This window comes from Perna viridis, chromosome 3 (genome assembly GCF_037379345.1).
Source record: "Perna viridis isolate PV_CMFRI_1.1 ecotype Kerala chromosome 3, ASM3737934v1, whole genome shotgun sequence".
Lineage (NCBI taxonomy): Eukaryota > Metazoa > Mollusca > Bivalvia > Mytilida > Mytilidae > Perna > Perna viridis.
The window spans coordinates 54895239-55008285 of record NC_142447.1 but is presented as its reverse complement, the minus strand read 5'-3'; the positions used below and the strand labels follow the sequence as shown (position 1 = coordinate 55008285).

The 113047-nt window shown below is 33.0% G+C and overlaps 5 protein-coding genes across 8 annotated transcripts; 2 read left to right on the top strand and 3 right to left on the bottom strand.

The window, feature by feature from the left end:
* Nucleotides 1-6008: 6008 nt before the first annotated feature.
* LOC148622961 (uncharacterized) lies at nucleotides 6009-11035 on the bottom strand. Of its 3 annotated transcripts, none has more exons than XM_088573347.1 (6): nucleotides 10939-11035; nucleotides 10675-10776; nucleotides 9360-9589; nucleotides 8595-8772; nucleotides 8130-8360; nucleotides 6009-7829 (listed from the first exon to the last, which is right to left on the bottom strand). In XM_088573347.1, exons 1-6 carry the CDS (start codon nucleotides 11003-11005, stop codon nucleotides 7630-7632), a joined length of 1008 nt encoding a protein of 335 aa, XP_088429473.1. In that variant the 5' UTR covers nucleotides 11006-11035; the 3' UTR covers nucleotides 6009-7629. The 3 variants fall into 3 exon arrangements, with proteins under 3 accessions (XP_088429473.1, XP_088429474.1, XP_088429475.1); XM_088573348.1 differs by having other exon boundaries at nucleotides 6009-7787; nucleotides 10939-11034; XM_088573349.1 differs by lacking the exon at nucleotides 10675-10776 and having other exon boundaries at nucleotides 10939-11025.
* Nucleotides 11036-16615: 5580 nt separating this feature from the next.
* On the bottom strand, nucleotides 16616-26618 carry LOC148622960 (uncharacterized). The gene is made up of 6 exons (XM_088573345.1): nucleotides 26476-26618; nucleotides 26073-26172; nucleotides 25540-25769; nucleotides 22288-22441; nucleotides 19131-19364; nucleotides 16616-17799 (listed from the first exon to the last, which is right to left on the bottom strand). The coding sequence occupies exons 2-6, from the start codon at nucleotides 26155-26157 to the stop codon at nucleotides 17642-17644; spliced, it is 861 nt and encodes a 286-aa protein (XP_088429471.1). The 5' UTR covers nucleotides 26158-26172; nucleotides 26476-26618; the 3' UTR covers nucleotides 16616-17641.
* Nucleotides 26619-27987: 1369 nt separating this feature from the next.
* Nucleotides 27988-29616, top strand: LOC148622959 (uncharacterized). The gene is made up of 2 exons (XM_088574169.1): nucleotides 27988-28408; nucleotides 29252-29616. The coding sequence occupies exons 1-2, from the start codon at nucleotides 27988-27990 to the stop codon at nucleotides 29614-29616; spliced, it is 786 nt and encodes a 261-aa protein (XP_088430295.1).
* A 28371-nt stretch (nucleotides 29617-57987) lies between these two features.
* LOC148622958 (uncharacterized) lies at nucleotides 57988-58437 on the top strand. The gene has a single exon (XM_088574150.1). The coding sequence runs from the start codon at nucleotides 57988-57990 to the stop codon at nucleotides 58435-58437; it is 450 nt and encodes a 149-aa protein (XP_088430276.1).
* A 777-nt stretch (nucleotides 58438-59214) lies between these two features.
* Nucleotides 59215-87722, bottom strand: LOC148622957 (neuropeptide F receptor-like). Of its 2 annotated transcripts, none has more exons than XM_088573343.1 (2): nucleotides 87284-87722; nucleotides 59215-60821 (listed from the first exon to the last, which is right to left on the bottom strand). In XM_088573343.1, exon 2 carries the CDS (start codon nucleotides 60814-60816, stop codon nucleotides 59527-59529), a length of 1290 nt encoding a protein of 429 aa, XP_088429469.1. In that variant the 5' UTR covers nucleotides 60817-60821; nucleotides 87284-87722; the 3' UTR covers nucleotides 59215-59526. The 2 variants fall into 2 exon arrangements, with proteins under 2 accessions (XP_088429469.1, XP_088429470.1); XM_088573344.1 differs by lacking the exon at nucleotides 87284-87722 and adding an exon at nucleotides 85405-85596.
* Between the last annotated feature and the right edge of the window lie 25325 nt (nucleotides 87723-113047).

The following is a 113047-nucleotide window of genomic DNA, read 5'->3' as shown; positions in this document are numbered from 1 at the left end:
ACCAGGACTTCTTGAGGCTACTGAATTATGGCCACAATCCATCATATGTAAATAACGAAAAAGAAGTGGTAGTTATTATCTTTTATTTAAAGAAGGAAAATAAATGAAATATATAATAATATAACTGAAGTATGAACTTGTAAAAAAAATACAATGCAAACCGTGGAAAAAATGGCATGGGAAGTAAAAATAGTTCATTGAAAAAAAACACCCCACTTATGACAAACAAAACATTATCGTAGACTTCATGGTAAATAAGGCACCAAAGAAAAAATGTACAATATCAGCAGCATTCTTTTTGGTATTGTCAAAATCAGCTGATTTATGCACTTTTTATGAAATCATCGTAACTGGGGGTAGTGTGTAATGAGATGTATTTACTGAGGACGGACTCGCTACTGCTGAGTAAGGAGGAGGTGAATCGTCATCTATAGTATTTTCTCCAGGTAGATCTGGAGCCGTTGGAACTACCCGGGGAAGATCTGAATGATCTTGGTGCAGACACTTCTTCCATTAATGGGACCGGATCTACAGAGTCTTGATCGTTATGATATTCTATCTAGAACATATTACTTGTATATTTAAATTTTATTAAGATTGGTTATAATGGGTCGCACTAAACGACCTAGGCCATTTTCCCCAGGATTATGACCAAATGTAAGATCAATTTCCGAAAGTGTCCTCATGTCCGGAATTTTCGTCGGAGTTTTTAGAAAAAAAGCTTATTGGTCCAAAAAATGCAAATTTGGATAGATGAAATTATAGTTTAAAAATTTGCAACAAAAAATCGTTGAAAATGCATTTTCGACATTGTTGGTCTAAACAGAATGAGTTGGGAATTCCCATAGAAGTACATACCCAATCATTACTGCATTTTTTGCGTCGTGTGATTTAAGAAAAAACATTTTCTATAAGCAGAAGATGGTTGGTGCTTTTAGGTGAAAAGGAAACCTTTTCTCTAAAAATATAAAACACTAAAACAATTAACGTTATGTAGCTTATTACGACCAAGTTATTATGCAGTGCTCGTAGTCTAGCTGGTTTGACAGGCGTACTCGGTATTAGGTTAAATGCAAAGATTTTTGGTTCGAGTATGACCCGGGAACATTTTTTACGTTTTGATTTTATTGGTAAAATGTCATCATTAAAATACCATTTCTTACTTTTGATAATCGATTAGTCATATTTTATCACAGGAAAGTTCGTATATTTAAGAAATAAATCATGGAAACTCAATTTTATCACTGTTTACCACGGGATGGACATTTTTATCGTATTGTTTTACCATGAGCGATAGGGAGAGATTAAATATCGACATATATGGCCAGCCCGTAGTGAAACCATGATAAAATGGAGTTTCCGTAATTTATTTCTTAATTATGTCATTTACTTGTAAGTACGTTTCAATGAACAAAATACCGGGAAAGCTGTCCAAAACTCTTTCGTTTATTTAAATTACATGTACTATAATATTGTAATAGTACTCGATATCGTTTTATAACTATATTATACCTGCAGATTCCTCATGATCAGCTTCCGTTTGACTCATTGGAACTTGATGACCATGAGTTTGTCTATCTTCCTTCTTTTTATACAAGCCCTTGAGATAGACTGACGTATACAGGACACGGATATTCTGATCTAGAGAATTAGAAAATCATGACCTTTTTGTTCATACAGATAAATATTAATACTGCTACTAAAACGAACAGTGGTATATATTTTCGAAGGTCTGAGTCCACAGATTCTAAAATAGAAAAATAAGTCAACATTAAGGTATACATTGTGTACAAGATATATAATGAATTTCAATAAAGCTAAATGAATTTTATTTTTATCTTTTTTTTTCTTTATTTAAAATGACATTACAATTGTATCCTAATGCCGTCCAAAAAGAGTTTATGTTAACTCCATACATTGGAGGTAGATTGCAGGCGTAAATACAGTAACAGGGTGCAAAGGAGGGTCGTGTACCATCACGCTTCAGTAGTTTTCTTTCAATTCAACCTTTTTTCCCCTAAAACTGACAGGCTCGATGTCTAGCGTGTTTGGCCTGGATCCACTTTTGGAATGTGACCTATTATTTTTATGATAATACATACCATCACGTATCAAGCCAAAACCTGAAAGACAAAATGTCAGAAGGAAAGCAAATTCAAATTTTATTCTTATCAGACATATACTGCAGATATTATTCCGATGAATATCACAGACTTCTTACAGAAAAAGTACAGGAAACTTCGTCCAGAATTTTTACACTATTACCAGTCAGAAAATATTTCGCCATAAGTACCAGATTCAAGGGTACATTTATATTTATATAGTTTCATTGATTATCTTAAGATATGATGACGCCTGCCTGTTTTTTTTTTTTTTTTTTAGGCCGAACCATACTTAACACCAGAAGGTGACAGTACTGTTCCTATATCTAAATATCGGTAAACTAAAGCATCAAAACAAAAGTGCAATTCAGAAACACAAACTTCAAAGCAGAAGTGACATCAGATGTGCCGCAAGAAACAGCATATCTTGCTCCCTCATCGGCACCCATCGTATTACAAATGAGTAAAGTCCAGTAAGTGTTATGTTTGGTTGGTTGTTAATCTATTAACAGTGAAACTTTATCTGAATTTATCTTGTCTCGTTTGGGAGATAGAAACTTTTAACCGGTCAATCAAGTTTTGATGACGACCCTAAAACTTGTGCTGATATAAATAAAGGCTTCACATATGACATACCCATGTCTAATACTAATAGGATAATTAATTGGAAGGAGTGAATAACCAAAATATTATCACAAGTGCCAAAGAACGCTTGGTACGAGTGATCATATTTTGGTTATTCACGATAACTAATTGATTATTCTATTTATTATATAGAGTTCCTCGATTGTTCGTTGTCATTTTCAACAAAAATTTCAAATTTTGTGAACGGCGGATTGATTTCAAAGTTGTGACGTTTTGGCGGGAGAAAGTGCGAGAGTGAAATTACCGAATTTATTTCACAGTGAATTATCGAAATTTATTTCACTGGGAACATTCGATAAAACACTGCCATCTGTATAATTACTAGATGAGCATATCCTCCAGTCCACTTTTTTGTATAGAAATATTGGTGTATTATCAATTACCTACGTTACTATGGAAATTGTATAATTAGCCTGAGGCGATTCTACTTGAAACTATTTCTGTTCAGTCAGAAGCAAAACCGAAAGCTGCCCAGACGTACTGTCAGGGGAACAATTTCCGTACACCAGGGTTTTAACGTAGGAAACAGATTTGTCCTCGGCTTACAAGTGTGAAAGGCTAAAATTGGTTCTTTTGTTACTAGTTATGAGCTTAACTGCAAAGTCATTGCAATTACGCACAATGAATCATATGTTTTTCAGGCAAAAAATGCCTTTTCAACCAGGTCGAGGATGGGATACTTACATTACCTCAAAATAAGAGGATTTTATTGTTTTTTCTGTATGTTGGTGACTCAAGTCATATTATCATGACGTCAGTGGTCAATGAAGTTCCGATTTCATTAATTAAATATGCGTATCATTGTGAGAGTAGGTCTTATATAGTGCTTCAAAACAGAAGTATATAAACATAAGAAAGACATTAGAGGAATATTTTTTTCTTTGTTTGTGGAACAGTGCAATAACTTACAAAGATTAAAAAATATGACAATATGAACACAAATTGTACTCTTATCATTACTTTACGTTTAAAGAGCAGCACGATAAGAAAAGTTTAGAAAAGTAGGAATCATGCACCCAGATTAGAGGGACGTTCACCAAGATCAACACTTGGTGAAACAAATTATTTTTCTTTAGTCTATGCGTAATTTTCTGGGCATAAATAGTCGGTGTAATGCTCGCAACTTCAAGCACATCATATGATTTGAGAATATGATGGTTGATAATGGATTAATCAACGCCGTCGCGTTTGTCATAAAAGTTGTAAGCGTTTCAAATTTTGTCCAGTGCGCGATGAAGGTAAAAAAGGAAGACGATTACCCTACTAGTGCTCCTGGTCCAGTTTCCTTTTTCCTCTAATTTCCAATTTTGCAGAGTAAAATCTTTGAAACTGAATAATGTTATTCAGAATCGATATATCCATTAGAACAAACAAAATAGACAATATGCATTTAAAGTGATAATTTCTCTGATATTACATGTACTAGGTACAAAAATAGATAAATAGAAGTACTTCCTGTCGACTTGAAATTTCAAAAGTCCCCAAAAAAGCGTTTCTTTTGTTACATTTGTGAATTTTTCAATACTAAATGCATTAGTTGAGAACTGGAATTCAATCTTTTTTTGAGAATTTTTCTATAAAATGCCGATAACCTTAACGTAATATTCTGCTAAATATATAAAACTTTAACGGAATGACTTTGGTGCGACTGTCTTTTGGATTTTACAATATCGTACGGGATAATTTGAATATACTGTACTTGTTCTCAACAAATCAAATAACAGAACAAATACACATCAAATTTGTATCCGCAACGCCTCTTAAATCGTGCGATGGAGCTTTATCTTTATCAATTGTAGGGTATTATAATAAGTTTATTATCAACATGCTACTATTCATTTTTTTTAATCCAAACGAATTTTTTGAAATAGAAATATAACATTTCAAAAAAATAATCGTTCATACTAGCTCCATTTAAATAATCAGAATGGTTGATATTTCAAATAACAAAAACAATGCTTTAAAAAAAACTATTGAGTTACTAGATCCTCATTATATTGAAGGGATCCACGAGGATGAGTGACTAAACTGAGGAAATTAAAATTTTAATCGCTACAGGAAATTTTCCTCATGTGTGTAAAATGGAAAACAAAAGTGCACATTTTAAAATTGGGAAAAGGTTTAGAATTGGACTAAATTACGTTACGTCTTAAACAAAATGCCTATAGAAAAAAGATAAAGTAATTTCAGTGTAAATCTATATACAAACATAAGATTTTAAAAATGACACTTGAGATCTGTCCCACCTTTTTCTCATTTTTTTCTTTGTGAAAATCAAAACAATTATGGAAGAAATTCAGAAATTGTGTCAAGTTAAAGGATTTTTATTTTCGAACTTGGATGAAAAAGACCTCCAAATTTGAATAATTGGACAAAGAGAGAATCATATAGTATTTAATCATATTATCTATTTGTGTCAATCAGGAAAATACGAATCAAATAAAATATTAAGGTGATCAGTTTGCTTTATTGAATTTAATAGTTCTTTATGATGTTTTAAAGAGATGACAAATAATAAGGCCATATATTATTATATTTATATTTTTGTTGTAAAGTGATACATGTACAATTCTGACACATAATTTGTAATTAATAACTACAAGGGTATATGGTGCTTTTTGTGATGTAATATATGACAAGTTGTAGTATAAACACTTGCAATGTTCATTTTTTTATTACCAAATGTTTTGAATGAAATGACGACCATTTGCATAATGATGTTCTTTGTGTATACTTTAATCGTACCAACCCTAATTTGATAAAACCTTACCAAGCCTGCTTATAAAATTTTAATATTAAGGAAATACTTATGTTTTTCGGTACTTTAAATTTTGTTATGGTTTGCACGAACCACACTTTTTATTCAAAGATTTACAACAAATGCAGGAATGATTACATCAAGTCTATTACAGTTCATGAAATATTTTTGGTTCGATCGACGGATGAAAAATTAAGGAATCAACTGAGTGTGGACTGATTGAAGCATTACATACAATACCAATGTATTGTTTTACATGGTTTGAATATTTCTTTTAGTTATGGCAATGGGGTACATTGATAGAGTTCGAACGAAACTTTGTTTCCTTTTACAATGCATTTCGCAAGTTATATAGTGAAAAAGCACAGATTGAGGTTACGCATATGTATTTTCTTCAACATTTATCACAAAAGTCTTCAACATTCTTTATCATTAAATTGTTTAAACATGACATCATAGTTCCTTCGACATTCATGACATTGTTGAGATACTAGAAATCGTCAAACAGTTTGAGATTTTATTCATGTACATAACTATATAATATAACCACAGATACTTCTGCAAATTTAAATTTTAAGACATTTTTTTCCTTTTAATACATTTTTATGCATATCTTGCTGTTTGTGGAACAAACATTTTGACAGGATATTGATAAGTTTTGTTTCGCGAATGGAAAGTGAAATAAACTGTTAATGAATGTACGTTCACATCTGTCCGTTCTGATAATTTACTACTTATTTTGACCGAATAGTGTTTACTGTTAAGTCCGAATCATTTGGTATAGCAAATGAGTCTATAAGGAGTATATGTGTCCATTATAAACTTTGAACTCACTAACCACTTTCAACGGTTTCATTACTTTACATGTGAAAAAGTATCACTGTGAATTCCCGGAACAAATGGCATCTTAAAGTTGCATACCATTGCGGAACTTTGAAAAAATCAGTATACTAATGGTACAATGATTGTAGTTTTTCACAAAATTTACTGGAATAGATTACACAGAAAATCCGCATTTTTAACCTTTTTTCCGCTAACTGAAAATAAGAAGGCAAATCACTCACACATGTAAACAAAATTCATGTAGTAAGCTACAAATATGACTTCAAAAAACACATTTTGACTACTTTTGATCAACATACACACATATCATGTACTTACAATACATAGAACTAGGTTCAGCGTGTTTTTTGTACTACATAGAGGGTTTGCCAATTGACCCGGAAGTGGTAAGTGTGACCTTATACTTGATGTTGAAAAAATATGCCACGTCAAAAACAAAAAAAAAAACAAAAACAAAAAAAAACTCCATGTTCGACCTAGCAAAACTGATCAAAATAGCGGAAAATGCGCCAATGTAGTGTCAGTAACTAAAATATCAAATTGTATTTCTGCTTACATGCACACTTCGCTTTTTATGATACATTTACTAATAAAAATCCTTTTAAATGACATATCAAACTGAACACCCATACCATGCAACAACTTTGTTTGGCTGATCTCCATTGCAAACAGTTGACAAATGTTCATTTCCCGAAATATAATTCGTGACCCCTTGGCTTTATAAAGGGTAATGTGTACATATTGTTGCTTTGGTTGCTTTTTATGTTTATTCATTTTGGCATTGGGTGTATAATCCTAATATCACCATTGGGCGTATAACACTAATATCATCATTGGGTGTAGTACACTAATATCATCACTGGGTGCATAACACTAATATCATCATTGGGTGTATTACACTAATATCATCATTGGGTGTGTAACACTAATATCATCAAATTATGGTTAATATATTTATAGCAAAGAAACGTGGTATGATATAGTAAGAGGTTTTAATAACATAATACATCGAATATCTAAAAATGCAAATGTAAACAATAAATACGATAATTAAATACAAACATAAAACTATATCATATAAATAATTAAAACTGGGCAACCATATTCATAATATAATATTCAAAAAATAATATCATTGTAGGTTTTGGGCTTAACTGCACGTTCGAATATAGTTTTAAACAGCAGATGGACGAATCATATGTCTTCATTACGCGAGAGGTTTCCAAAATGCTAATACTGAATGTCTCTTTAGAGAAGGCACTATGACAGAAGATAAATAAATTATGAGTGAGTACCACTGTCTTTCTTTTCGGGACACGTAATGTCGTCATAGCTTGGAGGTGGTGAGTATTCCTGAGTGTCTGTTGGGTATGGGATAGCACCGTCTGGGGGTGGAGGTGGGTATGTATCATCTACTGTTACTGTCTCAGTAATAGGATCTGAAGAAAGTAAGATGGTAAGCTGTTCAGAAACCATCTTGGCTATTAAAACAAAAAAGTAAACGGAACGTCTCATGTAATGTAGTTTGATTCAGATACATATTTTGCAACTAATCTAAATAAAAGATGGAAATTTTCATTTTGCCGAAAGATAGAAATGATGGAGAAACCATAAAAACGTATCGTAAAAGTATTAATGATCTGAAGACCAAATAAATGTAAAATAAATTTGTCGAATTAATGTTGATAGCACTTTTAACTATATATATCGAGTGTGCTAATCCTTCAAAATAAACTTCACCATCAATACTTTTGTCTAAGAATGATATATACATTTTTTACCTCTTGATTGTACCATGTCATCGTTAGTAAGACTCATTGATGCTTGAGGGTCAGGCGTTGTTTCTGTCTGCTGTTGTTTTCCACAAATGCATTGTGCTAAGCCTCTGAACAACTCCAATGACCTTTTACGACCAGTTTTATTTGTACAAATCATCATGACTACAACTGCTATTATAATAAATGGAAGCATGCCCTGAAAGGTTCGCTTTATCGTGTCCCATAGTCCAGTACCTAAATAGATGAAAAAGACAAATCGACAACAAAACAAAATTCAGTAAGTTGTTAATTTATCCAAGACAGGCGAAGTACTAAATAAACAAGATATGCTTATGATAAATTCTGAAAAGGTAAAGTGAAGTAATGCTTAAAACATTATAGGAAGTAAAAAAAACTTTTCCCGTATAGTAATGTTATGAAATGACATCAGTAACTCAGTATCTATTTTACTTACTCGTGACTACTTACTTTCTTTTACTTTTGGAAGTTTTTCCGCCGCAATCCTTACTTTTATCATCAGCGGTGTAACTTCTGGTTTTGTACTTTGAACATATTTAAAATCTTTATCTATTTCTAACCAGATTCCTAAATCGTCTACTTTGTCCCTACAGATCTCATCAATAGCTGAATCATATTTATTGTATGTCTGTAACAGAGAATAACCATACTATATTGATAATTACTACAAACCAAAGAAGAGTAGAAACATTCATAACGAACAACAAACTTGAATGAAATAATAAGCAGTTTGTATTATATTCAATTTTGATGAATGGGCAACGTTTACCAACTGCATTTAAAAAAAAGTCATGATCATAGTCGGTAATTTCAATTTCCTGTGTGTCCTTGATTTTGCCTGAATATTAATTATCCCCTTCTCGATCCACCATTATGAGTTCGGTAATATAGTTCTTATCTTCATTTTTAAAGGAAATTTCCGATGTAATGAATGGCAATAGTAAAACTATGACAAATTGAAATATGTGTCTTCTTGACTAAAATGAATGCACAAGGTCGGTTAACAAAGGTCATTAGCACAAGAAGTACTGGTAAGTATCGCTGTTTATTAAATTAACTTTATTCATATAAACACAAATTACTCCTCCTCGAAAACAACAATACTTAGTATATAACTTCAAAATGCCGCAAAAACAATTAAGGTTACTACATAGCAACATTTGTAAATGTTTTTATTAAGTACATGTATTGAATGTTTGAAACACATCTACATACCCATGTATTTGTGTTGTCAGTTATCCCGATTGCCACACCTGTCGCCGTCAATTCAAAGTGTTCTGACCGAAAGCATATTTTGTATTTAAGATAAGACTTCTGGTCTTCTCCAGCGGTAAAGTTGAACGAACATGGTTTAGGGTCGATTTTACCACTCCAGTTGAGGACGTACGACTTGTCTTCTGTGACCCGTCTCTGAGACTCGTCACAGTTGTTCGAGTTAAAATATACTGTTTAAAAAAGACTTATTAACTAACTCAGAATATATGAATATTGCATGAAGTATTGAGTGAATTTGGTAATCACAAAATCACAGTTGAAGAAGAAATTAATTTTATTTTTATTGAAATATTTGTTTTTTTTTCTAGAAGGCGTCATTTGCCTAATGTCAAAAATTAAAATAAAATTAAGATAATAATTAACTAATGGCAGTGAATATAATCATTTAATTTAGTACTGATCTTATCATAACATCGACGATTACAGTGTAGAGCAATTTTATCTAACTATTCGAGTATATAAAATACGAAGCTAACAGTTGCAAATATTTATCAATAACTTTTGTACTGTTCTGTTTGTATCGGAATGACTAATATCTAGATCTATATTTAGCAGAACAGCGTCAATATATATATATATAACGTCTCAGAATGTGACGACTCTATTTGCTACACTGCTCCATCGGATCAAATTGATACAGGGAAGATATAAAAACGTATAGAAAGGTCTGAAAAATACCCAACGATGTTAGAACTGTCAAATTTGCGATGCAAATATTTTGTCGTTCCCTCCGCGGGACTCGAACTCGTACTGCTGTGACATCTATGGCAACACCGCCTGCACGAAGTCCAGCGCCCTAGACCACTGTTCAGTACTACCATACATCGTGTACTAAGTTACAGCCCTAGATTAATCCTACGAGGAGGAATGCCTCGGCCAGCGAAAGCTATATTTTTATATAGCCTAGCTGGCCGAGTGGTCTAGGGCGCTGGACTTTGTGCAAGTGGTGTTGCCATAGATGTCACAGCGGTACGAGTTCGAGTCCCGCGGAGGAAACGACCAAAACTTCGCATCGCAAATTTGACAGTTCTAACATCGTTGGGAATTTTTCAGACATTTATATATATATATATATATATATATATATATATATATATATATATATATATATATATGCTTTAAAATAGAAACACGGCTTCAGGTGTGTTGAATATCTTTGAATCACGTGATTATGATAGCCAATAAAAATAAGAATGTTACACCATATGTAATATATATATATATATATAATCGATTAGTATTTTTAAACACTTACACTGGGTTGTTTTGACTGTACACGTTACAATATGTACCAATACTGTGAACTGTGACAGTCGTATTAAGTCGGCATGGTTATGCAATCGCATAGTAATATGATCTGTATAACAAACATTAAATTATTGTATCTGACTCTGTTTTATCCCACTGTGATTAATTGTATTCTCGCATTGAAAATATAATTGCAATTAACTAATGAATAATGTTTGAAATTATATTTTATATTGGAAACACAAGATTAAAACTGGTTTATCATACTCACATTTGATGACGAAGTAAACATTGGTGTATATTGGTATGAGATTATTGTGTGTGCCTTGTACACACATCGATCGATTTACTTACCTGTTAATGTATAAACATCACTGGAGGCAATTAATACACAAAGTATGAGAAAAATTCAGATATATACTTTTCCAAAGGTTAAATTTTATTCCTGGGACATCGTAGCCGTGTTAAAAATATATTGACTATGTAATTAAGGAAATAGGTTTTGACAATTCATTTGTCAAACTAACATTATTCATTTAGAACTCATGGGTAAGAACTATTCCTAATAAATTTTAGGTGTTTACTACTACTATATAGGGGGTGAACATATAGCTCTTTCTTTTATCTATTGCATGCCGAAACTTCACAATTGTTAAACATTTTCCGAAAGTGTATTGTGTGTGTGTGTGGGGGGGGGGGTTCAATGATTTAAAATTTTGTTCTGTATAATGAACCGAAATTTTTGAACCCAAAGGAAGCTCTGGCCCTCTGCCCTCACCATTTGGACACGCCTTTATCTTTGACTGCCATGCACAATGATACCTCATTCAACATACTTGTTCTTTCAAAAACGATGGTACACCTAGATACAAATATATAGATCTTAGTAGAGATTCCTCATACTTTGTAAGAAATAATTCCAAATCATCTTCCAAATATTCAGAGGAAGATGTTTACAAAATGCTGGAATTTTTAATCGACAATATATTTGTCCAGTGTGGTGGACGTGTTTTTCAACAAACGGTCGGCATTCCAATGGGAACAAATTATGCTTCTTTACTTGCTGACCTATTCCTTCATTCTTATGAGGCTGACTTTATAGCTGATCTGATCAGAAAGAAAGAATATCGTTTGCCTAGATCCTTCAATCTCAGTTTCCGCTATATAGATGACGTATTATCTTTAAACAATCCTAATTTCGGGGATTTGATACATCACATCTACCCAAAAAGAACTTGAGATAAAGGATACTACAGACACTGTGAAGTCAGACTCATATCTTGATTTACACTTAGAAATCGATGGTAAAGGAAAACTATTGACAAAACATTACGACAAACGTGATGACTTTTCATTCAGAATTGTCAACTTTCCTTTCATCTGTGGCAACATCCCTTCGGCTCCTGCATATGGAGTGTTCAAATCACAACTCATACGTTATGCCAGAGTTTGCCGAAACTACGCAGACTTTTTGTATCGCGCTAGAACTCTAACAAATAGGCTTCTGGAACAGGGTTATGTTGCTACAAGATTAAAGTCATCACTACAGAAGTTTTATGGTCGTCATCATGAATTCGTGGATCGTTATGGTGTATCCATCAGCACCATGAAAACTGATTTATTCAACGGGTCATAGTTTTTCTTTCCTCATTTGTCTACCCCGGACTTGACTTTTTATGAGCAACTCTTAGTTACTTTATGTTCTTTGTTGTGTATGTCTGTTTTCCATGTCTGGTTCTTGCCCCTGGATTACATTCTTTTGATTACCGCTATAACATTCTTTCCCCTGATTATTCTCTCTTACTAGATAATTATGACAGCGAAGGATGGACCCAAGTATGACAAGCTGTGTCAGATTAAGTTTCTAATTTCAAGAAGTCTTACCTTTTGTAATAATATGCATTTTATTTTTACCTTTACCTTGTATACCACACTTCAACATGACAGGCTAAAGTAAGTTTTGAGTACTTATTTACAATTGATTCTATACCAAACAGAGAACTAAAGGACAAGCTTATCTAGTGTTAGTCGAAGAAAATGTCTTTGTCCAACTTGATGGTACATGACGTTTTAAATCAAAACGTTATGACAAATGTGATAATTTTGACTTTTCAAAGTAAATTTTCCCTTCTTAATGGCAATATATAAAAACACCTCCAGCCTTTTGAGTATATATTTCATAGTTGACCCGTTAATGTTGAACATGTGATTCGTAGGACTTCTTTGCTGATTGGGAATACTGTCAAATGGGCTCGTAATCAGGAAAACGATAACGCAAAGATTATAATATATTTCAACTTAAACGTTTTAAAAATTTACATGGCTGATTGAGGTGCATAGTAGCAGTAGTAGTAGACTGTTATTGATTACAAAATGTTGCCCTTAAAGATTAAAAAGGAACAAAATGTATCATTATAAATCATTCTTTAAAACTGCCGATGTTTTTATTGAAATCTACATTGGCTTCTTAAGCGTTTTTGTTTTAAAACTTTAAACCTATGGTATAAACTAATTATTCATCTTACACTGTGTTTTGTGATTCATTTTTATAATTATACTCTCTCTTGCAGGCGGTAATTATAGTAATCAGAAGGTCCGTGTGTCTTTCTTTCATACCGTCCTGTTGCCTCTTCATCTCATTATTGTAACCTAGCGGTTTGTAAACTTTAAGGGAATGAACATAAGGTCCATGTAATGCCATTGTGAACATTTTACTAATATTTTGATTTTCAAACTTGACGTATTTATATATTCAGGAAGCTATTGTAAAATTACCATCATGCACTTTCCTTTTTCATTCTCGTTCTCGTAATCAAATTTTGTGTTTCCGTTTCTATTTCATTTACTCTGATATTTGAAAGGATATACTCAACTCGATGAATATTAGTAAACATTCTAAGGATTACTTTTAGAGGAATGACGTCATGTGTCATTTATCATTGTCATAAATAGGAATCCTCAGTTTATATTTGAAGGAAACGGTTGTTACGCCAGCCCTAAGTTTTGTGGGTTTTTTTTGCATTTATAGTTATAATGGAGACCTTCAAGGGTTTATAGTAAAACACCAATATTAAAATAATGGTTTATACGGCAAACTGGATTGCACTCTGCAATTCAAGGTAAACTTAAAGGTTGAAGACAAGTACACGCTATAACACATACAAAGACACATCAACACTAAAAACAATTACAGTACTTTATAAAGACAAATGAATTTTTTTGGTGAAACTTCTACCAAAGCCGATTAATGTTATTACCGTCTATGTACTGGATTCCTAAACTCCACAAGAACCCATACAAACAGCGCTACATAGCTGAATTTGCAAAATGTATAACCAGTTAAACCTCCTTCAAAACTTTTAACTTCTATACTCACAGCTGTCAAAGAGGGTCTCCAGTTCTACCACGACACTGTTTACTCCCGCAGTGGTATAAATTCAATGTGGATCCTGAAAAATTCCAAAGATCTTCTGGAAACCCTCAATTCAAGATTATTATCAGAATACAATAACATTAAAATCTCTTTATGCTTCTATTCCCATACTCCGTTCAACTTACCGACTCAAATACATTATACATCGTTGTTACTCCTAAAAAGACGGTACACCTAGATACACATATATAGTTCTTGGTAGAGATTCCTCATACTTTGTAAAAAAACAATTCCGAATCATCTCCCAAATATACAGATTGTTCTTTTATCAACAACATATTTGTTCAGTGTGATGGACGCGTTTTTCAACAAACGGTCGGCATTCCAATGGGAACAACTTGTGCTCCTTTACTCGTCTACCTATTTTTTCACTCTTATGAGGCTGACTTTATAGGTGATCTGATCTATAAAGAAGCATAGATCGTTTAGCTAGATCCTTAATCTCGCCTTTTGTAGATTGAATGGAGCCAATTGGAATTACTAGAGTTATTAGTAAACAATTTAATTGAGGATATAAAATGGCTAGCCCAAGTAGCTCATATACAGATAAAGATGTTTGAATGAAAGCAAAATGGTTTAAACACTTGTATTGTTATAACGAAACAGATGATTTTGATGCTATTGTTCATATCAAAGTTACCGCACAATGAAAAACCGACACAAAATAAAGATAAAATATTAGAAAATAGGAAGAGATAATCGTATGGGAAGAATTATTTTATTAAGTGTATAATTGAAATTAAATAAATGACCAATTTCGAACGAACATTTTGCGATCCGTTGAAATGCACCATTTAAACATTTCTGCACAATTTTCAACAGTTACGAAATACCTCTGTACAAAAGCAACAATAAGTACAAAACGGATATAGAGAGTTATATCACTGTCAGTACATCGTAAGAAAAGCTGTTTTAAAAAGAAATTAAGTGTATGACATACAATACAGCGGCACGAAAAGTCGTACTTGACATGGAGATGATAAAATGGCTTAAATAATGAAATTTTGACTCTAAACCGCGAACTTGTTATAGGTGATCAATTCATACCGTCTATATTAAAGGCCGCTCTTCCATGGAAATGCAATGTTTCCAGATTGGCCAAATACTGATAACTTAGTGGGGATCGAAAAAGGATATTGAAATTGCGTGACATGCGTTATTTCCTGATGAAAATTATAAGTAAAAACAAATACTATCTTAAAAAAAGCCGACGCAGTAAAAGTTGTTCTTTTTACTTGTAAAATCTGGAAACACAATTTTGATCAGGTGACTTGTGTTTCCATGGAAGAGCGTCTTTAAGGTCAAAAGGTAAAAAGCGAAACTACACCGACTGCGTCGGGAAAAAAAAACAAATCTTACTGTGTTGGCTATCTTTTTTTAAAGATAGAACTTGTTAATAATTGATTGTATTTTGTCGCCCCTACACTAATTCCTTGCATCTATTATCGATAGAGTCCTGCGGCTGAAAATTTTTGTGTAAATGAAGTGGTGTACATTATTTCTTTTGTAATTATTTGATGTCTTTGTCTTAAGTTTAAATTTGACATGAAGTTCATTGTTTTGACTACCCAAATTGCACAAATTTTACCTTTCTCAACTTTAAACTCCTTATTTCTGAATATTTTGTTTCAAGTTTAGATTCCAAGTTCCAAGCTCACTTTCAAAGGTTTTAGTTAAGTTTCAAACTTTGTATTTATTAGTTTCCACAACTCAGGTATCATCATGATGATTATGGCTAATGTGATTGGTGTAAACTTTGCTTTTAAGTTGTTCACAAATGTTTAAGATCAAACTTCTATTGTAATCGTAGCACAATTGACTTCGCGGAATATTGTGTGGAAAACATTGACATAACTCTGATATGTTGTTTGCCTCTTCTATAAACTTAAAAATGAGGTAAATTTAGTTAGCAAACAATTAGCCTCTCGACAAGCTTTGTGTCTTGATACGATGTGTCTCTTTTTCGCACAAGATTAAAATGAATCCATTTCATGCGTATCGCAAGTTGATATTTGAAGGTTAATGTGACACAAATCATCATCATTTTATGATAAATTCAGATTCGCCTCGTCTTGGTGATTTAACATATAACAAGGCGTTACTCATATTGTGGTTGATATGTAATCACAACCATCAACAACACGCTTCCAAAAAGCTGTTAACATTCTAGGTACTAAAATATATAGTATTATTTATCTTCGGTGCATTAAAAAGACTCGTTAGAGAATAATTTGAACAAGGCAAGATCAGGAGATGCAAGCCACAAGAGCAGTTACAAAAATGTATGATAGGAAGCTGTTTAAAGATATCAATGTATAGTTGAAGCAGCATGCAGTATATGTATGAAATATGTATGAAAATGCAAAAATGTACATTAACCAGTTCATTTAATATTAACATTCATTATTACAACTCGGTAATCTTTCTTTCCTTGGAAACTTCATGATATAATCTTGTTTTGGTTCCTTTTTTTCTTAGTTAATAAAATGTGTTATTCATAAAATAACAATGAATATAAAACATTAGTAGATTTAATATGCAAATATACAAAAGACATAAACTGCATTACAAATAGATAAATAATGATAAAATATTAACAGAAAAATTAATAGAATGGAATCAGAACTTTAACCAAAACAAAAACAAGTAACTAACAAGAATAACAAATGCATCTGTTGATGCTAAACAAGTATACAAGTCGATTGCAAAATTATAAGGAAAGTCAAATGGGTGCTAGATAAAAGGCGCATCATCCATAAAAAAAAACTAGACTATGCCTCGATTGTCTTATCTTAAATATTTTAATATTGTCAAATTAATGACAGCCTGTTTATTATTGCATTCTCCTAAAAACACTCCATTATCAACATGTACAATACAACTGGAAAATATGAAAAAAATTAGCCACTAACTAGATCGTAATTTCCAAATATAAATTGTAATCAATTTAAGTGTTTCTCAAATTGCAAAATAATAACGTTTACATTTTAACATTGACACATTGCAAAAATAATGAAAAAAAAAACACAAGATAGCATGCCCTGAGTATATTAGATCTATGCATAAAGAATATCTTAAAGGATTGTCATTAGTTTGGATAAAAAACGACATTGTTATGAACGGATAGCTCTGTCGGTGACATAACATTATTATAATTATATTTTTAATTCTACGTTATCGCAATTATATATTGAGATTTTACAAGGTCCTTAAACGTGTTTCTTACTATAGGATGAAAGTGATTTAGTTTATCCATGATTATAATGCAAAATAAAACTTTCTTACTTAAGTATGCGATTATTACGTTAAAAAGCGCCATCATACACTGTTATACTCTAGTATTTGATTGGCTGATGTTTAAAGTTAATAAGCTCCCAAAAAATTCAAATTATTTTTCACAAGATTTAAAGGGCTTTGTATTGTAGAAGAGGTGGAATATTGTTGATATTTCAGTCACGTTTCGTTTTCGCAGTTGTTACATTGTATCCTTTCTTCATTTACTCACATTAAATAATTATTTACAATATATGATAATTTATTCCTATTTTTGGTCTTTGAATATGTCGTCATAGCTAGGAGGTGGAAGGTATGGTGTTGTATCTGCTGCAAAAGTATCTACTGGATATGGGGGTGGTGCTGTATCGTTCAAATCCACACTAATCTGAGACAGATCCGAGGAGGAACTAGATGGTCTATGATCTAAAGATAAATACAACATATATACAGTTCCCGGTCGAGTTCGTTCCTTCTATGTGTAATTACTATTTGTTTACCTGTAGTGAACTAATATCTCAAGAATGCTAACTCCAAGGGCAGCGGAGAGTTTCTTTTGCAAGGCAAGTATTAAGCTGCTATCCGTCTGTTTTCTTTTGAATAATGTAAACGTAGCTATGATGACTTATTGCATTATATAACTGTAGTTTAGCTCTCCTGTGGTCGAGTCACCGAAGCCATTCAAAATTGGCCCTAGACATACTTAGGACTAATTTTAAAAGTGACTGTTGATCGCCCGAGTATTACCGTATATTGAAGATTTCCTTTAGACAAAGACGTTTTATTGAGGTTGTAACTCGCGTTATTCTTATACATTTCTCTCGATATTATATTTATCTATTCAAGATAAATAAATATTTCCGGTTATTGTATTACTACACAATTGTTATTTTTTTACGGTGTTATACGATATACCAACTTTAGAGCAATGTACTCTTAATGAACAGCCAAGTTTTGTTTTTGAACAACAATGACGTGATTTGCATTAATCCAACGAAATAAATGATATAGAGAAACTGTTAACAAGTAAATAGTACGATAAATAAGAAATCTAGTCACTAAATATATATGGAATTGACGACCACTCGTGATTGCATAAAACACTTCGTCAAAATAACCGAAGCAGCATTATGCAAATGAAGATGATACATAAAAATCCATCCGATGGAAATATTTGAATGCAGAGTATGCAAATGGCCATAAAAGGAAACTCCATCCACCAATAACAATATTTGAAGAATCAGTTTAAACAATAATTTGATTAATAATAATATTCAGCTCATTAAAGAAGTGTGAACCTCCAAACAATTTGACCTGAATGTCATTACAAAGATAGTTCAATCACGCCACCGGTCAGTGTGTACATTTTAATAATTTGACTAGAACGCCAAAACAAAAAATAAACTTTACCTTTATAATTCGAAAGAACGATTAATTTATTTCCCAAAAATACATGTATAGATAAGCAAAATCGGACAAAAATGAAAATGGTATGAGCTCCATTGCTCCAGTTATATGATTATTTTGACAGTCACTTGATATGTTGGAGAGTGAGACTAACCTCCAACAGAATCTACTGACTGTCTAAATAACCATAGACGGTCACCTGAGAGCTTATAACTTATGATGGAATAATGATGTCGTTAATCATATTTTAGACATCTGAAATACACACACAAACATACTCTGAAGATTGGTTTATAGAGACTAGCTTGTTCATTCTGAAATCAAATCAATCGTACGGGTAGGTTACTTACCACTTTGTGGTGTTTCAATAACATCAATATCATGGAGGACAATTGAACTTCTCCGACCAGGATCTCGTCTAGCACTTTTGTTTTCACACAACCCAGTAATTTTGGACTTTGTTGAGTCTAAACAACCTCGCACTTTTTCTTTATTTTTCCAAATAAAATATATAGCAATTCCAACAAGTAGAATAGGAATCAAATCAGTGATAATAGACTTAATCGTCTTCAATATTCCAGATTCTGTAAATAAATACGCAATAACAGACTGACTTCATATAAAACTAATGATGCAGCTTAGAACCGCGGTGAAATGCGAGGCTGAGCGCGTACTAAAGGTACATTAAATGCACAAAACTCTGAGGTAAAAAACATAACTTAACAAAGCAACGGTGAATTTCGTCATTTGTTTAAGATAAGTTTCAGTGGGTGGTATCTTTTTTCTATACTACAGCGTGCTGACTATACAGAACTTATTAAACAGATCAAGGTATATGCTTATTTTATTGTCTCTTAATACCAAGAGATTTTGTTTTGAATTTCTCAAAATAATGATAATAATAAAAACAGATTCGTTGAAATGTTTTTGTTTATTTAACTATGAAAAAATTAAAGGTATATATCAGATTTCGTCTTTATATATATTGTATGTGAATTATGCACTTTGATATGTTGCTCCCTCACACTCACCTAGGGTTACCTATGAGATAAAATATTTAAATGAAACAGTTTTAATTAACAATAATGTTTTAGTAGATGAAAATATATAATTTTAAAATGCCAATTATATGAGGATCTAAGATAGTCTACGGTTAACGATATATTAAATTTACTAATAATTTTGCAACATTAACTGATGAAGAAAAATTTATATATTTGTTTAATGAAAATAATGTTTATAATGTGGTCGCCGAAACCTCCCAAAATACTTTATTGCGAGGAAACAGTATTTTATATTAACAGTTTTATATATAAAATGAACATTTATTAGTAATATGTAACATTTTTAAGTTGTATATATAAATTGATATTCTTTTATAGGCTAAAAACCACTAATTCCACTTCCCATAGGCTTCTATGCTAATTTCACAATATTCAATGGCTTCTCTGGATTTTACCTTAACTTTAACCTGCAGATGACTATATATCAGCATGATTCTACATATGTCAGCTCACAATCCTCAGAATGGCATGTGGGGTTAGCAGACTTGCAGTGCAGTACTGGTCACCGGAAGTGAAGGGTCTATAAATAGCATGGGAAATCCCAGTGTTTTCACAAGATAGGGGTATATTTAAAAATCATTATGGAGATTAGGCTTCACATCACAAGAAGCAAAATGCACCTATAAAATGTACAGAAATGTTTTTCCTTTCAGAAACTCTTTAAATTTTTAAAATAAGATGAGAACTTTTTTCACAGCACTAAGAGGAACAGGGGTAATTTCTGCGTAGGACTATTTTTGCGTACGTTCCAAATGCTCATTGGTTGAATTGGTGGTCTGTAACCTAAAGAGTCACTTTTTGTCTTAGAAAAAATAAATAACTATACAGGTATCTTCCTACACACATACTGAATGCATTTGCAAAGTTTCAGTGAAATGTGACAAGCACTTTTTTAAATATTTGATTTTTAAATATAGGGTAACCAAGTTGTGCGAGCAAAAAAGTGAAAATATTCTACCATACTGAAATGCATTAAATATTTGCAAAGAACTTTTTCTGACTTTTCAAATAAAAAATATCAATCACAACTTGTTTTTTAACAATATTAATGAAGAAATAGTTTTAAAAGTAATCATTTTCTGAGAAATTGGTCTATTTTTAAAAATTTATTTCTGACATGCCTCCCCCTTTTTCTTGATCACATGTCAAAAATCCTAAATCTTTAAATTTTAACAAAAGGTGATATATTTGGCATTAAATTTGTAAATACAGTGTTTTCACATTAAAACATGACCAGTAAAGGGCACCTAAAGCAAAAAAAGTGCTCAATAATGGATTTTCCATGTTGCCATAGGGGAATGCTTATATGGCCTTAACCGCAGTAATGAAAGTGAGTTTTTTCTCATTTCTAACCTAATTTTTGCTCAAATCTACACAAAACTTGATTTTAAGTGCTTATTACTACCATATTTAGGTAAATATAGCCCTCAAAGTTTAATATTTGATATTTTTACTAAATTTTCTACACTTTTTACAAGATAGGACATAAAAATCAGCCAAAAAGACCAATTTTCCATAATTTGGACCTATAACTTAAAAAAATGCATATTTTGAAGGATTTTTGTAGTGTATTCCTCTCATGGCAAAGTTAACAAGATCTTCAAGTAGTTTAAAGCTATTTCAAGAAACTTTTCATTTTGCCATGGCTTCATCTTAAGGCTAAAAACCACTAATTCCACTTCCCATAGGCTTCTATGCTAATTTCACAATATTCAATGGCTTCTCTGGATTTTACCTTAACTTTAACCTGCAGATGACTATATATCAGCATGATTCTACATATGTCAGCTCACAATCCTCAGAATGGCATGTGGGGTTAGCAGACTTGCAGTGCAGTACTGGTCACCGGAAGTGAAGGGTCTATAAATAGCATGGGAAATCCCAGTGTTTTCACAAGATAGGGGTATATTTAAAAATCATTATGGAGATTAGGCTTCACATCACAAGAAGCAAAATGCACCTATAAAATGTACAGAAATGTTTTTCCTTTCAGAAACTCTTTAAATTTTTAAAATAAGATGAGAACTTTTTTCACAGCACTAAGAGGAACAGGGGTAATTTCTGCGTAGGACTATTTTTGCGTACGTTCCAAATGCTCATTGGTTGAATTGGTGGTCTGTAACCTAAAATAGTCTTTCATAACTCTTTTAATAATGCACGTACAAAGAAAATTATATGCTGATTTATTAAATGTTGTTTTAAATTGTCATTATATATCATAAATGTTAGACGCTATTATAAGTATTCAACTTGAACTATTATATACTGTGCATTGTGTCAAATTCTCCATGTAAATATTTTATTTCAAAATCTTTTATTTTTAAAATATGAAAAAGTTATGATGATTTAAAGTTGATGCCCCATGCCACTCAATTGAATTTTCGCCAACCAAAACCAATTCACAGGTAAGTGATGACATCACGAAGATCTCTCCTATACTTACCATCATCTGCTTTTGATAGCTTCACTGCCGTAATTTTAATGTTTACTAATGCTGTACTCTCTATATAGTCTTTGTCTAGCTCAAGCCATATACCTAAATCTTCCAGTTTTTCTTTGCAGGTTTTCTCAATTGAATATTCATATTTGTCATATATCTGATGTGAATATAAAATCATCGATTTATATCATATGAGAAAAAAAACAAATAACTTCTTCTATATGAAATAATGATTCAGTAACTATTTTAACGTTACTAAAATATTTTTAGTTGTCTTCGAAATATAATATTACAAACTATGCAGTTTCTTACCTTGAAATGGAAATGTCTTGTTTCATTGTACAGCAACGCAATGGGATTGTGATTATCTTTTTTTTTAAATGATCATTGAGCATGTTATATAATTCACACACATATCATATATTTAGAATAAGGTATACGTGTTTTGTATATGCATTAAAAGTGATTGTTATTAACTCTAATACTACATTATAAATTGTGTTGATATCATCGTTTACACCATATGAGTCTTTGCTTGTACTAGTGCGATATCGAATATTGTACTCGAATGTAAATATTGCGTTGCTTTATAAGTGTGTAGTTTGAATGACAACAGATAACTGTTCTCTTAGTGTACTTAGAGGTACGGAAAAATAAAGTTCGCGTTTTCTATAGGGTGCACTATACAGTTACATTAAGGCGCACTGTTTCGCACACCAATTTACCCCGGTCAAATTTTGTAAAACTTAAAATTATAAGTTGAAATTTGGTGAATATATTGTTTAAATGTAGTTAAGCATTTATATATAGACAGATGTAATATATGTAATGCGTTTCAGTCCCCTGCCGTATTAGGTTCTCTCCTCAGCATCAGATGGCTGATTTTCAAAATACCTTATTTCGCACGAACTTTTGGAACTAAAATTGTGAGAGAATGAATCGAAAAGGGTCTTATTATTTTTACCCTTTTTCCAACAACTCCAAGCATACTTTCAAGCTGTGATAGTGTCTAAGTGCCTGATATTTTACAAAACATAGTAATTGGCTGTTAGTTTTGGAAAGGTACCATGATTTGTACTAAAACTCAGTAATATTTTTTTTCAGTATGTTACCATGGCTACTGGATTTTATAACAATAATCACTGAATTACTTATAAATGACTTGAACCTCCACACACCAAGGATTTATAAAATATGCACTTTTTTATGACAAAACACTAGAAATTTCTGTGCGAACTGCCTCAAAACAGCTTTATTTCAACAAAATGAGACCAAATATTCAGAAATGACCTGACTGTATTGTACTACCTTATGGCAAGTTTTTGGAAACCCTACATCGGAAAAAAATCGGATTTTCATCATAGAAACTACAATTTCATGTGTAGGCTAAGGTGCACTGAGTAAGAAAATGTAGTTTGTGTCAAGAATTTAATTGTTTAGTGCAAATAAGTCCTTAGCAACCAAATTTTCTGAAGTTTCATCATTTCAAATGCGATGTCATAAAAGATATTCTTGTATCTTCTTGCGATATGTGCTATTCTAACCACTTTTAAGTAAAAAATGTTACTTCTTTAGCTTATAATAAATACAATGGATAACCGAACAAACCTTTTCTGTGCAAATAGGTATTGCAATGCAGAAAAGAAAGTCAAAACATGCCTTTTAGAACCCAGTCTTAAGTTTTGGGAAAACTCCATGATTTTCTATACTTTCATCCTCATATGCTATTTTGAGGGTATGAAAACCAATGATGAGATAAAAAACATCAAATATATACTGTTTGCAGCACCCAGAGTGTGAACAAAATCTAAGTGTTAATGTGTTTTCTCATTTTTGCCATGTATACAGCCTTTTCATTATATGAATGCATGTAGTAGAACACAAGACAGAAGTATCCCCAATCTGAGGGAGCAGACCAAGTATTAGATTTGCTCTAGAATCAATATCCTATGTTCCTCGTAGATCGTTACGGTGTATCCATCAGCACCATGACAACTGATTTATTCAACGGGTCATAGTTTTCCTTCCCTCGTTTGTCTACCCCGGACTTGACTTTTTATGAGCAACTCGGCGGGTGTTTCTAGAAAAGCAGAGGACGCTTACCCTACCGGTGCACCTGGTCCATGCTCCCAGTTTTTAGTGGAGTCCGAGTTGCTCATTTACTTTTGTTACTTTGTATGTATGATTTTAGTTACTTTATGTTCTTTGTTGTGTATGTCTGTTTTCCATGTCTGGTCTTTGTCCCTGGATTACATTCTTTTGATTACGGCTATAACCTTGGTTCCCTTGATTACTCTTTCAATTGTTATAAATCTGGTATTTTTTAATTCCATATAAATAGAACTTTCCAAAACTCACAAGACATACACCACTTAAAAAGTCCCCTTATCCTTAAGGGTGCATTATACAGTTACATTAAGGCGCACTGTTTCACACACCAAGTTACCCCGGTCAAATTTTGTAAAACTTACAATTATAAGTTGAAATTTGGTGGATACATTGTTTAAATGTAGTTAAGCATTTATACATAGACAGATGTAATATATGTAATGGTAAACAGGTGTTTAAAATGAGACCAAATATTCAGAAATGACCTAACTGTATTGTACTACCATAGTCCACTTGATTTCTATTTCCATACACCACCAAATAGCGAAAAAAAATATCATTAAATTTTAAAAAAAAATTAGACCTTTGTCAAAATAAAAACGATGGCTTACACATTTTCAATCATGAAGCATTTCATTCAACTAAGAAAAAAAATAAAAATACATCTAGAAATTACCACTGGTGTAAAATGTTCAAATACCTCGGTAAAGCTTATAACCATTTGAATATAAATAAAAACAAAACCCATGTACTTTTGTTCTATTTTAAGAATGACATTTGATGATGACGTCTTTTGAATTGCTCAGTCAATCTATAATACAACAAATGCACATTGTTTTTTTTTTTGAAACTTTTTATCATATGATAACAATTTTCGGAAAATGGTTTTAGAGTTTGTGATAGATATGTGTTTGAGAAAAAAATTAAAAAATGTGATGAAAATCTAATTAAAAAAAGAATCATCACGCTATAGAAATAAAATAGACTATGAACAAGACTAATGACATAGAACGTACATGCAGTGATTGTTAAAATTCGATGAATAGCGGTTTTTATAAGAACGTTTGCATATTTATGTAACATATTTTAAAAAAATCTATACCAACGCTACACATAAACCAAGTATTTGAATGCATGGAATCTTACCCAGACATTAGACTTATCTGTTACAAGAACTTTCACTCTAGATGAACCTAGATCGAAGTTTTCAGACTCGAAACATAGTTTATAATCCTGGTAGGTTGATATATACTTCCCAGCAGTAAAGTTGAATGGACATGGTGGTGGGTTTGACTTCCCTGTCCATTTCAGGAGGTACGATTTATCCTCTGTGACCCTTCTAGGTGATTCGTCACAGTTGTAAGAGTTGAAATACACTGTAATGTACTCAAGTGCGTTAATAAGATTCAATGATTACATCAAACAAAATCTACATCCATTATTTTTTTCTATCATGTAAAAAAATGTAAAATTTACGCAAAAATTTATAACGTTTAATTGTATATGATTCATGTAATGTATAGGGTGAATGTTATAGTTGGATAAGAGAATATAGAGTTAAAAGTAAATTAATGACCCAGAAGTAACTTGATTATACGGAATTGTAATTTTCAACTGATAAATTGGGAAATGAAATGTAAATAACCAATATTTCATAGTTTTAAAATTACTTTACTCACAATCTTTTGTAGAGCATGTAACGATGTGTACCAATGTAATGAACTCTATCATTAACAGAAAGTCGCCATGGTGATATGATAGCATACTAAAGCAGTAAAACTATAAAAGTATAAAATAAACTTTTAAAGACACATATTTTCGTAAAACTTAAGTGAATATTACATGATATTATCATTGATTATTTCAAATTTAACAAAACTACACATGTAGTGCCATTGATACTAGTTAGTATTTTATGTTATAATAACTGATCAGCCAAACTTAGCTCACCCATCCAAAACACAAATGATTATTGTGTGGCCATAATACATGTATCTCTACATGACCAGTGAAATACATGTGAAAAGTTCCCTGAATTCAATATAAACTTGTTAACATGTAATATGAATAATATGTACTCACAGTAATTACTATTATACTTCGACCATTTACGAGTGGTTATTAGTTTGTGTAGGTTAAGAATTGAGTACAAGAAGACTGCTTGATCAATACACACTTACACATGGGTACCATAATGTGGGTGATTTAAATGTGTTTGATAATTGACATGGATTTGTTGTTTATTCATATTTAAAGGTTAGAGGCAAAGACTTTCCTGCTCGGATTGGATAAGCTGAATTGTTTATCGTAATTAACTAATTTTACATAAAAGCAATTCAACACCGAACTGGTTGGTAAATTCCTCAATTATGATTTTATGCCTGGCATTGATGAAAAAAAAATAATTGTGAAGACACATGCTAAGTTGGAGTTATTTTTCTTAGATTATTTATTAGTACAACCCAAAATCAGTATTTTGTGTACGCATAGTAACATTTATTAACTAGATAATCCATTTTGCAGTTTGTTAGTGCAGTTTCCTATTACATGTATGTCTGATGCTAGACTAGTTAACTCTAGTAAATAAGCATCATACATCATCATACAATAGTTTTCATTGGACTGAGAATATGTTTTTACTTCGTATATATTTCCGGAAGAAGGGGTGTACATTAACCTCTCTGCGGCATCCTAGTTTTAAGTTGTTTCGAATATACAACGTACGTCATTTTAGGGGTAAGGATCTATTAAAATGTAAAAGTCACTTTAGAATGTTAAAAATGGAAGATGTCCTCAAAAATCTTTTCAAGAATATATAAGCATGTACAATATGTGTTCTCCTATAATCCGTTAGATCAGTTTTATGTTTTCGATAAATTTGATTTTTCCTATATACAGTAATATAATCTGAATATATAACATGATTTAACATTAAGACTCAATACTTCGAAATCTGGTTCAATGACCTATAAGACCCACTTTGGGGAATATTTGGGAAAATCAATTAACCAAAAACAGTAGCATAAAACTGCATTTTAACTACCAATTAGATACCATAATAAGGCTTACCGACTAAAACAATAAATGCAACTTACACATTAGAACATGCTATTTGTGATTTGGATACAAAATAAAAACATATAAAAGCGCAAAAAATCTACAGCTTCATGTCTGATACTTTTTTATGCTTTCCTATCAATTAAAAAAAGTTTCAAAATTTAGTCGATGTTAAAGTGTGGAGACGTGTTATATCAAAGGATAGATTAATATTAATTATTTTACAGACTTTCAGAGTAAATACTGTTAAGGTCAAATCTGTACTAATCCCTTGGAAAGCTCAACTTAATTTGCGCAGCGAAACAAATGTTAAATCCTTTGTGAAACGGTTAGGTTTACAAAACTAAAGATTACTGTAACAAGGATTAATATACACGCAACCAAAACACGAGGGAAGCGAAAAATAAATGTAAAATGTCTACAGATTTCGGGAATGACATTAGATAAACTATAGGGACATTAACATGGTGTTTAATGGTATGATTGGAAGCTACAATGTAGAGACAAGGTCTCCATAAATCATTATTTAATTAGACGATGTTCCAATATTCTCCTCCAAAGATAAGGAAAGGACTTCAGTATAAGTCCACTGAGGATATCCTCCCATCACTCAGGAAGAAGCCAGATTTACGAATAAATAAAGACAAGGATAAGATTCCAAGACGGATAGTTAGACATGATATATATGTGCCATACCGTGACGATCAGAGTAGACCGGGCACTCCGGTCGTCGGTACCCGTCTGGAAAGATATGCTAGTGGTTCAGGGTCCAGAAGACCTCAAATTCCCTATGAAACAGCTGATATGTACACTAATAGTGGAATGTATAAATTACAACAGAAAGGATCAGCAACTAGTAGAAGAGAAAAGCGGGAAAATTTCTTATCAGCCAATAGATGTCCAACTCCTTTACCTAACGATAAACCACTTACAAAACTCTGTTGGAATAATCATAAAGGTATTGTATCAAAAGAACACGCCATCTTTGAATTTATAAGCGCTACAAAATAAAAAGAAATTTTATATATAGCACCCATGGCTGTATGTTAGCGACAATTATATCCCAAAAAGTCTATGCAATCATACCTGACTATTGGCTATTTTTGTCAACCATATAAAAACTATTATGGTAAATAATGTAACGTTGATTTTGAACATACACTACAATAACTTTGATCTAAAACCATTAAATAACGTCTCATTATTATTTTGTACAGTGTTTGAATTGTAGTCCATCAATCGATAATCCAGTCACTAAAACGGGTATGAAACGTATTCAAATTGCAGGTATAAGTTTTAAAATAGCTACTAGACAAATAAATGGTACCAGCTAAAATGTAAAAGCACATTATTAGGAAAGAGTAAGGAATGACTTTGTAACTACCAACTTTCTCATTAGAGTAGAAACATGGTACATCACAAGTCTGGAATAAACTCCAGGCTGTAAGTTATAACAATGAGCATTATTAAGATTCCCGACTGTGCTGTCAGTGATCGAGACTATATTCCTACCAGCCAGGCTACTTATAAGAATTAATAAGATAAACTCAACAATTATGAGGTAATAAATTTGGATTTGAAGAATTATTAGCTCAAATATTCTCGGCGAGACACAACAAAATCATGTAAACGTTGAATATGACCGTTCCATATCCTAATAATCTAATAAAAAAACCGTTGTAAAATTCAGAGGCACCAAACGTACGAGATTTTATTGCCATATCAGAAGTATAAAGTACTTAAATGTTTAATAAGAAGGGTGTAAATCATTTTCTATACGCATTGTTACTTGTTTTTGTAGAAATTATCGACTCCGACGATTCCAATGATGACGAACTTGACAACTTGATAAATACAAGACAACAACACGAACGCTATTTTACAGGGTCGACGCTCAATCTGAATCGAAATAGTCACGACGTTACGCTATCCGATTTGGAAAACGACGTATCAGTCAAACCTCATGAACATGTGCAATTGACACAAAAAGTGCTTCAAACTCTGCGCAGTGACAATGTTAATAAAAACCAACGCATCGTGCAATGGTTGATGGACTGTGAGGAGAAAAATAAGTTCACGGCATCTCAACTACCTTCTCATTTGCCCGATATCATGATAAATTCCCGTCATATTTCATCCGCTTCGCCAAATATGGTTAGAAGATAGTTTAGCTTGAGGCATGGAGGTTTGGTCAGATTTTATCCGATAATGTTTTTCAATTCTCCAATTGACTCGCTACTTCACTTAACTACTTCACTTAACTACGATACTTTAGAAATAAATAAATCATCTAATAAGACCTGCTGTCGTCCTTGCTGGTTAATTAATGTCTGTAAAGTTGAGGATTCTTATATAATTTATATAATCCCAACCATTTCCCTCCTAACTAAAGTTTGACTGCACTGAGGAAAAAAACGGTATAATTACTTTGTTTTTACTGATTTCTTTTAAACGACAGAAATTAATGTATTTCTTATGAGTTTTCAGAATGACACTTACATAACTAAATTGAAAGACCAAAGCAAACCAAAACAGTAAGAATAAATAAATAACAGCAAATGACCAATTCTAGTAAATTAAATTTAACTTGGATAATTCTTCTCCTCTTATACGCCATTGTCTTATTGATTTGTTGAAGTCAGCCCAATTTAACACAAACACACAATTATAAATGTATATTTTCATTGGAATTTAAAATTATTTTGATATATACAACTACAATAGAAAACTAAAGAATATAACATTAACATTTTGGTAGGTGAGAGAATAATTTGTAACTAGAAACAATGATGGGAATGTGCAATGATAATCTAAAATCTGTGTTGTCCATTTTAAAATTGACAAGGACTAGTACATCTTCGTTAGAAATCAAAAGAGTAGAATTGTTAGAAATCATTTAGAATGAATGTACGGTATTGTTCTTATGTAAAATTATCGTTCTATTGTATATAATTGTCAGGAATCGTTGAGTAGCCTCTTTATAGGGAATTAAGATTCTTTATCGGGTAGCTTCGTTGTAGTGTACAACTCATCTTTCATGGTATTGGCGGTGAGTAGAATTGTTCAAGGTAGAACGGTACTATTTATTTCCCATAATGGAACTTTTGAAAAATTCACACCTTTAAAACAATGACGGAGCTATAAACTGACTTTTTGCAGTAACATCTTCATTTTTCTAAATAAAATTGCGATCAAAGTCATAGCAAAACCGTCTTGATTCTTTGGTATATTAAGCACATGATGTTTGGGGTCAAAGTTTCCCCCTTTTTTCTGCGAATGGCATATACATTTTAAAAATTCATAATATTTATATAAAATGATTTTCAAAAAATATAATGCCATATTTTAAAAGTATATTAATGTCAGAGCCTGGAAATAATACAATATTTTTGTGTATCAGCACAATTTGTCCAATCACAGTGTCCGGAAGTATTTACTTCAGTATGGTACACATAAGGCCAACCTAAAATAATGAGAAATAGTACCGTTCTACCTTCAAGGGTACAGTTGTAGGTAAAAAGAATCGTCAAGGGTAGGATTTTCGACGAATCGTTCAATGTCAATTGTCGTCGAATATACATGTAAACAGTTTAGAGTAGAATTATAAGCAAGTGGTTTCATTCTAGAGTCAACTAAAATATCAGGGACAGTATCGTTGTAGGGGAAAATTCCGAAGGATAGAATAGTCAGAAATTTGTCAGTAGGATAATTCTATGATAGTGTCAGGCTGACGATTTTTGACAGTTCTGTTGAGATATTAGAGCTGACCGGGATGATAATCTACATAAAGAAGTTGACCTCTGAAGTATAGGTATGATAATCTACATAAAGAAGCTGAAGAAGCTGACCTCTAATGAACAGGCATGATAATCTACCTCCAGAAGCTGACCTATAATGAACAGGCATGATACTCAACCTCAAGAAGCTGACCTCTAATGAACAGGCATGATAATCAACCTCAAGAAGCTGACCTCTAATGAACATGCATGATTATCTACCTCAAGAAACTGACCTTTAATGAACAGACATGATAATCTATCTAAAGGAGCTGACCTCGAATGTATTGGCATGATAATCTACCTGAAGAATAAAATGCTACACGACTTGATAACTAAAAAAGCATTTCGGGTTCCAACCTTACAAAAAGACTTTCGTGAATAGTTCGGATAGTAATCAAATCCTGGAGCGTCTCATTGATTACATCGGTTGGTGTATATTGTACGTGTACTCCACTTTTCTCTTATGTTTTGAACAGGTCATGTCCTGATTTATAAGATACAAATTTGAAATATTTATTTAACATTTCCTTTCGATTTTAACCTACCTTCTAAAAACTATCAATGTTAATATCATATACTGTAAAACACAGCATAAATGTCAACATGGCCAGGGAATCTTTATTTCAATTCCGCGACTTTATGATCTTTAATTGTTATTTACGGACAACATTTACTTCATGTTCTCAATAAACGATAATGTCAAATGCTGAAACATTTGTATAGCATTAGCTAGCCGCCGTCAGAAATAAAAGATATATAAGAGGTTGAAGGGATATGAATGTGTTTCTAATAACAACTTTGACAGTCTTATTTGGCTTAGTAATGGAATGTCTTGTAGAAGACCCATTTGAAATAGTTAATTGTCATAGTGTCTCACTGATGTGCACTCCACAAATCCGCTAGACTTTTTGTTTTTCTTTTCAAATTAAGTGCTGTCAATGGTCCTTTCAGTTCAAAGTAGTTCGTTTAATCACTGAACGAATTCAAAATAAAGTATCTGTCTTTGAAACATCCCGAAGTTAAAGAGTGTTTATTGATATAGTAAGAGACTAAGCTATATATGTATCTAGCTTGTTGTATAAGATTATTTTCCATGAACGTTGGATTTAGAAAATATTACGATTAAACGGCATGATTTAACAAAGGTCGTATGCTTTTCCACCATCGCTTGCTTTGTTGCTTATGGTATATTTGTTTTCTTTTAGAATTTTTAAGAAGATTTTCAGCCATTTTAGTTCCTCTTGAAATATGCAAATCTGCATAGTTTGCATGCTCATATTAATTTATGAATTAACGGATAATTATCAAGACTAAAATAATTTTGAATGTTTTAAAGTTTAAGATGGTTTAATAAAAGATTTAAACCAAAAATAAGACAAATTCGAAAATAGCGTAAATGTGCGGTGGCAGAATGCAGCCACGCCAAAATATTTTTATATCATTCCCGCAACATGAAATGTTATTTTTTATAATCTTGTGAATTCATCTACCCTAAAATTGCCCGGGGAATTCTAAAAATTCTTTATAGACCATCTTTATTTATAGTTCCTTCAAATATCTGAGTCGGCATACTTTTGCCTCAAAATTATCAGAAATAAAATTCCCTTTTTGAAAGAATTTATTCGATTAAAAATACTGTCAACTTTTTTTTTATATTGGCATTTAAGGGACTGCTTTGTACCTTAGCGTAAGACGTTCCAAATTGATGATGCAATTGGTATTCGGTAACCTAAATTATACTTCACCCGCCAAGTAATCCGCGAATCTGATCAATGCAACGCAGACAGATTCCTTCTCCCTAATTCGATAATCGTTTTGCGGCTCCTCATTCCAAAGACCAATGGTCTTTCTTTCGACACAAAGTACTCTAGTGCACACTGAATGTTATATATACCATTCCCAGTAGACGAAAAATGTGTACCATCGTATCTAAGATTTTTCTCTCGCCCTGTATCTATGCGGTGGCTCGACTTTTTCATAAAAATCTAATAAAATGCTCTAAAGATATGTACTTTTGAAATATGTCCTATTTTCGAGGTACATGAATATTCTCACAAAGGTCGGGCTATAACAAATATATTATATAATGTATATGTATAATAAATGTCAATATTTTCGATTGAACGCGATCATTTTTTCAATAATTTGAAAACATCGGCTATCGTGTTAGTGCGTTCACCGAGATATACATTTCATTTCTTTTGAAACCTTCAAATAAATTTTTGGCCCTGCGTTGGTTTTTATCTCACGATTTATTGTTGCATATATTTGCGTTTCACCATATATTTTCCTTTTTCTATCATATATTTGCGTGTCTAATGACACAACCACCAATGTTTAGAACAAGATTTTATGGTTTGATATTTTAAGTGCAAGTTCAACTGCCTTTCAGTTCTTGACTTCATGACAATATCTCCTCATTAGTACATTGTATTTCTGACTAAAATATCCTAACCCCTAGGCATTTAGCTTAGTCTTAACCTGTCTTTTTTAATGTCTCAGAAAAAATGGCGATTTTTGCTGTTCCTAGATCATATAATTCCAATGATTTTGTCGCATGAAGATTATAAACATTGACAACTACGTTGAATTCCCGCAAATTCATATTCCTATGTCCAAGCCAGTAAATCTGGTAGCCTGCGTTTTACAAGGTGAGCTATGAACACCCCCCCCCACTCCGATTCTTGATACCGCACGTTTTTAGGCTCACTACTATACAATATGCAACTATGATCCACACAACTTTCGTTCCTAAACAACAAATGCGTGCATTTAGTATTGTTGAATTTAGCTTGCCACCGCATACATAAATATTGTAGTATTTAGAAAAGATAAGGTTCCAGACAAATGTATTTTTGTATGCATCAGAGGACCAATATTTGAAAAGAATTGGACCTGAAATTCCCCTTTCTTGAGAGAAAGCTAAGGCGTATTATAACACAACAGAAAGCTAATACACGATCAAGTTAAGCGTCGTTAAAATGAGTGAAAAGGTATGCTTCAAAATAGTTATTATTTCTTTAATTTTAATAACGTGTCCACTTTGACAAATAATCTGGGCACTTTTGTTTTTTTTTATGAACTGTGTCGTTGATCAGATTTTGCGCAGTTTTTTCGCAATATACTTAGTATATTATATATCTGCCTGTACGAAACTCAGCATGTTTTAAGCAGATGACATGATTGCCTGGTCGCAAGCTAGAATCGTACGCGAATTCCATATTCTTAGAAAACCAAAAAAGGCTAAAGTAATGCTGCCGACGATACAAACGATTCGAAGTTAAAAACAAACAAACAAACATGGGGTAGCGTGGAAATAAATCGCTTGAAGTGGCAAATGATTATGAAACACGAGCATCAGGCTTACTTGGCGTACTGTGTCTTATACCTTCTGTCATTTTGCTGGCGATAAATGCTTTTGTCACTGTGGCTATTGTATTATACTCGTATACTCATATTTCGTAACTTGTGGAAGTGACTGAGCGCACCAATGTTTGACACAGTAGATGGGGCGTGGAATGTTTGTGAAAGGTAAGAAATGAAATCAAGAATAACATACAAGGAGCAGGCCAAATTACGTAGAGCTGACGAAATTTTTGAAATGATTCTAGGGCAGTACTATAACCTTTCCAAGTTTTCTGGCTAATGAAGCGTCGACAGTCTACGGGTGGTCTGGGATTATAGCTTCCGCTCCTGGACACAGGCCACAGATTTTCTAGCGTTATTTTGTGCACTGCTGAGCCTAAAACCTCTTTGAGGGTTAGCAACAGAGTTCCATTTCAATGACAGCTCATAATGACTCAGGAGGCATAGCTTTCTGTTATCTGAACTGTTCACCATAGGATAAACAACCTACAAATGTAGTCCTGAGCATCTTGTACTAGCTAATCTATCTGTATGCATATGTTTAAGCTTTTTCTGACCCCCTTTTTGGTCACGTTTCCAATACAATACTCATGTATTGTAAACCATAAAAGCCGAGTTCCATTTGTGAAAATTGGTTATTCTGTTTTGCTTTCGGTGGAACTGTACACAGATGGTCTGAGTTAAATGATAGGACCTCCGTTCGTTTGAGTGTCAAGGGATAGGTCTTTTGCCGATAACGGAAGTGTCAAAATGTACATGTTTTCCCGAGCCCATATTTTTTTTCATTTTAATAGGGATTCGGACACCTATGGCGTCAGATACACTTGTTGTATATTTAAGCATCAGAGAATTCTGACCAGTACTTTTAATAAGACGGAGATAAGGGTGACTGGTATATACTACTTACACTGTAGATTAATTGTTATCATGCATACGATTTGAATCCGTCGAATCACGCTAGGTTGACTGAAACTGGTGACTGAAATAAGGCCTCTGTCCATGGCTGTGTTGTGTGTTTGATGATCAGAAGTGACCGATTGGTCATGGAGTGCCGGGATGGCTTTGGTTGATGTGCTTGGTCGACTTATTGGCTGAGAAGCTGACAGTTCAATGTTGGTATCTGGTTGGTTGTGTATTTCTGTGTACTTCGCTGGTAGGAACACTGTGGCCACATGTGTTTTCTCTAGTTTTTAGTCTGCGTTTAAAGCATCAGGGGAAACTCCTTGCGAGACTGCTTTCTCTGACATTTTGATGGCTCGATGGCCGTCTAAGAGAACATGGATTTGGATTATCTATATATTACAAATTTTCAAAAATGCCGAATACGGCTACCCGATTTGTAGGGGGCATGTAAAGCACGTGACTTGTGTTAGTGTATCTGGGGGTTCCTCGTACGGTGTACGCGTCTAGACTATCCGAAACTTTTAACCAGGAATGGAAATATAAAAGTAATGTCTCCTTTATTGAAACTATTCATCTTTATACGATAATCACTCTTAACTAATTGAGTGTTTGAATAAAAAACATAGAGGAAATGCTCCATTATACAGGGTGTGTTCATATGCAATCATTTTAACAGAACGCATGTGATCTTTTCTACAAATATAAATCGGATGGTTGGTGGATTCGAACGTATGACAAAATGGGAAAATTCAAAATCAGCGAAAAAAGTGTAAAAATATCTGGGAGCGTGGATCAGTAGTATAACTGCTCTCTGTTGTAGGTCTAGAAACACCAAGTGTCTGTGAAATTTCTTTAATAATGCATTCTTGGTAAAAAAATACTTTTGTATAGGACTAGACTTACAATATCAGAATAATTGTGTCCAGTAAATACTCGAAAGTGTAAATGATGAAAGAATGTGTATGTAATGCTCAAGCAGTGAGCAGTGGGATAATTCGAATACATCAAAATCTCAAAACATTACCTGAACGTGAAAACATGAAAAGACGATCTACATACACAGTGCAGCGAACCGAATAAAATGTGTTACATGTATTTGCGGCTCTCAGCATTAACATCATTTTATGCTGTTTGTTATGTCAGTTCAAATTTGCCCTGTTTTTACTATTGTTCTTTTTTACGTGTTTTTTGTTCAAAACCCGGAACCAAAATCAATCCCAACCTTCCTTGTGGGTAGTGCAAACTGTGATACATTTTAAAAGACACAAGTTCTACTTGCATCTATATCAGGACATCATGAAATGCTTATTTACGGTCCCCTTTTGGCCCCTTATTCCCAATTAGCTCAAGTCAACTCCAGCATTTCTTTTCAGGTATGACATTTTGTGGTATAATTAAATAAAGATATATACAATCATACTCAAGTTACATCATACTGTTTGGAAACCAAATTGTCTACGCGCTGGGCAACGACAGCATCATGCCATAATTGTTTGCGGTCGAATGAAAACCATTTACACGTAATAATGGCAATACAGCTTGTTTGATAATTAAATATATATCTGTAAAAAATTTCAAAACTAATTGTACATTTTAATTTTTACTTTTTTCACAAAGGTTATCCCTGTCTGCAAGCGACCATCTAAATACTGTTTCTATCGTGTGTAAGAGATTATGGCTGGTATCCGAAATGAATGGCTTTTTTTTAAATCATAGGTACAAAGTGTATTTTCCTACTTCCAACTTCACGGTAGTATTGATAGCTGTACAAATGGACTGAGTTCTAACACTGTAATGATATTTACAAATTTTTTCCACAAGACACAATTTTGAATACCAGGATTTCTACAGCAATAATTAACAACAAGCCTAGGAAATGTTACAAGGTTTCCCTAAGAAATGTAAGATGTATTATATTAGTGATGGTATCCGCTGTATAAGTGTAGGGTGAGTAGGATCTCTATTGATTGATACTGTCGTTAGTATTCCTTCATGTTTAAAGCTAAAACCTAAGTGATTAATTTTATGCCTTTTCCGGATGTTTGATAAAGCCACTATTACAAAGCAAAATAATTAGTGTTTTTAGAAAGAATTGTATCATATGTTTTCCATCATTCTAATTATCATCAATTTGCCTGTGGTGTTCTCCGTTTTTATTCAAGTAATGGATTGTTTAGTTCACCAAGAGGAGATTGCTCTCTCCACAGTCTTGACGGTCGTCCCAGTTATACGCACACTTACATTTTGGACACTGAATAAATGTCTTTTGGAGCGAGGCTGATTAGGGAATAAGGGAGAAAAAATAAAGAAATATGAAGTCAACCTTGTTATTTTTATAATGGCATCTATAAATCACGAATTGAGCCAATATTCATATAAAAACAACATTAGAGGTAATTGTGCCGGTATGCTAGTACGGCGTCCTCTTAAACATTGTTCACTTCCTATATATACATTCATGTACGATGAAAAGTTCTTCAGTTAAAAAAAAACGATCTTTTGTTTAGAATAATTATTAGATAGCTGTCACTGTTACAAATATATTGTGCATTTTGTTTTTGTTTTTTTTTTTACATTTTTTGGTTTTGATCAAGAGACAGTTGTCAACCTTTAATGAAAAAGAAGTGCTCCTTTTCCATAAGAAAAAAAATCAATGTTAAAAGCTTTAATGGCGTTAACCAGTGATTTTGATATGATCGCAGTAAACAACTCTTAACGACGCACTAAACTCTATTTTAGGACCCCCTTCTTTTTACACCCCATACACAATTAAAAAAATATAAAAAATCAGCCCCTAAAACCAAAGAGCTATTAATTGCTCTGAAAAATTCATAATTAACTTATATGTGTCTTCATTGATCATGCATGTATCCTTCTAAAACTGAAGACGAAATTTAAGTAAAATTAGATAGTACAAATTATGGAAACCCGGCTTATTTCACGAGACATTTTATCTTCTTTAGCTCTATCAGGATTTAAGTTCACAGTGAACCAATAGACTGATTAGGTCTGCCTCCATCATAAAGACAAACTGATTCGAATTGTCATAGTTGTCTTCTCTGTACCAAATATGACCGAAGAAACTTCGACGATGTTTCTAGGATAGCTGGATCGCCGAAGATGATTACCTACGATTGCACCTAGTTCCTACTTCCGTTTTTGTTCGGATCGCTCTTTTACTTTCATTTTCTCCCCGTGTACTTCCATTTCTTGTTTTCCGTGTTTTGTACAACATGTATGTCGCTTAATTTTCTAATTTCTTTGCTTTGACAATATAGTTGCCCTTGACCAAACTGTTTCCAGTGTAGTTATCAGTTAACACGACGAAAGTCATTTTTTACACTGAATACAAAGTATAGATTATTTGAAGTTTGTGTTCATTGGATAATAGAATCTAACCATTCTGTGACAAAAGTCCATAAAGTTTCTCTTTAGGCACCGACCATTTCTTATACCAGGGGATGGGGGCATTAATTATTTAAAAAAAAAAAATTATTCCCAACTTGAACAAAAGAAAACTTTAGTACGTGGGCTGAGATAACCCACCATGCATCCTCATACTCATCAACCAAAACATGATTTTCATGTACCCTTTAACCCCCCATTTGCGAATCTTTTTGTCGCAAAAAAAAATGGACTGAAGCATTTTTGTATTTTTTGGCTACTTTTTTCAACTCGTTAATGCAAAAATCCGTATTTTATTTTTTTAATTCTACAAACTTCTTCTTTCTACAAAACTAATAAAACTGACATATGTATTTATCATAATGTAGCCCGATGCTTTACAATGGTACCAAAAACGTTGCGGTAACACTTAGGGTTTCGGGGGTAAAATGAAAAATATGTATCCCTTACCCCGCCTAAAACTTGAAAGAAATTACATATTTTTCAATATCAAAACCCCTAGAGTATTTATGCTTCAGTAAAAAAAATGGCTTATTTGGTATTTTCTGTTTAATTTTTTATTACAATTTATTATTCTGGGGTTCTTTTAATGAATTTTTGCTTTTTTTGTAGTCAGAATTTATTTAAAAGAGCGACAAATGGGATTTTCGATTTTTTTTTTTGGTCAAAAGTCACATAAATTAGACTCTTCAAGCTATTGCTCAACTAAAACGACCAAAATGTAGTATCATTCGATAGATAATTTAATTTTCTACATAAAAAAGCACGAAAACTAATTTTCAAAATAGGATTTTCAAAAAATACTTCCCCTACCCATAGAAACTGGTCTCAGTATCAAACATAATTCTCATTCACAGCTTTTCGACACAGTAAAACTAATATTTTAGGCATTCATAATTACGATTATGATGTAAACAACATATATAATAAATTCAGGAGCTTAGATTTTCTTTTTGGGGTTACAATTACTATAAAATCGTAAAAAGGCGAGTTTTCCGAATTTCAAAATCTCTTCTATATCACCGTTATTTCCTTTTTTCAGAATACCGCCAAACAAGTTTTTGTGTGATACAATACATTAATATAATGTCTTAGCTTCAAAATGAGCCCAAGTAATGAATATTTGAATTTTTCCAAGTCAAGTAAGGTGAAAAATTGCCCCCCACCCATGAAAAAATATCTCAACATGAACCCAAATTTTAATTTTTGGCATTTAAACGGTGTACAATAGACATGTTGGGAACTAATGTTTTAATTATCCAACATATCTTCTCAATTCAGGCCCTTTCAAATACCGTACTTCAAACAAACTTTTGTATATTCAAATACAATTATATAGTGCCTTACTTTCTAATGAGCCTAAGTAATAAATGTTTGCGCTTTTCCAAGTCCAATTAGTTGCAAAATTTTCACCCCCACCAATGAAATAAATACCTCAACATGAACCAAAATGTTAATGTTGGGTTCATGTTGATGTATTTTTTTCATGGGTACTGGTGGCAAATTTTCACCTATTTGGAAGTATGGTCTTTAAAAACAATTGCAAATTATAGGTGAAATTGAAGAAAATATGAAATTCTGAAAATTCCCCTTTTTATGAAAAACTTGTTACTGTCATATTGAACCTTAAAAATGAGCGCCTGAAATATGAAGATATGTTGGATACATCAATAAGTAAAACAATAGTAACAAACATATCTATTGTACACGGTTTATATGCCAAAAATTAACATTTGGGCTCATTTTGAAGCTAAGACACTATATTTATGTACTGTATCACACAAAAGCTTGTTTAAACGACGGTATTCTGATAAAAAAGACAATAACGGGTGACATAGAAGAAAATCCTGAAAATTCCAATTTTTCCGATTTTACAGTGATTGTCATCCCAAAAGGAAAATCTAAGCCCCCTTATCAGATATGTTGTGACCATTATTATATTAACTATGAATGCCTAAAATGCGAGTTCTTCAGTGTCAGTATGCTTAGAATCAGAATTCCTTTTAGATAACGAGACCAGTTTTCTAGGGGTAGGGGTAATATCTTTAACATTTTTTTTAATTCTTTCTTGAAAATTAGTTTTTCGTGGTTTATTTATGCAGAAAATTAAATTATCTATCAAATGATACCAAATTTGACACGTTTTAGTGGAGCAATAACTTGTAGAGTCGAATTTGTGGGACTTTTGACCGAAAGATCGAAAATCCCATTCTTTGCATTTCTTGATTTTTTGCATTTGTTGGATACATCGATAATTAAAACATTAGTTCCCACTTCAACACCTGAGTATGGAGTGTTCATATCACAACTCATACGTTATGCCAGAGCTTGCCAAAAATACGCAGACTTTTTGTATCGCGCTAGAACTCTAACAAATAGGCTTCTGGAACAGGGTTATGTCGCTACAAGATTGAAGTCATCACTACAGAAGTTTTATGGTCGTCATCATGAACTCGTGGATCGTTATGGTGTACCCATCTGCACCATGAAAACTGATTTATTCAACGGGTCATAGTTTTTCCTCGTTTGTCTACAACGCACTTGACTTTTTATGAGCAACTCGGTGGGTGTTTTTAAAAAGGAGAGAACGCTTACCCTACCGGTGCACCTGGTCCATGCTCCCAGTTTTTAGTGGAGTCCGAGTTGCTCATTTGCTTTTGTTACTTTATATGTATGATTTTAGTTACTTTATGTTTTGGTTTTTTTTTGTGTATATCTGTTTTCCATGTCTGGTCTTTGTCCCTGGATTGCATTCTTTTGATTACCGCTATAACCTTGGTTCCCTTGATTACTCTTTGATAAATTCTGACTAAGAAAATTACCAAAATTCAGCAAAAGAACCCCAAAAGTATAAATTGTAATAAAACTAAACAGAAAATACCAAATACGCCATTGTTCCTGAATCATTAATACTCTAGGGGTTTTGACATTGAAATTAATGTCAATTTAAGAAATTTTTCCGGGTAGGGGATACATACATGTTGTATTTTTCATTTTACCCAAATAACCAAAGTGTTGCCGCAACGTTCTTGGTACCATTGTAAGGCTAATACATTGGGCTAAATGATGATACCTAAATTTGTTTGTTTAGTTTGTTCACACATGTTATCCCAGGAAGGCTTAGACGCTCAAACAGTTGAGTCACAAAAATGTTGGCTTTTTGACCCAGTGGGGTACAAATATAAGCTTATACTGAAAAAGAATCCGAGAATATTCTTTGGCGATAAATTGATAATCGGTAATGGGACGTATTAAGGTACCTAAAACTCACCATGAAGTAGATGAGTGGGGATGCACGATGGACCCTCCCAACCCATGGACTATTTGTACTTGAAGCTGTGGACAGAAAAAAAAAAGAACTATGATTCAATATTTCCCCTATCACATAACAATGAAGTTTCCAAATAAAAAAAATCAACTCCTGCTGCTGCTTAAAGAATTATTATTTTTGCGCTTGCACAGAAACAAATTTGTAACACAACATAAAATACCAGCCAAATCCACCCCATGAGAAGAAAATAGTCTGTGCCTTAGACTTCAATGCCAGACGTTGAGACATTTATGTGCCTTCCACGAAGAAACAAATTTCAATTACATTAAATAGTGTTATATAAGACATTTTGATCATTATCTAATTGGTGTTGACGTAATACATAATGTAACAGCTAACATCACTGTTCCCATTCCTAGGAGACTCAGTAGATTTTATGTAGCTGTTTTGTATCGCACATTAGGATCACTCTTAATCAAGTGGTTCTCAGGACCCAAACCGAAACCAAATTACGGATGACAAATGACTACGCGTTTAAGACTGTACTGTCGTATTAGGCCACCCTACAGATCATAGACATACGAATAATTGGTAATTTCCCGATCTTAATAACTACGAATTACCTTTATTATGCCACTGGCATGTATTTCTCCATTATTCCCAGATATGGGAATTTTGTATGGATAACATAATTATTATTGCATAAAAATGCTGTAAACATTATCGTTAATATATAGAATCTGGTTTGTGTTGTAAACTTTACCGTATATCAAAAGTAACCAGTGAACAGTCTTAACTTGTGTTAATTCAAATTGTAAACAAGGGGCAAGATGGCGACCAACAAACCCGACTCCTCTTCGGAAAACACAGACATGTTAACTAACACTCAAACAAATCTTTCTGTCCCAAATGAAACCACAAGTAATAGGAACAAACGCTCTAAACCAGAGAGCCCAGACAATCTACCAGCCTCCCAAAAACAAGTTAATAGACAAATTCGTAGACGCAATTCTGATCCGGACTTAAAATCTAAGTCTCAGGGTTCAAAGAAAACCCAAGAACTACAAAAGAATATCACAGAACATTGTAATGAAAGCTCTAAGCAGTCCGTATGTTCTAAACGCAATAGTTCCACTTTTATGTGAAAAAATCACTGAATCCCTCACAGACATTGTTGAATCCAGTGTTAAAACTCATGTAGACAGTGAGATAACACCACTACGGGAAACTGTAAACACTCAACAACAGACCATTGATAGCCTAAACGAAAAAAATGTAAGCAATTTATTCAGATTGCAGCTCTTGAACATTCAATTAATGAGCAATCACTAGCTATGAAAGAACGAGATTCAGACATAGATGCATTATACAGGAGAATACACGAACTTGAGAACAGATTGGAAAGCCAGGAACAGTATTCTAGGAGAAATTCCCTTAGGTTCCATAATATAAAGGTACCCACTGAAAATGGTCGCATAAAGCATCCAGTAAACACAGATGATTTGGTGCTGGACGTTTGCAATAACAAACTTGGATTGAACATTAGTATCAACGACATTGGCAGATCTCATGTAATTGGTAAGGTTAGAGACGGAAAATCTCCGGTTATTGCAAGGTTCTTATCTTACAGAGTTAGACAACAAGTGTATACCAACAAAAAGGAACTGAAAGATGATCCAGATGGAATTTTCATTACCGAAAATTTAACACAATTCCGATCCAACCTTACCCAAAAATTAGCCGATCTAATATATAACGAAATCATATACACTTACTGGACGACTGATGGGCGCATCTTCGTGAATGAGAATGAAAAGAGCAGAAAGAAAATTATCCAAAATTTCGGTGACATTGACATCATCAAACGTAGAGCTTAAATTGTTGCTTCTATTCGAGCTAGTCGACAGATGTCTTATTCAGAAGAACCGAGACATCTAATGCCCGAAAATCAAAAGTAAACTTGTATTTCTGATATTCGAAAGTGTAACTATCTTAATATGCCATAAACTGTTCCATTGTCGTGTGCTTTAAATTAACTACATCTTTATGCTGTCTAAACCATTTGAAAAATCGTATTTAGATTGAATCATGCATATTATAACCATGTGTTCAGAACAGTTAACGTTCAATTACTTGATAGATAAATGTTCACCCTAGTAAAGCTGTTTTCCCCTACTCCTTCAATAATTATGTCAATCGTACTTTCATCACGTGTGATAGTTTACGAACGAACCTATACAATGATATATAATATGCATATGAAAAGTAATTGAGCATTGTCTTGTCGCCTATAATAGCCCGTGCAGGTCCGGATGTCAAAAGAATAGACCTGCAGCAACGCTAAGCTTGTCGTAAAAGGCGACTAAATAATGCTCAGAACCTTAGCCGGGGGCTAGGGCGCCCTGTCCACAGAGCAACTGGGATGTGTGCCCCAGGTGGTGGAATGGGGTACCCCTGGCGTGTAACATGCTGGGGTTGTCAGGCTATAATACGGAAAACCTGACCGCAAACCGTAGTGGTGCAACGTGTTGGGAAAGATGCCACGTTCCTCGCACGTTAAAGAACCCTACTGTGGTATTCTCCCGGAGTAGGAACCATAGGGCTCCGCCACTGGAGGCTGAATTGCCCGACCCTACCCACCTCTCCCTATTTTCAGTGGCAATCAAAATTTGTCGACCCCATTGTCCTTATGTCCCATCCCTTTTTCATTTCATCATTTCATGTTCATTTTATCATCAATTTCATGTTCATCGTCTGAATATAGCTGAAATACTGTTGCTCGGACGTAAAACCCCAACAAACAAACAAATATTAAATAATACCATATTAGGAATTTAACCTATGACCCAACTTGAATTTAGCCTGTTTATTCAAACATGTTTTCATTGAAATGCTCAAATTGCATGGTTCATTACAATCTCTATATTGGTGAAACTATTGTATAATTTAACCTTCATATGTCATTAATTGAAATATGCAAATTACCAACATTTCCTTTTTTTTTCTATCAAGTTGAAAATGAATACCTTTAGCTGTCCTATATTAAACAATAGCTGCACATTAAATACAATTTACTAAGTGACAAAATGCTTTTATTGATTCCAAATGTATAATATAAATTAAAATCTACAATTTCGTGTTGATTAAAAATCAACTAAATTTCCATTGATTGTCTTCCCTTTTTTTATGTATGTTCATCTTGCATCTGTTAATTTTTAACAACTGTTCTAACAACTGTTTTCCTAAAAATCATCTCTTGTGTCCAGTGACCAACTGAATGACTTTCTCTTCCTGAGATAGGACTCATTAACTAGCATTAAAGTATTGGCTTATTCACATTCATTAGTTTGATTAATTTATTTTATTTAATTTTTTTTCTTTCATTTCAAGTTTTAAAAATCAAAGTTGCCGGTCACAACAGACTGTCTTGCCCTTCAATATTAATTCATAACCAAATTCTATCTACTTTTAAACCAGGTATTGATATGAAATATTGGTAATCAATTTCCCATGTTTAACATTTGTTTTCCAAAATGAAACTCAAACCAACCTTGTACAAAATTTTACTACATGTACTCATTCCATTTGTATTTTATTGTATTTTCTTAACTCTTAGTGGATGCGATGTGATGTGCGATTCTGTTTTTCATTGGAAACATTCCTTTGGTTGCAAGTATATATCCATATTGCTGAGTCCCAATGAGTAATAGTTTGGAAGCATACAGAGCAGCCATAAGAATGTTATATCACACGATCCGGAAATCAAAAGAGTCAGTTATATATACAAATACATACTACCAAAAATTATTGACTAACCTACGCTGTTCGATACTATTTATCTCGAGATTGGTGCTTCAAGTTATAAATCCTTAAGTAAGTTCCGTATTTCTTTTATATGTACTACACTTTATTCTTCTTATTGGAAATATTGAATTAAATCCTGGTCCTCATATTTCATTTCAAAGTAATGATTCGTTAACCGACAAATCTATCTCCATTTGTAACCTCATTGTAAGAAGTATCAGAAATAAAACGGCATTTCTCGAAACTTTTAGTGAAGAGTTTGATATTCTCATAATAACAGAAAGTCATCTGATAGCTTAATAAAAAACGATGACATAAATCTAGATTTTTTTAATCCGAATCCACTGCAGAAAGATCGAACCAACACTGGTGGGGGTCTGCTTATTGATACAAAAGATGATATCGGCATTTCATATCAACCTGAATTAGAAAATGACATCGATGAAAGTATATGGGCAGAAGTCCATGCTAGAGGCCAATCCTTTTTACTGTGTAACACATACCGACCACCGGAACTGGTATTGACTACTGGACACGTTTAAGTCATTCAATCGAACACGCCCAACAGGTAACCGAAAACATCGTGATCGAGTGCGACTTCAACTCTAATCTCTTAGCTACGTCTGATAATAAACTTGTTGACTTGATGCGTAACTTAAATCTTCAAAACTAGAATTGTTAACAATAGCAGTACATTACTTGACCCTATAATCATAAGTGAAAATATGAATTGCTTGTACTCTGATGTATTTAATATCCCGAATGAGATTAGCGATCATTATGCAGCAATAGTAGTGATCGAAAGTTTCAAAGCCCCTAAACATTCCTCTACGAGAGAAATGTGGGAGTATGATAAACTGGACTCTAAACTAAACTTAATAATTTACTTGATATCGATGCCATGTGTGTTGAATTTACGAATACATTTATTAATTTGGCCAGGGAATTTGTACCAACAAAAACAATGCTCATACGTGATAAAGATAAACCTTGGTTTAACTGCACTATCAAAAACGAAATTAGAATTCGTGATCGATTGAGGAAAAAAAGTCTTGAAGCATAAACGGGATTAAGACGTCCAAGAAATATAAACATCAACGTAATAAGGTTAATCATATGAAGAAGATTGCAAGGAAAAAATTGAAAGTAATTTAGATAATATGCTTCTAGAAAACTCTCCTAACTCTAAAACCTACTGGAAAATCATGAAAGGTCTATTAAGGTCCAGTAAAGCAAACAGCTGTATTCCGCCTCTTCGTAACATAATAAACGATTCTGGTATTAATGAAATAGCGTATGATGATAATGATAAGTGCGAACTATTGAATAATTATTTCAGTTAAATTTCAATATATGAACAGGATGTTCATCCTCCAGACTTCCGGTTGAAAACCGAAATTTCGATCAGTGATATCGTAATATGCGAACAAGAGATTATTGATGTCATACAAATTTTAGATGCTAATAAATCATCTGGACCTGACAAAATTAGTCATACAATGTTAAAGATCTCACCCCAAAAAATTGGCTGTTCCTCTTCAAATTATCTTCAACAATTCTTTAAGACAAAGCATATATCCTTCTGATTGGAAAGTTGCCTTTGTTACTGCCATTTCTAAAAAGAGAGACAAATCTATTCCCTCAAACTATCGCCCAATATCGCTTACAAGTTGTGTGGGTAAAATTATGGAAAGAATAGTTTATAAACATGTTTACAACCACCTCGTCAGTAATAGTTTAATCTATGAATACCAATCAGGGTTTCTACCGCAACATTCAACTGTGCATCAGCTATTAGAACTGTACAACACAGTTCTGAACTCAATGGAGAAAAAAGAATACATCTGTTTCGTCGTCTGCGACTTTTCTAAAGCTTTCGACAGGGTCTGGCATCGTGGTCTTTTGTGTAAATTAAAATAGCATGGTATTAAAGGAAAGTTATTAAACTGGTTCGAAAATTATCTTTCATGTAGAAAGCAAAAAAAAAGTAGTGAACAAATCTGCGTCTTCTTCCTTCGCTACTGTTCTAGCTGGAGTCCTTCAGGGATCTGTACTGGAACTTTGCTATTCCTTATATATATAAATGATATCGGGGACAAATTATCTTCTCTAACTGGATTTTTAGCAGATGATACGTCTTTGGGTTACTCTAATTCTAGTTTTGAAGACATAGAAAATGTAATTAATCACGACTTATACTCGGCGTCACATAAATAACATACTGTTAAAATTTGAATAAAAATATTTTCTACGACTTTATTGACACCAACCGTCGTTTAAATTGTCTTAAATGACTTGCTCATTCGTTTAGCCAAACAGCTTCTCAAAAACAAGTCGCTTATTAGCTTAAATCATGCGTAACAAATCCTTACGGGAAAATCCCATACTAATATCCGCCATGTTGGTTTTTACGGGACGATTTGTTTACAAACGAAGTTCGTAAGTTCCCGTCGAACTCCGGTGACAATCGTCTGCTTGTTCGCGTAAAATAAATCCGAGATATCCGAAATAACGCCGAAGTGCATTCTGGGTTCTTCGGTTTTTGGACAAACCATTTAAACGTAAACAACATCTCCTAGCAACCCGATCACTGTAAACATGGCCGACTTTTTACAATGTAAATATTGCCACCTAGAATTAAAATCTGACCGGAATTTAACGATTCAATGTTTAGGGAGAAGCCGTTTGGCTAAACGAATGAGCAAGTCATTTAAGACAATTTAAACGACGGTAGGTGTCAATAAAGTCGTAGAAAATATTTTTTTTTTTCAAATTTTAACAGTATGTTATTTATGTGACGCTGACTATAAGAGAATTGAATGATTGGTCCTCTAAATGGCTTATGTCATTTAACCCAGATAAAACTGAGATCATGTTGTTTTCCAATAATGAATTACAGGAGCCTTTTACTGTTTCATTCGATGGGGTACAAAAAAGAGAAAATAACAAATGTTTTACAATAAACAAAATGGCAATGCTCCAGGCTATCTCCGCGAACTTATCCCCCTCTTGTTCAGAGGCCAACAGTTTATCCGCTACGAAATGAATCTGATAATATATTTCTCGTCTGTAGATTATCATTAACTAGTGAATCATTCATGCCATCTGCTACAAGAGAATGGAACATTTTAAGTGAAGACGTGCAAAATGTGAATTCAATATCAAGATTCAAATGTGCAATCCGAAGCAAAAACACCTTGACATTCCCCAATATTTTAATTACGGCCCTCGTAAATTAAATATCTGTTTGACCCAGCTACGATGTTCTGCGTCTTCTCTTAACTACAATTTACACAGAGTCCATATTGCAGCTGATCTTGCGTGTAGTTGCCGTGCTCCAATTGAAAGTGTCTACCATTTTTTTTCGAATGCAAAAAATATATAGAAAACCGTATTACACTATTCGAGAGTTTACGCTTAATTCCTTTAAGAATGGATGTTTCACTGCTTACCAGGGGCAGTGCTAATCTAACGAACGTATAAAATATACTTATTTTTGATAGTGTTTTCATATTTATTAAAAGGTCAAAAGTATTTCTGACCTAACATTATTATGGAGGTAAAACCAGTGTCACACAAGAACAGCGCATCCACCTGTCCACTTTATGTTTCTCTTCAGCTTCGTACATATATTTCTGAAACTTTGTTTTTGTTTTTTGTTTTTTGTTTTTTTTAATTATTTTTTTCATTGTATTGGTGTTTTTTTATTTATTAATTTTTCAATGTACTGTTGTTTTTCCTTTTTCTTTTTTTTTTCTTCATTGTCTTGTAAAATCTAATTCAGAATTGTCTTTTTTAATATTCATAATGATTTTAAGTTTGTTTTGTTTGTTTGTTGGGGTTTAACGTCCGAACAGCAATATTTCAGCTATATTCAGACGGTGAACATGAAATCGATGATAAAATGAACATGAAATGATGATGAAAAGAAAAAGGGATGGGACACAAGGATCATGGGGTCGACAAATTTTAATTGCCACTGGAAATAGGGAGAGGTGGGTAGGGTCGGGCAATTTAGCCTTCTGTGGCGGAGCCCTATGGTTCCTACTCCGGGAGAATACCACAGTAGGGTTCTTTAACGTGCGAGGAATGTGGCATATTTCCCAACACGTTGCACCACTATGGTTTGCGGTCAGGTTTTCCGTATTATAGCCTGATAACCCCAGCATGTAACACGCCAGGGGTACCCCATTCAACCACCTGGGGCACACATCCCAGTTGCTCTGTGTGCAAAGCGCCCTAGCCCCCGGCTAGGGTTCTGAGCACTATTTAGTCGCCTTTTACGACAAGCTTAGCGCTGCTGCAGGCCTATTCTTTTAACACCCGGACCTGCACGGGGATTTTATGCGTGCCCTCAATGTTCTAATGATTTTATATATGCGTTGTATATTATTAATAGGAGAAGACTTCATAAGTTGGTAAAACTTGTGTCCTATCCCTTTTGTAGATTTAACAAATAAAATTGTTGTGAACCAGACCCCATTATAGCCTCATAAAAAAGAGACTAGTTGTAAAACTTCCTGATATATTTTGTTAAATAGCCTTCTTTCGATTTATTTTTTCATATTTCATTCACAATTGCATTTCGTCATTCGAACTAGTCATTTCCTACGGAATTGAAAAATAACAAACCAATAAGATGTAGAATTTTACAGAGAAATATTTAAAACATATCGCATTGATTTCTCGACAGATGCTAAATATCTGTGTTAGTGGGAATTAATCGTCATGGTACATTGTAGTAGTCGATAAGGAGGGAAAAAATAATATACACAATTAAAATTTAGAGAATAAAAAGGAATAATTTTGGAAAGAAAAAAACTAAGAAAAACAAGAGAAAGCAAAACACACAAAAAAAAACAAAACAAAAACAAAAAACAAAAAACAAAAATAAACACATCACCTAATGCTGTGTATCATAACACTTGCCCAATTACTTAAAACACTTCGGTTCTGAGGGAAAAAAAAATCCCGATGCAAACCTCTCATGCCATCCCTATTTGTAGTTACTTTCATTCTGTAGAAATAGTTTCTAGATTTCTTGTATTAGGTTTGACCAGGCTTTCGTGATAAACTTTATTATCTTTAGAAGCAATCAGCAGTAACTTCAATAGAATATGAAGATGACTGTACCTTTTTTGATTGAAAGTCATAAAGATTATATGGAACAAAACACCTTGTCATCTCCATAACGTGTTAGATGGCATTACAGACACGAATACTAACGACCGGAATAAGATTTGTGGATTGTACAAGTAGCTTTAATGCTATTTTCTTCGTCTGAATCACTTGATCAATTCTCTTCTACTTGTCATGTGTCGCTGTTCAACGATTGGAAAAGTCACCTTTGTGATTTGCTGCGGTGTGCTTTTCATGAGATAACAATAAAATCATTTCTCTCTTTTTTATTTGCTTTCCAATAAGTATACATCCGTAGTTTATTTTTCTAAACGTGAATGGTTTTATGTCTGATCCAAGGACCAGAAAGAAACGTATGATGCCAAAGTATGTACAATTTTAACAACATAAATTTTCTTATTTTGAAAAAGTACATATATAATAATCCAAAGAACAAAGTAAAAGAAAAATTGAAATATTTAAACCAGCCAAATCTATAAGTATATTAATGTGAAAACCAACAAAAACACTACTATACCTTTTAGCCTGGGTCAATTCCAATTGTGGTACATTGTCAGTTATTTCAACAGTGGTACAATATCAGGGTGATTCCAACCCCGGTACAGTACCAGGGTGATTCCAACAGTGGTACAATATCTGGGTGATTCCAACACTGGTACAGTGTCAGGGTGATTCCAAGAGTGGTACAGTATCAGGGTGATTCCAAGAGTGGTATAATATCAGGGTGATTTCAACAGTGGTGCAGTGTCAGGGTGATTCCAACAGTGGTACAATATCTGGGTGATTCCAACACTGGTACAGTGTCAGGGTGATTCCAAGAGTGGTACAGTATCAGGGTGATTCCAACAGTGGTACAATATCAGGGTGAGTTGTACAATATCAGGGTGATTCCAACAGTGGTACAAATGTACTTTGTATGAAATTATCCAAACGCGATTGCAACATCTGTGGTCAAATTTTGGTGCGAGAACATAAAATTAATTACGGTACAGGCTAGTAACCACTAATTCTACTTCCCATTGGCTTCTATGCTAATTTCACAATATTCAATGGCTTCTCTGGACTTTACCTTAACTTTAATCTGCAGAGGACTATATATCAGCATGATTCTACAATCCTCAGAATGGCATGTGGGGTTAACAGACTTGCAGTGCAGTACTGGTCAACGGTAGTGAAGGGTCTATAAATAGAATTGGAAATCCCAGTGTTTTCACAAGATGGGGGTATATTTAGAAATCATTATGGAGATTAGGCTTCACATCACAAGAAGCAAATTGCACCTATAAAATGTAAAGTAATATTTTCCTTTCTGAAACTGTTTAATTCTTTTAAATAAAATGAAAACTTTTTCACAGCACTATGAGGATCAGGGGGTAATTTCTGCGTAGGACTATTTTTTCGTACGTTTCAAATGCTCATTGGTTGAATTGGTGGTCTGTAACCTAAATGCTCACTCGAATACATATGTATGTCTGCAAAAATATATTTGAACTTGGTCCCGACCAAGTGCAAATTTACACATGTGAGAAAATAGGTAAACACGGATGAAGCTGCAAACGTCTTCACTGATTAATTCGATAAACATACTTTGTGAGAGATTTATTACCATATTTCTACAGTCATTTGTTTTATTTATCATAGCAACTGCCAGGAAAACATACGGATTGTATAGTACTTTGCACTGTCGTCTCAAAAAGTTAATCGATGTAAGCTCTTGTAAGTTTTTGAATCCAGGAATCACCAAGTGGAAGGATTAGTTCGGTAAATTAGCAACTACATGTCTTTTAATGATCCGTAGTAAATGTTATACTAGTATCTGTCTTTATAAATTGTTTTTCATGACATATCAGAACAATTTCAGAAATTAACAATAATTAATTCATTAGAATAACAGAGTAAGCTAAATGCATATAGAGCTTAATCTATATTTAAATCCAGAATGTGTGGCCCATCTGTAATAGTTAAAACGATATAAATTCTCCAGTTTTCTAAAGTTTTATTTTTTAGTTTTTCAGTAAATTTCGACGGTATTGGTTTTTTTTTATTTTAGAATATTCAGAGATGCAATTACGTTTGTCTAAAAGTTTCTTATATATTAAATCATCCCACGCTTTGAACTTCCCAAATATGTATTTAATTCTTTGCAATCCGCTTTTAGAAGTTTAGTTTATAACGATTTTTATTTGCTCAAAGAACAAACGGGGATATGACACAATTTTTTCCAACTTACGTGATCTTCTCCCCTTCAATACAATTTGTCACAACAATTTCAATATAAACACAGAAACATGCAACAATTGAACAATAATGTCTAATGTACAGTTACATACAAAGAACAACAATAATATAGTAAAACATATATTCGGACTCGACAACAGCGGACACCATTCTGACAAAAGACAACTTACGAGGAAGCGTATTGACTTTTTTTATGTATCTTAATACATCATTAAAGATAGTAATAGTTTCATTTGATAGAATGAACATTAATTTCTATCGGTAGATTTAATCCGGCTAAATTTTAAAAAGAATTTCTCGGATCTTAGAGTAATTTGGACATTTCATGAAAAAGTGGTAAACTTCTTCACTCAGTGCCCCACATCTGCACTTTGGACTTACGCATTACGGAATGAGGCGGAACATCGAAGTTAAGTTAACTTTTTAAAGATGGTATTACGTTCACGGAGATCATGTGAGGAGTAAGAAGGCTTTGGTCTGCATAAAGTAGGCTTAAAAATATTATTACCTCTTGATCTATGATTTTTTAATTTTCGTAAAATGTTTAAATGTTTTTAATATTTTTGTCATGTATATGGGACGTCCACTCTGCATCTTGTGATAAAGTTATTCCGAGATATTTATAATTTTGTTTGATATGTAAAATTCTGTCGTTGAGGGAGAATGATAGTTGTTAGTAAAGATCATTATAATTTCTGTCTTTTTTCTGGATTAAATTCCATAATCCACTGTTGTGACCATTTATTTAAGGCTTCTAGATCCTTATTGATAACATTCTGTATTTCCTGCGGATTATCACGAGAATAGTTTAAGGAAGTGCCATCTGTATATATTCGTGTTAATGACCCTAGATTTTCTCCTGTATCGTTTATAGAAGAGGCCCTAATACCGGGGTAACCTGCACTTATATTTGATAATGATGATGAAGAAGATTTGCATACTTCTTTTTGTTTCCTGTCACTTATATAATCTTTGAACCAGTTGTGAAGCTTGCCTACTATTCCATATGCGTTTAATTTCTGCAAAAGACCTTTATTCCAAACTCGGTCAAAAGCTTTAAAAAATCACGCGAAATGTAATAGAGATATATATTTAATTTATTAAAAGATAGTCAATATTAGACCAAATAAAAGCATAACATTAAAAGATTTAAGCTTGATGAAGATAACCCTTACGGATAAGTTTATTCAGACTAAAAGGATTCTATTTAAACTTTCGAGATTTATTTATTACATTACTATAAAAACTAGGATGTGAAATCCCATTTTTGATCAAGTTACGACAAGTTCGGCCAAACTTCAGCATCAAATCTTATATTTATGGAAGAATTTAGTAAAACTCTTAACTAATGTATAATGTTGACTAAAACCTTGACTTAACAATTTAACGGCAGTACAGAGATTATGGTCATTAAAATCCAAAATATCGCTGAAACACGAGCATATCGAACAGGTTGAAAAATATATACACTGTATGAAGGAGCCGAAGAAACGTCCCTGTCTAGGAAGAGGAAATTGACAATTGGGAACGAAAAATCGTCGTTCTTTTGTTAAATTTCAGTTATGAGTTTACCTTGTGAAATGGAAACATTCAAATCCAGAAAAGGACAATCAAACTGTCCTTATTAGCTTTATTTAACATCAATTCTTTCAGCAGTGTGTTTGAAAAAGTCAGGATTATTCACCGCCAAAATATTACCAAGGTAGCGATAAGAATTATGAAATTTGTGTTTTAAATCAGATTTGGAACCATCTTTATGAACATTGGTCATAAACTGAGAGCAATAACAGCTCAGGAATAAATCTGCTATTAAAGGAGCACACTTTGTACCCATCGGATATTTATAATCCAAAACTTAATATTTGCATTTTGAGATATTAGTCTGGTAATCTAAATTGAGCTCGTTTTCAATCTAATTATATTGTCCTATAATCATACTCTTCCGTGATGCTGTTTAGTTATTTTAATAATTAATTGTTTTATCTACAATGCAGAGAGAAAATTCCGGTATATTTTCACCAACGAACACAGTCTCATTCCACATATTAAGTAGCTGTCTTTGTAAGAATCATGCAAAATCTGAAAAATGTGATACACTCCAAAAAGGCTATATATTTTTATTTTTGTAATTAGGTTGTTTTTTTGGTCTACACTATGAAATGTGTAATTATTCATTCAAATATGCCTGCTCTTAAGAGATAATCCACATTGAAAATCCAGTAGATTCTATTGTATTTGAGTGCCATTTACAGAGTTATCTCCCTTAGTTTTGAAATCTACAGTGCAATTTATATAACTTTTATCTCCTATGAGCACAGGGTATATGAAAAACCACACATTAATTTCTGTTTACTATGACATTTCAAACAAAATATCAAAAATAAAAATATGTAGGCTTTTTACCCACGAATCACATTTTGCATGATCCTTAGCTGGAGTCATACTTAATTGTTATATGAACCTCGAACTAAAAGCATATTTTAAATTGATATCATGGGAATGTGAAGTGAAATCGTTTGATATAGTCAAATTTGTCATGATTTTTGTTTTTGACCATCTTTAAACATGTATGTAAAATAGGATATTTGAGTTAATATATTGAGTAAATACTGTCTTTTATTCCAAGCTCTTTTAAGTACATTTAATACTTTTACAATTATAGTTTGTAGAACAGGATCTTGTAGCCAGTGACGTGTTTGTAGAAATATGGCCCGATCTTGTAGTCAGTGACGTGTTTGTAGAAATATGGTCCGATCTTGTAGTCAGTGACGTGTTAGTAGAAATATGGTCCGATCTTGTAGCCAGTGACGTGTTTGTAGAAATATGGCCCGATCTTGTAGTCAGTGACGTGTTTGTAGAAATATGGTCCGATCTTGTAGTCAGTGACGTGTTAGTAGAAATATGGTCCGATCTTGTAGTCAGTGACGTGTTTGTAGAAATATGGTCCGATCTTGTAGTCAGTGACGTGTTTGTAGAAATATATATTGTATGTTTTGATTTTTACTTTTTTATTTCTTTAAATTCTTTTATATAACTGACTGTCTATATAACATTACTTTATTAACCAACTACTGAAAATACGTTAAAATATTTCAAAAACTGACCAATTGATATGAATTCAAACCGGGCATCTGTACGGGGCCAATATAAAAAGAGGGCCAATAAGGATCAAACTAGGGCCAATACGGCATCATAACTTCCGGTTGTTTGACTCTGCCATTTTGAGTTAGAATTGGATTTTATGAACTTTGATCACCAGATCTAAAAGTTGTAGAAACACAAAAAAAATCTTCAATTCTATAAAAATAGGATATTTAAGACTGATTAATACAAACAAATCTATATGTTCTAGGTAAAACACGAAAACAACTGTTCTACAAATCATGTAGTTGAGTTGCTTAAGAAAATTGTCAATAAATATGTAATTTCATATTGACCCTGTTATAGGTTTCGGTCAATCATATTGGCCTCGACAGCAGTATTGGCCCTCGGCGATACCTCAGGACCAATACGACCGCCACGACCAATATGACAGACCTCAAACCTATAACAGGGCCAATATGATATTACATATTTATTAAAATATAGTATGGACCGGTAGGAAATTGTATGGACTGCCTCGCTTTCAAATTTTCAAAGAACGTGATGTCAACATTTAAAAGACCTCTTTTTTGGACGACCAACCGATCCATTTGTTGCCATATAACCCTCTGCATCATGAACTATATGCTATAGCTTTCTACATTTCATCTGATAATAAAAATGAAAATATACCTTAGGTAAGACAGTTTCGTGAATGTTGTACAGTGATATTTTCTATATCGACAATTAGTAGCGTACTTACTAGATTGGACGGACTGCCGATTCCTCTGCTTTGGGTTTTATTCGTTTATATTCGAGTCTTTCCAGAAGCCTACCCGGTATAATAATAATCTCTCTGGTCCCAAGTCAAAGATTTATAGAAAATGGATTGTTATTTTCAGAATTTTCAATTTATGTTACATGTGGCATGTACAACACTGAGACTCGATGGTGCGGTTTAAGAATTCAGATACGAGAGTCCAACTTTACGTTTTGAAAAAGACAAAACCACACATAATTAAACGTGTAAAATATCAAAAGGTCGATCATAATGGCAGGTTTATTCTATACTGTAAAGATGGTTTGTAAAGTACAGTTCCGTGGAATTGTAAAGTCTATTGCGTTCACAAAGAAACATTGGCGCCCTTTAATTGATATTCAGCTCAGTTATAATATGAACTATAAAATAAACTGTCCCCCGGGTGCAGTTAACACTTGATCGACTTATTATGGAAATCACGTTAATCTATAGAAATGGAAAACAGTGATATCAAAGGAAACAGTCTCTGATATGAGTTTATTACCAGACAAAATGTTATCCATGCATACACAAGTACATGTGACTAACTGGCACGTGCGATAATCCTAGGCCATTATTTGGGGATAATATTCTGTGGTAAATTATTCGTTTATTTTAGTTACATTTTCGTGTAGATGAATATTAAATGTATAAATGATTCCCAGATCGCTCTACAAGCTATACAAACTTCGCAATAACTTCGTGACATTGGCAAGCGAGAAAGGGACTGGGAAGGAACTGGCAAGCGAGAAATGGACCGGAATGTAACTGGCAAGCGAGAAAGGGACCGGGAAGACACTGGCAAGCGAGAAAGGGACCGGGAAGACACTGGCAAGCGAGAAAGAGACCGGGAAGACACCGGCAAGCGAGAAAGGGGCCAGGAAGGAACTGGCAAGCGAGAAATGGACCGGGAAGACACTGGCAAGCGAGAAAGGGACCGGGAAGACACTGGCAAGCGAGAAAGGGACCGGGAAGACACTGGCAAGCGAGAAAGAGACCGGGAAGACACCGGCAAGCGAGAAATGGACCGGGATGTAACTGGCAAGCGAGAAAGGGACCGGGAAGACACTGGCAAGCGAGAAATGGGCCGCGGAGGCAATATGCAACATTATACCATATACACACTCTTTATATTGATATTGAATAATACAAAATATTCAATGTTAGTTGTCAACAATAATAAGCTTGAGAATATGAATTAATTGGTATTAAATTAGAATAAAATGCTATTGTAAAAATTTATACCGTGTCTACTACATGTACCATGTTAAATGCATGTATATAAAGTGTAGTTTTTATGAAGAATTAATGACGCAGTGCTGCATATCCTTTAAGAACTGTTTCGCTTGACAGTGTAACAAAATGAGAAGAGTTTAGAAAAACCTCAAATCTGAGAAACAAACGAAAAGTAATGACAGTCAAAAGGTAAACCAAGTATTAGTAAAATTTGCCTTAAAAACGAAGTTTGTCTGGACAAAACTTATCCACGTATTATATTAAATTCTAATTCATATAGGGCATTAACGTACGATAAATTTGACGTAGATACGATAGTAGCATCCAGTGTGAGAAGTAGGATCACTCTGACATTGATTTAACTTTTACTCATACCATTCTGTATTGTTTATAGACAATATCTGCTTAACATATTAGAAATCGGTCAACTCATTTATTAAATTGACAGTTCTATTCCACAGGGAATTACCGCCGAAATTTTACTGCAGATAGTATCTTAAATTGAAGCATTCAGTGTATGTTATATATATTTCTATAATTGATTCCTAGCTTTATCATCCAAAATTAATAATATACAATAAAGCTTTTTTTGGAAATACATATCAAATGCTATACCTGAATTATAATTGTTCAAATTAAGTATACTGTATTTATCTGGGGTATGTTAAACTGTAGTTTTTGTGTAAATCCTATATAAATTCTTTAGCACTCTGTTTAAGGCTCAACTATAAGAATAAGTAATATGCCTTATTTTGTTTTCTATTTACAGTGTATGATTTCATGTCAGAATGAACATAATATCGATAAAACGTTCATTTAACCATTATAATAGGTATTAGTTCCTTTTCACGTATCTTATCTGTACGGACAAGAATCAATGCCTACGGCTTCGGACATTAACCCACAATAGTGATGTAATTCTAGTAGTAGAAAAGAACAAGTTACTTAACAAGAAATTCTATTGATTGAGTCGTCATTATATATTGAATGGAGTTTCTACTGTTTTAGTAACTAAGAGCTGCTGAGCCTGAACGTACATGTTGTTTGTGCAGGCTTTATAAGGAAACCTGAGATCTAAACTCGCTAACTGAATGTAATCCAGTTCCCGTAACAGAATAACCTTCTTTGTCAACTACAGCTGCTGTACCATTCGTTTCCCTGGTAAATATAATAACAGGAACTTCATGACCCTCTCTTGGAGCACAACAGTTACGACAACACCCCTTGAATTTATCGCAACATTTACAGCAAAGTACTTTCATAAATTCACTTCTGAAATTTTCATTTAACCATCCGTATAATACTGGATTAATGCATGCCGAGCTCAGCACTAGTATATGACATACCACAAAGGCAATTGAAACGTTTTGCTCCAAAGCTTTCAACTTCCCATTCGACACATCAATTAGGATATTTAAAATATTCAGTGGAAACCAGCTGATGGCGAAAACGCTAGCAATCATCGCGAGAAGAACATTTGTTCGCCTTTTTCGCTGCTCTTGACGACGATTTTTTTGCTTCTGAAAGGTTGTTCGTCCTGCATTTGGTGCTGCTGTGTTATTTTGGTGAACCATTCTGTATTTAAGCTTATGACAAATTCGGGCATGCGCAACTACAACAATCGCAATAGGCAAAATGTACTGTACAACCATAGATGCGATTGAATATGCTCCCTTTTCTTCAATTAACGTATTTTCTTCAAGGCAACGATAAAAGTTAATAGTAATGCCTGGCGAATGTATTTGGTCTACCTTGTAAACGTTAAAAATTAACAATGGGCTTGCCATGAAAAAGGATATAATCCATATTGAAACAAGTGCAGCGGCAGCTCCAATTTTTTTCATGCTGTCTTTAGTTGGATAAACAATAACCTGAAACCTGTCTAGTGCGATTGCAGTGATACTGATTGTAGAAACAAAAATGTTTGTACCCTGACACATCGATACAAATTTACACATAAATCCACCAAGTGACCAAAAATGGTGTAAAAGTCGGTACAAATTTAAAGGTTGGGTAAAAAGACACAAAGTGAGATCTGAAATCGACAGATTGATAATGAATATATTCCGTGGTGTTCTCATATGAGCATTACGTGTAACAACATAACATACGAGCCCATTTCCACAGGCGCCAAATATGATTAATATGGCATAAAATGTAATGATAACAGCCTCCGTAGTCTTGTCGAATCTACGAGATCGTGACATTTCCTCGATAACTCGTCTCATTGCACCACGATCAATTCCCTGGATGTCTGTAATGTTGCACCATTCAGAGGTGTTGTCAAGGGAACAGTTTAGGACATTTATCCCATTTAGGAATGTATTTTCCGATTCATTGGTCATATTGTCTGGAATGAAAGGCAAATCAAATTATCTTTAAGCATTAATAGTACTTATAAATGTAGGTGTTTTATGGAAGTTACTGATTTTTCTTTGAACGAAATATATATTTTATTATTTTTCTATGAGTGATTTTAAGCTACGTTCTATCTATATTATTTTTCTAGGAGTGATTTTAAGCTACGTTCTATCTATGTTATTTTTCTATGAATGATTTTAAGCTACGTTCTATCTATATTATTTTTCTAGGAGTGATTTTAAGCTACGTTCTATCTATATTATTTTTCTAGGAGTGATTTTAAGCTACGTTCTATATTATTTTTTATGTTTATTATTATTTTTTAAATTGTCGTTAAAGTTTAAATATGTCATATTCAATAATAGGTAGTGATTGTTATCAATTGAAATCAAAGAATCGACAAACTCTACTAAACACTACGCTACATCATCCTTAATAAACACTACTCTTCATCTCACATCATCCTTGATAAATACTACTCTTCACATCATCCTTAATAAACACTACTCTTCACATCATCCTTAATAAACACTACTCTTCATCTCACATCATCCTTGATAAATACTACTCTTCACATCATCCTTAATAAACACTACTCTACATCATCCTTAATAAACACTACTCTTCACCTCACATCATCCTTGATAAATACTACTCTTCACATCATCCTTAATAAACACTACTCTTCACATCATCCTTAATAAACACTACTCTTCATCTCACATCATCCTTGATAAATACTACTCTTCACATCAACCTTAATAAACACTACTCTTCACATCATCCTTAATAAACACTACTCTTCATCTCACATCATCCTTAATAAACACTACTCTACATCATCCTTAATAAACACTACTCTTCACATCATCCTTAATAAACACTACTCTTCATCTCACATCATCCTTGATAAACACTATTCTTCATCTCACATCATCCTTAACAAACACTAATCTTCATCTCACATCATCCTTAATAAACACTACCCTTCACGTCATCCTTAATAAATACTACTCTTCATCTCACATCAACCTTAATAAACACTACTCTTAATGTTAGAGACAATATGGCCTTATTCTCCGTTTGTTTCTACGTCTTTCATTCTTAGGCTGTTCAACCGGATTTACCTTATTTTGGCTGATTAATTCTCTATACTTCCATTATGTAATTGTATAAAGGTTTTGACATGGACTTACCAATAAACCCAATTCGAAGAACTCATGCAAACTATAATAAAAAAATCATTGTCATTTTCATGGTAGCTAAACCAATCAGCACTGCAACATTGGGTGAAATACTGATATGGTTGCCAAATTCAATGAGTTCCCAGAATTTAGAACTCATATTCCATATAAATTTTGTCTGGGAACAAGCAATCGGGATCAGACCTGTCACATTAAAGACCTAACCACTGTAGTAAGTATTAAATGCCTATGGGTTCAGTCTGATAGATTTGATACATTTTCAAAACAGGGTAAGTAAATATTTTGCTGTCGATAAAAAAAATAAATTAAAGCATTAAAAGCTGGTGAACTACCACCTAAACAAAATATAAACTTTTAAAAAAAGTAGTATAAAATGTCTCTTTCTCCATTAATTTATTTAGATAATGAAAATTCTTGCTTCCCTTAAAATATTGAGTGAAAATACATTGTTCTTTCCTTTTTTTAATGTAAAAAATTACACCATTTTTATATGAAAATATTAATTAGATCTATCCTGCACACGCAAATATCGTTTTGTCTTAATTAATCGGATTTAAAGCCCCCCCCCCCCAAAAAAAAAAAAAAAAAATAAAATAAAATAAAATAAAAAAAAAAAATAAAAAAAAAAAAATAATAAAAAATTAAAAATAATTCATTATTTGAACATTAAAAATAATGCGTGTTGACATAAGTAATAAAAAACACTAAAATTCTAGACCATTCCGACTTGGATGGGGCACCTTATAGTTAGCATTATATATATATATATATATACAACGTCTCAGAATGTGACGACTCTATTCGCTACACTGCTCCATCGGACCAAATTGATACAGGGAAGATAACGTAAACTTATAGAAGAGTCTGAAAAATTCCCAACGATGTTAGAACTGTCGAAATTGCGAAACAAATTTGTTTGGTCGTTCCCTCCGCGGGACTCGAACTCCTGTGACATCTATGGCAACACCGCCTGCACTAAGTCCAGCGTCCTAAACCACTCGACCAGCTAGGCTATATAAAAGTATAGCTTTCGCTGGCCGGGTCATTCCTCCTCGTAGGATTAATCTAGGGCTGTAACTTAGTACACGATGTATGGTAGTACGGGACAGTTCATCTAGGTGTTATTATGTAGGATAGAGGATCAAATTAATGATGCATGTCACAACAAATCAATATTATACAACGTCTCAGAATGTGACGACTCTATTCACTACCACTGCTTCATCGGATCAAATACAGGGAAGGTAACGTAAACTTATAGAAGGGTCTGCAAAATTACCACAAGGTTAGAACTGTCAAATTTGCGAAGCAAATTTTTGGTCGTTCCCTCCGCGGAACTCGAACTCATACCGCTGTGACATCTATGGCAACACCGCCTGCACTAAGTCCAGCGTCCTAAACCACTCGACCAGCTAGGCTATATAAAAGTATAGCTTTCGCTGGCCGGGTCATTCCTCCTCGTAGGATTAATCTAGGGCTGTAACTTAGTACACGATGTATGGTAGTACGGGACAGTTCATCTAGGTGTTATTATGTAGGATAGAGGATCAAATTAATGATGCATGTCACAACAAATCAATATTATACAACGTCTCAGAATGTGACGACTCTATTCACTACCACTGCTTCATCGGATCAAATACAGGGAAGGTAACGTAAACTTATAGAAGGGTCTGCAAAATTACCACAAGGTTAGAACTGTCAAATTTGCGAAGCAAATTTTTGGTCGTTCCCTCCGCGGAACTCGAACTCATACCGCTGTGACATCTATGGCAACACCGCCTGCACTAAGTCCAGCGCCCTATAGACCACTCGGCCAGCTAGGCTATATAAAAATATAGCTTTCGCTGGCCGGGTCATTCCTCCTCGTAGGATTAATCTAGGGCTGTAATTTAGTGCACAATGTATGGTAGTACGGGACAGCTCACCTAGGTGTTATTATGTAGGATAGAGGATCAAATTAATGATGCATGTCACAACAAATCAATATTATACGATGTCTCAGAATGTGACGACTCTATTCGCTACACTGCTTCATCGGATCAAATTGATACAGGGAAGATAACGTAAACTTATAGAAGGGTCTGAAACATTATCAACGATGTTAGAACTGTCAAATTTGCGAAGCAAATTTATGGTCGTTCCCTCCGCGGGACTCGAACACGTACCGCTGTGACATCTACGGTCCCGTACTACCATACATCGTGTACTAAGTTACAGCCCTAGATTATTCCTACGAGGAGGAAATACCCGGCTAGTGAAAGCTATATTTTTATATAGCCTAGCTGGCCGAGTGGTCTAGGGCGCTGGACTTAGTGCAGGCGGTGTTGCCATAGATGTCACAGCGGTACGAGTTCGAGTTCTCATTATAAATGTAACTTCTTATTAAAATATTCACGTATTTTAAATATAAACGATCTGGCGAAGTTCATGCAAGTGTGAACTTTCTGGCAAAGACGTTCTCGACCAATCAAAAACGGCTATTAGCATGAAGAGACATAAATGATTATAATTATTAGTTAATGGTGGAAATGCCGCTAGGTTGGTAGTGTTTGTCTTACAAAATATCAACAAATCACGGTCAACTGAAACACATTCATTCGTTTTGAATGACATTTCAATGTTGATTTGCTAGCTTGATCATATCCTGCAATGCTTGGCCGAAATCTGTAGCCGAAACCGTCATTTTACATGCGTCATACAGCCAATTGCCAGTATGACTAAACCATAGTATATAGATACAGATATTTCTTATGTAGTACGATAAGATCGTAATAGAATGGAGACGTTTCTTAAGAAGTATTATTACAATCGATAAATACAATGAAAAGTAGCTCGTTTATTACTATGATTGCGCAAGTGCGAGCAGGGTTTTACGCTATTTAGAAACCTCCTTTATTTACCCAGTGAACGTGTCACGCTGTGTTAGTATGAAACCTGATAGGTCGAAAGCGACGTTATATGATTTTTTAACATTGTTCTCTCGACACTATTGATAATGTCAAAGTTATTTCCGCCGTGATAAATGCCGAATGGCAAGCAGCAAAATATTGAAAGGCATCATAGAGAATAATAGGATAATTCATTGGTAGGAGTGAATAACCAAAATATGAATCAGGAGTTAAATCTTAACTGCGCTCTTGGCATGAGTGATCATATTTTTGGTTATTCACGATAACCATTTGATTTCTCTTTTCATTATATAGATTTCCTCAATTATTCATTGCTATTTTCAACATAATTTTTCAATTTTGAAATTACTGAATTTATTTCACAGTGTAAATTATCGAAATTTATTTCACTGGGACCAGTCGATAAAACACTGCTATCTACATAATAAAATGGTTAAATAACTCACGAAACTTGAAGATTGCACAATATCAACTGGCTTTATTTAATGTCAGCATCATAATCGGAGCTTGTTTAGACTATTTTGCGATATTCAACTTTCACTCAATACTTAAAAAAACTATAAATATGGCATTTATTTGGGCGGAAACTGAACATCTCTAGTAGACTTTTATGCTTGCATGGAAGTTTAAACCCGCATAAATTGACCGTCCATTTCATATGGGTGCACATTGTGGATTGTAGATTTTTCCAAACCGTGTCGTATATTGGAGTCGTGGTAGTATTGGCATTCGATATTCGAACGTATGCCCCCCCCCCCAAAAAAAAAAAAAAAAAAAGAACAAAAAAGAAACGGCTGCAAATCGACCAGATATTTATTATTCAGGCAAAGAGTATCTTACTTTGACAGGGTAAGAAATTTATACATAACACGCGATAATATAAACTAGTGTCTAATGAGCTTTTCTCCTCAACTCTAAAAACGTAATCTTTACGTCAATGTGGCTTGACGCATTTTACTTCTGTAATTAAAGTGGACCCTTTTAAGGAAAACAACTTTTATGTCGCTATGTACGAAATTAAGAATTTTATGAAATATATAATTAAAGAAACCTTATAGCATTCAGGAATATCAACATCGTGTGTGAAAATCAATTGTAACTTCCTGATGTTTGGGAATTGTATGCTAAAGATTTAAATTATTTGCAAGGGCCAATTAATTCCCATTTAAGGATTGCTTTAATTTTGATTTTGACCAAGTAATGCAACATAATCAACTTTAGGTCAGTTTGCGATTCATGCATCACGACACTGTTTATGAACGAGCGTAATCTGGCCCGAAGCTGGTTCAGTCAAACTTAAAATTTATTCCTTTAATAAAAGCGATATAAATTATTTAATTTCGAATTATTTGAATTGCAGACTACGGACCAATCGATGCTAATGACGTCACAACACCAAGTAAGTTTATGAAAAATAACCTAGCTATGAGTATCTCAGTTTTTTTCTGAGCAGTATCAGATCGGGAATTCAGAAAAAGTGGGTTACAAAATTTTTTTAAAAAACGCCGCCACATTGGCTTCCTCAGCCACTAGCTATGATAAGATATTTTCCAGAGCAAGGGCTTCCAGTTGTCCTTCCGTTTCGCCCAAAATAGAAATAACCAATCAAAGGGTTATAAAAATCAAATTAGCTTATATTGAAATATACATTTAAGCTTATGAATCTCGAAGAACCAGCGAGATGTACGTTGTGTGATCTAGAGGGTGATGAGAACACTTAACACTTTTTATTGGAAAGTTCAGCGTATGATAATCAACGGGAAGTATGCCTGACGAACTCGATTCGCCGTTTATGAATCATAATTTTCCGGATCTTGACTTCATCGAATTACCGTCTGTATTTTAGATACCGTTTTTAATAAGAGAATGTGGATATATCCTCAACCATAAAACTAGTATATTTTTTGACACCATAGGTAAAACTAATATGGTGTCAAAGTTTTTTTTTTAAAGATGAATTTCTTATGACCAATCACAGTGGCTAGCTCCAACTATCAAATATGCAGTCCGACTAGACTAAGTATTTGTATGCTAGTTGAGCTGCATATATGATTGCGGAAGTCCGTTGATGTATTGTATAATTATTTGTTAAGTGTACAGATATTGCTATACGATTCGGGATAGTCGCTTCCTGAACTATCATCTGCCGTGGAAGACGTTCTCAATTCTCTCAATATTTAGTAAAGCGTCTGTACCCGATCTGATTAATCCAAGGCTGCTAAAGGAGGCATAGCTAGTTCCATTCTGTCAGTTTAGTGTCCGATCGTGGGGGGGGGGTACAGGGAGTTGTCACCCCTCCTTTTTATTCATGACAAAAAAAAAGTACGATATATGTCCTAGAACCCCTAGAACAGATTCCTATGGCGAGCCAAAATGGACAAAAATGCCTTTTTTTCATAAATATTTATAAATATCTATGATAAATGATTATAAATATTTATAATTGAATTATAAATATATATAAATGAATTATAATTGAGATATTTATAATTCATTTATGAATATTTATAATTCAATTTATAAATATTTATAAAAGAATTATAAATATCAATAATTGTCTTGAATTTATAAATAGGCATTTTTGTCCACTTTGGCTTGCCATAGGAATCTGTCCCTGCGGTTATTTAATCTTTCTTTTCGACAAGTTTTTTCCCCTCGTGTTGGAAAAGAACAAAGTACGTTTAATCCGATTTTAAAAAGTGGGAACTCAAGCAATTAAAATATTACAGGCCAAAGTCACCCCTTAACGTCATATCTAAGTGTATGGACCGTTGTATTTACAATCACGTACATGATTTTCTGTATTCATTTGAATTATTTCAGGTCACCATTCATGGTTCACTCGCGTTGATTCCTCTATTAACCAGCTATTTCATATGACTAACAATTACATAGTGGGAATGAAGTACAGGTTGTTTAAACTTATCTGTGACATAAGCAAAGCCTTCGATAGGGTATGGCATAAAGGATTGGTTTATAAATTGAACCAATACGATGTATCTGGTAAGCTGTTGGAGTGGTTCAAAAATTATTTACAGGGAAGAGACCAAAGGGTCGTTGTGAATGGACAATGTTCAGATTGGAAAAAGGTGGAAGCTGGGGTGCCCCAGGGATCAATAGTAGGTACATGTATTATCTTTATACACGATATTGTGGAGGACATCAATGCTTCTATTTTAAGCTCTTTGCAGACGACACAAGTATCTATATTCAAATCGATGATCATCATGCTTCTGCAGAGATTCTTGAAAGAAACATTGACAAAATTCACACGTGGTCAGAACAATAGGTGGTGACGTTTAAACCGTAAAAGACAGAACAGAAACGATGGTCATTTCACGGCAAAACATTTAAACCGTACACCCACACCTTACTATGAACCAATACTTAATTCAAGAAGTCAGACAACATAAACATTTAGGTGTAATTTTGTCAAGCAATGTTATGTGGCATGATCATATTGATTATATTACCAAAGCGGCTAACAACTGTTTGAATATGATTAGGAAACTTCGCTTTCTAGTAGATAGACATACTTTGGAAAAATTATGCATGTCCCTTGTGCGACATATCCTTGACTGTGGAGATATAATATGGGATTGTCAGGACCAATAAATGAATAAACTCGAAAATGTGCAGTTAGAGGCGGCTAGGAATGTCTCCGGCAGTACAAAATTTATCTCCTTAGACAGGCTATACGATGAGATGGGTTAGGAGAAATTGTCGAAAATGATGGAAAATTTTCATAATTTATTTCATAAAGTTTTGAACACGAGAACTCCGGAATATTTACAAAAAGTGATCCCGGGTATGATTCAGAAACGTCACTCCTATAATACCTGTAAGACTCAAAATGTTATTTGAATACGCATAGATACCAAATTTTACTCCGATTATTTTTTTGTCGTCTACGATTAAGTCTTGTAATTTAGTGCCACACGACATCAAATCATCGAGATCTCTTAATATGTTTGAAACTTATTTACGTCGCCTTAATATTAAGTGTCATTCGTATTATTACTGCGGATGTAGCAAAGGTCAAGTGTTGCATTTAAAAACAACACTTGTTTGCTTGTAATTTAGTGGAGTCTCCTTGTTGTATCTGTGGTGCAGTCGAATCTAAAGAACATTATATACTCAATTGTAGTATTATATAATGATTTGAGAAATGAAACTATGAAATAAACTGATGTTCTTGTTGTAAAAGATTTGCATTTGTTGTTATTTGACTCAAAAATTTAGACGATTATTAAACAACTATTTTTTCCCCACTACACAAAAGTTAACATTACGTGTGCAACAGACTACTGAATCATGGGTATGGGGATAATTATGCGTCTCAAAAGGCCTTCTACCAATTTCTTTTTCAGATGTCAGTCCTTGGTTGAAAATACTCAGTTTCTTCTAAAATAATGAGTAATGATTGTTTTTTGTACATTGTTCTTTGTGCTGTTGTGACTGCTGATTTACCGATTATGACGCAATAGCAAGAAAATGCTATTTAATCACCACGGGTATATTCATGCCGCAGTGGAAGAGGGAGGTTAAGCGCGTTGTAAAACCTAGATTTAACCCACCATTCCGTTTGAAATGCATGTACCAGGTCAATACCATTGCAGTACCAGCTGCTCTGGTGGTGTAATATCTATTTTGGACTTGACTTGATTATGGATCGGATTAGTGTTTGGTAATTTTGTCGTTACTCTTTTTTTAAAAGGCAAAAGATTTACAAATTAAACTTGCAAGTATGAAACATGTAATATATACTTTTTTTTTGGTACTTTATCTTTGGTCATGTTGTTACGTTTTTTTATTCATTCCGTATTTAATTTACTCGTGCTTAAAAAAATGAAACTTTCCCATCGTTTTAGCGACCACTTATTCAGTTAGCAATTTATCATAGATATAATGAGTAATGGAAACATGGTTTTCTGCTGTGTATATACATGTATCTCTAACTAAATATCATTAATTTAGAGAAAAGTTTGGTACAAAAATTCATATTGTATAACTTCCAGCAGTTCGTTTGAAGCAACCGTATGCAATAGTTATGGTTAATTCATATTCATAACAACAGCAACTACTGTTAGTTCTAAGAACTTTCAACAACCAGGAACCTAGTGTTGGAAGGTCAGAGTCAGTGATGACGGTTATGATAATTCTGATCATGTTATTGAAATTTGCTAATATTTATCAATACTGATATAGCGTTAAAAGTCTGAAAGTGAGAGAACACAGTTCATTTCTAGGTTACTGTACGGTCTTCTCGGTCATTAGCATGTAAACACCGATGTGTGACGCCTAATGTTACTTTTTGTACATGTACTTTTTCTATGGAAGTGCACTGTACACAAGTATTTTGAAATAAAAACACATAAAAATCATGTCAAACATACAAACGGCTAGAAGTTTTGTATTTGATATTTTAAATTGTACACTCTATAAGAAGTGATTAAGTAACATTGAGATCATTCTAATAACTTGAAGTAATATGTACATATATTCTATGGACCTTATTTTTTAATATGGAAACGCCATTGTCATCGAGGAGTAAAACTATAAACTACAGCACCTAGCGCTGTAGTAAGACCACTGACATACTACATATCGTTGATTTCAGACCCATAGTTCACTACAAATTGCTGCATTCATACCAATACTATACCATTTATTGCAGACAAAAATATACCAATACTATACCATTTTTGCAGTCAAAAAATATAATGCCTTTCTTTGCATTCAGACCAACACTTCACCACATTTGGCTGTACTCACAACAATACCACCCATCGCAACAGTATGACTTATACAACACCCTCTATCGCTGCATTCAGACCAATACATCACCACCTATCACTGCAGACTGACTATTACTACACCACATATCGCTACAGTGTAACTAATACTACACCACCTATTGCTACAGTCAGACCAAGACTACACCACCTATTGCTACAGTCAGACCAAGACTACACCACCTATTGCTACAGTCAGACCAAGACTACACCACCTATTGCTAATATCTTAATAAAACTACACAGCCTATCGCTACAATCAAACCAACGCTTTACCCCCTATTGATACAGTCGGACAAAGACTGACCTATAGCTACAGCCAGAGCAATACTACAACACCTATCGCTTCAGTCTGACTAATAGTACACCATCTATCGCGATAGTCCGACTAATACTTCAACACCTATCGCAACAGTCAGACCAAAGACTACAACACCTATCGCTACAGTCAGACCAATATTAAATCAGTTATCGCTATAGTCTGACTAATACTCCAATACCTATCGCTACAGTCAGACCAATACTAAATCAGCTATCGCTATAGTCTGACTAATTCACCAACACCTATCGCTACAGTCAGACCAATACCACACCACCTATTGCTACAGTTAGAACCCGACTACACAACTTATCGCAACAGCCAGACCAATACTAAAGCACCTATCGCTACAGTCTGACCAATACTACACCACTTATCGCTACAGTCAGACCAGTACTACACCATCTACCACTACAGTCTATCTAATACAACACCATCTATTGCTACTGTCTGGCTAATACTACACCACCTATCACTTTAGTCTCTATATTTCAACAAAGACTAATATTTCAACACCTATCGCTACAGTCCGACCAAATATACACCACCTATCATTACTGTCTGACTAATATTACACCACCTATCGCTACAGGCATACCAATACTAAATCAGCTATCGCTACAGTCAGACCCTATCGCTATAGCCAGACCAGTACTACACCAATTGTCGTTACAATCACTTTACCACCTATCGCTAGAGTCAGACCATTACCACCTATCGCTACAATCTGACTAATACTACCCCATCTTTTGCTACAGTCTGACTAATATTACACTACCTATCGCTACAATCAGACCGATGGCATAAACTACATATCGATACAATCAGACCAATACATGTAGTATAAACTACACATTGCTACAGACCAACACTTCACCATCTATCACTATTTTCTGATCAACACTTCACCATCCATCGCTATTGTCAGACCAACACTTCTCCACTTATCGCTGCAGTCAAACCAGTCACATACCACATATCGGTACAGTCAGCCAACACCATACCACATATTGGTACAGTCAGTCAGCACCATACCATCTATCGCTACAGTCAGAACAACACCATACTACCTATCGCTACAGTCAGACTATTCCTACACCACCTATCGCTACAGTCAGACTATTCCTACACCACCTATCGCTACAGATAGACCAACACCATATAACCTCACGATGCGGTCAGACCAATACTACACCATTTATCACCGCTATCACTGCATTAGACAGGAGTTATAAATAAACTGTAAACTTATATTTCGAAACTTGATATTGAATGTGGATTGGTTACCAGTTACATGTAGATCGCGATACCATTAGTTTTATCATTGACAAAACTGGAAATGTGACTGTAGAAGATAGAAATGTGGCTACATTGAACGTGAGTTCTTGTCTTTTCTTGTTTTCCCTTTAAGCTAACATTGGAAATAAAGAACTTTGTATAATAATACATACCATGTAAGACTCATAACTATAATGAGTGGACTTTTACTATTGCGTGAGTTGTCAAAGTAAAATGAATATTGGAATGACTTAATGGAAATTTTTAATATAATATACTGATGTTTTGCAATCAAAATTTCTTAAATCATTGTTATACAACACAAATAAAATCCAGTACAAATGTCTCTTCCATAAATGCTGCTGGATTATTTCCTTTTGGGAATAAAGTATTAACTAATACCTATTCTCATAACGCGCCAGAGTAGTTAAAGCTAGTTGAAGCCTGAATTATTGCCGAAATCAATAGAAATTATTATGATGAACCTTACAAAACTTGTGGTCCTCTTCATATGTTTTTGTTATCATGCAACTTTTATCCCCTTTAACCTTGCTAGAAATCTAATACATCCAATTTAATGTGAGTTTAGGGTTCCCTTGTGAATTGTTTATCCTGACAAATCCACAGACATTATACGTGATAAATCATCTATAAACACGCTCTCTGCTTGCAATCAGATTCTTGACATGTAATCTCTGAAATTAATCAGGACTCGGAAACCCTAACAAAGTCTTGTTTGGCAACAGTTTTTAACAAAACATTACTCTAATTCGCGATAATCTCTACGTTTAATCAACTCCTATAGTGTTTCAGATCCCGCTATGAAACTGAAGTTCTTTATCATTAGCGCAACGTACTTGTTTTCAAATGAGACCTGAGCTATAGAAGCATAACAAAAAAAAAAATTCAAAGACTGGAATTTAATCAAAGTCTACAAATACAGCACTTGCTCACCTGTGGTAAAAAAAAACTAAACTGAGGAAATGGTGAGTCAGCAAATCCAGTTAATTATAGTAAACCATGGAAAAGTGGCTCTCTACAATTGAAGGACTAAATCTTCTATGAGCGGACAAAGAACTTAACGAAGTTAACAAAACAGAAAATGAAACTTCTGGAGCAATGAATAGCCCTTTTTATTCCTTTATTATAGACCTTGCCATCAATTTTCTGTCTATTGTCATCTTACGAGTTCAGTCCTACACTTTCTGGATATCTATAAAATATCAATTTATCTTTGTACAATGTAATTACCACCGTTATAGTATCAAATCAGACAATGAAAGCACTAATTGTTCCAATTCTAGAATCATTAAAACTTAGGTAATCTGAAATTTAGAAATGTTACTTTCAGAAACGTACACACTAAAATTTTTACAAGCCACATGTGCATTTCTTAATATAAGTTCTGTTATAAGGATTAAACATCATTGTACATTAAACTGCCAAATATCTTTCTACTAGTATGATTTACATTTATACAGTTTTTTTTTCAATATATTGCTATATATTGCTACAGAAATATCCTGGATATCGTAAACCAAATAAATATATGTCGTCATATTAGTTGTCACATCCGTAAGAAATAAAAATAATGAAAAACAAACAAAACAAAACAAAACAAATAAAAACCGACCAAACAACATTTTAGTGAGAATTTGGCAAAATCTGAACTGTAGATACAAAATTACTTGCTTTAATGAAAATACCTCATACTATAAGTGCTCAAGTGGTTACAAAGCAAACCAAATTGTTACAAGGCAAATCCAATTGTCACAAAACAAACCAAATTGTCACAAAGCAAACCAAATTGTCTCAAGACAAACCAAATTGTCACAAAACAAACCAAATTGTCACAAGGCAAACCAAATTGTCTCAAGACAAACCAAATTGTCACAAAACAAACCAAATTGTCACAAGGCAAACCAAATTGTCTCAAGACAAACCAATTGCCACAATATAAAACAAATTGTCGCAAGGCAAACCAAATGTTCAAGAAGCAAACCAAATGGGAAAAAAAATTCTTCTTGGATCATGTTTACACAGTAACTATTTTATAATTCTTTATGTAGCCTGATGTTATCACACTCAATCCCAAATGCTGCAGAAATATTGTAATTACGGAGATCTGCGGGCTACATAAAAGCGACGAAATCAATTATAGAGTTAGAAACAAACAATTACAACCTCCTCGGTATCGAAATCAACGGCTTCAGTCCACGCACAATCGCACTACCATCTATCAATCTAATACGCTGTGGGATCGGTTAATATTCTATAATTAAATACTCAAAATTGTATTCGCGCCACTAAGGCAATTGGTTTTGAATTTGACAGTAAGTTACCATTAAGGTGGCGAGAGATGTATTTAACTGTCATTGTCCTCGATGGCAAGTTAGTTGTTACATTTGTCTATAAAAAGTACCAAGCGTACACCTTTTGTATCTACGTAACTTAGTAGATTTTTTTAGTTAAAGATATATAGTCTAGTTTTCGAGATCTTAAACTTTTGTCATCAAATTAGTTGATATGATTTTTGTAACTACAGAAAAAAAATGTAGGTCTTCGGGTCATAGTGAGTTCAATGGACTATTAAGTTATACGATAATCAATTACGGTGGTTCAGCTACATACATCACTATTAAAACCCTACTACCGGATCATGTTGTTTTTGATTTCCTGAATTTAAAACCATTTTGTTTCTAGTGGAAACCTCACTAGGCAAATCAATTTCCCTGTCCGGAATTGTTTGACCAACGCAAAGAAACCACGAACATTTCCTATCAATCATCTATACGCTCTCATAACTGAACTACCTACTCCCTCTTATTGCCTTTCAGACTTCCAAAAAATGAGCCACCAAAAATCTAAAGTAAAAACTATATTGAAAGGAAATTAGATTTTTGAGAAGCCATTATCAGTGATTTGATTATGATACTGCTAGTATGTTTCCTTTCTCCATAATAATATGGTATAGATAAACATGTTGGACATGTCTTAAGATGAATCTAAGTAATGGAGTTCTTGAAGGTCACATTAGATGATCAAGACTAAACACTATACCAGATAAAAGATAAACAAGTCTTCTGGCTAAGTAAATATAAATACTGAGTCAGGATAACTTAGAAATAATGATATATGATCAGATTGACATCTGTTGTATGGTAACCGGTAAGAAAAAAGATAATGTAAAATTTATGTCTACAAATAGTCCTGCCTTCCCTTATTTCTTCCACTTTTCATCTCTGTTCTGCGTGTTCACGTTCAAACTATATATTTTTATTTTGACGCATTTGAATCATTCTTGTGCTGCCGCTTCAGTATTTTTTTTGCCTATGTATAGAAGAAAAATTAACAACAAAGTAAAACAGAAAACAACAAACAAGCAATGTATACATAATCTAACAAGGAGACCGGCGGATTTATATAAACCTCATATGGAAGGGAAGAGGTGTAAGGTTAATGATTATAACTAATATAACGCACCGGACCTTGGTTCATAATCAAATGCATTAAAAATCAATTGAAATCAATTGGTGAAACCAAGTACATTTGTAGGGTAACATTTTCCAAATTAAGTGTTATTTAGTAGTATATTGGTATTGTAAGAAGAATAATTAGGGACATATAGAAACAAGTGAATCATTTATAACGTTTTTGTTTTAATTCATAAAATCCTACCTTGGCGGGGGAGTATTACTAGTAATTCCAGATAAAGATCCGGATTTCAAACACCACCTTAATGTATGAAGTTAATCCAAGATTCAAGATTCAAAGATTCGACAATTTTATTGATCATGCTTATCCCCTATGTGCATCATGAGCAAACAAATAAAATAACATATTTGTACATGCAGTGATTGTAAGTAACATGTAATAGACACCGCTTATAGAGGACGAAGTCATCATAATGGTAGTCAATACGAATTCAACCTTTGATCTCATATGCACCGAAAGTCTTATTTCAGTCTGACAGGAAGTTAACTGTAGTAGTACCAAGTGTGATATAAGCAAGGATCTTGTGAGTTTCATATCTTTAACATTAAATGTTTATAGCTATGTTTAATTATGAAGGGAAATAAATTCGAGTTGATGTAAAACATTAAAAGGCCACAATATATACAACCTCGTCCATTTAAAGTTTACACCTGCCTAACATTACATCTGTATGGGGAGATGGCAATTAAATAAATAATCTAGTTAGACCTTCCACAAATAGTTAGTGTTTTAAGAGAAAGTCCCTATTTATCAAATTTTCACTGTTTTATTAAAGTCAGAATTCGCGTATCGATGCAGGAAACTAATAAAAGTCTACTATAATCGCAGTTGATACATTACGTTACGAATAATTAGTAAAAAGACAAAAAACTTGCCCCATAGAACCACATTTCTGCGTTTGACATACCTGGTATGTGTTTTTTATGTAACGAATAGACATAGCTTGTTCATTTTAATTACCAAGAAATAAAGATTTAAAATTATACATTTTGAGACAACAACTGGATTTTATTTCGTATTTTTTTTGGAAAACTGGTCCTTTTTTTTGTATTAAACACCACTTCCCAAAGTCAGGTTTTTTGGCCAAGAATTTAATTATGTTCTAGCTATTACACATATTTTTAACCACGAATAAAACGAAATATCACATAACTGTAACTCATTAAATGACGAAATCTAAAATAGGATTATACAATGTGTATTATACTGGAGTAGCAGACATCGAAACGAATTAATGTCTGTTGAACATCCTTCTAATTATGCAAAAATTCTTGGAAGAAACAAAGCAAGGTATGACTTAAAAACGACCATAGCTATCATGGAACAGAAACAGTATCACAATCTTTTCATGTGGACCATTTCTTACAATCAAATTTCACATAGCCTCTAACAGAAAGAGGCGTGACTGAATATCAAACAAACTGTCAACCTATTAAAATGTGTAAAACTCTGAGATGGCGCGTTTATTTTTTTTATGAAATGTATATGAAGCGCTTTGTTTGGCATTTATCTGCCTGAGTGTTTGCAAGATGATATTACAACACTTATTTCATTCAGGATTTTGTTTCAAGATTTGCATTTGCTGAAATACCCACTGCTGATAATATTGACTATATTAACTACAAAATCACCTCTACAAATCATTACATTAAACATGATGCCATCGTTAGATCATAGATTGATGGAAATTCATATTTACTTTGTTATACTTTCAACTTTGATTCCAATTGCAAAAATAATAAACAATTGTTTGTACAATGTACAAGTCTATACAGATATACGAACCTGTAATAACCTCAGAGTAGAATGTGTTCTTACATGTAAAAGAATTAAATAAGAGTGAACTATAGCATCCCAATAATACTATAATATTGGGAATTAATTTGCACAAAAGGACAAAAGGAGGAAAAAATGACATTAAATAACTATATGGCTTTTCTATCTACGATTATGATGGACATCATTTTGTTTTAGGGTTGTTTTCCCGTATATAACTTAATACAAAGTGACAGGATCCCAGACAGATAATTATAAATGTCCGTTAGTTTGCAGACATTTTGGAAGGTCGTATAAAACTATCAGTCCCGTTGTTTCGTTATCTTACAAGTAATGCCTACTCATATCACAATCGACAGAAGTGGTCACGACGATTTTCTAACATTCGTAGCTTAAAAAAATTAAAATTTTATTTCGACGCCGCTTTTTACATTGAACGGGAAAACGCCGGTATGCAAGCTTTCTCACAGACTAAAAACTTATTCTTCATCTAACATCAAATATACGGGTGATAAAATCTTCAACTATATTTTTTAATTGGGTTCATTTGTACAATTTGGTATAGATTATTGTTTCACCAGAGGGTAGGCATCCCGACGGACACAAATTATCTAGTGTTTTATAAATCTCTAAAGGCTAGCTGATATGTCATATCTGTATTATCTGTGTTTCATAAGAGTTTTATACAAGATTATAATAGTGTACATTTTTAACGGTCAATGAAAAAGAATAACCTCTCATCAGCAGCGTTAGAACCAAATGCTTAGGAAGTCCTAGATTTAAAAAAATCATTTACAAGAAATGCAAAGTAGGAAGCCAAATCCAGAACCAATGAGTTCTACAGTATGAGGTCAAAGTTGATACAACATGCACCCCTATGTTCAATACAAGGAAGGAAACCTCAATGTTTCTGGGGTTTTGATTTTTTGTACTACGGTAAAGTTAAGTAATATGATACACAGTTTGAAAAAATAAAAACGCAGTACCGAAATATGTGGACAAGAAATGCTTGGAACATGGAAAGAACAATTGACGAACAACGAATTACAAAATAGAATAATCGAACAAAATTACACACAGAAAATTTCAGTGACAGATATGGAGTGGTCATATCCAATATATTCTGCAATCCAACACCATCATAAAAACACTAAGCCGCAGTTTAAATGGGTTAAATGAAAACCAAATTTGACGAGCATGTATGCATGTAGGCATTCACAGCTGCTTTCTAGAACTACCCGGACAGTGATATGTTGCTGGCCAATGTAAGTGTTTAATATTATTTTCAACCAACTGAATTGACATAGATGTCTTTAATTTCACCAAACTTGACCTTTAAAGGACAGCACAACTGTTTGTTTTCGGAAAAAGTAGGAACTGCTACCCAGTCCGGAGCAAGCGAATGTACATCAGCTACCTCAACCTAATTGTTGTTATGTGTTCTTCTTGGTTCATGTGTGTAGTACGTTTTGTTCTGCGCATGTAATGATGTTGTTGCTCCGCCGGTGTTGTCTAGTCAAAATATTTTCCCTTGTTTTCACCATCACTCATACGGCTTCTTCTTTAAATAATGATATCAATTCAGCATTGTCGGGCGACATACTTCAAAAAGACATTTCTCCTTCTCTTTATTAATTCGTTATGTTAGCAAGGTTAACGAAATAACAAACACAAGCATATGATGTAATAAAGCTTTGGGTCAGACACTTTTTAAATATGCACAAGGAAATGAAAATGTTAAAAGCTTTTTAACCACATTTCTCATTTAAGAAATATTCAAGCCCACCAATGATTCAGTATCAGATGGATACCTGATTACAACAAAATACCAATTTGAATAGAAACATTAAGACTGTTTTCCCCTCAATTAAGATACGTTCGATACGTTAAACTTAATATGACTGATTTATTCCAATAAAATATTCTGCCCTTTTTAAACATTATTTTATTTCATTTTTATATGTTGTGTATTCTACTGATCACTTCCAAACAAGATTCAAGGAAATAAATTCAAATTTATATTCACAATTACAGAAAATAGCTTCTACTTCGTATTCAGAATCTGATAAATGTTCAATAATAATCAAGTTAGGAATTCAATGAATGATGAACACAAGTGATATAATGAGAAAGTGCAGAATCCAAAAGATTTACACCGAGTTTAAATTGATTTAGACAATTTCTTCTGCATCTCCATTTGACTATATCTTGGGGGAAGAAGACCACTAATGACAGGAACACAATTATAGAAAGCAGAGGAAAATATATCTCCCGTTAGAAGAATTAACCTTGCCAGGACATAATTATAAAAAAAAAAAGCAATGCAAGAAAAATAACTTCTTTAACAAGAATTAACCTCGAAGATTTTGTCAAATATTATAGACGTATAAAATGACACATGATGTAGAGGCCTTCAGCAACTCTGACAAAAATTAGCAATTTCATTCGTTGGTACGTCAGAGCTATGAGGACAAGTCTTTCATCGCCTCAATTATTTTCTCCAGAGAAAAGTAATTACATCTTAGAATCGATGATCGCTCTACAGAGAACTTCTTTTCTGCTTTCAATTTTAATAGGAATGGTATTGATATTTCTTTGCTGTCATTCTTTTTTTTGAAATAATTTGTTGACATGCAAAATTTGCATCAGTAAGTATAGGACTTCCAATATATGCCAATACATGATAGTGATATTGTCACTAATTACTTCAGTGAACTGTATAGAGATCTAATGGTTTCATATTAATATAGACATTAAATGGTGGCATAGTGCATACCAGTACTACTTTTAGGCAAAATATTCTTATCTTCAGTTTTTATATGAACTCGATTTTATTTGGTTCGCTACATTATGTATATAGGTGGTCTTTGTTTCCTGTTTCCACCTTCCAATGTGAAGAAATGCGCGTGTGTACAGTGTACCCGTTTATTCAAATAAAAACAAGAAGACCTTGTTCAAAAATAGTAAAAAAGCAAATAAACTATGTCAAAAGAAAACACTTTTTGTATCAGCATTACGGGATACTCCTGAATTTGAATTGTACGTTAAAAGAAAATACGGAGGAAGTTCTAATATCAATTAATGAGTAATAATTATATATAGAAGTACGTAATGAATGATGCCTCACTTCTCCTTCATTCCGAAATAAAATTAAAGAAATATGTCGCCACGGCAGTAACACGCATTCTTAAGACTTCGTTTGGTTGTTCGCCTTTAGTAAATGGTCCAATATTCCACTTCTCATAGTCTTACAAATGATACTGGTTTACGTGCAACAGATCAGTGTACAACGCTTATTTAACTCAATTTCTTTGATATGTCTCTGTGTTTAACTTTGACCTTTGACTATAGTTATGCATTGGATTCGTTGCACAAATATTTGCATTTTGTTGTTGTGTGATTTATCTTTTAAATGCAATGTAAAGCCTTTTTTTTAACTTAAAGTCAAAGTATATATATATATTGTATCAATTTGATCCGATGGAGCAGTGTAGCGAATAGAGTCGTCACATTCTGAGACGTTTTATAATATTGATTTGTTTTGACATGCATCATTAATTTGATCCTCCATCCTACATAATAACGCCTAGATGAACTGTCCCGTACTACCATACATCGTGTACTAAGTTACAGCCCTAGATTAATCCGAGAAGGAATGGTCAGGCCAGCGAAAGCTATATTTTCATATAGCCTAGCTGGCCGAGTGGTCTAGGGCGCTGGACTTAGTGCATAGATTGTTGCCATAGATGTCATAGCGGTACAAGTTCGAGTCCCGCGGAAGGAACGACCAAAAATTTGCTTCGCAAATTTGACAGTTCTAACATCGTTGGGAAGTTTTCAGACCTTTCTATAAGTTTACGTTATCTTCCCTGTATCAATTTGATCCGATGGAGCAGCGTAGCGAATAGAGTTGTCACATTCTGAGACGTTGTATATATATGCAAAACTGTAAGTCGATGAACGATAATTAAGATCATATTTTTTTTTAAATGAAAATATGTTTGTATATGAAAGTGTGAAGTAAGTAAGCATATGATGCTAAAACACACTTACTAATAGACTTTAATAAGATAGAGACGATAGTATTTCTTCAATTTATTTCGCTTACCCTACCGGTGCACCGGGTTCATGCTCCCAGTTTTTAGTGGAGTCCGAGTTGCTCATTTACTTTTGTTACTTTGTATGATTTTAGTTACTTTATATTCTTTGTTGTGTATGTCTGTTTTCCATGTCTGGTCTTTGTCCCTGGATTACATTCTTTTGATTACAGCTATAACCTTGGTTATAAATTTTCATTCTGAATGTAATGGTCTGAAACTTCACATTAATTCTAAATGTTTTGGTCTAAAGCCTAATTCATTCTGAATGTAATGGTCTAAAACTTTATTCACTCTGAATGTAAATGTCTAAAACTTTATTCAGTCAGAAGGTCATGGTCTAATACTTTCTTGAATCTGTATGGAACGCCTAAACTGTCTGATGAGATACGCATTTGTTTACGTGTTGTCAATTTTATATTACTTGCTGTGGTTTTATAATTACATGTGGTCATTTTGTATTTACGTTATATAGGAACATCTTTACATTTTGTCGTTTTGTCTTTATATTCTGTCATTTCGTCTTTACGTTCTGTCATTTCGTCTCTACGTTCTGTAATTTTGTCTTTGCGTTCATCCTGAATCATCCTCCCAAGTCAGGGTTTTGAGTCCACCCTCGCTCCCTCTAGGTCTCAGTATCGTATTAATTTTCCCATAGACTTCTATAGTGAAGTGCATATTTTTAGGATTTTTTAAAAAATATGTAAATTGATTCAATAAAACTTTCACTTATGTAGCATTTCTAAGGACATGTGAAAAAATAATTTCCCGCAAAGAAAATAGGGTGAGTCCACGAAGATTGGACAGAAAATTAGTCTTGAACTATAAATAGCCATTTTCCCTACTTTCACTTTCGTTTTGCACTCACCAAACCAACCTTTTCAGTGGAACATTTTTATGATATTATGCTAGATTTTCTTTTAAAAAAGTTCTTCATCTTACAGTGTGATGTTTGCTCTATTTTTTAAGTCACTGTTCATGTCTTTTGACAAAACATTAGTTTGTAGAGAGGCAAAAAGAAAATGCACTATATTTTTATGGCATCCATGTTTTGACGTACACCCGCTCAGGGATATGCAATACGATACTGGTACCTCTAACCCCTGGCATCACTCATTCATATTTAGCGGGTATCATTCAGCGCCATCTAGTGAGTTACTTAAATTCAACCCATATCCAAAATCCAATCAAATCACTCGTAATAGAAACTCTTCGTTACGTACAAAAAAGTCAACAGTAAAGACTCTAAACAGAATCTACAGTTACCATTTTTGTTCATATTGCATCATTTGTGACATCATACAACTTTCAGTTTACTACATCGGATCGTCCATTACCTCGTATTATTGTTTACTTTTCCACAGACATTTTATGTTAAATCGATTTTCATTGGTGCTTCGCACCCGGAGAAACAACCAATCGGAATTGGCTGGACGATACCCATTAAATATGAATGAGTGATGTCGGGGGTTTTGGGGGAGCGAGGGTGGACTGAAAACCCCGACTTAGGAGGATGAATCTGAATGTAATGGTTTAAAACTTTATTGATTCTGAATGTATTAGTCTAAAACATTATCCATTCACGATGTAATGATCTACAACTTTATCCATTCCGAATGTAATTGCATTTTCATTTCAAAACAAAGCGTTGCATCTCCCGTAACATATTATATATATATATACTTAGCATTAACATACATTGTTATTTCAGAAGTGATAAGATATTGAATAAATTTAAAGCATTTGCATTATTTCACCAAAGCAGTAGAAGGACTCTCTGCTTGAACGCAATCAAATTGTATAATCTGCTTCATAGTTGGCATGTAAAAATAATAAAGAACCACTTTTAGTTTTAAAGACGTATCATTAAAGGAAGTAAAATTTCAATCAAATTCATTTCGTTCAGTTTTTGTGTGTTCTCAATATGAATTATATAATCAATATTTTGACGAGTTTTAGAACACCATACAAAACAAACAAACACACAGTTAATCTGCTGGTTGGTGTTACAAGTGCTGGTTTATTCTTCCAATGCTAATATTCAGTTTACATGTAAAGGTATGTTGACAGTTTATCAAACGTGTCAAATTATTGTCAAATAAATGTACACACAAATTAAAACATACTGATTAAACAGATAGGTCATTTGAATGAAGGTCTAGCTCTTTAACTTTTATTTAAAATAATAATTTCTAGAATCTTAAACTCAAACATGAGGATAAGAAGACAATGAAGTGAATTATGCAACGAACCTTAACATTACTACACATTGGTGGAGTAAATTTGTTTTTTTTTCTTTTTTTGGAAAAAAATGTTATAAATATGGGTCACTAATACACAAGAGATGCCAATTCAATAAAACAAAAACACTGTATACAACTTTTGAGGTCTGCACTACCTCATTCTGAAATTGCATGGTGCAAACTTCTTAAACAACAATCAAGTTTTAAAAATCTCAAATTTTAAAGCTTTTCCAACAGAGTTTTCAGACATGCCAATAATGTAAGCCTTATTTCTATTTAAATGTTATTACTATGTATTAACAAATTTCCAGTATAAATCATACGTACAAAAAAGTAATGTGCATATCAAAACTGTTTTAATCCCGTACAGAAACCGCTTCATGGTTTATGTAGATTGTTTCCCGAGTTCACGTTCAGACTAAATGTTTGGACTTTGCCGCTGATATTTAGTTACTTTACATGTTCTGAAGATATATTATCGACATTCGATAATTGTTGACATTTCAAATAATAACATTCATGGAAAAAGGATAATAAATATGCTTAAGGTTGGCAATGCCAATATCTGTAATACAATATAATAATGATGGCACCAGTGAATGTTTTTAAGTGATAGGCGGTACCAGAATAGCCATAACACTCAAGTCTGACACGTGTGTATACGTCCGTGTATATTCATAATTATAACTTTTCATGTTAGATTTGATTTGTGAGTCTCCTGGTATTCTTGAACAATGTGGTACCTGAGCCAGAACTCAAAGGTTTGAACAGATCTAAAACCAACATATCACAACCAAAAACTTCTGAATTTGATAATAGAATCGGTATACAAGCATTGCTATACAAAAGTGTATATAGAAATAGCATGGAACAGAAAATTCCTGAAACATAGCTTGCTAGTGTAATAAGAAACTTCTTCATGTATTAAGCAATGAAAAAATCATATCAAATGAATAGAAGATAACCCGGAAACACAGAATCATAATTACACAGACTGAAAAATCATAAATTATATTGTAGAATGTAGAAATCAGTTTTTCATTTAATTAAAAAAAATAAATAAATAAGCGTTAAGAATGGTTGACTCTCCGACCGAAAAACAATAGCACTCTTCTCAAATGAAGGTTAAGTTGTCAAAGTGTTGACATATTCAAAGTTTATTCTTAATGTGAAAATGTTAACAAGCAACATCAAAGCCGCTTTAGACCATACGATACTTGATGTATACAATTTAATGTTATTATCGTGAGAAAATGTTCCACCATTAAATAATATTATATTGTTTCGTATGATAAATCATTTATACGAAGAGACAGGGTTTGTTGTGAATAATATTATTCAATACGGAAAGGTATAATTATAAATTATAAAATATATTTTGTTAAAAACAACAGTATTGATGATTATGCTGATGCTGCTGACAAAGCCTAAACTTAAGTTGAAGCAACCTACCTTAGAATGTAGTTTAGCTTTTTAATCCAAGATAAAAGAACTTAACCCTGTATGTTTGATCAATATTTTTTAAAAATAGATTTGATACCAACTAGCTCAGGCATCGGAAATCGTATCACTACTACTATCATTTCGAGTTTTAAACGGATTATAAATCAAATGAAATACAATGATACACAAACATCAGATTACGTGCAACAGTAGAAACGTTGTTAAGTAAAATCAATACCAAATTCATCCACTTTGCTATTGTCATAGACACTTTTTTCCTTTCCCTTATCAATGTAATATGTCTTTTATCGGAAATAAAAAAAATCCTTTCTGCAGGGAGAGAGTCTTCTGTTTCTGTTGTAAGTAATTAATTGCAAAGGACGAACACACAGAATAAAGTATGATACATTGAGTTTGCTAGCAATAAATCAAGAAAAGACCTCTTTCACTGACAGTAATATCTTGGGTATTAAGTGTAATCTAATCACACTTTCCGCTATCTTGCCGAAACATTTGCATCGTTTTAGATCGGAGTCTCAAAGAGATGTATATAGTATTAATGATAAAGAATGGGCTGATCTATTCACTGGGTTTGGAAATACTTAATGTTATTATTTCTTAACTGAATAAAATCATGAATTAAAAATTCCAAATAGACAAAAATGGGTTAAAAACAATTAATTACGTAGCGAAAATGTCCGGGTTTTATTTTTTATAGACATAAGTTATGTACATATAAGTATCAATATATGTTTCCTAAAGGATAACACATGTGATGACAACATAAATTGTGCGATTATTTACAAATATTTACGTCACAACTTCGTCAACACGTCATTTGGTAAATAACTACCAATAAAAAGGGGGGGAATCCGGATATATATTGTTTTCAATAATTAATGTTGATCAAATGTTGATAATGTTTTTATTCACTTTGTCAATGTTTGCCATAAAAATGACATGTTAGATAACTGATATATGTAAATGTTTTTTGAAACATAGTGTATACTTTTGAGACCTTAGTTATTAGTTTATACTTTGGCTATGTTTATGAGTTCTCTCAACTGTACATTTTGTAAAGGAAATGAAATATAAATAGACAAACCGATGTATTAGAAAATCAGGGAACATTTTGTTTTTCTTTGTTTAATTGGTGAAAATGTATTTCCGTTTATGTTATTTATGTAAAAGTTATTTTAGAATACGGATTAAATCCTAACATGAAAATGAAATGTTAGTGAATTGAAAAAAAATAAGCATACAGCAGGATGATAATGGAAAACTTTTGTCTTTGTGTAATACTTTTTAGGTATTTAAATATTAAATACCCAAAAGGTTATTTGAACTCATCAATTTTAACATGTTTAAGACAGGTTATTTAGTTTCGTTGAATAATTCATTTCATTTTCTGGCATAATGACTTAATTACTCATTTCAAGGATTTTTTTCTGCGACATATAAGCGATTTTCTGCCGGCTACATTTGGAATTAACATATCAAATTCATTTTCTTGTTTGAAAGAATAAATTATAATTGTGGAAGTTACAAGACCCTGTTTATAACATCATTAAGCGTTACCCAAGTCTCTCTTTTTTCAGAATTGAAGTATATAAAATTTTGTAAAATAAAGTTAATTTTTTTTAAAACATACATTGGACAAACGTTTTGCATTTACAAATAGGTACTGATAGTTACACCATCCTTTGTAACAGTGAAAACTGTGAAAAGAGTATGCAAGAGTTACTATCGACAGTGGTCATTAAAAACTGCTGTATAACCCTATGCAAACAGTATAGAATGTATCAAGAAGAAATGTGAATAGCAATCATAATTGTATTGAAGTATTTCAATGTTAAAAGACATTTAAATAAACTATAAAATGACTTACCTTTTGATAAAAAACAATTATCAATACAGATATGGCCTCTTCATGTCGTTGTGATGTAGTTATAGTTCATTTTGGGACAATTATCAATACAGATATGGCCTCTTCATGTCGTTGTGATGTAGTTATAGTTGTATCCTTTATGTTATGCAATTAAGTTTTTATAAACAAAGTTTCCAATTCACCAGCCACTCTAGTGATAGGACGTCCAATAGTAGGGCATTGTATAGTAACTTAACTATGCTGTACTGTCAACCAATCTTCATGTCAAGAAATCAATGTTTAAATATTATCTGTCAACAGCATTATTGTCTCCCCTATTGATCTCTGCCACTACAGTTGAGCTCATTTGCATTTTAAAAAATAATCATACCTTTCCTTGATATGTAGATTTCACAGCTGGACATTGATACAAATTCCTTAAAATCGTATCTAAAAATGTATAATGTCTTGTAGAATAGAGGTTCATATGTAGAAACAAACAAGATTCTTTACCGCATATCCAAATATCTTTGGTATGAACAACATCATTCTATGAAACTATACAGGTAACTGAACCCAATTGACCTGCTTAATCATCTCTTTCTTTTGAATGTTCCATCACAATTCTTTCCCAACATGATAAGCTGTTCAAAATCAGAACCTTTTATGTTACAAACTGTTAGGTTTATTTCTCTGATGAAGACTTTACATGCATACTCTTTTACTACTGTGACAAAAAAAAGAAATATTTTTTTCTGATGTTGAAGTAGACGTTACATGTATATTCTTTTATTACTAAATTGTTAATGGCATTTTTGTTAAAGTCAGACACATGCTTTTGTATGACAAAAAAAAAAAAAAATAAATAAAAAAATAAAAAAAAATAAAAAATAAAAAAAAATAAAAAAAATAGAAAATCAAAGGTTGCTGAAATTAAATCGGTAACTTAGATTTTGATATTTTGGACATAAATTGGGAGGCCTGTTCCTCTATACGCAACTACCCAATTAACTTCACGTGAACGATAAGTCTACTTTCATGGTGCACAAGAACACAAAATATCATAGTCAGTCCTTCTATAATTCAAACTGTTGCTCAAAATCTTTTTCTTGTAGAGACATTGAACCATAAAACTAAACCATTTGAAAGAACCAATATCAAAATATGCAATTCTAGTATACAATAAAGGCGGTAAAGTCTTTTTTTATAACATTTCATTGAGTGAACAGTAAAATTATGTCTATGCATTACCATGTCTGTTATTTGTATTAGTTTGTGTATGCGAAAAAAAAAAACGTACCCGAAATAACTTTACTTATAAAAACCAGAGGGAAATAATTATGTATGTAGATAATTTTAGATTAACTGACTTTATTATATTAAATAACGAATACGTTTCCTAGTTGGCATAAAAGGAATTTTTATTGAACATTTGTTTGACTTGATTGCTATTTTAAAGTTGCATGTAATTCTGTTTTGTTGATTTCTATAATCTATCGAACATAATGTAACATGTTAAATTTTGAATTCTTTCTTATAATTATTGTTATTTGAAAAATGCAGGAACAGTTGTACGTTTAATAATTGTGTATGGGTACCTATAAAATGCGAAACGAAATCGAAACGATACAAAATAAAACGAAACGAAACGAAATCTATAAATTGCGAAACGAAACGGAGACAATAAATGTACGTGAATTGTAACCAAAAACACATATATGTACTTGAAATAAATCTTTAGATGCATATAGCGATAAATATTCCAAAAGGATTAACCAAGATTAACGTACGTATATGTACGTGTATGTATGTAAGTATGTACTACTTTTATTCATGTTCATAGCAGATTGAATGGCTTCTTCTTCTCCTTGTTGTTGTTGTTGTTGTTGTTGTTGTTGTTCTTCTTCTTCTTCTTCTTCTCATTTACAGTATAAATACAATGTAGCACCCGGGACACAGCTTAAAACGTACATTTACAAAGATCATGAATAAGATAAAGTAAAAGCTTTCTTTTGAAAGTTGAGTATAAAATATTTGGATAAGACGTGATGTTTTTCATTGGTCAATAACTGACCAATCGAAGCCATTTCATTCATTAAAAATTGAAATCACGATGAACCGCATCATTGAATAAACCTACCAGAAGCTTCAGAAGAACGACCTGTGTAAATACCGAAACTGTAATTTCCAGTTGTTGACATTTTAAGATATTATGTGGTCTTATATTATGCCAACGGTCTTTAGATTTTCCCAAATTAAATGGAGTCGATTTCATTTGAAATGGTTTATTTACACCAAGAACCCCCTCACAGTTCACACCTAGCAAATATAACAAGATGCACACTTCAAAGATAATTTCTCGGAGGTCGTCATTAGATATCTTTTGAAGTTATTTTGAATGAATAAAAATGTATTTATGGCTATCACAGTATATTATTTAGTAGCCGTCCGTATGTCCATTCGTGACTACGTCCATGGCTACTACGCAAACTCAGCTGTGTAATATGTCACATGCAGTGACTAAAATTATCGAAGAAAAGATAATAATTAAATGTCTTCTGTTATTGATTAAAGATTTTTATGTTGGCTTATTTATTTTGCCCGACGCTACTAGCTCGGACTGAGTCAAATCGAATGCAACAAGAATCAAGCCTTGTAGTAGTACAACAAGCTTTATATAGAAACTATGTTTTTTTTTCTTCTTTCGTATCGTTTCGTACTTTACAGTTTCGTTTCGCAATTTATAAATTTCGTTTCGATTCTTTTCGTTTCGTTTCGTTTCGATTTCGCATTTTATAGGTACTCTTTTGTATGGGTAGGAAGACATTTTCTAGACGGAAATCATGATATTATATGTGAATATTAATCTTCTGTTTCATACTAGTACATGTCTGATTTTGTCAATGATTATTTAAGACTAATATATTGTATGGTCAAGTTTAAACCTGTAAATAAATGGTAAAACAAATGCAAGATTTTGAACAAAAATGCTATACTAAGGTGCTTTTCTTTATCTAAAAGATCACAACACAAATTCAATGTAAATAAAATAAAATCAAAATAATAATGGATTTCAGATAAAAATACAAAAGGGAATAAACATAAACAAAGAAGACAGACAAATACCTACAGAACTAGGAAACCAACGAAGGGGCTTTTGGGCGGTACTTCATCTGTACAAATAACAGTCAGGTAGATTTAGGGAACAATATGCTTAGCAAACATTTTTTGTGTGTTTCTATACGTGATTTTTTTACCAATGATTGATGTTTTATTCTGACGTTTGTGCCATTGTAATACCGAATGTACAGACCTGTTGAAGTTTAGGAATATTATGATGAATAAAACCCTAGTATATTGCACATGACCATATGTAACCTCTAATGTAACAACTGCGGTTTTGATCAATGATATGATAGTAAAATATCTGCACAGACATTTGTTAAAATAAAACAAAAAAAAGGTTTTAATGATAACCATAGTTACCGGATGTAGTCTGGCACACATATTAACGTAAATTAGTTAGATTGAAGAATGTCGTTTATATTTTAAATGGTGTCACTGCTTTCAATGTTTCTGTAGAAACAAATCGTTGTTGATAAGAAAAAAAACAAACTCATATTGATTTTTCTCTGCTAATGACAAATGCAACTGTTTTGATAAGATCCGATTTCTTTTCGTAAGTTAAAGGTCTGGAAATACAATAACATATACTCATCCTTAAAAATTAATTTAATTTGTTTTATTTATGCTAACAAGATTTTTTTCGAATCCTTCCAACCTCCAATTGCGTAAAAAGAATTTCTGGCAAAACAATACATTCTTGAAAATTAACGCTGGTGTAACAGCGCAGTCGACAACCGAAGGCAAATATAATCAGTATGATGTTTGTTGTATATACATGTTCTCTGTAGTCACTGCAGGATTTGTTAAACCAAAGTTCTACAATTTATCACCCTCTTTAACCACAGTGAGACAATTCATTGAATTTGCTCGTGTTCTTCCTCTCCTGGTTTTGTCATGAAAACAAAAATACACGAACACAACTTCATCATAGTGATCGTTCAACTTTGGCTAAGAATCAAATTGATAATAATAATAATAATAATTGTTAATAATGATAATTGATAATGATGATGATATTCGGCTATGGATCATAAAGGTTTTGTAAAGTAATGCAAAGAAAAAAGTACTATTCATATGTTATAAATAACGTTAAATTAAGTAAGGACATCACATTTATTTTAAAAGCAAGATGAAATGGAAAAAGTAATAACGACAATAATGACAGATATCATCAAATTGATAACCCATAGACCATTGATGCTAACCACATTTTACTCCTATGGAAATGACAGATGGCGAGGCACGTTGCTCTTACTATTCCAGAGAATCTAATATCACTCATGTTTTTTTTTGTTTTTTTGTAGAATTTCATATTGCAAGTGCTTTAATTTTGTGTTTATGCCTTGCTTATTTTCTGAATATTACTGCCTTGCTTAATTTGCTGAATATTACTAAACCAACATCATTCTCACTAAATAAGAAATCTAAGTTTACTCTACTACTTTTTTTACTCTCACATTTTGTTACTTTCTTGATTTGAAATGAATTTACTTTACTGTGCGCTTTCCTACTATACATTTATTCCATACCCTAGCCTTTTTTGCTTGAAGGAATACATAAGCCATTATCTACATACCAAATAATTGGATATGTCAAGGTTTCCTGAAAGAAGCTGAAGTTCAATTAAGATTTTTAATTTGTCACTCAAGAAAAGTGAATTACATTCGACAAAACTAATTTAAAGTCACGTTTGCTTCAATGGAAATTGATTTCCTGCCCACGTTAGAGTTTTGCCGTTTTGTGTGTGTGTATATTTGTTCCAATCACTTCATTTAAGAATCCCAGATTTGCTTTTAGAAAAAAATAAACTCTTTTATAACCATAAACTGCAATAATTCTTTATCGGTTTGGGAAACGTTTCATATTGTGCTAATGTGTTCGAGTGAGGGTTGAATAAATGTTGCATTATTTCCAAAGTTGACAATTTTTTCATAATTTCCAGATATATTGAAATTGCTTTTACTTATGAATCATTTTTACACAAAAAAACTTTGAATGTCGGTGTGAATTGATTATTATATGCTCGCTTGAAGTAGTTGCAAAAGGACATTTCGTTTGTTCGGAGGATTTTTTTTATGCATTACTGAGTATCAGGCGTGCCAATTTGTTCATCAACACAAAAGAACTAATTGATTTATAGAAACTTTATAGAATCAGAACTATTACCATATTATGTACGTTTTATTGGATTAAGCTCATTAGTTTTCCTCATGTACGAACTCCATCATAAATCTAATCACGGCACAGAAAGAATGATTATTGTCATTATATGACGGTTATACAATGTAGTCTAAGTTATACAATGTAGTCTAAGTTATACAATGTAGTCTAAGTTGTACAATGTAGTCTAAGTTATACAATGTAGTCTAAGTTATACAATGTAGTCTAAGTTGTAGAATGTAGTCTAAGTTGTACAATGTAGTCTAAGTTGTACAATGTAGTCTAAGTTGTAGAATTGTTTTGTTTATGATTATTCTTATTCAGTTTTCAAACATATTCACTTGGGAACTTAGTATCCTGACATTTTTGTTTAGTAGGTACCTCATTACTGATAGACTTAAAAAGTAAATAATACTCGTTTTATACTTAAATTACTTTTAACATTCGTGGCTAATTTTTCCCATACTCTATTATATCGCTGTACATTTGCAAATCATTAAATAAATAGTTAGGAAATATTTACTGAAAATGTCTTATACAGGATGAGGTCTCTAGATCAGAACTAAATTGATAATTATATGTAACGGTATTAAGATGGGAACAAACATCACTCTTTTTTTCCCTCTCCTTTTCCCATTTCAGGAAGTCTTTTTACCTCACTTTTCGATAGAAAAAGTCAACAATCCTGAATGCGTGAACTGTATCTAGCCATTTAGACAAATAGTACCATAGACCATAGACGATATTAACCTACACTAATTCGACACAATAGAAACCAATAATATTTATATAATGTTAAATTTTAACATCAGTCTTTTGACCTATTGGTGATCTATGAAAGTATTTACTATTTTGTATTTTGGTTATACGCTGGTGCTACGATTCACCATTATATCCGTTCTTTTTTATCATTTGTTTCAATCTTCATTTTACATTTTTCGAGATCTTGTCGGTAAACAGTCTTCCTGTTTTGATAATTTATGTTTAATAAGCTTTTGAGGTTCGTCCAATCGTCATGAAATGAACACCACAGAGAAGTAGAGGACACTAACTCGAGATCCATTTCCTAAGTTTAAGGTGGAGTCTCGATGGTTCATATACTGCTAGTATTTGTGCGTCTACTCTTGTGGTTCGTTCGTGTATGTTATTTTTTTTTATATCTATATCTATTTTGTAAGGGAAAAATAATATAGTATTGCGGAATAAAATAGATGTTTGATGTTTCTGGTAACTATAAATCTCAGTTGATAACGGAAATCAGGAGAACCCGTCTTTCCTCACTACTAAGTAAATAAGCAAAAAATAAATGAAATAGAATGAATTAAACAAAAATTGAAATTAATTTTGAAATATCATTCATATGCAATGTAGATTATTAAATCTGAACTAAGAAGCTCGACAGAGTAATGTGTTACAGAGAACCGGTAGTTTTGACATGGCGATATATGACGGGGAACCTAGATGCTTGATAGAGCTACATCTGCCAGTGAATCTAGAGGCTCCACAGGCTAATGTATGACAGAGAATAAAAAGGCTTGACAGGGTAATATCTGCTAGTGAACTGAGAGCCTCCACAGAAAAATGACAGAGATCTGAGAGGTTTGATAGGGTAACAACCTTTGTTTCTAGCGGATATTGACCTGTCCCCATAAAGGGAAATGCAAGACAGAGAAATGAGACATAGAGGAATTTATAAAAGATAACCAATAAGCTCGACATGGCAATACTTGCCAGAGAAACGAAATGTTGGACAAAGCAATTTATGACAGAAAAAAAACAGAGGCTCGACAGGGCTATTTATAACTGAGAACTGATAAAGATGGTATATGCAAAATGCTATGTAATGACCCTTTTATAACATACAGCAAACACATTGATGCAAAAAGTAAAATAATGCCAACGTCCAAGTTTCCCGCATATGTTCTTTTTAGAAAAATTCACTGCAATTCCAGTATGATCAACATTTCTCTGTGTACAGAATAGGTCTCACTAACCACTTCTAACGTTTCCATTGCCTTACATGTTAAACAAGTAATTTCCAACGTTTCAATGTGAATTCCCAGGACAAATGACATCTTAAAAATGCATGCCATTGCGAAGTTTGGAAAATAAGGGTTTCAAAGTCATTATGTTAATGGTACGGTAATCTTAGACATTTTTCACAAATTTTACTTGAATAAATAATACTAAAAATCCACATTTTTACCTTTTCTTCTAACTGACAGCATGGAGGCAAATTACTCACACATGTAAACAATATTCACTTTTGTAGTTAATTACAAATATGATTTTAAAGTACACATTCTCTTTATTTTGACTACTTTTGATCAGAATACACACAAATTATGCACTTGCAATGCATATTTCTAGGTTCAGTGCGGTTTTTGGTACTGTTTGGACTAGCATTACTCAAAATAGGGTTGAATTTTTAGCTGATCTAATCCAAAAGAAGAAAATTCGTTTAGCCATTTCCGTTGATCTTAGTTTCAGCTAAATAGATGACCTTTTATCTTCAAACAACCCTAGTTTCGGGAATTTTATACACCGTATCTATCCTAAACAACTTAAGATGAAAGACACTATACACGCTATGACGTCAGCCTCATATCTAGAAATACACTTAGAGATCGATGGTTAAGTGAAACTCATGACAAAATGATTTAACAAACATAGATATTTATCATTCCATAATTTCACTTTCGCTTCATCTGTGGCAATATCACTCAAGCACCTGCTTATGGAGTGTTCATATCACAACACATACGTTTTGGCAGAGCTTGTCGTAACTAAGTAGACAATTTTTACCGTGCTCGAATTCTTACAATTAGGCTTCTGTAACATGGGTATTTTGCTTCAAGATTGAAGTCATCATTACAAATGTTTTATGGTCGTCATCATGTACTCGTGGGTCGTTACGGTGTATCCGTATGCACCACGCAAACCGATTTATTCACCATGTCATATTTTCCTTTCCTCTTTCGTCTACCCCAAATTGACACTTTATGAGAAACTCGGGTTTTTTTTAGAAAAGCAAAGAACGCTTACCCTACTTGCGCACCTAGTTCATGCACCATTGTTTGGTGGAGTCTGATTTGCTAATTAGCTTTTGTGTCTTAGTATGTGTTATTTTGATTATTTCTTGTTTTTTGTTGTATGTGTCTATTTTTACTTTGGTCTTCATTCTTGAATTATATTCTTTCTTTTTTTTTTATTTCTGATCGAATACCTTTATTACTCATATTATCCTGAACGCGACGCGTCTTCCCAACAAATATCAAGAATTATTCTTTATTTTACTTGTATTTTAATTGTAGTCAGTTCCTTTTCATTACACTTAATCACCTTGTTAATATTTTCTGTACTTTCTGTTTTAATTTTACTAAGCTTGACCATTGATATGTTTATATTGTAGTGTACTGGAAATAATTAACTGCAACGGAAGCAAAGGTTTAGCGCGCTATTAAACCTGGTTTTATTTACCATATCAATCGGAGGTGACTGTATAAAATCAGGACCGTGGCGGGGTTTTCAATTTTCCAGTTTTTAATTTGATATTGCCATTTGTTTTACGGACTTTTTTTACTATTTCTTTTGACCATTGCCAAGAGTTTATCGGTTCGATACATTTGTTTTAACCTGTCATTTAGTACTTAAGAAATAATCTCAATCAATTTTGAGATAGGTCGACCACGAAACTGTGTTTAGGAGACACGATCGATTAAAGTCTTTTAGTAAACAGAGTTTAATTTTAAAAAAGGAACGTTTCAATCACTGTTCTGTCTTGAGATTATAAAAAATAAACACAGATTGAAGTAAAAATAATTGCCGTTAGCGTTGAGTTATATCATACATTCTAAAACAAGGCCGACTCTTGGGAATTGATAGATTCCATGAAAGATATATCATATTTTGACAATTTTTCACGGAAGAGATATGAGTGCAGGCATGATATACATCTAAGTACAACAACCCAAAGTCACTCTGTAATTCAACACTGTCATAGTCGTTAATGGAACGTGACTTGATGTACTAAAATTAATTTGAACGGACAAATATCATCATATTGTATCTTGGTATATTGCAGCATATTTCATTATTTATTATCTGTACTTTGTAGTTGACTTTATCTTCTCAACATTTGTAACATTAAAGGCATTGATTTTCCAGCATTTGAGCCATATTTTCTCTCTTGTGACTATGAATACTGAAAACGGAGAATAATAAATTTATGAAATAAATCTTTAAGTATTGATAGAGCATTAATGCAATACTCTGTAGGCTATAATTTGTCTGATGTCTTATTTTTCATTATCTTCGTTGACAAATCATAAAAAGTTCTGTCCCTGTGTTTTTGTTTGTCATTATATTTGTCCTTGTAAAATAATGAATTGTAAGTAATCACTTTGATTGTGTTCCGAATTATGACAAATTTTATTTGGAAGTATGGCTGATTACATATCAACAGAATGATTAAGTATTGTGGTTTCAATCAGCAATCGTACTTCCGAATTATAATACATTTTATTTGTATTGACATTGCAGATGTTGGTATTACTAGCACCATTGCATGAAAGCTATGATTAGATGGAAGCTACTTCATCACTATTAGATTATTTGTTGTTCATCTCCCAAAAAGTACAATACATTTTTCCAAAGGAAGTGGAATAAAAAGTGCTGAAAAGCATATTTACATGTATAGTTTTTAGATTCGACCGTAACGCTCCTATCAAAAATGTAGAAGATTGTATTATTGAAACTGAATAAACTGAATGATGATCTTTTTGTGACGATTAAATGTGGATGCCCTTTATGTGGTTCTCAAAACGTTTGAGGTTTAATTCAGTTAAATTTCTGTCGTCCCGATATGAACAAATCATCCTCCTTTTACTTGCCATTTTAGGTCAGTTTCCGGGTAATTTTCCGTCATAATTATGTAAATTTTGGATTGGAAATGTATGAACTCGAAGGATAAATCATGGACAAAATAAATACAACTGTTCACGTTTGTCTTTAAGATAAATAATAAAAATGCAATGTACAAAAAAAAAGAAACAAAAACAAAAATAACTTCATATAAATATGAAAGGAGGTTCCTTAGTCCAACTTTTATTGTAAGACAACTACCTATTTCAAATACCGTGATGAAACCTGATTAAATCAATCCCCGAATAATCCAAACACCTGTCTAAACCAGACACTAGCTTTCACAGTTTCTTTATATCATTTAAAGGAACTCTACACCTTGACAAAACGAACGCCTATCTTCACTAAACCCGTCCTTAATGTATAGACATGTTTCAGTGTATCTGAGTATTAAGTCAAAAGTACTGTAGCGCTTGAGTACATCAGAATGCGTTCGATAATTTAATATAAGTAAGATATGAACTGTAACATGTATTTGATATGTTGGTATGACTTTTGAAAGAGAACATATCCAATAATGTTTTTATTCTTGATTTAGACGTTGAAGCAAATGTGAAATAGTTGTGAGACTGCAAATTAGTCACCACAACATTTTTAACCTTTAAATAATACGCACAATTTGACCAAAAGCGGGATATGTACATGTAGCTTGTGGTGTCTTCATTTGTAAAAAAACAACTTTTTTTAAGTTTAAAAAGAAATATAAAATTTGAAAATCATGTGTTTGCTTTATAGTTGATCTGATACAAAAAAGGAACTTTGTTTAGCTTGATCCTTTAATCTCAATTTCTGCTATATAGTTGATATATATTATCGTTAAACAATTCAAGTTTCGGGATTTTTTTACATCGCATCTACCCAAAACAATTTGAAATATATGATGCCACAGACACTGTAAAGTTAGCCTCTTGACCTACACCTAGAGATCGATGGAAAGGAAAACTATTGGCCAAACTATACGACAAAGGCGATGACTTTTCATTCCGTATTATAAATTTCCTTTCATCTGTTTCAGCATCACCTTCAGCACCTGTAAATGGAGGTTTCATATCACAATTCATACGTTGTGCCAAATTACGCAGACTTTATGTATCGCGATAGACTTCTAACATTGAGGCTTCTGGGACTGGGTTATATTGCTGCAAGATTGAAGTCATCGCTACAGAAGTTTTATGATCGTCAACATGAATTCATGGATCTGTACGGTATACCGGTATCCATCTGCTCCAAGAAAACTGATTGTTAAACGTGTCAAAGTTTTCCTTTCCTCTTCTGTCTACCCTGGACTTGACTTTTAATGAGTAACTCGGTTTTTAGAAAAGTATAGGACGCTTACCCTACAGGGTAAGCGTCCTTGCTCCCAGTTTTAGTGGAGTCTTTATGGTGTGTATCCGTTTTTCATGTCTTGTCTTTTTTCCTGGATTACATTCGTCTGATTCTCGCTAGAATCATGGTGCCCTTGATTCATTGTTTTTTTTGCATCTTTCGGTGATACTTTCATAGACGGCAAATGTTTGGGAACATTGTATTCGATATATATAACGATGAGAAAATGATTAATAAAGTGCTAGACCATTCAAATTTTATTTCCCTTAATAAACCTCACCATTCAGATCAAATACACTACGAGAAATATTATTTTCCTTTATCTTTTGTAATAAGATTAGGTAAATTATTTTCCCAAATCAGGAAACTAATTCTAACCTAACTTTGTAATAATAAACTAAAAGTTGTAGCAATGAGACTGATGAACCTTTCTTAAATGGTATCGATGATTAATTGGTGATTAAATGCTCGGTTGAAGTCCATTATAGTGCGTCTATGAAATAAACTAACGGAACAATTGCTCTAAAATTAAACTTATTAAATTTTGCAGGGAGATATTGACTTTGTGAGGTGATATTCAATTTTCGTGCCAAACATTCGTTAAATTTTAAATTATTCACCACAGGAAATAGTTTTGTTTTAAGAGTGCAGTGATATCTATCTTTGAAATGTATGTTGAATTAACCATAATGTTTTTTTATTTGAGCTGACGTAAAATTTGAAAGTGATGCGAAGAAATGTATAGATATAGACATATACCTGCATTTCAACGGAACTGTAAACTACGATGATTGAAGTGAATATAAAATCATCATGCAGACAAAACACACATTAATTGTCAAAGAAAAAGCAACATTGTAGGTTCAAACGAGAGGTCCCCTTGAAAGTCAACTCTGGGAGTATCAAATGAAGAATATATATATAAAACATTGAACAACACAAACAAGATTTAAGAGAACATACACAATAAATGAACAACACTCGTATACCCTGAAACATTCAACGTGTTTAACGTCACGTCATTAAGTAAAATCAAGATATTATATTATCCAGATAAAGGGGTGGTATAATACTTTAATACATTGAATAAAGTGACGACCTTACTCTGATCCGAAGTGATGACATTCATCCGATTGAAATGGTGAAAGGTTAAACCCTGATTGACGTAATGATATTACCCTGAGGGTAGTGATGATGTTACCCCAAGGGTAGTAATGACATCTGAGAGAATAAAGGTAACAACAAAATTACCGAACACTAATCCGACGCATAATCAAGTCAAGTCCACAATAAATCTAACAAAATAGATGTTACATCACAGAAGTAGTTGGTACCGCAATGGTCCTGACTTGGTACAGGAATTTCCAACAAAATGGTAGGTTTAAGTGATGATATTACCCTGATTTGAACGTTTTGAAATTGAGAGCTCCATATGAGGTAAGGTATAAATGCCTAATCTGCTCTTCCTGACAAGCACTTATATTTTACAAGAAATCACATTGATGGGAAACTTTAAGAATATCATATTTTCTTATTTTAAGATTTAAAGGCAAAATCTTAAATAAGAATTTAACTTAATCTTTAAGACTGGCAAACGTTTCCGGTTTCACAAACAGGTTTAACTACAAAATGATCACAATAAAATGTAAATATGTACAATAACTGAATGCCGAATGGTACGCCTGCATTCAAACATTCGGAATAAATTGATGGATAAACTTCGTAAAAATGTATGATGTTCGGAGGAAAAGCCCTCAACGTAAATAGTTACAGAATTTCCTAAACAGCCTTAGCTTCCGTAACGTCATAGTATTTGTAAAACATTTTAAAATAATGGATTCCACTGTTCGGAACGCGGGGTTCCAGTTTTCAGCTCGAGAAAAAAAAGCTTATAAGGACACTAACCTGGAGACTTCTAGAATTAAAATGAAAGGATTAAAAAATTCTAATGCTGCTTAAATTGGACAAACCAATAAAATTATCTAAACAAGTATTTATAGAGGACTGTTGGGCGAAAACATTTTCAATATATGCATGAGTATTTATACATTGAACTGAGAAAGTATCACAGGCAACAAACCAACAAATACAATGTTACATTAACATGCATTATTATTGTGTATGATATTTCCCAGAATAAGAATCAATTAATTGACATAAAATATTTGAAAGAATAAGAATGAATCACATTCCCCGTCCGTTAACATTAAAGATCACACATTTTGGCAGAGTTGTACAGCGTAACCTATAAATGAACATTTTCAATATACGCATATTTGTGAAATCGTGTACGATTCTGAATGTTTCACATGTAGAAGCGTCTGTGATGTGGTGTCTAAGACTGGGGTATGCAAACTTTGATGCAAGGGTTCATAAAACAAACCCCATGCACCTGAAAAAAGAAGTAACTACATTGTAGATTAATTGTAAAATTTAAACCACGAACTAATTACTCCTATTCCGGACCGAACAATTATGAATATGAATTTTGCATCGTACAAACTACTATTAACAAACATATAAGCCCAAACAAATTAATAAAATAAAAATCAACGGTTTTATGTTATATTGGATATTTTAAAACAGGACATGTTTATTGGACCGAATTATAATTGACCACGTAATATTGGGATGCAGGGTAGGATTTTTTTGCACAATTCCCAAGACTTGAATTGACGACTCAGCATTATCGGACCTGTTTGTGAAATCGGACTCGTTTGTAGAACTGGACGTAATTTTTGTCTTACATTTAGACATGTTTTGTGGTGGGTTTTTCAATCATGTAAGATACTTATTTTTTGTAGCGGTTCCTTTATATAATCAGTAAAATAATGGATTACAGTGGATAAGTATTTAAAAACCTCGAGTCAGATACTTTCCTTAAAATACTTCGAAACTATAATGGTTTGCTCATACAATTTATCATTTTTTTCATTTTGAACATTTGAAACAAAAACCACTTAAAATTTATTTGACCACTGGCAAATCCCTGTTCAATAGTGTGGTCTTAAGCAGTAGAAACAGTAATCAAGGGAACCAAGGTTACAGCGGAAATCAAATCCAGGGACAAAGACAAGACATAGAAAACACACACACATAAAATAACAAAAATAAAAACACCCAACAATGACAAAACAATTGATGACGTAAATTGAAAAGTACATCTATTCATTACCGAACAATAACATTAATTCACAGAATAAGAACTATTATATAACGCTAGATAGCTGTTCAATTAACCTATAATAGAAAATGTCAATGTGTCAGATGAGCTGCATAAACAAAACATCTAACGAAAAGTGGTTTGGTTTTGCAATTATACGAACGAAGGTTGATAAACTTTGATAAATGACCATTGCAACAAAATGGAATTTGAAAACAGTTCATTGCCTTGACCAATAATCCGACATGTAACAGTAAGTCATTGTTGTGACGTACAATGAAGTATTGTTTCTTGATAAGTTTAGACTTTCTAACCCCGAGTTCTTTTATAAGTCATTACAATAGTATATACATTATATATTTTGCAAAGGTCAAACTGAATGTTGAACTAAAAAAGAACATTTTTTTTATGTGGACCAGTACTCAGACACAGAGGAAGTACTTTAGTAGCATAATTACTTCTATTAAGACAGTACATTGTTGATAAATAATCAGATTTCGATATTTTTATTTCATCTATTAAGTTTGGAGAAACAGAGTGACAAATTGACCGATAATGCATATGCAGGATTAACAAACAACTTCATGCGTGGGTCGTCCATGTTGAATTATAATGCTTTCAATGTTTTGTTATCTTCACTTTGAGTATAAACAAGCAAACAAACAAACACAAAGAGAAAAAACAAACACAACAAAAATACAACAAAACAAAACAAAAACAAAAACAAAAAAATCCAACAAACGTTAGAGGTTCATGCTTTTTTCGTTTTGTAAACTTTCTTCAATAGATAAATGCCTAATACATACACATGCAAACATTTTCACGTGAAATTCATGTTAATCGAGCTTCCCATGTAATTCACGTGAACTTCACATGATATTAATGTGATTTTAACGTGAAATTCACCTAACACGAATTGCACGTGAATTTCACATACAGTTTCGATTCACCCCAATTTCATTTGAAATCTGTCACGAAGTTTGTTTTCCAAAATTCGCGTGAAAATCATGTGAAATTCATGTACAAAATCCTATGGAGTTTGTGTGAATATCATGTGTTATAATTGTGTCTGTTAAGTCGTCGAAAGATCTTTGATATGAATGATTAATAGCACCATTTCTTTTGTAATCACCAGTATCCTTAGTAGATTGGTAAATGTATATGCTTTTTTGTGTTGCTTTTAATCATTAGTATTTTTGATTGATTGAAATGCGCTTACATTTGAACAAAAATAAACTTATATGAAAATTGTGTTGAAAATTTTATTGAATTTCCTCTGCGCATTGCTGACAAGATATGTCTTCGGGAGTTTTGATTTTAATCACAACTAAGAAATTCCTGAATTTTTATGCCAAAAGCAGGATATGAAAAGTGAACCTCATATAAAAGAAATAAAAAAGCAAGATATTTAAAAATCGAATCAGGTCGAAATCTAAACGAAACACATCGTAATGGACATTTCATTCTAGCTGTTTTATTTCTTCTACAATTAAAGCTGTAACATAGGAAAAGTATCGTAAAAACGAAGAGATGAAATCTACGAAAAACTTTATTATCCTTGAAACCAAGAATATTAAAAACTCAAGGATCGTTTTATTTCAAATTAAAACAAAAGAAGATTCGTGCAACCATACAATTTAGTGACAATTCAGTGTGCTATTTGTAAATGATGTAATATCAGGAAAGGCTACAAGAACACATATATAATGTATATATACCGCTTTTTTCGGGAACCGGTTGCTTGTATATATAAAGGTTACAGACCACCAATTCAACCAATGAGCATTTGGAACGTACGCAAAAATAGTCCTACGCAGAAATTACCCCTGTTCTTCATAGTGCTGTGAAAAAAGTTCTCATCTTATTTAAAAAATTTAAACAGTTTCTGAAAGGAAAAACATTTCTGTACATTTAATAGGTGCATTTTGCTTCTTGTGATGTGAAGCCTAATCTCCATAATGATTTTTAAATATACCCCTATCTTGTGAAAACACTGGGATTTCCCATACTATTTATAGACCCTTCACTTCCGGTGACCAGTACTGCACTGCAAGTCTGCTAACCCCACATGCCATTCTGAGGATTGTGAGCTGACATATGTAGAATCATGCTGATATATAGTCCTCTGCAGGTTAAAGTTAAGGTAAAGTCCAGAGAAGCCATTGAATATTGTGAAATTAGCATAGAAGCCTATGGAAAGTGGAATTAGTGGTTTTTAGCCTTAAGCTTAAGCCATGGCAAAATGAAAAGTTTCTTGAAATAGCTTTAAACTACTTGAAGATCTTGTTAACTTTGCCATGAGAGGAATACACTACAAAAATCCTTCAAAATATGCATTTTTTTAAGTTATAGGTCCAAATTATGGAAAATTGGTCTTTTTGGCTGATTTTTATGTCCTATCTTGTAAAAAGTGTAGAAAATTTGGTAAAAATATCAAATATTAAACTTTGAGGGCTATATTTACCTAAATATGGTGGTAATAAGCACTTGAAATCAAGTTTTGTGTAGATTTGAGCAAAAATTAGGTTAGAAATGAGGAAAAACTCACTTTCATTACTGCGGTTAAGGCCATATCAGCATTCCCCTATGGCAACATGGAAAATCCATTCTTGAGTACTTTTTTGCTTTAGGTGCCCTTTACTGGTCATGTTTTAATGTGAAAATACTGTATTTACAAATTTAAAGCCAAATATATCACCTTTTGTGAAAATTTAAAGATTTAGGATTTTTGACATGTGATCAAGAAAAAGGGGGAGGCATGTCAGAAATAAATTTTTAAAAATAGACCAATTTCTCAGAAAATGATTACTTTTAAAACTATTTCTTCATTAATATTGTTAAAAACAAGTTGTGGTTGATATTTTTTATTTGAAAAGTCAGAAAAAGTTCTTTGCAAATATTTAATGCATTTAAGTATGGTAGAATATTGTCACTTTTTTGCTCGCACAACTTGGTTACCCTATATTTAAAAATCAAATATTTAAAAAAGTACTTGTCACATTTCACTGAAACTTTGCAAATGCATTCAGTATGTGTGTAGGAAGATACCTGTATAGTTATTTATTTTTTCTAAGACAAAAAGTGACTCTTTAGGTTACAGACCACCAATTCAACCAATGAGCATTTGGAACGTACGCAAAAATAGTCCTACGCAGAAATTACCCCTGTTCTTCATAGTGCTGTGAAAAAAGTTCTCATCTTATTTAAAAAATTTAAACAGTTTCTGAAAGGAAAAACATTTCTGTACATTTTATAGGTGCATTTCGCTTCTTGTGATGTGAAGCCTAATCTCCATAATGATTTTTAAATATACCCCTATCTTGTGAAAACACTGGGATTTCCCATGCTATTTATAGACCCTTCACTTCCGGTGACCAGTACTGCACTGCAAGTCTGCTAACCCCACATGCCATTCTGAGGATTGTGAGCTGACATATGTAGAATCATGCTGATATATAGTCCTCTGCAGGTTAAAGTTAAGGTAAAGTCCAGAGAAGCCATTGAATATTGTGAAATTAGCATAGAAGCCTATGGAAAGTGGAATTAGTGGTTTTTAGCCTAAAGACGGTAGTACAGAATACCACGAATCACAGATGTATTCCCGAGTTAAGTTCAGTTAAGGGTAAAATAAATTCGCCCAAGTTCTACTGGCAATTTGATACGTTATAATTTCAAAACTCAAGTAGTAATTTCTGCCTTTTTTACTTCTGCTTGACTGTTTTTCCTTAGAATACACATTAAGTATTCTGATATTTTTATGAGTGTTATAATAAAAGATTTATATCATAATGATATCCCTCTTGCTTTATACTAGTTTTTAATGCTATCTGAGACATACAAATAATATTGATATAATAGAAAATAATGGGGATTTTATAAACCTAAAATTATTTGGTTTTCAAGGATTATTTGGCGTGTTTTTTTATATCATAAGTTATTTGGTCTGTTACTCAACAGTTGCCAACATAGCAAGTGTAAATTATTTCCTCATATCATAATAAGCCTTCAAAGTAATTACACATTAAACAGATGATTTTGATAAATGATGTTATTTATTAACCAGAATTAAAAAGAAAATAATGTTGATATTTACTGCGTCTTTGTCGTCTTAATGATGTAACTAAGAAATGACAGGAAATAATGTAATTCAAAGATGTATATATTGAGTGCATATTTATTTTGTTCTATTTAAACACTGTGTCGTGCAAAATAATAGTTATTATAGACAGTGTACATACAAAGAAATCAGCACCATTTGGGAAAGCTAAACTGTTGGTAATTAGCAGTTAGTTTCCTCTCTGCATAAAAACGCAGGTGTTTGTTAACTAATAACGTAATAAAAAGTCAACAGTCATACGTTGCTTATCTAATAAGAACAAAAGTTTATATCACAGCGTATATTTAGTATCGAAGAACATTCTTATGAAATACTCGGCATTAAAAACACGCTAAACAAAAGGATAATGCTGGGTATAACTTAGAGATAAAACTATGTTGAACTTCCGTACTGCACAGTTTCAGACTAGATGCACTTGTCGTTATGTCCTTTATAGATGGTCGTTAATTATATTGAATAGAATTACATCACAAATGTCATTGTGTTTCGGATTAGTTTTCACATAAACTACTTTATATCCAACATTCAATTACACTGCAGATCTTCCATTAAGAAATGTATCTTGTTTTGCCAACATATCTCATGTCAGATTGTTGTAATTGACTTTAGACGCTCCCGCGTTTGTTAAACATTTCAGATGCAATGAAATACACAGACATTGACTTCATCTATAGTAAATACAAATACAATTTACATGCCGATTTTATTTTTGTGTTATGTCGAGTGTTTCATGACAATGGTAATGTTTATTTGACATTTTGAAAATTGAATAAATGTCAACGACAATGATTTAAAACAAAATTGATATAGAAAATCACAAATGCTAAGGCGGAAACTTGAAATTGAATTTAGAATTAAGTTTCAATTCCGAAGTTGTACATCATTGTAAACAGTTTATAAATAAGCAAAATGCACAAAGCATATAATTTATTAGAAAATGTATGTCTAAGAATATTTGTGATGCCATTTAGCTAGAGATCAAGTTACCATTTTTGTGAAATATAAAGTTCTGTGAAAAAATATAGCCACAGTCTTTACAGGTTCTCATGTAATATATCACATACCATAACCGGCAAACTGAGATTAAAGATGTCAAATATATTTTAGCAAAGGTACATGCAAAACTTAAATGTCCATATTTTAACGTACATAAGCACATACAAGTAGTGTGCTTTAACATGAACAATTTGACAAATCGTGAGTATGGCCATGAATGGAATCTTCATATTCAGTCTCTTTTTCATCTACATCCTTAGTTCCGTCATTCAGTCTGAAATGACAGTGAAGCAATATTATAAAAACCTGTTCTTTAAAGTTTAAAGGATTATCTCTTTTCTTATTTGAATTACAACAATTATCACACTCATTTGCTATCTCAGTAATAATGACTTGATAATGACTGGAGTATTCTGTTAAATCTTCAGTTATCATATATACTTAAAATTAATTAATATCGATTAACATTAAATTCTTTGAAAGTAAAATCAAGGGCAACCATAGTTAAATCATGCATAATTATCTGTGGGAGCTGGTGATTATCAAGCACGCATAATTATCTATGGGAACTGGTGATGGTCAAGCATGCATAATTATCTATGGTTACTGGTGATAGTCAAGCATGCATAATTATCTATGGTGACTGGTGATAGTCAAGCATATATGGTTATCAATGGGGGATAATTAAAGTCGAGCATACAAAGTAATCTATGGGGCTGGTGATAGTCATGCATGTATAGTTATCTATGGGGGGCTGGTGATAGTCAAGCATACATAGTTATCTATGGGGCTGGTGATAGTCAAGCGTACATAATTATCTACTGGGGATGGTGATAGTCAAGGATACATAGTTATCTATGGGTACTGATGATAGTCAAGCATACATAGCTATCTACTGGGGATGGTGGCAGTCAAGGATACATAGTTATCTACTGGAGGTGGTGATAGTCAAGCATGTATAGTTATCTACTGGGGATGGTGATAGTCAAGCATACATAATTATCTATGGGGCTGGTGATAGTCAAGCATACATAATTATCTATGGGGCTGGTGATAGTCAAGCATACATAGTTATCTTTGGGAGCTGGTGATAGTCAAGCAAACGTAGTTATCTATGGGTACTGATGATAGTCAGGCATACATAGTTATCTACTGGAGGTGGTAATAGTCAAGCATGTATAGTTATCTACTGGGGATGGTGATAGTCGAGCGTACATAATTATCTATGGGGCTGGTGATAGTCAAACATACATAGTTATCTTTGGGAGCTGGTGATAGTCAAGCAAACGTAGTTATCTACTGGGGCTGGTGATAATCAACCATACATAGTTATCTACTGGGGATGGTGTTAGTCGAGCATACATAATTATCTATGGGGCTCGTGATAGTCGAGCGTACATAGTTATCTATGGCACCTGGTGATAGTCAAGCATACATAGTTATCTATGGGAACTGGTGATAGTCATGCATGCATAGTTATCGATGGGGGGTAATGATAGTCAAGCTTGCATGATTACCTATGACGGCTGGTGACAATCATGCGAGAATGATTATCTTTGAGAACTGGTGATAGTCATGCATGCATAGTTATTAATGGGGCTGTGGGTAGTCGGGTTCACTAAATTTGACGTTTTCTCTGTAGATTGTTTTCTTGTTCATCTGTTGATATTACTGAACTTAACTGAAGTATCATGATTCTACGAAATTTCACGTAAGAAAAAGAAATTATAGCACGTTCATGTTATGCTTTTCCTTAAAATGGTTAAATTTTAAAATTACCGAAATAAGACACCGAAAGTACGTTTTCAGGCAAAATCCCCAAGTTGCTGCCGACCCGAGCCTTTGAATAGACATAAGCTATCCTTCTACAACCATTATCAAGTATTAGAAACACTGAATCACATACCCATTTCAAAGACATTTTCTAGTATCAGGTCTATTGAAACTGTTCCATAGCCTTGTAGGTGATTTTCAATGACCAGTCAAACTCTATATATACAATCTAATTTAGGGGACCCACCATTTTTAACAGTATTAAAACTGATATTGGTTTATTTTAATTATATGGTTCGAACATGGATTAAAACTGTGTCAACTTGGCTTGCTAAAGAAGTAGGTAGAAGGCAGTAAGGTATGCTAAACTGATTTAAAAATCTATGAATGTAATAAAAAGTGAACTAGTCTAAGGGAAACAATCGAATGACGGTCTTAGTAAAAATTACATGAACTGGCTAATTATCGGTATAGAACCACCCTGAAATTGTATTTGGGAGAGAATAGGACTTTAATAAATTATAAGACAAACATCAGGATGAGTATTAATTCCAAAACCTACGCACTGAAAATTATGATGTAAAAATGAAGCAAATACAATAACTTCTTTTCCATTGTTTCATCAAACCGTCTACAATTATATACTGTTTATCAAAGAGATAGTCCATATATTTGTGTTTTGCATGACGTTTCTGTTAAATAATAGGTAAGACTTCACTTATGAAAGCCTTTGCATCATATTTAAGTTTCTTGCTTTTATTTTATTTAATAACAAAAGTAAGACTATTTATTATAATTCTTACTTCTTATAGCTTCAATGATCATAAAGATGTGATAATTCTACGTTCTCCTTGTAGCTTTAATGGTCATTAAAAAGAGATAATTCTACATTCTCCTTGTAACTGCAAAAGGAATGGAAGATGGGATAATCCACTATTCTCTACATAGCTGTAATTGGCATAAAAGACGGGTTTTACAGGATGTCTTTATTCTTCAAAAGACGCTTTTTCAAAAAGTTTAATAGACCAAAATGCCACACGGCTGAATTTGGTATCATTTTGAAGGTATTTAAAGGGCGCTTCGATGAAATACTGTCATATAAATCTTCTGAGGTGCATTGTTAAAAAATGTGATTTTTATCATTTTTTTTTAAATGTTTGACTTAACATGATGAAATGTAAACAAACTAGGTTTGCTGATGCACTTCTGTAAAGTATCAGATAGTTAAAAATCATATCTTGTCTTTTTGATTGTAAAATATTATCAATTTGACTTCGAGTGTCATGTCAAGAGATGGCCACGATACACATAATATATGTCTCCAGTGCCACAAAATTTCGATAAAGAATAGAGATGTTTACAAGACAATGAATCTTGAAACCGCACCCTTAAAAAGAATATTTTTTCCTCAATGTTATCTTTATATATGTAGGTTTTATACTTCATATGTAATTTATTTCAGATATTTTTACATGTGATAGTGTAGAAATGTATTTATGCAAAGCGAGGTCATTTTGGAAAGAAACTTGCCATTTTCAGAACATCTTATTTATTAAATTGTACTTTTCTTTTGTCTAAAGAAGGAAAAAATGTTAAATCATGTGCCAAAAAACTATTCCTAATGGAGACATAATAAACATAAGTAAATACTCTGGAGAGGTCTTACAAAGGCTTTGCCTACTGCCCAATCCTTTTCTTTTTATGTTGAATAAAATATGATTTAAACTTAGTAAAACTATTTAATGGACGGTCAATGCATGGATGTAAAACAGTTATCGACGCAACATTTACTATTTAAGGATCAAATAATCATGTAAAATTACTTGTCGCTTTGTTATTAGCAGAATTTCATTCAAACTTTCCTATATACACTACCAGGAATTTAACTACAGATTTTATATACTTTTAATGCCGATATAAAATCAGTACTTTTCTTTCGAATAACATTTCAGTAAGGAATTTCTTTCGGTAATTTCAGTACTTACCTTTTTTTTTGTCATTTTACTGTACTTTGATTTTTTGTTATTTTACAGTACTGTAAATTTTAGTCAATTTTCAGTACTGAAAATTTCAGTAAACTTTCGGTATTGTAAATTTCAGTCATTTTCCAGTACTGTGGTTTTCTGTCGTTTTTCAGTACAAATAATTTATTTATGATGATTTATCAAAAGAAAAAACATTAGACTCGTGTTGTCGGAATATTCAACTTCGTTCATTTTAATGTTTGTATAAACAAAACAAACGTGCAAAATGACGTAATTTGTTTACAGATCTTTCGAGCGTTTTACCGAGCCTGATACCAACGAAAAACGAAATCTGGCCTTCAAATTTCAGTTGGAAACGTCGCCGGTTAAATTTTACTGACATCTTACTACCACACAGACATCACCAGAAGAAGAAACTGTTCTTTTAACAAGTTTGTAGAAGAACTTGAGCTTGGTATTGGCGCAATATTCGATGTAGATACAAATGAAACGTACACTATCTGCATTCACCAGCTTGGGAACAAGTCTCAAGTCCCTTTTGGATCGACATATGAATCTAAAATGCTGTATTATATACAATTTTTATTTTTTTTACATTTTTAATACTTGGAGTAGAGACTTGAAAATGGTTGAATTCAATTGTTTCACATCACATATTAAATCGGTTTTTTTTTTTTTGCATTTTCACTTATTCTGCTTTAACTAGTCAAAAAATGCTTTACTACACCAAATTTCCAAAAGTTGGCAGGTAAGCAATAAGAATACAAATTACTGACTTTAATAATACAAACATACAAATCAATGTCCAATTTTTGTTGAAAAATAAACATGCTACACGTTAAAGTGCCCTCTTCCCTGCGCCCCTCTATTTTCAAATCCAAGCTAGAACACTGCCAATTGATTGATTTTAAGTGAAAACTGACCAACTGAACATTTTTTATTTCATAAATGACCATTTCTTACGGCACTTCCATGCAAATTCTGATGCGGCTTATAAAAAATGGTGGTAATAACTTTCTTTAAAAGTCTTCTTGTATGTGGAAACGTTTTATGTTTTCTGTGTTTGTTGTTAGTTTAGTTTAAACATATTTTATTTGTAATAAACAAAAAGGATTGGACAAAAGTAAAACATACTTACAAGGTCCTCTCCCATATACAATAGCAGTATACAATATTTTGTCAAACCGAGCATGCATCAATTACATTTTTCAAACACTAGATACAAAAATAAAGTGAAAAATAAGACATAGAAGAGAAGAGTTTGAGAAAAGGAAAGAAAAAATAAGAGAGTTGAGAGGAATGTGGTGATGGTGAAGAAAGAGTAATCAAGGGAACCAAGGTTATAGCGGTAATCAAAAGAATGTAATCCAGGGAAAACAAGGCCATATCACTATTTCATCAAATTTCATCAACCAACAGAAAATCTTTTAGTTTCTTTGATATATCTATGGACATGTTTTATTAAACGAACATTTTGATCATAGATTAAATTTGGCTTTCCATGAGTCAAAAGATTTACATTCAACGGCAAATCATCGGGCAGCCAACTAATGTTATTCGTAAGGATTACTCGAGTGTTTTCGTGTAAGGGACAGTCAAGAAAGAAATGATGAGCATCCTCAACATCTCCGCATCTACATAAAGAACTACTTACGATATTGACTCTACATATGTCATGGTTTAAAGAAGAAGCAGAACATCTTAATTGTGTCCAAATAATATTCAGTTTTCGTTCACCAATAGAATAATAATTAGGAACTAGTGGTTTGCGTGTATCCTTCTTTAACTCTGTTTTAAATTTGGAAATAGTGTCTAATTGTCGAGTGGATACATCAAGTTTCTTCCATTCTTTAATAGTAGCGGGGGAAAAAAGACTCTCTTGTTACAGATAATCTACAAAATGGCTGTAATATGTCATCTCCGTTTCTAAGGGGATAATTAGTAAGGGATTGTACATTGGGTGGTATTATGTCAAGCAAATAAGATGGGGCATTTTTATGTTCAATGTTATAAATCATTTGTAACTTTCTTCTTTTGCGTCTAACATCTAGTGGTTCCCAATTAACTTCTTGATATATTTTTCTGTCTTTGTAAAAATAGGTAAACCCGTGACAATTCTCGTCGCTTCTAATTGAAGTCTTTCTAATTTTGATGTATTACATACACCACAATTATCCCAAACTTCAGGTGCATATTCAGGTAAAGGTCTTATATAT

What these genes read in the sequence shown, in the direction of transcription:
- LOC148622957 (XM_088573343.1), bottom strand. Translation starts at nt 60,816, where the DNA reads ATGACCAATGAATCGGAAAATACATTCCTAAATGGGATAAATGTCCTA.
- LOC148622959 (XM_088574169.1), top strand. Translation starts at nt 27,988, where the DNA reads ATGTTCCAATATTCTCCTCCAAAGATAAGGAAAGGACTTCAGTATAAG. An exon ending in CTGTTGGAATAATCATAAAG is followed by an intron (nt 28,409 to 29,251) that starts GTATTGTATCAA and finishes TTGTTTTTGTAG; the next exon opens with AAATTATCGACTCCGACGAT.
- LOC148622960 (XM_088573345.1), bottom strand. Translation starts at nt 26,157, where the DNA reads ATGCTATCATATCACCATGGCGACTTTCTGTTAATGATAGAGTTCATT. An exon ending in TACATGCTCTACAAAAGATT is followed by an intron (nt 25,770 to 26,072) that starts GTGAGTAAAGTA and finishes AGTACATTACAG; the next exon opens with TGTATTTCAACTCTTACAAC. An exon ending in GCTATCAAAAGCAGATGATG is followed by an intron (nt 19,365 to 22,287) that starts GTAAGTATAGGA and finishes ATTTATTTACAG; the next exon opens with AATCTGGAATATTGAAGACG.
- LOC148622958 (XM_088574150.1), top strand. Translation starts at nt 57,988, where the DNA reads ATGGACCGGAATGTAACTGGCAAGCGAGAAAGGGACCGGGAAGACACT.
- LOC148622961 (XM_088573347.1), bottom strand. Translation starts at nt 11,005, where the DNA reads ATGTGTGTACAAGGCACACACAATAATCTCATACCAATATACACCAAT. An exon ending in TACAGTCAAAACAACCCAGT is followed by an intron (nt 9,590 to 10,674) that starts GTAAGTGTTTAA and finishes TTTTTTAAACAG; the next exon opens with TATATTTTAACTCGAACAAC. An exon ending in CTGACAACACAAATACATGG is followed by an intron (nt 8,773 to 9,359) that starts GTATGTAGATGT and finishes TCTCTGTTACAG; the next exon opens with ACATACAATAAATATGATTC.